This window comes from Dipodomys merriami, unplaced genomic scaffold (genome assembly GCF_024711535.1).
Source record: "Dipodomys merriami isolate MVZ:Mamm:240054 unplaced genomic scaffold, mDipMer1.0.p SCAF_25, whole genome shotgun sequence".
In the NCBI taxonomy this organism is placed as follows: Eukaryota; Metazoa; Chordata; class Mammalia; order Rodentia; family Heteromyidae; genus Dipodomys; species Dipodomys merriami.
Genome location: NW_027203937.1, coordinates 15,805,837 through 15,912,962, shown reverse-complemented (window position 1 = coordinate 15,912,962; position 107,126 = coordinate 15,805,837). Strand labels below are relative to the sequence as shown.

General features: G+C 50.1%; 2 protein-coding genes and 1 long non-coding RNA gene across 7 annotated transcripts; 2 read left to right on the top strand and 1 right to left on the bottom strand.

Annotated features, from left to right (window-relative positions):
• The first annotated feature begins 10,925 nt into the window (after positions 1-10,925).
• Tpbgl (trophoblast glycoprotein like) lies at positions 10,926-13,693 on the top strand. Its single transcript, XM_070034665.1, has one exon. The coding sequence runs from the start codon at positions 11,168-11,170 to the stop codon at positions 12,335-12,337; it is 1,170 nt and encodes a 389-aa protein (XP_069890766.1). The 5' UTR covers positions 10,926-11,167; the 3' UTR covers positions 12,338-13,693.
• An 8,593-nt stretch (positions 13,694-22,286) lies between these two features.
• Arrb1 (arrestin beta 1) lies at positions 22,287-102,781 on the bottom strand. Of its 5 annotated transcripts, none has more exons than XM_070034998.1 (16): positions 102,645-102,781; positions 48,279-48,309; positions 46,404-46,464; positions 44,205-44,249; positions 43,604-43,800; positions 41,837-41,896; positions 41,149-41,216; positions 39,390-39,525; positions 38,202-38,286; positions 37,449-37,521; positions 34,886-35,023; positions 33,684-33,767; positions 32,173-32,196; positions 30,335-30,405; positions 29,211-29,262; positions 22,287-28,016 (listed from the first exon to the last, which is right to left on the bottom strand). In XM_070034998.1, exons 1-16 carry the CDS (start codon positions 102,662-102,664, stop codon positions 27,905-27,907), a joined length of 1,257 nt encoding a protein of 418 aa, XP_069891099.1. In that variant the 5' UTR covers positions 102,665-102,781; the 3' UTR covers positions 22,287-27,904. The 5 variants fall into 5 exon arrangements, with proteins under 5 accessions (XP_069891099.1, XP_069891100.1, XP_069891097.1 ...); XM_070034999.1 differs by lacking the exon at positions 102,645-102,781 and adding an exon at positions 57,873-58,562; XM_070034996.1 differs by lacking the exon at positions 102,645-102,781 and adding an exon at positions 51,125-51,371.
• LOC138836394 (uncharacterized) lies at positions 81,149-86,577 on the top strand. Its single transcript, XR_011374946.1, has 3 exons — positions 81,149-81,905; positions 83,278-83,349; positions 85,877-86,577. It is a non-coding gene; the product is annotated as an uncharacterized lncRNA (long non-coding RNA).
• Positions 102,782-107,126: the final 4,345 nt, after the last annotated feature.

Here is a 107,126-nt window from a genome sequence, read left to right as displayed (position 1 = left end):
GGATGAGACCTGGTACCCAACTCTTTTTAAATGTTATAAATTTGTTTTCCGTTGTCTTTGTTAATGTTGTTGTTAAATCTGAAGAATTCTCAGCGATCAGTGAAGAGTATCAGAAAAGATCTTGATAATATAGGCTACAAGCCTACAAACCTGGCTGTTGGCTAAAAATAATTTAAAATACTTAAGTGGAAACCCCTCTACAAGCACAAGAAATTTGCTTTCTAAATGAATACTAGGAAGATAAATGTTCAAATAGGAAGATAAATGTTGGTCTTGTTCTTTGTAAGTGGAATGGTAAAGTTCAAGTCATTGCTATCCACTTGGAAATAAGATGTTGGATCTTTAAAAAAAAAATTTAGCTATATATTTTAAGACCTAGAAAAATGAGCTTGGCCAGCCATACTTTTCCAAGTTTTACTAAGAATACAAAAAAAAAAAAAGTAATACAAGAGGAAGCATAATGAAATCCAGCAGGAATAATTTGTAATTAGACAGCCCCATGTAACACCTCAGCCAAGGATAATGGTGACCCATCTTGAAAACACATGTGCCCCATGCTGGGTGCTGATGAGCCTAATCAGACACACTTCACCAACATTTTTCACAGTGCCAAGGGGACCCTAATTGCTGGTGGGTGCAGACAGCCAGACTTATTGCTGCTCCTCTCAGATTGTAATGATGAAGAGCCTGGCTTCAAACAGCTAGAGGTATCCCAGCACTTCCCCTACTCATCTGTGACCTGAGGTGAGCTCCTCACTCTCTTGGTGCTGATACCTGTCTTTGAACTTAGGGCTGAGAGCCACCACCTCCCTGGATAGTAGTTCTACGGGCTGAGTCATTTCTGTGTCTGTCCCACCAGGGGTCTCTTCTACTCTCTAGTTGCTACTGAGGTGCTCACAGACAAGGACAATGGAGTCTGTGACCCCATCCTCTTACTCCTTTATTAGGGACATCAGGCCCTGCCAGAAGATCCAGCCTAGGTGGAGGGGCACTGTGCCCATAGTGGCACTACCCAGAGCCAAGCAGGCCCTCTATCCCCTAGTACTCACTCCTACTCCCAACTTAGAACCACAGCCTGGCTCTGAGCAGCTGGCTTGCTGGGGATCTGCCCAGCTTCAGCAGAGGTGGCTTGACGCTAGCAAGGGCTAAAGGTTCTTCATTTTGTTTTCTGATTCAGCTTAACCATCTGGGGAGTTGGAAAGAGGGGAGAGGAGTTGACAGAGTAGAGGGAAGAAATGCCCTACTCTCACATTGCGTCTTCTCTGAACTCCATCACTGGAAATAAGGCTGTGTTCAGCTAAGCACTATCTTGAGCCCCAGAAAAGATTCCTCCAGGATGAGATGGTACAGATGCTCTGCCTTTAGAACATCATTACTGTTTCCCTCCATCCATCTCACCCTTTTTGTATCCTTTCCTGGCTCAGCCTCTCCTGCCTACCAAGCTCAGCATTGGCCATGTGCCTGATTCTCCCTGGGCTGAGTACTGGGGACATAGGAATGGCATCCTCCAAGCATTTACTCTGCAGCCTGAACCCAACTCTCCACTCAGCCCCTTTTCAACCATGTGGTCTTGAGTCCAACCACTTTAACCTAAGAGTCCAAGAAACCTAAATTTCAGGGCCTTTGTAAGGAAAAAAAAAATCCAATTCTGTGTAAATTGCTCTGCATACTGCCTAGTCAGGTCTGCCTACCCCCCTCCTCCTTTTCCACATCCCTCCCCATCCCTCTTGCCTTCAGCCAGCTGCCTCCTCCAGAGGAGAAGGTCAGGAAGGGTCTGTGAGTAGCTGGGTAGCCCCACCCCCGCATCCAAAGGACCTATGTGGGGCCAAGCCCTGAGCTGGGTAGCATGGGGGTGAGAAACAGCCAGATTCTGCCTACCAGGTGCTTTCTCTCCAATGTAGACTCAACCCTCTGACCTCCTTTTTCTCTCTTCCAGTGGCTAATTAGTGCCAATTGTGGGCTCCTTTTTAGCCTTTCCTTTTCTGAACTTCCAATTGGCTTCATTTTCCCTTCCCCAAGGAGGGCCGGGGATACATTGCCTGGGCAAAGCTAAAGCCCCTCCCTCAGCTAAGCCCCTTGCTAAAGATAGTGAGAGCTGCTTATGTGAACTGTAACAGGGCACCACTGAGGCAGTCTGGGGTTGTCCCATCAGGGAAACATCCTCTTGACTGCTCTGTCTGTTGTCCATCTATGGTCCTTGTCCTAAATCTGGAAAAATGGAGTGGGGGAAGTGAGAATCAGTGTTCTGGCCAGACTTGGTGGTCATCCTGCCCACCCACCATTTTCCAGTAAACTCAGGTCCTCAGAGACACCATACCCCATAGATATGGTGGGAAACCATCCCAGCCTAACTTAGGGCTAAACACAGCTTTCTCCACCATTTTGAGACAGTCAGGAAAATCTAGGGACCTAGAATTGGACTCATGGGTGAAACCAGTAACAGACAACCCTGGAAAATGGTCACCATGAGGCAGGGAAAGAAGAAAGAATCTGCAGTGGTGGTACCTTCAATTCTCCAGGCCTATGCTGCTGGCAATAGAGGGTCTGTCTACAAACAGGAGGTACTCTGGGGGTGTGAAGAGGGAGCTCCACCATAAGCAGAAGGATCCAGCAACCAGTGATGAGAAATGTATAGTCATTAGTCCCAGGGGTAAGCATTAACCATAGCAGGAAGATGTGGTGAGACCCAAGATGGGAACCCAACACTTCCAATCCCTGGGAAGGGACTGTGGCTACCATGCACCTCAGTCAAGTTTCTCCAGGCAAGCAGAAAGACAGCCATGACCACTGGACTCTGGCAGGGCTACCATGAGCCAATGGGAAGGGTGGCTGGCAGGTCACATTGGTAGCATTAGGAGCTCTGAATAGAAGCTGAGGAAGAAAGATGCCAAAGAGGCCCAAGGAAGGCTTTCTGGAAGAGGAATGTCACTAGGAAAGTCAAATCTAGTCTCAAACATTCAGGAGACATAGTGGAAAGGGATCAACAGTAGCATCACACTCCAGGGCTTGTGTAGTGGTTAGCCCTGTCTTCCCAGCAGGTACTGGGGGAGCGACTCTGGAACTACTCATCCTCAAGGTGTCCTCCATGCACCAGTGCCAGCAAGGGGGAGGCCACCACATGTTCTCATCACGCCTTCTCACCTGGAGCCAGAGTTGCTGCTGGATGGGCCCTCTGTCAATGACTTCCAGGTGTGTCCTTGAGCCTCTGGGGGTGGGGAGAGGGGAAGAATCCCTGGAGGACACACTCCCTCCTACACAAGCTTCCCCCCTTGGCCACCTTCAGCCACAGAGCCTATGCAGGCTTGGGCATGGGGTATAATGTCACTCCAGATGAGAGGAGTATCAAAAGTCAAAGTATCTCTTCTCTGATTAACTACTGACCCCAGAGCTCCCATCACTGACATTTCTGGCTCTACCACCATCTGTGGCTCACAGGTGGTTGCATGGAAGTTTTCCTTTGGAGTATGGTGGTTGGATGAACAGTGGCTTCTGTTGTTTGTTGGTTGGTCATGGGGCTTGAACTCAGGGCCTGAGCGCTGTCCTTGAGCTTTTTTTTTTTTTTTTTTTTTGGGTCCGGTCGTGGGGCCTGAACTCTGGGCCTGGGCGCTGTCCCTCAGCTCTTCAGCTCAAAGGTAGCGCTCTACCACTTGAGCCACAGCGCCACTTCTGGCTTTTTTCTTTTTGCTTATGTGGTGCTGAGGAATCGAACCCAGGGCCTCGAGCATGCAAGGCAAGCACTCTACCACTGAGCCACCTTCCCAGCCCCTCCTTGAGCTTTTTTGCTCAAGGCTAGTGCTCTGTCACTTGAGCCAGAGCTCTACTTCTAGTTTTTAGGTGGGTAATTGGGAGTCTCATGGCCCTTCCTGCTCAGGCTGGCTTGTAGTGGCCTCTGTTTTGGGGAAGAGGTTGTCCTGGGTGTCCTTGTGGGATCAGTATGGTTGTGCCTGTGTCTGTGGTCACAGTCTGTTTCTATCCAGGGTAGTTCTAACTCTCTCTGTTTATCTGTCTTTGTAATGATTTGACTCCATTTTTGAGCTATGTGTGTCTGGGTGTTTCTCTGTGCATTCCATGGCAAACCTTTCCTTGACTGTAACAACAAATTCCACCAGGGTTTACTGATGAAACAAATGGAAGTCCCATATTGTCCTTCCTGTTTCACCTCCCCAAGGCCTAAAGTCTCCATTCCATAATTATCTCTAGCCATAGCAGGAGAAATCAGATGCTAGGCTGGGCTGAGTGTGGCTTATACTCAAGAAGGTAGGAGAGTTGTAGCTGGTGAGCTGTAAAACAGTAAGGATGCCACCAGACACTGTACCCAAATGGCTCAGAGCAGGCACCAATGCTCCACAGACTATGGAGTTACTGGGTCCATGTTCCAGTATTCTCCTAGTCAAGGCTCATGCTTACGTAAGAGGTTACTTTGATCACCAGATTTATCATCACACTATCTCTTTCATCACCATCATTGCTATCCCACTATAATAACATTACCATACACCACACCACCTCCTACCACCACTGTTATTATCAACACTACAACCATTATACCACTGTCAGTCTCATTATCAACACCATTGTCCCATTACTAATATCAGAGAATCAGAGTTTCTTTTTGTTCTTTTCTTTCTTTTTCTTTTTTGGTGCTGGTACTGGGGCTTAAACTCATGTGCTTTTGCTTGGCTTTTGTGCTCAAGTCTGGTACTCTACTACTTGAGCAATATCTCTATTTCTAAAGTTTTACTGGTTAACTGGAGATAAGAGTCTCAGATTTATCTGCTTGTGCTGGCTTTGAACCAAAATTCTTAGATCTCAGCCTCTTGAGTAGCTAGGATTATAGGGGTGGCCACTGGTGCCAGGCTCAAAGTTGCCTTTCAATCACTATTTCTCTTTCCTCCTCAGTAATAATGACTACATCTTTCTGCTGGGCACATTAACTTCTTTTCCCCAGGTCCTTTGGAGTTAAGCGAGGTGTGCCATGTAAGGGAAAATGTGGGCTGAAATGATGGGAAATGCTCATAAAGATGAGGAACCCTTTATCTTTTTCTTCCAGCCACTATGTGATGCAGTGGTGGTGCTCTTGTAGTTATTTGGACCACAGGAATAAGGAAGGCAGAGTGGGAGGCTGTAAGGAACATAGACTCCTCAGAACTGTGGAGAGTCTCCAGACTAGTACTTTTAGATTTCAATGTGGTGTGTGTGGGGTGGGGGTGGCGGGGATGAACTCTATCATTTAAGAGACTGTTACTTTGGCCATTCTGATACATTCAATTTAATCTAACTTTAATTGATATACATCACCATCACCACATACTATTTTACATTGCATAGTTCAGCCAATGATCTGTCTCAAGGGATGAGCAGAGAACACTAAAATATAAGTTGTAGGTTTCATAATGTGGGAAGCAGCCATTCTAATGCAGACAATGACAAACAGAATTGACCTTCAGCACCATGGACAGATCAAACACTACCATTACAGGGGTAAGTGAACAATGCAGGGCTAGGAGAGAGTTGTGTGGTGTTGCATTTGCACAATGCTAAAAGCTGACTTTTTTTTTTAAGCCAAGATAAATATCTACCATATCCACCATATCCTGAGGCACAGCAAGCAGATCAACATGTGGAAGTGGATGAATATAAAATTGCATTACAGAACATATAGACCACTGAAGAATAAGGAGCCTCCTCTATAAGTTGGGGAGGAGGGCTCAATGTTAGAAGTGTGAGAGGTATGTGAATGAAAAGAGAGAACAGCACTGGATTGGGGGTAAAGAAGGACATTTTGAAGACCTTTCTATGCCCACATTTACATGGACAGTTCCAGCTTCTAGTCCTAGGACTCTGATGCTGAGATCCTGATTGCATATGGAACCTGTGACTGAGATTCTGCAATTCGAATTCTAAGGTTATGTCCACAGTCCCTACTGCATCATCAGCTGCTGAGACCCTCCTGAGTTTTAAGGAAACTCAGTATTCAAATGAGTCATTGCCCTTGGTCTGCCCCTACCCGCCATGTACAAAGGAAATGAAGGGAAGGTAGAAAATAGGAGGGGAGGAAAAGGGAGAAGAAAGCAGAAACAGGCCCAACTATGCTCCTTTGCTCCTTTGTCCTTTCCCCCTACCCACTGGTACCCCTGACTTACACTACAGTACTAGGCCCAGACCCTAGATGACCTTGAGCCTCAGTTGCTCTGCCCTCTGCTTTCTCCAGAAAGCAGGAGCAAAGAGACGTAGGCCCACACAGGAAATCATGTCACTTCACAACCCATTGGTTGAGCCATCTTGGAGCACAGGTGAGCACATAGAAATCTAGAGAGGAACAGGTCACACCAGCAGCCAGCAATAGACAGGTCCAAACGCCTGCAGACTGCTTAACTAGCTTCCAACTAAAGAGGAGAAAACAAGACCAGCCCGGGGCACCATTTGGAAACTATAAAACTCAGTACATAGGTAGTGAGGGAATCATCTTTTTCAGTGGCTTGAGAGTCTAGGGTGGTGAGAGGGAGGAGTGAGATGGGGGCAGAAGCACTTATGACTTTCTTAGGACTCATCCCACTCATTTATATCAGCCCTTCCCGAGAGGCCAGGCCACAGAGTGGAGGAGGAGGGTATTAAATATCAGGGAGTTATTTAAAAGCCGCCTGCCTGCCCCTCCTGAGCCAAGTGTGGCCTCTGCTGACTCAACAGAGAAAATGAATCTTGGGCTTATGGATTTTCCTGTGTCTCCACGCAGTAGGGGAAGAGGGCGGCCAGAGGGAAAAACAGAACAGAGGCCCACGGAGAAGTTTTCCCTTACTGGCCGGGTAGTCCAGGAGCGTATGAAGAGTAGATTTGGGCCATCCTCACTGCCTAATGATTGATCTTCATGGTGTCAGGTCTACCCTTCTATTTTCCTCAGAGGAAAGGGGACAGAGAGAAAGGGAGGACAGCAGGAAGGCCGGCAGGATAAAGGGAACTCATTATAGAACACTACCACATCATACCTGAAAGGATTCCCTCCATCACCACCACGACTCCCCAACACACACATATTTCATAATCACTATCATTTTTGAGTTAAGCAAATGAAGCTTAGGATAGAGTCAAGTTCAAGGTCATACACAAAGAATGGAGGGGTACCAATTTAGGCAAGTCACAGCATTACCTTCCCCTGCCCAACCTCCATCCTCACAAAGCTAAAGAGCCTAGGATCCAAAGACCCTCTGTCCATATCTACTTGTCTCTGTCAAGGAAACTAAGGCCTGGAAAGGGAGACACTTGCCCAGGGACTTTAGTGACCTTGAGACATCTCTGATGGGCAAGAGGCTACCTGCTAGGTGACCTCAAGAAAGCCACCAGAGGGCTGGGAAGGTGGCTCAGTGGTAGAATGCTTGCCTTGCATGCATGAGGCCCTGGGTTCGATTCCTCAGCACCACATAAGCAAAAAGAAAAAAGCCACAAGTGGCAGAGCACTAGCCTTGAGCTGAAGAGCTGAGGGACAGCGCCCAGGCCCAGAGTTTAGGCCCCACGACCGGACCAAAAAAAAAAAAAGAAAGAAAAGAAAGCCACCAGACCTCTCCGTGCTCCCTACCAAGCCTTACAAAAAGCAGGATCCTTGAGAAAAGAAAAGAAGGAGGCTGATAATCTAAGGAGAAGACAACACTTTAAAGACCAAGAGAAGTCCTGTGATCTAGTAGGGTTAGAAACTCAGTCTCTGGCTGGGAAGATGGCTCAGTGGTAGAGCGCTTGCCTTGCAAGCCAGAGGCCCTGGGTTCGATTCCTCAGCACCACATAAGCAAAAAGGAAAAAGCCAGAAGTGGCGCTGTGGCTCATGTGGTAGAGCGCTAGCCTTGAGCTGAAGAGCTGAAGGACAGCACCCAGGCCCAGAGTTCAGACCCCACGACCGGACCCCCCCCCCAAAAAAAAGAAACTCAGTATCTGACAAGAGGAGTTCTCATTTGGCCACAAAGGCTACTGTCAATTCTGCTTAAATGGAATGACTTCCTCCTCCACCCCCATCCTAAGGAAAGCCAGAGCCTGAGCTCTTTGCCCACAGGTTGCCAGTCACACTCCTGGGAGAGAGGGAGCCTTGGAGAGGGAGTTGCTGTGGCAAAGGAGATAGCAAGGAAACCTGAGCTCCTATCAGGCCCAGGTCCCAGACAGCTGTGTAACCTTGGGGGAAGCACTTAACCTTTCTGAGCAACCGTCTTGTGGTGTAAAGTATACACACGGGATCCTCACTGAGTTGGCCTCACGGGGACCAGGCAGAGATTTTAAGTCATTTCATTCAGCAAAAGTCCCATGGCGCCTTTTATGCTGCCTTGATAACACAAGAAATCAGACCAGGCTCAAGCCCAGTTACTGACAGTTAAGATAACCCTAGCCCTGATCACTAAATGAGATTCCAAAAAGGAAAAAGGAATCCACGCGGGCTTCCTAGAAGGGATGAAATTCATGGAGAGTCCTGAGGAACAGTGGTAGAATTGGAGAGGCCCAGGACCAATAATCTAAGCAAAGACTCTTCCATTGAATGAGAATAAACACAGAGAATAAACACAGCCTCAGTCTCAAAGTTGGATAGACATTTATTGAGTACCCACTGCATACTTCACACTATATTTTTCCAGAGAACAGAGCAGTTTTCCCATTTGTACAACATGGAACATCTGCCCTGTTCCCTGATGATTCTACGTTCTGAGTTCCTTTCCTTGGACACTGAGGAGCATCCTGCAACCCCCACCCCACCCCAGTCAAGGTTACCTGCTATCCTGCAGTCCCCTTCCCAAGCCAGTCAGAAGACAGCCACCCAAGGGATCTGGGGAGGGAACTTTGGCCTTGACAATGATCTACAGTTCCTGGGAGACTATAGACAGAAGAGTCTCCATGCAGCAGGACAAAGAAGACAAACTATTCCGGTTATTATAATGAAGGAGATCCAGGATCACCACCACCACCAAAATAACAGAGCTGGAGCTCGTAGCTGATGTGGGCCAGCCTGGAAGGGAGTACAACAGATGAGGGTCTAGCTCTGAGGGCAGCTACTTACATTTTTATGCCTGTGTGAGAAAAGGTATCACCGGCCTTTGACCTCTACAATCCAAAAGCACAGTTCAAGTCTAAAGTGATCTCCTAGCATTGATCAATCTCTAGCTTGCAGACATGGGTCTGTAAACAACTCTGAGAACACACCAAGAACCTGCATGGTGCAGCTGTGTGCATATTTAAGCACATGTTTGCTTGTGAAACTATAGGCCCACATTCAGATCCATGTTCCTCTGTACACAGGTGCAAATGAATCCACATGTATGTGAGGCACAGCTGAGCCTGCCTGGAATCATGCACAAGTCGGGCAGGCCCTTCGTGCATGTGTGCATATCTAAGTAAGCCTGAGTCTGTGTTTTCATATGTGTACACACCTAGGTGTGCTTATAGGTCAAGCCTGCCTTTACATGTAAAGTACATGCAAGTAAACCACCTCGTGTGCATCTGTACAGACACATATATGTGCATATTACTGCTGTCATCTGCCAGTACTGGGGGAGCTATGGCAGGGCTAGGGAAGAGAAAACTAGGATTGGAGGGTGGAGGTACCCACTAAAACTGGTGTTTTGGTCCTTCTTATTGGTTCCTGCCTGAGACCCAGGCCACTGCAGGGTCTGCTTCTTCCTTTTAAGTGGTTTTGATCCTATCTGTTGGTCGATCTGTTAAATATAACCTCAGGGAAGAAATCAGTCCCCCAATCCTCCTGAATTTCATGTGAAAGAGACTAATTCTTAAGAGGGTGGGGAAGGGGGGAGTCTATACCCCAACCAGCTCTGCAGATACTCCAATAGCCTGCGGATCAAATGTCAGCTTCTTCAGCCTGAATAATTTATGCCAAGGCCAGGAATGCTCCTTTCTCAGAAGCCTGTCTCTTTAAATCAGACCTGGAGCTTCTCAGTTCTGCAAATAAATAAATAACATATCTGGTGCAAAACAAATCTATAAAGAGATCAGTCCCCACCTCAGCCCTGGCCCCTCAAACACCTGCTTTGCATATGCAAAAGCAGCTTCTGTCTTCCCTGCCTCTGGAGCCCCCTCCTACCCCTCAACCCCATTCACCACTGACAGGTGGGGAATCCTGGAGGGGAGGAGGCAGGCTTGGCAGTGTCCTGGGAGTGCCCAAGTGCTGGGGTGAAGAGGGACAGCAAATTGCTGAATCATTCCATTCATCTGTCCCTGTGCCTAGGAGAGTGCTTGGTTGGGGAAAGGGGCGGACAGCAGGGGGCTAAGAACTAGCGGAGACATAGTGGAGGGGGGGCAAGGAGCGCGTGGAGGGGGGAAGTGGCTGCTTCCACACTTCCCCAGGGCCATAAGTCAGAGTCAAGAGAAGGGTGGTCGCATAAGACCAGCGGGATGATGGCACAGCTTTGTCTAATGGAATTGGGGTCGTTGAGGAAGCTGCAAAGGCTGGGGATTTTCCAGTCTCTCCCTCTATCACAGCCCTTTTGTCTGATCAGAGTTGAGCAAGAGGCTGGAAAAACGAGTTAACTTTCTCGGCCCACCCCTCAGCCTTGCCTCTCTAGTAGGGGCAGCTCTACGATCCTCCCCCCAAGTGCGTCTCTGTCAAGACGCACCTGCCAGCTCGCCGCGGCCGGCCCCGCCCCGCACGTGCCAGCAGGGAGGAGGAAAGAAGCTGCTTAAAAGTGGGGGACAGGAGGTGGGGAGGGGGGAAGCAAGTCAGAGCCCCCAGAGCCAAACTTCTCAGCATCCCCGGGACTGCCGAACGGGGAAGGAGCGCGCAGCAGCCGAATCCCGGATTCCCGGGAGCCTCCTACCCCGCCTCCCCAGGCGAGGAGGGCGCGGAGACTCCGCTGGGGGGCGGAGGAGGAGGCCGGGAGGCGGGGAGGGGGAGGCAAACCCTGCCCACTCGGCTCGGAGCCCAGAGCAGCCGCGGAAGTCAGAGACCGGCGCGCAGGGCAAGGAGGGCACCGAGGGCGGGGGGCTCTGCTCCCCGCCTGACCCTTGTCGCCCCCCCAAGCCAGGAAAAGTGAAGACTCCTCGGGACTTTAGAGCTCGCGGAGAGAGACGGACAGAGATTGCCTGCCGCTTCGGGTCAAGGACTTGCCCCACCCGCCCCCCCTCCCAGGCGCTCCCAACTCACTGGTGAGCGCGGCGTCCCAGGGCGCTGGATGCGGGGACGGCCGCGATGGCCCCGCGCGTGGGACAGCCGGGGCTTTGGGGGCCGCTGCTGCCGGGGCTGCTGCTGGTAGCGGCGGCACTGAGCCGGCCCGCCTCGCCCTGCCCCTTCCAGTGCTATTGCTTCGGCAGCCCCAAGCTGCTTTTGCGCTGCGCGTCGGGCGCAGAGCTTCGGCAGCCACCACGGGACGTGCCGCCCGACGCGCGCAACCTCACCATCGTGGGCGCCAATCTGACGGTGCTGCGCGCGGCCGCCTTCGCCGGCGGAGACGCGGACGGGGAGGAGGCGGCGGCCGCCGCGGTGCGCCTGCCGCTCCTGACCGCGCTGCGCCTCACGCACAACAACATCGAAGTCGTGGAGGACGGCGCCTTCGACGGGCTGCCCAGCCTGGCGGCGCTGGATCTCAGCCACAACCCATTGCGCGCTCTGGGAGGTGGCGCCTTCCGCGGGCTACCGGAGCTGCGCTCGCTGCAGCTCAACCACGCGCTGGTGCGGGGCGGCCCCGCACTGCTGGACGCCCTGGACGCCGCGCTCGCTCCGCTGGCCGAGCTGCAACTGCTGGGCCTGGCGGGCAACGCGCTGAGCCGCCTGCCGCCCGCCGCGCTGCGCCTGCCGCGCCTCGAACAGCTGGATGCGCATCTCAACTCACTGGTCGGCCTGGACCCCGACGAGCTGCGCGCGCTCGAACACGATGGCGACCGGCCCGGCCCGCGCCTGCTGCTCGCCGACAACCCTCTGCGCTGCGGGTGCGCCGTGCGCCCCCTTTTGGCCTGGCTGCGCAACGCCACGGAGCGCGTACCCGACGCGCGCCGCCTGCGCTGCGCCGCCCCGCGGGCGCTGCTCGACCGGCCTCTGCTGGGCCTGGACGAGACGCGCCTGCGGTGCGCCGACGGCGACCCCAATGGGCGCAGGGACGAGGTGGATGTCCCGGGTCCGGAGCTGGAAGCCTCCTACGTGTTCTTCGGGCTGGTGTTGGCACTCATCGGCCTCATCTTCCTTATGGTGCTCTACCTAAACCGCCGGGGTATCCAGCGCTGGATGCGCAACCTGCGCGAGGCCTGCCGGGACCAGATGGAGGGCTACCACTACCGCTACGAGCAGGACGCCGACCCGCGCCGCGCGCCCGCCCCGGCCGCCCCGGCTAGCTCCCGGGCCACTTCCCCCGGCTCGGGCCTCTGAGCTTCGCCTCCTCCGGGTGGAGGGGGAATGCCCCTGCCTAGCCTGGAGAGGTGGAAATGAGACACCCACCAGTTTGGAGTACTAGGACCTTTGGATTATGGCATCGCTCCCTCACGGAGGTCCCAAGAGCTCCTATCAAAAAGCTAGAGACGTCCTGTCAGATTCCAGAAACTGCCCTCACTCACCTCAGGCTCTGATTCATCCCTCCCGGATCACCCGCCATCTTTTCAGACTCACCCAGAAGACTCAGTCCTTGGATCCCAACTCTCTGAGGCTGCCTCCACCACTCTGTGCTTTGAACCCAACACCCTAGACTGTACTGATCCCCAATTTTCAGCTGGGAGCCCTCATATCCCATTCTAGTTGCAGAAGCAGAGCACCCCCATCAGAAGGCTTTTGGTCCTGTCCCACATCTCTGATCCCTCCATCTTGCATGGAGACCCACATCCTGGGCCCCTGCTGGTTGGGTGTCCTCCCCCCACCCTGCACGCCAACGCGTGTGAGTGCATTTCATACCCTAGCCCCGGCTCAGGTCTCATCCTTCCTAGACCCAGGCTTGGAGCACAGGTCCTGGTCTCCCATTCCAGGGACAAGTACTCCCCAAAGGCGTCTTCATGTGCATGCCGGTTAGTCTCAGCTTTTCCCATGGGGCTCGATCCCCCAGCACACAGTGCTTGATCCCAATCTCAAGCCCTCAGCTCTTCACCCTCGGCTGAGTTTCCTAGGTTTTGTTTCCAGGACGCCCAAGGCTTGCACGTGTAACAACCCTGCAACTCACTGGCCAGTCCAGTAAGGAACCTATCCCTGAGGCATGCCATCCTCTATGCTTCGAGGATGATCTCTGCAGTCCTGCAGGACAAGGGCGAGTGCCAAGCCCTTAGGTGTGGCAAAGAGACAGTGGGACTTCCGAAGCAAGGTGGTTGACCTCAGAGTGGGGAGGGGCTGGGACTTGCTACCCACCAGGTTGCCCATGTACTTGCCCACCCAGGGTGGCTTCTCTCCTAGAAAGTCTTGCCACCTCTTCCCTACCCCCCCCCATTCCCATCTCCATTCATAAGCCTTCCAGAAGAAGTTGCAGGGGGTGAGGGGGTCTCATCTCCTGTGTAAGGCACAAGCCTTCCTGTTCAGGGCCAGAGTCTCAGCGCCCTGCCTTCTGCATGATCCCAAAGCACAATTGGTGAGTGGAGAGGGGCCCCTCTCCCCACCTCCCACCCCTAGGTCAGGCAGAACGGCTGGCCTGTGCTCTCTCTACACAGGACATCTCCCTCCTTTAATATACTGGCTTGAGGCCTGCCTGCCCATCTTCACCCTGAGAAACCTGGACCTCCCTTGGGCAGTTTTCTATAAAGTCTGCAATAATCTCGGATATTCTGCTCTTGTAAGTGGTGCTGTGTCATTTCTGCTGACTTGGGGCATTGATGTGTGAGAGGTGACATGGGAGGGTGTTTTTGGGTCTCCCTGAGATGAAGCAGTGACACTTATGTGTTCTGGTGCTGGGGAGAGAAATGGGCTGTGGTTGCGCATAGCATTCCTTCCCTTCCTCCTATGCTAAGGATGAGGAGTCGAAGGGAAACAGGGTGTGGAGGACATATTGGACCCTCTCTGAACTGTGGAGAACCCTTCTCAGGATAAAAAGCAGACCGGTTTGGAGAGCAATGTCTTGGATGTGTCTGGGGAGAGGAAGACCAGCTAAAGAATGAGGCAGTTTGTTGGGACAGACAGGAAAAGGGATTATTTGTTGCTCGGGAATCATCCAATCGATGGGGTGATTTCCTGATCTCTCTGGTGTCAGCTGCATTCTCCTGGCTGGAAAGGCAGGACCATATGAAGTGTGTGAAAGAGGCTAAGAAGCAGCAGCCTAGAGGTAGGAGTGGGGCAAAATGACCCCTTGAGATATGTGCAGCCAGGGGCCAGGTGGGCCTCAGTGTTCCTAGACTGGAATATTTTGCATTCAAGATCAAAGAGCTCTAGAATCATGGGGTGGAAATGGAGGATTCTGGCATCTTAGAAACTTAGGATCATGTGACTCTAGAATATATGCTTTTCAAACGTTGAAAAGGACCTCAAGAGTACCATGGGAAGTCTCCTCAGCTGTCCTTACAGAGATGAAACCAGTTCAGGAATCTCCTTATGTCTTTCCAGAAAATTCCCCACTGAGAAGGGATTAAATCCTCTAGAATGGTTTTCCAGAGGGACCCTGACAATCCTGCAGAACAAATAGTGACAGTCTAACATAGGTTAGAGAACTGTGTCTCTAACACATCACCTCGGTACCTCGTTTGCCCTCCCATAATGTCGCTTAAAACCAAAGTAAATCCTGGCATAGAAATCATGCTATTAGCTATGCATGTGTTGTCAGCAAAGTCTGAAGCTTTAATATGAAAGATACTGTACCAAGAACTTAAATTTAATTGAACTTCGATAAGGTATTCGCAGTTACTAAAAAGCACCCAAGTGCCTATTCTGTGCAAGTTGGTATTTAACCTTAGTGCCATTCACAAATGGCTGTTGAAAGTCATCTGTGGTCTTTTACTCTTGTTGCAATCTGTCAGGGTCCCAGGGTCTCCAGTTTTGCCTACTCTGCAAGTCTAACCATTCATTCAGGCTGTGTTGAATGCAACCCTGCTAGTCTTCTCTGCTAATCCAGAGAAAGCATCACATTTAATCGGGGTCTTCAGGGAAAGAAATTCCAGGAAACTATGAGAATTCAGAGTAAGCTGACCAGCCTAAGGCAGCTACCTAGAAGTCACATTCCAGTGATTTTGTTTTGTTTGGTTTGTTGTGCGAGGATCAAGTCCTCTACCACTGAGTGACATCCAGGCTGGCCTGGAACTTAGGATCCTCTGGCCTCAGACTCTTGAGTGCTAAGATTACAGGTATGCACCACCCTGGCTCCCTCCTCAGTCATTACAGAGCCTCTCTCAGAAGCTCCTAGAGAACTGGGCAGAGACACAGGAGGCCTAGGGCTGTAGGAGTCATATGGGGAGGGGGGCACGCGTGGAGAAGGGGAAAAAACTACCTCTGGGCTGTCCCCATAAAGAGCAGGTAGGGTAAAAAGCAAGAGAGAGAGCAAGAAAGTGCAGGTGTGATTGTCAGAAATGTGTTAGACATGAAACTGTTGTGTACTTGGAAAGATCTGGCAGACGTCCCAGGGTTCTAAGACCTGTTAAGCAGCATGAAATTGCCTTTCAAAAACATCTCCCAGCTGAATCCTGGTGGCTCACACCTGTAATCCTAGCTACTCAGGAGGCTGAGATCTAAGGATCAAGGTTCAAAGCCATCTCAGGCAGGAAAAGTCCATGAGACTCTTATCTCCAATTTGCCACCCAGAAAAAGCCAAAAGTTGGGGCTGGGAAGGTAGCTCATTGGTAGAGTGCTTGCCTTGCATGCATGAGGCCCTGAGTTTGATTCCTCAGCACCACATAAGCAGAAAAAGCTGGAAGTGGTGGTGTGGCTCAAGTGGTAGAGCACTAGCCTTGAGCTGAAGAGCTGAGGGACAGCTCCCAGGACCTGAATTCAGGCCCCACAACTGACAAAAAAAAAAAAAAAAAAAAAAGCCAGACGTAGAGCTGTGGCTCAAATGGTAGAGCATTAGCTGTGAGCACAAAAGTTCAAGGACAGGGCTAGGAGGTGGCTCAGTGAAGCTCAGCCTCACGTGCGTGAGGCCCTGGGTTTGATTCCTCAGCACCACATAAGCAGAAAAGGCCAGAAGTGACGCTGTGGCTCTAGTGTTAGAGAGCTTACCTTGAGCTGAAGAGCTCAGGGACAGCTCCCAGGCCTAGAGTTCAGGCCCCATGACTGGCAATAAATAAATAAATAAATAAATAAATAAATAAATAAATAAATAAAGTTCAAGGACAGCATCCAGGCCCTAAGTTCAAGCCCCAGAATTAGCACACACACACACACACACACACACACACACACACACACACACACACACACACACACACACACACACACACACACACACACACACAGAGCTATCTCTCAGAGAAGCCTATTGCTTCCACATCCCTTACCTGCCCATTCCCCCAGACCTGGAGAGGAAAAGCCTTGCTAGAGTCTGGAGGCTGGGTTTGAGTTTAGAATCAAGTGACTTGCCATGCCCCTTAGCCCTTGGTCCAGAAACACCAGGTGAAACCCTACTGTGAGCTAGGTGCTGCAGAACACGGCAGAACTGACTCCTGCATTTCTGGCTCACCCAATGTTGTGCCCTTGGACACCCTTGTTCCTCTTTAGCTCTGAAGTGCCATCTCTCCAGGCTGAGCTGGACTTGTGATGCCTGGAGACACTGCTTGCCTGCTCTGAAGTCCATCCCCTACATTCAACCTGCCTGGAAGGCTCTCAGCCTTAATTTATGGGCGTGGCCTTTCCTAAACCTGGGAAATGGCAGGGGAGATGGGAACAGTCAATACTGCTTGTGATGCATGTGACTGCCTCCAGAGTCCCCTCCTTCACCCTAACTCTATCCTTTCCCTCAGCAGGACCTCAGGGTGACTTACTAGGAGCTGGCCAGCCCCATTCACGCTACTCTGTCTTGGCTGATGAAGCTCATCCAGTTCACAGATCAGGAGCAGATCCAGTGCCCACGATGCCCCCAGGGACTTTTTGCCCTGCCCTGCCCTGGGGCTAAGACCCTGGCACAACCACCAACCTACTTCTTCACTTAGTATTTCTATCCTGTGATCATTGCCCCCAGCTGGACCCAACCGTGGTAGTGTACTAGAGAGGAAAAAGGGCAGCAAACCATGGAGAAATTAGGGGGAAGGGGTAGCTTCACCACCACCACCCCTGAAGAAAGGGGCACCTTATTCTGGACACCCAAGCTTAGAAGTCACAGCTTTCAGTTCATCCCTCTGCTGAGCACTTTTTGAGATCTAGCTCCTGTTCATGGCCAAGATGGTGACCAGGTTGGGTCACCAGGATGGCAAAAACATAGGTGGCCACCCAAGATATTAATCTTTTTAATAGTTACATGGACACAAGGATAAATGAGTGTTGTTCAGGCTGGATTCCAGTGAGTCTTGGCAAGATCAGAATGGAGCGAGGAAGAGTATGGGTGCCACACCAGCCACACCAGCCTCCTCAAGTCTTCATGATAGAGCTCAGCTATTTGCTGCTCTGCGCCTTTGCTTGCATGGAACGCTCCTCCCCAACACAGGGAGAATTCAGCATATCCCCAGAGCCCCAGGGATTTCCTCACCTCACCCCTCCCCCATTGCTGTATCTCAGATCTTTTTCTATCCTTGCTGTTTTCCTTGCTCCTGTCTGCACCAGGCCAGAAGCTTCTCCAGGACAGAGGCTGGCTGGTTCCCTTCTAGGTCCCTCAACCTGGTACAGAGATTTGCAAACCTCCCCTGGCTCCTGCCCCATCCCCACCCCCACCCCATAGAAATATAAAATGCAGCAGAAGAGGCATCCCACTGGCTGTTATAGCTGTTGTATACTTTCTGACAATCACGTACTTCCTCCCCCTCTCACTTTATTGAACTAAGGTTGTAATGATGTAAAGTATCTGGATGGCCAAATCCTGGGGTTACTGTTCTGAGTAACAGTATTAGAAAGTGCAGTCATGCAAAATGTCAATCAGTTTTTTCACTTCAGCTCTTCTCTTTTTTGTGTGTGCTAGTCCAGTGGCTTGAATTCAGAGCCTGGGTGTTGTTCCTGAGCTTTTTTTCTCACAAGCTAGTGCTCTACCACTTAAACCATAGCTCTACTACTGGCTTTTTGAGGGATAGTAAATTGGAGATAAGTATTTCATGGACTTTCCTTCCTAGGCTGGCTTTGAATCATGACCCTTAGATCTCAGCTTCCTGAGTAGCTAGGATTATAGGTGTGAGCTACTAGTGCCCAGCTCACTTCAACTTGTGTGTGTGTATGTGTGTGTGTGTGTGTGTGTGTGTGTGTGCGCGCGCGCGCGCACGCACGTGTGCCAGACCTTGGGTTTGAATTCAGGGCTTGAGCACTGTTCTTGAATTTTTGTGCTCAAGGCTATTGCTCTACCACTTGAATTATAGCTCTACTTTTGGACTTTTTGGTGATTAATTGGAGATAAGAATTTCAAAAACTTTTCTGACTGGGCTGGATATGAACCTCAGATCTCATCTTCCTGAGTAGCTAGAATTGCAGGTGTGAATCACCAGCCTGGCTCACTTCAACTTTTTAATATGATTATAGCCTTCTGTCTGTCCCTCCTTTGGAATACCTCTCCAGGATTCTATCTCAATAGTAGTTGCAGCTTTAGTCTGGGTTCTGTACTCCAGGGAACTGCAGAGACATCTGCTGGTAGGTCTGGAGCAGGGCAGAGCCAGCTTCCGTTTTTCTTGGGCACATGCGTCATCTGCTGGTGGTGACTGGAATGTTCCCTCTTAATCCACAATGCCTCAGGAAATATTTAAATGCCCACTTTGTGCCACGTTTTGTGTTAGGAATAGTCTCTGTCCTCATAAGACAATGCGAGTAGTAATAATGTTTATGCAGAATGTTCTAAGTACTTTCCTTGTATTAACCCATTTTACCCTGACAATTCTAGGAAAAAGGTATCACTATTCCTACTTTTCAGATGAGGGAAATAAGGCATAGAGAGATGAATAACTTGCTCAAGGTTACATTGCCAGTAAAGGACCAAAAAAAAGTCATAAAATGCAGGCAGTCTGTCCTGGCACTATGTTCTTAGACTACAAAGAAATGGCTGGGCACTGGAGGCTCACACCTGTTTCCTAGCTACTCAGAAGGCTAAAATCTGAGGATCATGATTTGAAGCCAGCTAGGCAGGAAAGTTTGTGAGACACTTATCTCCAATTAGTTACTAAAAAGCCAGATGTTTAGTGAAAAAGCTACTGGACAGTGTTGATTCAAGTCCCAGTACCAGCATGTGTGTGCACATGCACGCATGTGTGCATGCGTGTGCACACACACATACACACACACACACACACACACACACAAGTGGCGAGAAGCCATAGTGGATTTATTCCATCTTGGCCAGAATTTGAACTTCCTGTTTAGTTTTCTTGGGTTTGAACTCAGAGCCTCATGCTTGCTTGGCTGACACTCTACCACTTGAACCATACCTCCAGCCCCATGTTTGTAGGTTAATTGGGGGAGGAGGTGCACATGCCTCTTAAGGCTTGAACTCAAGGCCTGGACACTGTCCCTGAGCTTTTTTTACCTAAGACTAATGCTCTACCACTTGAGCCACAGCTCCAGTTTTGGCTGTGTGTGTGTGTGTGTGTGTGTGTGTGTGTGTGCGCGCGCGCGCGTGCGTGCGTGTGCATGTGCGCGTGCGTGTGTTGTGTTTAGAAATAAAGTTTCCCTGGTCTGGTGTCAAGCTGCAGTCTTCAAATCTCAGTCTGCTGAGATCATAGGCATTTATTTTGGGGGGGTCTAGTCACCTTTTTCTACTCAGGCTGTCCTTGAACCTTGATCCTCTAGATCTCAGCTTCCCTCCTGATTAGCTAGGATTAGTAATAAATGACCAGTCCCTGGCTCTGTTCAGTTTAAGTGATGCTCTGAAGCATAATGAAGATAGTGATAGCAGTCAATTCCAAATATCTCTCCCATTTCCACAGTTCTGTCAGGACCTTCCTCTTACGTTGTGATAATCACGTCCAAATAATTATTTCTATGTTCCAGATCAGATCGATTGCTTATTTAGTGTCAGATCTAATTGTTTTTTTCTCTGCATTGCTAGGCACTGATACTATAAATTGCATTTTCCAAAATTTCTTAAAATTCACTTTTAGATTTTAAATTGAATTCTGCAAATAATAAATATTGACATGAAACTGGAAGTCAAGAGGAGAAGGCAGAATGCTTCTTCTACCCTCTCTGGTGTGGGCAGCGTTCCCCCCAAATGGCTATTAGTCAGATTGTTTTTTTCTGCTGTGACAAAATGCCTGCCAGAAACAATTTAAGGGAAGAGAAGGATTCATTTAGTCTCAAAGCTTTCAGGCCATAGAGGGTGTGGCAGAACAGGCAGCTCACCTCATGGTGGCCCGGAAGAGAAGAAAGGGGGGAAAGGGCAGAGGAAAAGAGAGAGGAAGAGGAGAGAAGAAGCGAGTATTTGCCTGTGGTGGCTAGCTTCCTCTCACAACCCTTTTTGTGCCAGTACTTAGGCGTAAACCTAGCATCTGAACACTATCTCTTAGCTTTTTCACTGAAGGCCCGTACTCTACCACTTAAGCTACAGCTCTACTTCTAGTGTTTTGGTGGGTAATTGGAGATGAAGCTCACGGGTTTTACAGCCTGGGCTGGCTTTGAACTGTGATCCTTGGATCACAGCCTCCTAAATAGCTAGGATTACGGTATGATGTCTGGTTTTCCTTCCACCTTTTATTTCATCCGGGCCCCCAGCCTATGGGAGGGTGGAGCCCACATTCAGGTTGGGTCTTTCCCCTCCCCTTTAGTTCACTCTCTCTGGAAACACTTCACAGCCCCACACTTTATTCTCTTCTGTGCTTCTCAGTGTAATCAAGTTGACAGTGGAGATTAATCACCACGAGCTGCTTTCTGTTTTGGATGCATCAGATGTCCTCTTCCCCTGTGTCCCTGCTAGGCTGTCCTGCTTCCTTGGCTGAGGCCATACCACCTCCTCTCTTTGTTCCTCCATCCTAGCGGCGGTGATGGTTTTCTGTTGGGCCTGACCTTTGGGTCACCTCTCATCCCATTTGCCCTTTCATCTTCAACATTTTAATAACCAATTTCCCCAATTAAACTGGCATAGGACTGAGCATGTAACTCAGTAGTGAAGCAAAGCCCTGGTTTCATGAGCAGCACCAAAATCCTGCTATAGATTCTTTTTTTCTGGACTGGGATAGGCACAGCCCAAGTGGGAGGGGAGCAGCTGTAGCTCTAGCTCCCATCTCCTGGATCCAATGCCCATGTCTGCCCAATGTCCTTTAGAAGTTGCTGGAAGGCAACATCTCCACCTTCTGGCCTGCCAGAAAAGCAAGACTTTCATCCAAGTTGCCCACTTTTCAGGAATGTAAAAATAACTTTTTTCATTACATAATCAATTTTGTAGAAAAGTATTTTATATTCACGGCCTCTTCCCTTCATACAAAAATAGTATATTATCTATTAGAATACCGTGTCTTCCTCTTCTTGAGCCCTTCCATTAGCCCAGGCAACAGTAATGCTCAGAAAACCCAAGTGACTTCCAGAAGGAGACTCCAGTAAAGCAGGATGTGGACTAGACAGCAGGTAGGCTGGCACTAAAGTGAGTACTGCAGCTGAGGTAGGAGATAGACTATGGGAAGGGGGTGTCATCTTGGCAGCAAACCAGCAGTCTTGGAATCTCATGGAATCTAGTGGTTCTGGGAGGTATCAGAGACTTACCAAGGCCCTAAGGCTAGACAGTGGCAGACAGGGAAAAAGTTCTTGCAGTCTTCAGAAGTGGATACAAGGATTATGTTGGAGCTGGGAGCCACAGACAAGGGACAAAATGCTGAATCCTATGGGCATTGGTGGCTCATCCAGTAATTCTAGCTACTCAGGAAGCTGAGATCTGAGGATCATGGTTTGAAGAAAATCCAGGGCAGGAAAGTCTGTGATATTCTTATCTCCAAAGCACAAATGAAGCTGTGGCTCAAGTGGTAGAACACTAGACTTGAGCAATAAAGCTCAGGCCCTGAGTTCAAGCCCCAGGACCAGCACCCTTGGAAAAAAAATATCTATTCTGGGTCAGCAGAATGACACTGCTATTAAGGGTTTGTGAGATAAAAATAAAAGCAGAGCCAAGCATGGTGGTGCATGTCTGTAATCTGAACTTGGGAGGCTGAGGCAAGTTCAAGGCCAACCCAGGCAAAGGCAGCCTAAGACTGGTTCAAAATCAAGATACAAATGAAAGGGCTGGGACTATAGCTCAGTGGTACAGTTCTTACCTAACATGTGTAAGACCCTGGGTTCAAACTTCAGTACCAAAACCAAAATCACACAAGCAGTAGCAGTTTCTGTCACAAAAGATCTTTAATGACCTTTTATCGATTCTTTTGTTCATTTGTCCTGTTGGATTTGAATAAACTATAATAACTTATCTGACAGAATAAAGGAATGCCACAGGTAACAGGTTAACCTGGAGGTGATCCAGGAATGAGAGTGTCACAAATAATCACTTCACAGAAGGGTGGCCACAGACCTGGAGAGGCAGAAGCAAGAGACTCACAAAGTTCAAGGCCACCCCTTCCCACTAGACCGGGTACATACACACTGGTTCCCACTCCACAGGAAGAAGTGGCCCCCTCAGCATCTGTGATTGGACCTTAGCACTGAGCCGAGATGCCCAGGAAGACAACATGCATGTCCTGCACTCATTCCCCAGGCTCTGAAGATCAGCCACCGAGGCCAGGAACTCACCCACCTCTCATATGCTGCCACCTCATGACCTCCTGCCCTATGGTCCCGGAAACAGCCCCCGTGGAGTGGCAGAAGCTGGTACTAACTCCCCTTTACATATGGAGAAACTGAAGTGAATAGGATTCCCAGGGGTACACTCAGACTGACTGAACATAAAATACCAGTTAGCATTCTTTCTCTAGTGCCAGGCAGATGGCAGTGCCATAAACTTGACCTTCCCACATAGACAGCCCTGGGGAGAGGGGACTAGGCAAGATTTTGTGCCAACAGCTGGTCCATACAGAGGCCTGGACAGAAGGACAGGCAGAGAGGGAAATCCATGAGCTGCGGGAGGAGGTCCAGCCTCTTTTAGGATGCACAAGCACCTCCTGTTGTCCACAAATATGGGAGTGGAATCCTATTAGAATTCTCTGGGAAACTACCTCTAGGGAATCCTGCCTTCAGGGGAGGGATTTCAGTTATCAAAGTCCACTTGGCCATATATAAAAAGAAACCTGACTCTACCCCCTCCAATCATCCCAGGAGTCTGGCCTGGAAGTTAGTGTCACCCAGGGGCACAGATATAAGTCCTGGGTGTAGACCATGCCTGTTTTCTTGCTCCATGATCTGCCAGCCTGCATAAGCCAATATCCAGGGTCAAATCCCCATCCTTACTGAGCACCAGGCCCTGCCCAAATCAATCCAGGTTAGAGATTCAGGGTGGGTCAGCTAGAAAGCCATCAAAGGGTCCATGTGACATGTGCCTGTGTGTGTGTGAGCAAATGCTTTGGCCTAGGGAACCCAAGTTCCAATTCTAAGATATTCTGTATTGGAAAGCTGGAGCTGCTCCAACACAACAAGCAAGAATAGGACCTGTGCTTTCTGGTCTGAGATCAAGCCTCAGAATGATGGTTTGAGGTTTTTTCTCAAAGCAAAGTTTAAAAGTGAACCCTTACTAGGCAAGAGAGAGAAAAGCAGAGTTGTGGTGGTGGGAAGAGGGAGGGGGCTAGAGATTCAGCCTTTGCCCTCGCCTCAGGTGCAACCACAGACAAAGTTCTGTGGGATTCCAGAGGTTTCATAGTACCTGGTTGGAAAACCACTGTATGTCTGTAGACCATGGTCCCAGGGACCTGTGCTTTACTTCACCTTGGGGTGAGAAAGTGGAAGAGAAAATTGGCAGGATGGGAGGGGGTGCTCCCCTTCCACAAAGCCCCCCTATGAAGGTAGTGGGCAGTGCCCCTGTGCAGAAGAGGGGTAGAGGTGGGGATCTGCCCCCACAGGTAGGCCCCTTCATCCTGGAGGGAGGGCAGGCAAGTGATGGAGCTGTCCCTGGCCAGGAGAATAAAACACCATGCCCAAAGGCAGACTATGAGTGAGGACTAGGGGAGACTCATTTGGTCCTTGAGTTTAAAAAGAAACCTATCAGTCCAGGCCCAGGCCTGTACCCGTAAGACTCTGTGAGTTCAAGATCAGGCCTAGCCCCTTCCTCCTGGATGGGTGCACATCCCCAACCTCTAGTCACTGGCAGAAGAGAAGCTGCCTCTCTGGGTCACAGAAACCACATTCGAGTATCAGTCAGGCTTGGTTGTCAGGGTATGAGGCCTGGGCTTTCCCTGGGCCAAAGGTCTTCCCAGAGGATTGCCAGGAAGCTGGGGCAGCTCTGGTTGATTCTGCATGAAGCCTTCCACTTTGAAGGGAATAAATGGGCAATTTCTACTGCCCCTCATGTTTGGGATTTGATAAAACCATGGTATGAAAGTTCAGCTTCCTGACCTAGGGTCAAGGCCAAGATTTCTGGACCTGAGAGATGGGAGATGCTCCAGGCCTGGGAGTGTCCAAGAGAGCTCTCTCCCCCGTGTTATTTGTGTCCAGTCCTGGTTGCTGGGATTCCTGTCCTTAAGCAAGGCATTTCTGAATAGTTGGGCACTTTCCTCCCAGCTGGGTTCCCAGGCCCAGAGGCTGCATGTCACTTGACTGACATTGACTTAAATGAGAAGCCAGGTGAGAGATGAAGACTGGTAGGCAGTGAGGGCTCAGTGCCAGGTTGGCTTCCTGTGTGACCTTGGTCCATGCCCTACAGTGGCAGAGTCACACCTGGGCAGTGGTTTACAACTTGTAGACTGTTGGCCTCTGACTCCTCTGGGCTGCACAGCAAGGTCTGAGCCAAGCAGGAAAGCATTTCTGCAGCACTTGTTTGGGAAACAGCTTGAGAAGTTCCTCAAAGCCACTCAGCCGGTTGGTAACAGCCAGGACTGATAGGTAGCACTGGGGACTTGCAGGACAGTATTCCTGTCACTGTACTGAGGGAACCAGCTTGTCAGCCACCTTCCTTGAACCAAAAAAACCACAGGAGTCCACTGCATCCTGTTTGGGCTTTGAGGCTAAGATGACCAAGGGGTCCAGCTAAGTCACTTGATCATTTTTCTAGGGAAGTGACCTCTTCTCTTAGTTAGCTGGCCTTCTGCTTGGTGGCATTTCACCCAGGGCATGTTCTTCATCGCTGACCAGATTGGCATCAACATGCCACCCTCATGACTCATTGGAAAGTCCCAGTGTAGGGCTGCTTGGCTGGCATAGGACCCCAAAGGCTCAGTACAGAAAGTGTCAATATTGTGGGCTGGTGCTTGGGGCCCAGTGGAGCTCCCCCACCCTTATACTTCACAGCAAAGTATTCCCTCTCCAGGCTGACTCCAGACAAAGAGGGGCCCTGCAAAGAAGCACTCTGTCATAGCTGGGTGGTATCTGTAAGGACACTCTGAGCCCTCTGCTTCAGGAAGCCCAAACTACTTTGTACTGTATGTGCCACAGCACTGTGGCCCACAACTGTGTAGGAGGACAGCTGGCCAAGGGGCAGGTGACACCCAAACCCACCACAGGTGACTCATAGGGCTGTGCATTCTAGTGTGGATCTGAACCTACCTGGAAAGGGCACTTTATGGAACAGCAGCAGCCATGGAGCCCTAAATGCAAATGGACTCCTGTTACTTCCTCCTAGCTACAAGCTTTCTAAGAACAAGGGGTGAGATGGACCCATCTTTGTGTCTCTGTTGCTGGGCATAGAGCAGAGAAATTGTCAGCAAAGGATGGTTAGGCTAGAATCAAATCAATTTGACCACAGGCCTGTTCAGTCCTGGCTCAGATAACTAGAGAAATTTTAGTTAACTCTTGGATATAACCACAAGATGAGTGGGATGCTCGGGTGAAGAAAGCTCAAGAAGCCAGTCTAGGAAACCCTGTGTATATACTGGAGAAGGGCTTTGCAAGGTAACCCCAAATGCTAAAGAGCTTCCTATCAGCCCCAAAGGTTTCAGAGGAAGACACTGAATAGCACATGATTGCCATGTGCTGTTGGATATCTATTCTGAAGCTGCCCAGGTGAAGTGTAAACTGCACAGAAATCCCTGGCAGGGGTTGGGGCACCTGCAGCTAAGACCCCAGAACTAGCCAGAGTGTGACTGCCCCTAGCTGGGAAGGGGTCCCTTGGGTTGACTGCTGATGAGATTTCGAAGGAGCAGGGCCAGGCTGGTGACTGGCCCATTTCACCAAGGGAGATGGTCACATGCCCCATCCCTGGGAGGTGCTAAGCTGAGAAGTAGTGGGGGACATTTGCCTGGGTAAGCCTTAAGAATGTTTTTAGGGAACTGTGAAGTCTTAAGAGAACCTACCATAAGCGCCCCCACCAAAGCCTTAGCAAGTACAAGCTCAGGCCTTGCAATGTCTAGGCTCCAGAGCAGTGGCTTTGGCTCCAGTTTGGCATCAGGTCACACTCTTGGGCCTGGAGGATAGGCTAGGTAGGTGTAGGCAGTCTCTGCTACCTCTAACACCCAATGAATCCTTTCTGCAGGTGTAGGGAACAGTGAGCAGCTCTTAATTCTACTAGGTAAACCAGATGCTGAAATGCTCATAGTTTTTCAGGAGCCAGAGTTGACAGTTGGGAATCATCTGGCCAAACTCCTTGGTTTTCCAGTGAGGAATGTGCTCATATCCACACAAGTTAGCATCAAAGACCAGACCAAAAATAAATACCTTGAACACTCTACTTTTATCACTTGCCTGTCCTGTTGCCCAGGGAAATGCCCCAACATCAACACCAACACCAATCAATGGGTACTGGGCACCCATGACACTGGGAACTAGAGGGATCCTCGAATCCCCAAGGAAAGAAGAGTAGCAGCCTTCCTTCTGGGACTCCCTTGTGGGGAAGGATCCCCTTTGATGGTGAGGATGGTGATATCAGGCACTTTCTCACCCAGCCTGCAGCCAGCCCAGCCTTGGAGAACAAAGGGCTAAGGGGGACTCCAGCTGCCTCTGGCCCTCCAGTCTTGCTTCCTGAATGGTCATCTTAACTTCACCAAGGAAGGGAAGTAGGGTGGGCTCTCTTCTTTCTACTCCTGCCCCACCTCTGAACGGCCCCTCAGGAAACCTCCCTCAGAGCTTGAGCTTACTGTGCTGGGGCTGGTGTTTGCAGGTGACAGAGAGGGCAGGTGTTTGCCCTCTCTGTGTGTGCATACAAATGAGCCCACACCCCAAACACAAGGAAGCTAAAATGTCAGAGCCTGACCATAACCAAAATCTAAGATAGTTCACCCCACTCGCCTCCATCTAGGAATATCTGCTGATAAGAAAGTCCGTTGCTTTTTCTCCATTCCTGGGCTGTATGCATCTTCACCAATGTCACTATCAAGAAACAGGGACAAGGACAATAAAGGCATGGAGAATATAACCACAGTAGGGCCCTTCCAGCCAGAAAGGGTGGCCTTCAACACTGTCACCTTCTAACTGCCAGAACTGTCACCACCTGGGACCACAACCATCTCCCATGTCCTGAGCCCCATGCCCATCCCTTCATACCCCCAAGCCCACCATCACTGTGTCCCATGTGTCCCACCCTCTCCTTTTGGCTCCATTTCCAGCCAAATCCTCCAGGCCAGGGCTGTGGGAGTGAACATGAAAAGGGGGATGGACAGGTGACTGGAGAGGGGCAAAGGTGGTTTGCTGTGGTCCTGTTGGCATGGTGACATGGGGCCAGTCCTGAGGCCAGAGGCTCATCACTGGGACTTAGAAGACCACCTTCTGGGGAAGAAACACCCCCCCCCGCCCTCTGTGATGGTGGGTATGAGGCCCCCTGGTAGAAACTGGAAGAACAAAGGGGAGGGGGAAGAAGACGACGAATAAGTATCCGAGTGCAAGAGTGACATGGAGCTGCCCAGAGGAAGGGCAGGCTCCAGTCTATCTGGCGTTGAGGTGTGGAGAGCCGGTCCCATCCTCCTCTTCCTCCTTGTCATCCTTCATGCCTTTCAGTCTCTGGCGGGCAAAGTCCTCAAATACAATGTCGTCATCACTAATGGGAGAGACAAGGAAAATGGGGCGTGTTTCCAGGGGTAGGGATGGCAGGGAGAGGCAGAAGGACCCAGGACAGAAGTACTCTTTCTGAGATGTCTGACCTTTCGGGGTGATCATGGTCAGAAAGGCCTAGCAAGCCTAGACATAGATGCCTACCAATGTCCGTGGGGACAGTCACATATGGATGTATGGGGGTTGTGAGAGGCCAGAGTGGGTTACAAGCTGGATTCTCAAGCCACAGGGTTGGAAAAGTGAGTCAATTCTGCATGTCAGCTGGGGGGGGGGAGGGGAGGGCAGGCAGAGAGCATGGCTCTATGGCCCAAGGAAGAAATTATTCCATCCCCACTGTGAGAGGCCAGGCTGCTGGGATTTCACAGCATTTTTTGACTCTCCCAAGAACGGACCCAAGAAACCCTTTTGGGTTTCTGCTCTAGCTCACTTGCTACCCCAAGGGACCCTGAATAGGACAGGGGCTGGGGTAAGAAACACAGGTAGCTAGAAGAAAAGGGGTGGCAGGGTGCCCGAGTGGGGTTACAGGAGGAAGAACTGCTTCCCTTCTCCCACAAAACATTTACATTGAGGATCCAGCAGAGCGTGCTGAACCCCCTGAAGCCCCAGTGGAGTTCAGCCAACTACACGGGCATCCTCCTGGGGTGACTTGAAGCCTCTTATTGGAGATTCCCAAGAAACAAGAGAAGGATATTTCTCCCTCCAGCTCCAAAAGCCACGGGGCCCTGGAAGTGATTCCTGCTGTTGGCTGAGGTCCTCTCCCTCTGGCCACTGTTCAGTGTCCCGATGGCCCGCCATCACAGGGGAATCCACATCAGGTCGTCCTCAGGAGTCAGAAGCAAGACCCAGACCCACTCCCACCCACAGCCAGATGGGCCTGGGTGAGGAGGGAGTGCAGAGCCCAGGACCCCAACCAGCCCTGTGCCAGTCGAGCAGGCGCTGTGGATGGACTGACGGACGTGCAAGGATGAGGGAAGACAGACCCCACCAAGGCAGGAGGAAGAGGAACAGGCACCACCGAGGGTCCTTCAAGTCACATGCAGGCAAGCAGGTTGCTGAAGAGGTGAGCAGAGGTGGCTCTCAGCAGGCAGGTTAGACCAGCTGCTCCTCAGGGGTTAATAAGCATATATGCAAATGAACCATCCATCCCGCCCTCAGGCCCGCCCCCCAGGCATCCGCTTACTTGGTGTCAAGTTCTATGAGATTGGTGTCTACAGGTGCCTCGCTCTCTGGAACTGAACACAGGGCAATTGGGGTTTGCAGGGTTAGTGGGGGGTGGAGGATGGGGGCAGGAGTGGGTACAAGTGGGACATGTCCTCATCCTGGGATGAGCAGGCTAAGATGGGAAGGGCACAAGAAGGGTGGGAGTCTCTCACAGGTCTTAGAATCTCAGAACCTCTCAAATTATCTTAAAGGTAGAGTCTGCAGGCAAGAGAGGGCCCAGCATGCCCATTGCAAGCCTGAGGACCAGAAGAACTTCTTACTTCCTGCTCCATGGAAAGATCTCCAACATCCATGTTTCCTGCTTGGTATGCTACTGGCTCATTTCTGAAATCCTAGTTTCTCAGGAGGCTGAGGTCTGAGGATCCTAGTTTGAAGCCAGCCCAGGCAGGAAAGTCTATGAAACTCCTATCTCTCTCCAGTTTACCAAAAAGTCAGAATTGGAGCTGTAACTATAGATGTAGAGCAGTAGCCTTGAACAACAAAAGAAAAAAAAATCTAAGAAATAATGCCTTGAGGTTAAGCCCTGGTTCTGGGAAGAAAAAAAAAAAAAAGGAACAAACTTTAGACGACCATATTTTTAGTTTTGGGAATTTGGGGGTTTTGTTTTGCTTTACATTTTAACCTTTCTGAATTTGGAGTGTATTTTACAACTGGTGGCATTTCACAGTCTAATTATATGAGCACTATTAGGGGTCACGATATAATGTCCCTTTTAATGAAATAGTCTTAGGTTCAACTGAATACAAGCAATATGCATCCCTTGTAAAACTTGTGGGGTGTGCAGAGCATCCTATCATAAAGCCTCTTTCCCTACAACCAAATAGGGCTCAGCTCATGCTGGATACTGGGCCAAAGTGCTCTGCTCTCTGCTCTTTCCCAAGGAGAAAGAGCACCATAGCTCACTGCCTCATAGTGAGGCCAGAAGCAAACAGGAGTTGTGAGTCCCACAAAAGCTCCTGGGGAGCTGAGGAAGGGGTGGCACTGGACCAAGGCCCAACCCAGAAGGAGTGGGGTGACAAGCTGGTGGAGAAGAGAATTCATTGTAGGAACCCCCCACCTCAATGACCCACAGATCCTGCTCACCTTCCCGATGTGGGGGCTCCTCTTTAGGCTTGGGGTGCATCAAGGTAAAAGGCAGTTCCACAGCCACATCACTGAAACACAGATCCAAACCTGGTGATGAGCCTGGAGCTAAACATCAGGATGAGATCTTCCCACTCTGACTCTCTAGCACCTGAGATGGTTCCTGCAGAACTGCTCAGGTGACCTTAGAGCCCTGCCAAGATCATCAGGCTCAGGAGGGAACCCAAAGCCCAGTGCTGGGACACCATGTGCACAGTCTGACACCTTGGGGAGGGGAAGGAGGGATTGAAGGAAAGATCTGGCCATTGGCCTGGTGCTGCTGAACTGTCCTTTTCTGTCCTTGTCCTTGACAGACAGACTGATAACAAGAACAGACGGCTATAGGTTGCTGACTCTGAGCCAAGGACTGTTCTAAACCCTTCTTTGAAGTAACCCTCATCCTCACAGCAACCTTATTATCCCCAATGTATGAAGTGGGAAACTGTGGTATAAGAAGATTAGTCTCTTGCCTAAGGCTGCACAGTTACTAATGGTAAGTGATGGAAGATTCTGGTTCCTGAATTCACCCCACCCCACCTCCTGTGGCCACCATCATCACAGCAGAATTCAGACTGAGAAAAACAGCCCTGGACACTCTTCTTGGCTAGAGGTGGCCTCACCTCATCCCATGAGACCCTTCACTCTCAGGCTCTGAGTGCCACATCTTAATGATCTTGTGGTCTGGGCATGGCTGTCAAGGGGCAAGTAACATAGAATGGAGTAGCCAGGGACAAGCCAGCCATGCCACTCTCACAGAGAGCATGGTACATGTCTGAGAATCACTGAACTCATCTTGAACATTGCGCTAACACCTAACTTTTAGAACCCACTGGGACTTCTAGGGGATGTAGATAAACAAGCTTTCACCTGTCAAAAATAATTATGTCCCCTTAATGGGGACATGGTAAGGGAGAGCTGTCAAAAAGTTGTCAAAGCGATTTGGCTTTTTTTTTTAAAGGTTATTATTCCAAAAGGAGCTGCTTCTTCAGTTTTGCCTGGAAGAGTGAGCCATCTGATGAATGCTGGTAGCATCTGATGAATGCTGGTAGCATCTGATGAATGCTGGTAGCATCTGATGAATTCTGGTTATAACCTTCACTATGACTGCATAGGATATGGCCAGAAGATTCTAGACCCAAACCTTTATCAGGCTGGGAGAAATAGAGAGCAGATGTGCTTCTGATTCCTTCTGGGATTCTAGCACAAGCCTGTTTACAAGTTTAGACTCAGATTTTGCCGAGTTACACTGAATTGAATTGATTTCCAAATGGACCCCTGATTGCTTTGGGTACATAATATTGCTGTCTTGTGACAGAAAGCAAACAGCCATCTGTGAGACATCTGCATTTTTGAAATGTATGTCCATTGGGCTGGTTACCAGGGAAATCTTGTCTAGAAAAGCAAAACTTCCTAAGGGGCCATCTTTAGCAACACTCAGCCAGCAGGGATTTCTGGTCAGTGTATTAGTTTGACCACCATAAAACCTGCACTTCCCCTGAACATCTTAGAACTAATGATCAGTCATTCACTGGGCCTTCCTGCAGGCCATTCCCCAGACTACTGCTATATATAAAGGTCCCTGTCACCTGAGTGGAATAGAAGAATAGGGTAGGGTATTTGACGTCAAAGCTCAGTCCCTAGAGTCCACTGGGAAATGCTTTGAGCCCCAGGTAGGCCTATAATCCAAAATGACCACTAGATTCCTTCTAATCCAGTGCTCTGTGGTACTGGTCAGCCAGGCTAATGGTCCCTGGTCCCTCCAGGAAAATGAGTCAAGGAGGACAAAGGAGGGACTTTACCTGGATGCAAGATCTCCCAACAGGCTAGGTAGGTCAGAGGAGGCAGGAGAAGTGGCCAGGAAGAGTGCAGAGCGAAAGAAAAGAGAAAGCACGTTTATTCACCACCTCTGCTGCTCCAAACACAGCAGACCCGAGACACGCTCCCCACCCCTCTGTGGCTCTGACCACCCACTCAGGGCAGTGACTTAGCATCAGCCTGCAGGGACTGAGGTGCAGGCCCAGCTTAGCAAATCCCTGGACCCTAGGAAGCCATTGTCAAGATAAAGGGGTTCTTGGTCTAACGTTTTGTTTTTTCAAGCATTCCATAGACATGTGTCAACTAAATGAGGGGAAAAAAAAAACCTTAAAAATTAGAAAGCTTAACTAGTGTACAACATGTAGCCCTGGTAGAGGGGGAGACAAGGGGTTTACTAAGCCCCCATCCAGCTATGCTCCAGAGCATGGAATACATCTGGTCCAAACTGCACCCCAGCACCTGGCTGAACAGTTGAGGCTGCGGAGGAAGAATGAGGAAGTAACTAGGGAACTGTCTGGGCCTCTGTTTCTCTGTCTATAAAATAAAAATGTCTGCCCGTCTAACAAATCCTAATGCAGCTGTGCGATTCTGAGTCCCTTTAGCTGTTTCCTCAGCTTGTGCAAGAGTGGGGATGGGTGCTGTGCCCGACCTGTGCGGAGGTGCATGGCAACCCCTGGGCAGACAGCACAGACTAAAAATGCCATCCACTTTCCCTCTTTGCTCCATCCTCTGCACCAGGTACAGGCCTAGTAAAGAGAAGGAGGAAAGAGGGAGGGAGATGGGGGAGAAGGGGACACTGAGGACCACGAGGAGAGGAGGGGGGGAAAGGGAGAGGAAGTCGTAGGGAGGAGGGAGTGGAAGGGAGAAGAGCAGGAAGTCTTCAGGTCCCATTCCTCCTCCACAGGTGGATTCAGCTAAAAGGTCAAGCAAACAAGCCAGGTGCCGCCTGGCCACGCACGTATCTCATCCTCGGTATTTGGGAGGCTGAGAATGAGAGGATTATGTTTTGAGGCCAACCCCTGACAGAAAAGTTCTCAAGACTCCCTTCTCAACACATTTCTGGGCACAATGGCATCCCGGGCATCCTAAGCTGAGATAAGGAGAATAGTGTGCCAGGTCAGCCTGGTTCAGAAAAGTCTGCAAGCTTCCATCGCCATGAGGGAAGCTGGACCATTTTATCTTTACCTGGACAAAATAGTCCCTACTGGACAAGAAGCCTAAAAGAAGGACTGCCACTCAGGTGAGGATCTGGGCGGAAAGTTGAGATCTTAAAGCAACCAGCAAGGGAGGTGGAGGGTAGAGGGGAGACAGAAGAGGAGGGATGGGAAAGCGTGGCGTATCAGTGATGTACCAGTCTTAGAAGCATGAGGCCCTGAGGCCCCGAGTTCAACTTCCCAATACCACTACAAAAAAAATTTTTTTAAGGGTCAGGCAAATAAGTAGAAGGGGGCCTCTATACTCGGGGTTCCACTCTAGGGCTGGCTGGAGGACTCACCCTCCTCGAGACACCACCAGCTTCACTTTCACTTTGTAGGAAACGATGATCCCCAGGATTTCACGGTTGGCACCTTCCCTCAGCCTGCAGGGCGACAGGGAGAAGCTGTCCTCCAGGCTCACTGGTGAGCAAGACATGGGCAGTGGGGTGGGAAGATGGCACTCGGGGACGGGGGAGGGAGGCGAGAAAGATAAGCGGAGTCCCAGGGAGCTGGGACTCAGGCTCTGAACTCCACAGCTGCCATGAGGTGTCCTGGCTGTATGACCCTGGCCAGACCCCTCCCAGCCTGGCTCCACTCTGCCACAGATTCACAGCATATGCCCACTGGGCAGAAAGGGCCAGGTTGGAAAGAGAATATTTTTGGTCAGTCATGGGGCTTGAACTCCATGCCTGGACGCTGTCCCTCAGCACTTCAGCTCAAGGCAAGCACTCTACCACTTGAGCCACAGTGCCACTTCTGGTTTTCTGGTGGTTTACGGGAGAGAAGAGTGTCTTGGACTTTCCTGCCTGGCTTGGAACGGCAATCCTCAGATCTCAGCCTCCTGAGTAGCTAGGATTAGAGGCATGAGCCACCGGGCCCTATGGGAAGGGTATTTCTGAGGAGGTAGGGCTCCACTGGGTCTGGTGCACAGGAAGGACTTGAACCCAGGTAGGTAGATGCGTACCCTGTGCAGGGGATGATGACAATAGTCTGGCCCAAACCAAGCGTCTGGGCTGGGAACGTGGCAGAGGTCTCACAGAGCAGTGCCTAAGGGCCAGAACTTTTGCAGGGAGTGGGGTGGCTCTGAGGGCTCAGTGAGGCTGTCCGGGGGTCCCTGACTTGGGAGGGATAGTCACATCTGGATTTACCACCCCAGTCTCTCCAGATTCCCAAATCACCCTCACGCTAGGCCCCATCCAGGAGCCATGTCCTCTACCTTTGCTCAGCCGCAGGGACACACCCCCCACCAGCTTAGGATACCACATTATGAGCGGCCACCTGACAGGAAGCCTTCCAGCTGCCCCTCCCCTGGACCAGCTGATACTGCCTAAGACAGCCAAGTCTGGTGGTACTGGGTAGGGGGAAATTGGGAGACGGCCTCCCTGACTGGCCAATGGCTGGGTGATGAGGACAGCCTGAGCCTCACGTCACTATACTGCTGACTCAAGAGGGCGTGGCCATGGAAGGCACCTAGAGCTCAGGCCTAAGAGGGGGTCCTCACAGGGTGCTGGAGGCCAGGTTTGTGTCTTCGTGCTTCAGCTTGCCATCCAGGGCCAGGCCTCGCTTCTCCCGGTTGTTGGCCAGGAAAGGTGTCAGTGTGTAGACCTTGCAGAATGTTGAGCTGGGCGCCACCGTGTCACTGGGAAAAAGGCAAGGGTGAAGACACTTGTCCCTACAACCTACCCCTGCTCTCCTGCCCTCAGCCCCAACTCAGCCAGGCCATCTACCAGACCTGCTAACCAAGCCAGCCTGTGCTAACCTCTGTCCCCCAGAGGCAGGGACCACATGGGCCAGTCCTGGCTCTGGCAGGGAGCCCACTGCTGCCTGTAACAGGTGCATGCACATCCTACACTAACAGGGGAAGCCTGGGCTAAAACACTGAAGGGTTTTTTTGTTTTTTGTTTTTTGGTGTTTTGTTTGTTTTGTTTTTCTGGTCCTCAGGCTTGAACTCAGGCATGGGCACTGTCCCTGAGCCTGTCTGTGCTCAAGACCAGCACTCTACCACTTGAGCCACACCACCACTTCCAGCTTGTTCTGAGAAGTTTATTGGAGATAAGAGTCTCACAGACTTTCCTGCCCAGGCTGGCTTTAAACCATGATCTTTAGATCTCATCATCCTGAGTAGCTAGGATTACAAGAGTGAGCCACTGGCACCCGGCTATGTTTATTTATGTACATCTACATGCAAACCACAAATGAGGCTACTGGCCAGCTATAAATCCATCTAGGTTCTGTAATTAAAACTATACTTGCAAGCCAGGGGCCAGGGGCTCACACTTGTAATTCTAGCTACTCAGGAGGCTGAGACCTGAGGACCTCAGTTCAAACCAAGCCTAGGCAGGAAAGTCTGTGAGATTCTTATCTCTAATTAAGCAGCCAGAAGTGGAGTTGTGGCTTAAGTGGTAGACTGCTAACCTTGAAGTGGTAGACTATTAGCCTTGATCAAAAAACACTCCAAGTCCTGAGTTCAAGCCCCAGGATGAGCACTAAAAACAAAACAAACAACAACAAAAACACCTGTATTTATAGCCAGGTGCTGGTGGCTCATGCCTGTGATCCTAGCTGACTCAGGAGTCAGACCTAGAGGATTATGGTTTGAGGCTAACACAGGCAGAAAAATTTGCTATACTCCATCTCCAAAACAACCAACAAAAAGCCAGGCTAGATGTGTGACTACAGTGGTAGACACCAGCCTAGCAAGCTCAAGGCTTTGAGTTCAAACCCCAGTAATGTATCTTTCCACCTCCCAAATACACACACATACACACACATACACACACACACACACACACACACACACACACACTACTTGCTTTATCACATATCTATTCATGTATGGGGATAAGTTGATGGTTCAATGTTTACTTGTTTTTCCTCTGTTTCTCCTTCCTTTTAACAAGACAGGAGCAGAAAGCAGACAGGGGGCCAGAGCCGGAATAGTCCAGGCTTTGCTTTGCCTCCCTCTAGCTCTGTGAGATGAACAAGCCACATCTCATCTATACACTGAGGAAAGCAGGGCTCTGTGAGCAGTGAGGGAGACTGTGGGCATTCAGTATGAGCCGCTCCTCTCCCAGCTGGCCATGCTGCGCATGTGCAGGACTCCAGCTCTACTCACTCTGGGTCTGTTCCTTGCATGTCTTGTAGCATTCATATTTATTTTAAAGCAACAAATAGATATTACTGTTTGCCAGAACTAGAGTTTGAACTCAAGGCCCTGTACTTGTTCCTCACACCTCCAGCCTGCCTTTTTGCTAGTTACTATGAGTCTTGCAAATTTTCCCACCTGGGCTGGCTTCGAACCTTGGTCCTCCAAATCTCAGCCTCCTGAGAGTAGTTAGGATTACAGGAGTGAGCCACCAACATCATTAAAAACATTAAAATGTTTCTGAGTCACAAAAAATACATTGAAATTAAGTGTAAATACATATTTACACAAAACTACATAAAGTACAATCTCATATATTTTTTTTTTCAGGGCCAGGAGAGACGCATGAGTGTGTCTTCTAATCCAATGAGTGTGTATACTCCCTTTCAGTAAATAAAGATGTTTGTTTTCAGATCTCACACCTTAGCTGCCAACAAGCTAGGAATTAAGTTCATTTTTCAATCACAATAACTTTCCCAAACCCAGACTATTTTGGGTTGCTGTATAATTACTCTTTACCCTACCACGTGTAACCCTTTGGATGGGATCCACCAGCTGAGTGATCCAGTTGATCAGACAAGGAAGACTTGTGCTTAATGCTTTACCCTTTTTTCCCTGGCTCCTAGGAATCCCAGAGGCTCCAGCTGTTTCTTTCCAACCCAAGTGTATGCGACAGGATAATTATCCTCTTTCCACAACCCTGATTCCCTTCCACTCATTAGCTATTGTTGATATGGGTTTAGGTCTTTTCCTGGATTCTAGCTCTAAAAGGCTCTTTGATACCATCTTCTCTGAATGGTGAGGAAAGCTACAGCCCCCTCTGTAGATGGAGAGGAGTCACCTGGGACTATGTCTAATCCCAGAACTTCTTGTTCCCACCCAGTCCCATGCACCCAGGGTCCGGCTTACACGCACTTACTCAGCCTCCTCCAGGGCCACGGGACACTTGTACTGCGCTGTGTTGAAGAGACAGATGTCGGCATACTGGCGCACTGGGGAAGGAGAGGGAAGCCATCATGTGAGCCAGGGGAAGCTCCCAGGAGGATTATTAGGCCAAGGGAGGGATTCTCAGCACCCAGCAATGGCCAAAGTCCACCTGTAGGCACTTATGTAGTAGGATCACCCATATCCTCCACCAAGAGGGTGCTGCCAAACCATTCATTCCCTTCCATAACCAAAATGTTCTGTCTCTCCTGGGGAAACTTCCCAGGACCCAGGAAATGTATGAGGAGACGTAGCTGAACAGTAAACCCATTGCTTGTCCACAAGCAGCCCAGAGCACTGGCCATGAAAGCCCCCAAACCTCTTGGCTCACAGCAGACCTTGGGCTTGAGGTTCTTGAGGGCAGTACTTTTTTGTCTATACTCTTTTTTGGTTTTCTATTTGGAGAGGTAGAATGAGTGGGACTGGAAATTGAGCTCAGAGCCTCATGCTTGCTAGGGAAGCACTTTAGGACTTAATCCATACCTCCAACTCTTCTTGCTTTAGTTTATTTTTTAGATAAGGTCTCATGCTTTTGCCTAGATTAGCCTCCTGAATAGCTGGGATTAAAGATGTATGCCCCTATACCCAATTTACCACAGAACCTTAAAGAAGCAAGATTTTGGCTATCATAATTCTTGTAAGGGTTCCCTCTTGCCCACCCCCCAAGTTGACTCTCTACCCATAGTACCAGAGATCTTGATCTTCTTCACTGTCTTATTGGTGTTGTTGGTGACATGGACATTGACACTGATGGGCTCTCCATGGTAATAGATCTAGAAGGCAGAAGGAGAGTGTGGACAAGGAGGACACCAACATTCAAAGTAAGAGGGAGGAAGAAAGACCCTCCTGGGGGTTTCCCAAACCTTGGTTATTCTAACTTTGGCCCAAGTTCTGCCACTGTCTCCCACTGCAAGGTGGCATTGAAGCCACCAAGCATATTAGCCTTTGTTCTCAGTTAACAGTAACAATGGCAATGCTGGTGGTGATGGCCCTATGACCTTGGGTGGGTTACATAACCTTCAGTTTCTCCCTCTGTTCAATGAGGTTGAGTCTTGAGTCCCTGCAGGCTCTAGTGGCCTGAGACTTGGGAGGCTGTGGAAGAAGCAGGTGACGGGGAGGAAGGACTGCCCAGCCCTCTGAGGAAGCCAGCCCTGTGTCCTCACTGAAGAGTCTCAGTGGCATTGTGCACCAGGTACTGGTCTGCAGCTGTCCCCAAGAATGAGCAGAGTTCACTCCCAAGCAGGGCCGCTCACAGCTGGCATCAGTCTGCCAGATCAGCATTCCCTGCCTTCTGCAGGCTCTGGCGCCCTATTGCTCAGGGATAAGTAGGGTATGACAGGGCATGCCCCACCTAGCTGTACCCTCGCCTCCTGGCTGGTCATTATCAGTAAAAGCTGACCCAAAGCAGGCAGTTGGTACAAGGGGAGAAAGACAAGTACTTCTGGAAAGTCCAAAGCCACCTGCACACTTTAGGCTTCTGCCTGGCCTTGAGGGGCTTTCTTTTTTGTTAGTCATAAGGCCTGAACTCTGGGCTTGGGCACTGTCCCTGAGCTCTTCAGCTCAAGGCTAGCACTCTACCACTTGAGCCACAGCACCACTTCCAGCTTTTTCTGCTTATGTGGTGCTGAGGAATCGAACCCAGGGCCTCATGCATGCAAGGCAAGAACTCTACCACTGAGCCACCCAACCAGCCCCTTGAGAGGCTTTCTTAAGCCTCCAAGAGAGGTCTTGATTATCTGAGTCCTGTGGTCCCAGGGCTGGGGACAGAGCTCTGTCCTGAGAAGTCCCCAGATGCCAAGAGAGAGAGTGGGATCTATGACTGAGGCCTGGGAATGCAGCCTCCCCCTTTCCCTCCAGCCAAGGCCCAGACTCCTACCTCCTTATCCAAAGACGCTTCTAGATGCAATGGTTTGTCCGACATGAGGAACTGCCTGGTGGTCTCTGCTGTAGGTTGAGGGCCAGGCCTCTCAGGAGCATACTGAACTTTCCGGATAACCAGACGCACAGAATTCCTAAGGATTGGGCAGTTTGAAAGATGGCCAGAGTCACTCGCCTGCATTCTCTTTCTCTGTGATCCCCATGTCCCTCTCCTGATCAAGAGGCTGGCATAGCTTCCATTACCATCAAATCTAGCCAACTGCAGAGCCTCGCCTAGGAGCCATGTCACCCTCTGGCAACTCTACTCTCTCCTGTTCCATCTAAGCCATCCCATGCTGGAACTTCACTGGGTCTGTGGCTTGGTATCCAGCAATGGCAAGAAAGGGAACTGTTAGCTAGGCACTGGTGGCTCATACCTGTAATCCCAACTACACACAGTTCGAAGCTAGCCTGGGCAGGAAAGTCTGTGAGACTCTTATTTCCAATAAACTACTCAGAAAAAGCCAGAAGTGGCACTGTGGCGCAAAGTCTGTGAGACTCTTATTTCCAATAAACTACTCAGAAAAAGCCAGAAGTGGCACTGTGGCGCAAGTGGTAGAGCACTAGCCGTAAGCCAAAGAAGCTTAAGGACAGTGCCCAGGCCCTGAGTTCAAGCCCTAGGACTGGCACAAAACAAAAACAAAACAGGGAACTGTTTGCACTCTCTAGGCCTTCCTACGAGGGTCATGCTCCTAGCTCCTCTCCTCTCACCTACCCTCTGACCTTGAGTAAATTAACCTTGCGGCTCAGTTTCCTCGTCTGTACAGTGGTACACTTTCCTCTTAGGACCACTGTGAGGATGAAATTGGCCCATACCTTCCCAACATTCTGGCACCTACTGAGCTCTTGAGAAATCATGGCTACTCCATCACTATTACCAGTGAGTCTTTGTGATCTTATGATGTCTCATTTTGGGTGGGCTGAGGACAGTGGGTCTGAAAGTTACCTCCTCTCCCTTGCTCTGGTCCAGCTCCCTCCCGCATCTATACATCTCATCCTTCCTCCCTGGTTTCAGGCCTTAAAGGAAGCTCCCACCGGGGAGTTGTCCAGGCTGCTGTTGATAATGCCTGCAATGCATGCTATAACCACCAGGTGGCAAACTCAGCCCACTCCTCTGAATTGGTGGTTGAACCCTCCTTGGCCTCCTCTAAAAATTGGGGTCAGAAGCAGGGACACTGAGATTGGGAACCACCACTAGCAGCCAGGAGGTGGGGCGGGGCCTGGCCCAGGAAAGACAGCCATGAGAAGTCAGTGCCAGATACTTTCCCCCAGCCAGCCTGGGCTCTGTCAGTGCACTATGAGAGTACCGACCCCAGCTAGCTAGAGACAAGTCTGATTCTCTCACACTCTTCCCTCAGTGGGTTCACTTTCTCCACTCCCCCTCTCTTGCTCAGAGGCCTCTATGACACACTGGTCCTGCCTGTGGTTTCCTAGGAGACCAACAGGGTAATGAGGATGGCCTGGAGACATCCTGCTGAACACTCAACACAATCTGAATCTAAAATAAAAAGGCCTGCAGTCTGGAGGGGAGGGGAGCAGGGGCAGGGAGGGAAGGAAGGAAGCTGTGAGGCTGAGGCTACCTCTCCAGATACTCTTCAGGACCTACCAGCCTGTCAGAATGCCCTCTCAGAGTGCCAGGGCTGGAGCACGCAGCTAATCCTCACCCACCTCACCCACCTCTCCTAGGACTTTCCCTCCTGTCTTTCACTCCTGCACACCTTTTGTGGATCTTCTCCTCCAGGTTCTCCGCACAGAAGGCTTTTACTTCATAGTCCACACCGCAGGCCTGTGGAGGATGCACTGCTGACCACAGGACCTTGGAAAGGCAAGGTCCCCCAGCACACAGCTGGCTGGCCTAGCATCTCACAAACAAGAGCTCTGGATGGGACACCAAGTCCTGACCTGGCCCCGAACCCCCTGTGCCCAGCCACAGTGTAACACTCCCTCTGTCTCCCTCTCCCTCTCCCACCAAGCTGCTCCCAAGGCTGTGCACCTGGAGCCATAGAAATTGCCACCAGCAGCAGGGCTGGGCACCCTGGATGCAGACCCTGTACTGGGGTGCTTAGTCACCACCCCCACCCCAAAAGAACAAAGGGATTTTAGAGGCCTGGAGCCTGCCCTACTAGTAGTGTCACACTTTACTGAGCCTCAGTTTCCCCTCCGTACTGGGAGCTATGTGAGGCCAGATGCAGGTCCTCAGCCAGAGTGACTCCTGTCACAGAGTGGGAATCAGGCAGGTCCCAACCTGACAGGCACCTTACCTGAAGAGACTGCTAGTCCCCGTGTGACCAGCCAGGCTAGGCCCAGGAGGCTTGAGCAGGGATAGTGGGCTGGGTAGACAGCCCCTCTCCTGGGGAAAAAGCCCAGAACCTGGGGACTTGAGACACCCCTCTTGCAGTGACCTACCTTCCCGGTGTCCTCAGGGCCTGGCTGCAATGTCACTGAGCATGGGAGGTTCGGTGGGATCTGTGCGGAAAACAGAATGAGCTGCCATCACACCACCACTGTGTCCCCCTCCATGCCTACACCCACTACCCATCTCACACTCAAACACATCAGCACCCCTGAGAATGGCTGTGTTTCCCCCATCAGATTAGAGGGTCTTAGAATAGACCACCTTCCCCATTGGACTGTGCCACACCATGCCCCAACAAAAGGCCAAAGATTTCAGTGCTGTTGTTTTTTTTCATCTCAAGGGTTTACTCAATCCCTGGCCTCACAGCAATGTTGGAAAAGATCTTTCATGATGTCTACTGAGGTAAAGTAACTATGGCTCCCTAAAGGTGTCTATGTCCCAGTCCCCTAAACCTTACCTTACAGGAAAGGACTTAGCAGTTGTGTTAAGGATCTGGAGATGGGAAGGTTAACCTGAACTATCCTGATGGGTCCAGTGCAATGACAGGGTCATTGAAAAAGATAAAGCAGGCTGGGTGCCAATTCGCACACCTGTAATCCTAGCTGCTCATGAGGCTGAGACCTGGAAACCAAAGTTCAAAGCCAGCCTGGTCAGGAAGTCTATGCGACTCTTATCTCCAATTAACTACCAAAAAGCCAGAAGTGGGGCTGTGGCTCAAGTGGTAGAGTGCTAGCCTTGAGCAAAAAATAAAACCTCAAGAGACAATATCCTGACCCTGAGTTTAAGCCCCAGGATGGGCATAAAAATTAATTAAGGAGGAAATAGAACACTAGGCATGTTAAGGTGAAGTCAAAGGACCACAAGCCAACCTGGGCTGTACAGTGAGACCCTGAGAAATGAGAAGAAGGGAGGGAAAGAGGGAAGGAGGGATGGAGGGAAGGAGAGAAGAAAGGTGGAAGGGAGGGAGGGAGGGGGAAAAGGGAGGGAAGAAAGGAAGGACAGAGAAAGGGAGGAAGCAAGGAAGAAGGGGAGGAGAAGAATCTGTGCCAAGCGAAGACAGATAAGAAAGACTCAACATACCACTGCTGACTTTCAGTATGGAGGAGGTGGCCATGAGCTAAGGAAGGTATGCGGTCCCCAAGGAATGGGAAGCTAGACAAGACAAGGAAATGGATTCTCCTCCAAAGGCTCAGCCCTCCCAACACCTTGCTTTTAGCCCCAGGAGACCCATTTTAGCCCTGTGACACCCCCCTCCCCCAGAATGATAGGTTAAGCGATCAACTTGGGTTGTTTTGCTTGGCATATTTATCACACATGTGTGGTCATTTGTCACGGCAGCCAGAGAACTCACACATCTGCATGGGAATGAGGAGTCTGATCCCCACTCTCCTCTCTGCTTTCAGGGAAGCGGGGACGAGGGAGATGACCTGAATCCCAGAGAGTTTCAATCTGAGAATCTGGGAACTGAAAGGCATTGGTGAAACTACTGTGCCATCCCTCCTTGGCAGCCATGTTGAAGCTGGACAAGTAGGCAGCCAATCTGAGACAAGATGTCATGACCCAGGGACCAGACCGGGCTTGTCCTTCTCCACAACCACCAGTGGGACCCCTTCACTCCCACCAGTGAACTGGAGGCAGAAGGGTTGAACAATAATAGCACATAGGCCAGGGTGGTGTCCTCAGTAGTAGCCAGAGAACAGAGAGTATGACAGTGCCCAATACACACGAAGGAGTTGCTGGGTAACACAGAACAGCCATTCCCTGCTCATGTGCCCACCGTGAGCATTTCCCAGAGGTGACCCGGCCGGGCCCCTGACCTCAAAGGTGAAGGGGTAGGCATGGTCGCCCAGCTTCTTGATGAGGCGCTCCTGCAGCCGCGTCAGGGGCTTCTTGTCCTCGGGGGCTGGCGGGAAGGACTGCACGTTGGCCACAAACAGGTCCTTGCGAAACGTCAGGCCCAGGACATCAAGGTCCTCCCGGCCATAGCGGAAGGCGCAGGTCAGCGTCACGTACACTGTGGGGAGCAGAGGCATTGAAGCAGTTCTGTCCTCCTCTATCCACTCTAGTCTAGGCATATGGAGAGGCCCAGGGAAGGATCTGGCCAAGCCTGGGAGCCTTGGCCCAGCCCCCTCCTCTGTAAAATGAGACCCTAACTCCTGCCCTGCTGGCACCTGAGCCTTGATGGTCATACTATACTGTTGAGAAAGTGCTGGAGGTAGAGGGGGAGGGGTGGGTTGACCAGGTCTCCTAAAGTGGGGATAGGTGGGAGGCTCCACATAAAGGTTTCACAGTGGGGATGGGCAAGACAAGGCTATAAGATAAGCCAAGGTCCTGCCTGGGAGGCAGGGAGGCCCTGGAGGGGAGGCCCGATAGGCAGAGTATGGGCCTTGCCTGCTGAGGATGGGGACCATAGCCTACCTCTCCTCTCTTTGAGGTACTCAGGATCCACCAGGACCACACCATCTAGGGGAAACAGAAGAGTGAGGAGATCCCCAAACTTAACCTTCCAAAGCCAAGCCCCAATGCCCAGCCACAGCCAAGCCCAAACACCTGCCCAGCCAACAGCATCACAAGAAATGGGAACGCCAGCACCCAGAAGTGATATACCCAACCTCCCAGTCTGATGTGCACCAAGCCCCGCACTCTGTCCCCTGCAGGCCAGCAGCAGACTCAGCATTGACTTGGACCTGTTTCTTCGTCTTCTAGGGGCCTGAAACCCGTTATCCTTTGGAACTCAAATGATTTGAATCATAGAGAGGCAAACTGGCAATATGTCCCCATGCACACAGCCCTCTGCAGGCCATACATCGCTCTATCAAAGCCACCGCTGCCCCTGTGGGGAAGCACAATTATGTGCCAAGTATGTTTTGAAGACCCACATTGTGCATACAGTCCTATATATGTCCAGGGCCAGGCGCACTCATGCATAACTGCAATCCCAGCCCTTGGGAGGCTGAAGTAGGAGGATCCCAAGTTCCAGGCCTAGCCTGGGACACATCGTGAGTTTCAGGCTAGTGTGGATTACATATGGACACCTAATTTCAAAAAAAAGCAAAATAGATTGCAATAAAACATATTGCCTAATGACATCACTGGTTGTCTTAGTTTGCTGCAATCACACTATGATCACGTTCACACCACAAAAACACTGATGATGCATGTCTCAGAACAGGTCCCTGTGGTGAAGTGACACACTTCTGGCCAAGAAGCTGAGACTCAACCCAGCTCCATATATGGGTTTAGGTCAGATTCACCAATAAACAAACTGCACCTCAAACTTAGAAACAGAATTAGGTTTTCAGAGACTGAATTTGGAATATGACCTACATGGGACAGGTGGGTACATACATAAAGTATGTCCCACATGTTCAGGGCTAGCCCAGCGGCTGGTATGCATCAGCATGATGGAGAGGGCCTTGGTGCCCCTTACCAGGACTGCCCTGGGGGTAGAGCTCAGAGCTGGGCAAAGATATCCTCTGCTCAACACCCCAGGAGGTCAGGAATACCAGCTCAGGGGCCACACTCTTACCTGGCATCCCCAGCTCATCTCTGCCCAAATACTCCATCTCTCTCTCCCTGGGGGGGTCCCAAGCTAACCATCCTAGGCAGACTTAGGGACAGGGAGTTAGGGGTGTACCCAACCCTATCCAGGAGCCTGCTCACATATCTGATGGACATCTCCTTCTGGAGGCCAGTAGAAGAAAGCCAGGTCTGATGGAATATGTTCACACCAGCCAGGCCAGGGGACCAGGACTGATGGGGTGGCCAAGAACAGGAACCTGAGCTAGAAGGTAGTGTCATGGTAGACAGACTACATCTCACTGTGTGTCATATGATCAACCCTAGGTAGTACCCCACAGCCTTCTGGGTGGCTGGGCTGAGCAGGCAGCCTGGCATCAAGCAGGTGCCCTAGGGAAACTGGTCCCCTGCTGCCCTCCCTCTGCCCCAGCCTCTGCTATTGTTCTGAGTAGGCAGATGACTGTGTTCAGCCCTGGCATCAGAACTCTCTGGAAACTTCAGCTCAAAGCTGATCACAGGCAAAATACCAGATTATGGGCTCACTTCCTCTGAGGAAGTAAATTTTCCTCAGAAATTGGCAGAGGTCAGGGGAGGGGTGGCGGGGACACTGAACTTCTGAAAGTCACCAAATACCCAGATAGGGCTTGAGAGAAAAAGCAGGATTCTCCTGCACAGATCACAAAGAGAAAGGCCTAGAGCGAAGCCAGCCTCCCTCCCTACAGCTTCCTGGCTCTGTGCACGGGCCACAGGGTCCCCCAAGTCTCTGCCCTGGTGCTGTCTCCTCAGCTCTGAAACAACACGCTTGTCCCTACACACAGCCGCCAGAGACAGGGTGGGGTTGGCCACCTTCTCTGGAACCAAGATTACATTCCAATGTCTTCATCTGAACTTGCTCACCATCATCACATCCTCTCTATTCCTCATCTCAGTCATGTTTTGGAGGGGTCAGGTTCCATGAGGAAGAAGCTACTTGGAAGACAGTTTCTGAGTGAGGCAGGAGGCCAGGCTGGCCTGTGCTCCAGGCCCTAGAGAGAGCAGCACTCTTCCCTGAGGCCTGAGTCAGTCCCTTCAACCCCACTCCAGCCCTCCAGCACTCACCCACAGGGTCCACCAGGTCGATGTGGTCCACAAAGTCCCGCTTTCCCAGATAGACTGTGAGCTAGGGAGGAAGAGGCACAGGGGATGTTAGCAGCTTTAGGCCAGGGGGCACTATCTGTGCCTCAGAGGAAAGTCCACCACCCAGAGCTGCTAGACCCACCCTAGACCCACCCACGGTCCTTGCTAGAACTACACACAAGGCTTGATCTCCATCCCAACCCTAACATTGACAAGAGCAAGGCTTTGGAAAGTTTTTCCAGTACCTCTTCTACCCAAAACCCTAGGAAGGAGTTGCTGCTGTTTTCCATTTTACAGATGAGGACACTGAGGCCTGGGGAAGTCTTTACACCAAGCACCAAAGGGCAAGAGAGGCCCCTCAGCAGGAGGGCTGGGTTCCTCAGGGAGGGCTCCACAGGACACTGGCACACAGGTGCAAGTCCTGGCTCCAAGCGCTTCACTGACTCCTCCCTAAACAATGGCAGGGAGCCACTCATGTGAGGACTTGCACTGAGCAATTGAAGAGCTACTTCCCTCCTTTTGGAGCCAGACTGCAGGTATTCCAGATGCACCCAGAACATCACCCTAGATTCCCAAGTATTCCTCCCCACTCCCTCAGTCCTGGCAATTCTAGCTCTGCTGTATTTCTCAAACCCCTCCCTCTCTGTTCCCACAGCCCCCTTTGCCTGGAGGTTCACATCAGCCCCTTGATGCTCACTGCTGACAGTGGAAACTCCCTTCTGAGCTGTTCTCAGCCACACGGCTTGTCCTAAAATACAAATCTACCACATTCCAGTTTGAAAACCCTTTAAGAGTTCCTCATCTGTGCCTGGAGAATAAGGATGATAAATGAATTTTACTCTGAGCAGAAAGTGAGATTGATTAGTCAGGTCTATTTCAGGCCCTGGATTGAAAAGGAATCTAAGCAGGAAAGGGTGAAAGGTGATTAGTAATGTCTGCTGTGGGCACAAAAGGGAAAATGTAGAAGCATAGCTGGTTCTAAGCACATAATCAGGCGATGTGGACTCCTATACCTGGGCACAGGACTGCTGTGACCCAGCCTTGCAGCTGCTCTAGTCCTTACTTGCTTACTCTGTTCCCTCTTGGCACTTAGGCTCCAATGCCTGAGATGCCTCCAGCCCCCTCCAATTTTCCATTCCTGCCTAGAAGGCTCTTTTCATCTTACCTTGCCTAGAAATGAATCCCTCCTAGAAGAAGCCAGGCCTGATCCTACCTGATCAGGCATGCCTGAACCCACTGGGTTCTGATGTTCTTAGGTTCCTGTATCTCACACTTGGTCCTTTACATGGAAGTGACTGATCTATGGCCAGTCCTGGCTATCTGGCTGTGTATATATACTGACTATACTGACTCATCTCAGTATACCCAGTCCCCTCCGGGCCACCCCAGACCTGGCACAGAAAGAGGCCAGTAATATCTATTTGCTGAACTGGCAGCAAAACAGGATGGAGCCTAAAGCCTGTGGAGAGAAGGAAAGGGCATGGGCTCTGGCAGCCACTCTGGATAATGAGGTGACGCCAGGGCCTCTCACACAGGAAGATTATTTCCTCTGATCGGACTGAACTCTCTTTCTCACAGGCACACTGACGTCTCTTGCCAACAGGCCATCAATCTCTAGCCAGAGATGAGACTCCCTGAAGTCTGGACAGAAAGTTTCCAGAGGGAGTCCCCTGAACCCTGGTTTGGACGGAAGCTCCTGAGAACAGAGCTGTGTTGCATTCTGACAGGAAATAACAGCTGCTCCTCCCCCAGAGAGCTGTACCTTTCCCCGGGGACACCCTCACTATTGCCTCTATTGGCCCACAAGAGGGCTGAGTGTGGATCAGGGAGTTGCTGTGCACGGCCTCCCACACTCACCTTTCCATTGGGGCTTGCTTTCTTGAACACACTGTGGAGAGAAAGAGAGACAAGGCCAGGGTTAGTGCATTTCTGCCCGGGGAGGCTGCTACAGGCTGCCCAGAGGCCAAATCACAGACAGAGAGGCCTGGAAAGTGGTACAGAGCGGAATGGGGCCCAGCTTACCTGCCTCTTACTTTATGCACTGATAACTCTGCACGGCCGCCATCCTCACTATGAACCCTCCCAGGATACACACAGCCCTCACTCAGCAGCCCGCTTTGCACATGGTGTTGTCACCAAGTCTCACTTGAGGAAAAGCCTCAAGCGCCCTCAAGGTCTCTGTGATATGGTCTTGCCTTCTCCTGGCATCACCTCAGCAATACCTGTGACTCTTAGTCATTTCTCTCCAGCCTTGCTGCTGTTTGTCAATCCAAGAGGGAGATTGATCTCTGCCTCAGAGCCTTTCCCCAGCAACCCCAGCCCTCGTGGCTCATTGGGATTCTTCCAAATAGATGCTTTCCCCATTGCTTTATATGATGCTTCAGCCACACCCACCTGGCCCCAGCCCCAACCTGCCACAGGCTTTGCTTGTTGTGTGTATTTTGTGCCAGTACTGGGGTTTGAACTCAGGGACTTGTACTCTGATATGGTTTTTTCATTCAAGGCTGGCACTCTACCACTTGAGCCACACCTCCACTTTGAGCTTTCTGCTGATTAATTGGAGATCAGCGTATCACAGAAGTTCCTGCCTAGGCTGACTTTAAACCACATCTTTCTATCTCAACTGCCCAAGTAGGCAGGACTCCAGGCGTGAGCCACCAACCTCCAGCATGCTTTGCTTGTTTACCTCAGGCCTGGCCAGTCCCCGCTCTGCTAGCATGCCTGCATCACCAGAACTAGATGAAGTGTCTTTGTCCCCAACCATCCTGATTGCAGTAGATGCCTTAGGAATGGCAGGTGGCAGGCATTCAATAATTATTAGGTGAACAAATGGATGAATTAATGAAGGAGTCAACTGAAAAGGGCACATGCCTGTGTACCGCAGAGCACCTGCCTTCTACAGTCCCTCCTACCCTGTCCTAAGCTGTATCTGTTCCCTATTCACCATCATCCAACCCAGACTTTCTCAGAATAATTGTTGGGAGGGAGAGAAGAAAAGTGAAAGGGACCTAACTGGTAAGGAGAGGTGCTGAAAGAGAGAGGGAGGGAGGGAAAGGGGAGAAGAAGGGAAGAGACACAGGTGTAAAAATAAAAGACAGAACAAGAGGCAGAATTAAGAGGAGGAACTCACAGCAGAGAAAGATGGAACCAACACAAAAAGAGGGAGAAGCCCTCAGGAAGGTGACAGGATGTGTGCGCCCCCCCCCAATCCTTCACCAGGAGCAGGAGGTCTATAAACACCCAGGTAGGACTAAGCCACCTCCCCTCCAACAAGGCCAGTGGGGTGGTGGCAATGCACATGCCTCCATTGCCCTGGCTCTGCTTCCCATCTCCACTTTGGGGGCCCCCAGGGACCACAGATGGGTCTAAGCCTTGCTTGCAAAGATGAGCTTGGCACAGCCCTTTCCCTCCTCCCTAGGGGCCCCCTGGTTCTTCTCCTCATCAATATTCATCAGTGTTGGGAGTGTGAAGATGCCACAGTTGGCTGGGGTGTGATAATTGCTAAAGTGAGAAAAAACACAGATCACACCGGTAGGGGAACCAGCAGCTCATTTAAGCAGGGCCCAGGTCTGTGGAGGAGACCGGAGAAGTGGTGCCAGGGACCCCGAAATGTCCCAGCTCTGATCTACCTCCAGCCCAAGGGAGCTCAGGGTCTGAGGGAAAGAGGCCCCAGATGCCTGAAAGCCCAAAGAACTGAGTCAGGGAAAGCTACTCCAGTGGCTACTGGGAGGGACACAGGTGCCCAGGGACACCTGTGCTGGGCTAGAAAGAAGAGTATTGAAGAAGGGAGTGGGGCAGGGAGGAAGAAGAGCATTTGAGTTGGTTAATTGTTTCTCCTAACACCACTACAGAACGGATATTTTATTAAGTGGAGGCTTAGAGAGATGCAGTAATTTGCCCTGGAACTCACAGACTGCTAGAGGCTAGGTCAGGATCCAGACCTAGTTCTATCTATCTGCCTCCAGAGGCTGGGCACTTTTTATCTAACCCTGCTGTTTTCCTAAAGCAGGTGTTTTCAATCAACATCAAATGTAACAGCAAAGAGGGGAAATGAGGACAGGAGAGAGGAAGGCAAGAGGAAGGAATCAAAGAGTAAGGAGGGGCGCAGTGAGGGTGTTTGAGGGGCAGGAAAGGGGGTGGGGAGATGTCCCGATGTCCTGCCTTTAACTTAATCAACACCCGGGCAATCACCTTCAGGAAACAGGGACTCTGGGGGCTTCCTCAAACAACAACAGCTGCTGCATTGGCCAGGCAGGTCTTAAGTATTTTTCCCAGAACACTGCTGGTCTTGACAACAATCCCATTTCAGAGATGCGGAAGTTGAGGCTCAGAGAGGCGACCTGTGGTCCTTCCCCAGCCATCCCGTCCACTCCATCATACCACTGAAATTCCGTCAGCCTCCCACTCCCAACAAAATCAGAAAAAGAGGTCTCTGTGGAGGGTTCCTAGTCTCCCCAGACCCCAAATGTGTACTATCACATACACGGCTTTGCCCAAGCTTGTGGTTAAAAAAGCAATTTCTAGGTATGGGACATAGGTTGGGTTCAGCCTCTGGCCCTGTCTATATCCCACAAACTGGGTTTCCAAAAGGGACATGCAGCCTTTATTCTGGCTGATTAAGGCTTCCTGGAGACAAGGAACAGAAAGCAAGGGAAGTTAGCTCAGTAGAAGAAGGTGGGGTACTAGAAGGCAAAAGATCTCACGGGAAGGATGCGCAGGCAGGACGAGCAGAGGCTGAAGGCAGGAACGGGGAAGCCATTGGAACCTCAGGCTGTAGCTCCCTCTCTCCACCTCTCCTTCTGGGGCTGCATGTTCTCCCAGCTGCTCGGCTGTCTGTGCGGCTGCTCCATTATCTCTGAGGACTACTCTCTCTCTCTCTGCTTACTCAGAGCTTTTCTGCTCCTCCATCCTTTTGGCTTGCATGTGACTCACTCTCCAACCTTGTTTCTACTCTGCCTCTTGCTCAGCTTCCCGCTGCTAACTGGCTGAATGGCCCAATTCCAAATTCCCAGGGGAGGAATCTGATTGGTCCGTTTAGGTCACGTGTCCCATCCCTGGTCCAATCAACTATGGCCGGGGTGTATCCTGTGTTCCATGAGGCTGGGATAGAACAGGGCCTATGGTATAGTTCTTTTTGAAAGCAGAGGTCACAACCCCGTAGATTGATAATGAAATCAACTTGGTTTGGTTTTTAATGGAATGGAATAGAGTGGAATGGAAAATGCAAACCATGCACTTCAGGTAGCCAGAGTATAATAGATATGACTATATCCATCAGTGTTCAGTTTCCCTAGATGTATGGGACTATCAAACTCCTGCAGACCTGTAAAGTTAGACTTGCTCACATGTCACTGTGGGACAGGCCCTTTTTTATTTTGGTAGGTCATGGGGCCTGAACTCTGGGCCTGGGCGCTGTCCCTTAGCTCTTCAGCTCAAAGCTAGCACTCTACCAGTTGAGCCTCAGTGCCACTTCCAGCTTTTTCTGCTTATGTAGTGCTGAGGAAGCAAACCTAAGGCTTCATCATGCAAGGCAAACACTCGACCACTGAGCCACCTTCCCAGCCCGGACAGGCACATTTTTTAAGTGCTGGTACTTGGTTCCCCATGCCCGTGTGTGTGTGTGTGTGTGTGTGTGTGTGTGTGTGTGTGTGTGTGTGTGTGTGTGTGTGTGTGTGTGTTTGCGTGCGTGCATATACAAACTGATACTGGACACTGTCCATCAGTTAGCTTTTTTGCTCAGGGCTGGCACTCAACCCATTTGAGCTAACAGCTCCACTTCTGGCTTTTGAGTAGTAATCGGAGATAAGAGCTTCATGGGCTTTCCTGACTAGGCTGGCTTCAAACTGATCCTCAGATCTCAGCCTCCTGATTACAGGTGTGAGCCACTGGTGCCCAGCTTATGTTTTTCTGTGACTGCTAAAGGAAATTATTACAAACTTTTAAATATAAAGCAACATAAATTGTCTGTGGTTCAGAAGTTAATAAATGGGCCTCACTGGGGTAAAACTGAGACATCAACAGGTTTCGGTGCCTTTCTGCAAAGCCTAATGGTATATCCCTTTCCTTTCCCTTTCCAGCTTCTAGAGGCAGCCCAGTCCCTTGTCTGGTGGCCTCCATTCTTTTTCTACCTTCACATTGTAGCATTGTGACCACCTCTCCCTCTCTTTCACTTGTAAAGATCCTTGAGATTACACTAGGCCCTTCTGAATTCTCAAAAAAATCATCCTATTTTTAAAAACAGCTGATTAGCAAGCTTAATTCCATCAGCAACCACCATCACCCTTAGCCACACACCATATTCCTGGGCTCTAAGAATTAGGAAGTGAGTCTCTTTGAGTGAAGTATTCTTTTGCCTAGCACACTCTCTTGTCACTGTCACTAGCAATGATCAGGATGGAGAAGTCACCACTAAACCTAATCCCAAAGCTTTCCTGCAGCATGCTAAATGTATAGCATAAGGGAGAGAGCAGCAGAGTCACTAGACTTCTGAGGTGGTTGGCAACTAAGAGAGCAGGCCAGCTCTCTTAGCTGATGCAAAATGTGAGTAATGTTTAGTGCAACTTTTATTTCAGATGAATGGGGGGAGACAGTAGTGACATATAGTGAACTTTGCTACCCAGGATTGCCTCAACCTCAGATCCTCCAAATCTCAGCCTTCTAATTACAGGTATGATCCACAGGTGCCCAGTTCCAATAAAGAGAATCCTGACGGACACACAGAAGTGCAGAAGCGGTGACAATACGATGGGTAGAGGATTAGAGAGCACAACTGAGGCCAGTGACTGCTTGGGAGGTGGTGAGCCACGGGGTGTGAGCTGGTGTGGGTCCCTGGTGCCTCCCTAGGAAGGAGGCAAGACAGTGGAGAGTTGTCATCCCCAGGTTGTAGAAGGACCTCTATGTCTAGCCTTGAGCTAACACAGAAGAAAAAGGAATCCTTGAAGGGTCCCAGATGTCAGACTAAGGAATTTGGACCATACCCAGAAGAGAGCCCTGGGCATTTGAGGAGGGGATAATTGGCCAGAACTGTAGGTATTCCATTTTGTTGTTCTTGTTTTTTGTTGGTACTGGAACTTGAACTTAGGGTCTGTGCATTCTCTGTTTGCTTTTTCACTCAAGACTGGTGCTCTACCACTTGAACCACACCTCAACTTCCAGCTTCTTGCTGCATCACTGGAGATAAGAAGCTCATGGACTTTCCTGCCCAGGCTGGCTTCTAACCATGAGCCTCAGATCTCAGCCTCCTGAGTAGCTAGGATTGCAGGAATGAGCCACCAATCTCCAGCTAGAACTAGTGTATTCTGGACACAGATGTTCTCAGATCTCTAAAACTCCCCTTACCCATAACCCTGCAGCAGTCCTGGTTCCACTGGGTGGGTAGGGAGCACACAAGGGGCCATTCGCTCTCAGACACAGCCGCCCTACATTCTGACCCACTTTGCTGGGTGTGAGAACCGCCTTCAGGGAGCAGGGAGGCGAGAAGAGCAGGTGGCAGTGGTGCAAAGAGGCTCTGAGGGCCCTTCTCACCCTCTCCCTGGCAGCAAAGTTATTTGTGTATGGCTTATCTGCTTTGCCGGGTGGCCCAGCCCCAGGGGCAGAGCATCGCCGCCCGCCTGTGTGCTCTCACCATGCCTGTCTCTCAGCCCCTCTCGCAGATCTCCTGGCTCCCCAGGACCACCTGCTTCAGTTCCCAGATGGAGAAACAAAGCCTGGGAGACAGGGAGTGGGGGAGGCAGTGTTTCATTCATAGGCTCAGACATTCGCCTGAGAAGCAGTCTGGGAGGGGTACCCTACCTTCTGCTGAACCCATCTTCTATGTGCCTGCTTACAATCCCACCATGGCTCCCTCAGGCCTGGCTTGGATGGGGTCTGGCAAGGGTGGGTCTGGCCAAATCAGGCTCCTGGGCTCTGGACACCTCCCACCCCTGCCACATCCCATAGGCTTCTAAGCAGACAGCCCACATTCACTTTTTGTTTTCCTAGCCATGATCCATATTTGTGAGGATCTTCAGAGGGTTCAGAGCGAGGAAAGGGAAACCAGCCACCAGGCAGCATGGACGGAGGGGAGAGTTTCTTAAAGAAGCATGGCCCACTTTCTGCGAACCTGTGAAACTAGACATATGCAAATTAAATGCTAAGAAAAACTTCACTAAGCAGGCTGGCAGCTGGATACCAGAGGGCCCATCGACAGCCCTAGAGGCCTATCCAGCCTTTCTGAGGATCAAGTGGCTGGAAGGGAAAACTGAAAGAGCCCAGAAAATACAAGGAGACCCCACCAGAGCCCTGAGTGTCCTTGGGCCAGTTCCCATTCTCTCTGAGGCTCACTCTCTTTTGTCTAGAGGATAGATGCCATCTGTCCCATTGAAGGGGGATAATATAAATTCTTGGTACCTCATGAAACCCTGGATTCAATCTCCAGTACCACAAAAAAAAAAAAAAATTGGGATGTGTGGTGGCACACTGTAATTCCAGCTTCCCAGGGGCAGAGGCAGGAGGATCTCAAATTTGAGGCCAACCTCAGAGAAAGTTAGTGAGACCTATTTCAACAAACACAAGGGGGAAGGGAAGCAAAGGAGAAGGCAACAATGCTTGATAAGAAATGTACTCATGGCTGGGAAGGTGGTAGAGCGCTTGCCTTGCATGCATGAGGCCCTGGGTTCAATTCCTCAGCACCACATAAGCAAAAAGAAAAAAGCCACAAGTGGTGCTGTGGCTCAAGTGGTAGAGCACCAGCCTTGAGCTGAAGAGCTGAGGGACAGCGCCCAGGCCCAGAGTTCAGGCCCCACAACCGGACCCTCCCCCCCAAAAAAAAGAAAGAAAAGAAAAAAAAAAAAAAGAATGTACTCATTACCTTGCTCATGTAATTGTAATCCTGTTCAGTATTTTCACAATAAAAAACTTATTTTTTAAAAAAGGGTGAGGAAGTGGCTTAAATAGTAGAGCGCTTGCCTTGCATGTGCAAAACCCTGAGTTTTGTACTGCAAAATATATTTATTATAGCTAAAGATAGATAAACAGAAGATAGCTAGATAGCTTGGTACCTACTAGGGAAGCAATAAAAAGAAGCTAGCACTGCCCACCCTGTACTCAAGAGAGAAGGCCTGGGAATGGGAACAAAAGATAATGTGACAGAAGTGACACTGTGGCTAAAAGTGGTAGACTGCTAGCCTTGAGTGAAAAAAGCTCAGGGACAGCACCCAGGCCCTGAGTTCAAGCCCCACAGATGACAAAAAAAAACATGTCTGGAACAGCCCTCCACATTCCAGAAATGTCCAGTTATGCCCTGCCCTTCTTTCTCCCCGCATTACCGTCCTCTCCATCATTTCTCCCAACTGTGAGTCCCCCTGTCACCTCCCCTCTCTCTCACCCCTTTCAACTTAAACCCAAAGCACTCCCCCCACCCTACTCCTCTAGCCTCCAGTGAGGCTTTGCTTCTCCCTCCCATCCATTCATCTTTCTGATCTCTCTCCTTCTTTCCTTCCATTAGTCTTCAAAACTCTGGACACTATTCTACCTGTAGGAGTTGCAAGCCTCGGTCCCCTGTGTGTGTCTCCATTTGGGACATTCTGAATAGGGGTGGAGAGATATACAGGACCCACAAATAAACCAGTCTTCCTTGCAAGCATAGTGAGAGGGTGGGCAGAGGCCTCGTGGTGAACGCACCGGGCTCCAACCATGCCAGTCACCAGCACACATTAGCCTTCCCTCCCACAGTCCCCTCCATGTGTACCTAGACCTGCACACACTCTCCCAAGTGGATTCCACAGTCCAGATGACAAACTGCGTCCTCCTTCTGTGCTTATTTTCCTTGATGCTTAGTAGGCACTTAACAAATGTTTTGAATGAATGAATGAAGCAATGAGCTGGGTGAGAGTGGCTCACACCTGTCATCCTAGCTACCCAGGAGGCTGAAATCTGAGGATCACAGTTCAAAGCCAGCTCAGGCAGAATAATCTGTGGGACTCTTATCCCCAAATAACCACAAAAAGGCAGAAATGTTGCTGTAGCTCAAGTGCTAACCTTAAGCACAAAAATTCAGGGACAGTGCCCCACCCCAGAGTTCAAGCCCCAGGACTGAGGGGAAAAAAAAAGAACCAATAGGTTTGAGGCAGGGGGCAAGGTATAGGAGAGTAGAACCGGAACACAGCAATAAATTAGAGGCCGTGGCCTGGCCTCTAGGCAGAGCCTGGTGGGTGCATAGCTCAGCAGAGGTCAGGGGAAATGGGAGACAGATTATGTCAGACATGATCTGCATAGCGTACAGGACAGAACCCACACACGCATGCCTTGTGAAAGACCTCCAGTCCATCCCAAGTGTTCACTGTGCTAATATTGGGACATCCAAGTCCCATCAACAAACCAAGTCCACTGTATTAAGAACAAGGAACCCATGATTGATCTTGTCACTTCCAAACACGCGGCTGAATGTCCCTGGATGCTCTTGATTAAAGATGGCACCTGCGTCTCAGGAGGGAACACTATGGAATGATATCTCCTGAGTGTCCCTGCCTAACTCCATGCCTAAGGGCAGTACATCAGCAGTGTGAAATCCATGGCTGGAGAACAGGCTGATGCCACCATCCCTCCACCTTCCTGTTTTTCCAAAGGCTAAGTAGTTCTCCTAGTGTAACCATGGATCCTAATGTAACACTAGAGGTAGTGGAAGTAAAAAAGGGAAGCTCCAAGCCAGGGAATCCCTCCCAGGGGGCAGTGCTGGCCTGCTGTGGGCCCTATAGAACAGGATCTCACACAACCCACACCCCACACCATACACAAAGCACACCCACAAATACTAACCACTGCCATGTGCCCCATGTAACCACAATGCCACACTGTGCACAGTTCACACTCCACAGAAACACACACATCCTCCCACCCTAGTCCTCTGCCCAGCAGAGTGGTGGTTAGACTATTAAGAAAACCAGAAGGAAGCTAGTCTGACTGACGGCAGACTCCCATGCCTTCCCGCCCGCCTCACCCTCTGAGGTCTTCCCTTTCCTACACTCCTCACCTCCAGCCTCTATGGAGGAGGATTTCCACATTCCCCCTAAGGAGCACCCAACCAGGCCATCCTTCAACCCCCATCTGTGCCAATGCTCAGAGCTGAATCAGCCTCTGCCTCCTCCCAGAGTCAACAACAAGCAGTGTCCTGGGGAATTCCACCCACCAGACCACGGCAGCTGCCACCAGATACCACTAAACCCAAATAGCCAGTTAGATGCTATCTAATCCCACACCTACCAGCAATCTGGAGACCCTTCAACTCCTCAGACAAGTCACAAACAAACTTCCTCCCCAGGCTGCTCCTCCCCTATGCTCATGGCCCATCCCAGAGGTATAAGGCAGACAGGAAGTGCTCAACTAGCATCTCAGAGATCAAGGCATAATATGCAAATCCTATACGGCATGGATAGACAGCCACCACTTCCTGGAGAGGTAGCCAGGAAGTCTTACCCCATTCTGTAGAGGACAGTCTGAGATTCAGTGGAGCCACTGGGCCAGCCCAAGAAGCAGCAGAAGAGGCAGTAGATACCCAGGATACTGGGCCACCCTGTAAAACTCAGATCTGGGGGCTGCAGACAGCAGCCATCAGGCTAGGCTAGCCCTGCAGGTCTCTCTCTCCAGTCCCAACCAAGTTAGGGGTCAGTTACAAAGAAAAGGAAAAGGCGTTCCTGATACACGTCCTGTTTCCTCTCCTCCTCTGGGCTTCTCAGGCCATGGAGGGCGGATGTCTCTGGGCTGGCAGCACTCCGTCTGTGAACAGACTGCCAACGGTGAGGGTCTCCCTGGACTTCTTTGCATCCCAATAGCATGAGCCGCATAGAGACAGGCTCACTGGCCCCTCAAGTTCCTCCTCCTTGCCCAGCGGTTCCTCTATCCCTTATCCTCTTGCAGATCTTTTCACACCTAGCCCCCTCACCATGATGAACCACAAGTCACCTCCCCCAAGAAGCCTTTCAACTCACCCCCACTAGTGCCCCTCTACAGTTCTCTGTCTTCCCTTCCCATTGCCCAGCTCATAAAGTGCCTATTGACCTTGACTATCACCATAAATCAGACAAGGGAAAGGATCTAAACACAGAGGCTATCAAATGGGTTTCCTTGAGTGACACAAAAAAAACAAGCCGCTTCCATCAGACAGGGTTTTCTGATGATGGAAGTCAGTCAGGTCTCAAACAGAGCTCTCTCGACTACCACTCCTCCATCAGACTGGAGGCTCCCACTGGGCAAAGATCATGCCTCCTTCCTAGGGAAAGAAGCTGCCTAAAGACAAGAGGACACTGATCCCTCCATGTGACAAGTGGTCCCCGGGGATCAGAGCCATGTTCCTCCTTCACACATAGGTCCCTCGCCTAGAGAACAGGACCATGTCTCCTCCATCAGACCAGGAGCTCCCAGAGGATGCAGTCCCCGCCCCCCCGCCCCTGCCACCTCTACAGCAGTTCCCAGACCAGCTCAGCCTAAGATACAGAGACAGGTTCTCCTTTAAGGAAGAAGTCTTGCCTATACTCACCCTGGCACAGGGCCCCTTGCCAACTTCCCACCCACACCCTCCATTGAACTGCGATACTTAAGACGTGTCTGGGAAGAGGTCAGTGACTGCCCAGTTAGAGCCATCAATTTCTGCAGAGATCTCTATGGGGAGATTGGGGGTCCCTGACAAGAAGCATAGGAATGGCTGTGCACCCAGCCCAGAGCTCAATGCAACCAAAGGTGGGTCTTGGATAGGTCTCCATGTCAATCATTTCCCTCATAGCCACTCATCACATCCTACCTAACTACAAATTATTTGGTACCCACCCCTGGCTACAGTGACATGAAGCATAAGGGAGAGGCCCATCTAGGATCCACTTTGTGGACAACACAGGCCTTCCCTAGGTGCCAGCATAGAGCCTGGGCCAAGTAGCTTCCATAATGGTCTTCCCTCCTGACACCAGCTCCAGGGAACTGCTATTAGTTAGCATCGATCCCCAAAGTGCTTTGCTGACTTTTTTTTTTTTTCTGGTCAGTTGTGATGCTTGAACTCAGAGCTTAGACGCTGTTCCTGAGCTCTTTTGTTTAAGGCTAGCGCTCTACCATTTTGAGCCACAGCTCCACTTCCAGTTTTTGAGTGGTTAATTGGAGATAAGAATATCATGGGGACTTTTTCTGTCCGGGCTGGCTTTAAACTATGATCCTCAGATCTCAGCCTCCGGAGTAGTAGGATTACAGGCAGGGCCACGGGCACCTAGCCCTTGACTGACAATTTTTATGAGCTCAGCCTCCCCTAGTCTGGAGACAAGGAGCAAGAGTCAGAAACCTAGGCCCAGGGGTCCAGGATACAGTGTAGAGCTGAGAGCCACTGATCCAGGTTTAAATCAGGTCAGGCCCTAAGAAAAGGCCCAAATCAATCCACAGTGGAAATGTCAACTTAGCATTTATTTGCTAAAAAGCAACTTGCTGGACTCTGGGTAGTAATTTAGGTATGTTTCCCCGCCCCCACCCCTTTTTTTTCAGTCCTAGCCCAGGTCTCAAACTGGGTACCTGATATTTTTTACTCACTGGCTAATGACCTACCATCGAGCCACTTTTTTATATATATAGTTTAAAACAATTATAATTCTTCCTTTTTTTCCTCTTTTTTTTGTCTTTTTACTTTTTTTTCTATTTTTTATTGTCAAGGTAATGTACAGAGGGGTTACAGTTACATAAGTAAGGTAATAAGTACATTTCTTGTCAAGTTTGCTACCCCTTCCCTCATTTTTCTCCTACTGTCCCTCCTCCCCAATCCCCACTCCCAAGTTGTACAGATCATTTCCAACATATTGTCTTGTGTATGTCGTTGTTGCATCGGTTCCCCCCTTGCCCTTTGTCTCACCATTCTCTTGTTCCCCTTCCCTAATTCAAATAAACTTATATACAATACCAGGTGAGCCACTTTTTTGTGCCAATCCTAAGGCTTGAACTCAAGGCCTGGACACTGTCCGTAAGCTTTTTTGCTCAAGGCTGGCACTGTACCACTTGAGCCACAGCTCCACTTCTAGCTTTTTGGTGATTAATTGAAGGTGAGAATCTCACAGACTTTCCTGCCTGAGCTGGCTTGAGTAGCTAGGATTACAGGCATGAGCCAGGGGTGGCCCAGCAACTAGGTAACTAGGTGTGTCTTCTTCTTCTTCTTCTTCCTCCTCTTCCTCCTCTTCCTCCTCCTTCGGTAACTAGGTGTGTCGTCTTCTTCTTCTTCTTCTTCTTCTTCTTCTTCTTCTTCTTCTTCTTCTTCTTCTTCTTCTTCTTCTTCTTCTTCTTCTTCTTCTTTCTTCTTCTCCTTCTTCTCCTTCTCCTTCTCCTTCTCCTTCTCCTTCTTCCTGCTACTATAACTGATATTTGAGTACTTAACACAAGCCAGGAAGCATTCAAATCACTACACCAACTCCAATTCTTATACACAAGAGCCCTAAAAGTAAGTCATTTTATCAGGTCCACTCAACATATGCCCACTTAATATATTCTCCTCCCTCCCTGATACTGGGACTTGAAGTCAGCACTTTGTACTTTGCTAAGCAAGCACTCTCTATCTTAGGTCATAGCTCCAAACCCTTTTATTTCTTAGTTAATTTTTCAGATAAAACGTCAAGCTTTTTAGCCAGATCAATCTCAGACTTGATCATCCCATTTCTGCCTCTTGATTAGCTAGGATTAAGGTATGAACCATAACACCCAGCTTAGTATAGTTTTCATATCATCAACCGGAAACTGACATACAGATAGGTTAAATAATTTCTCCAAAAATTGCAGGGCAGGAAATAAAAGATATAAGAAGTTTAAACCTCCCAGTTGATAAATTAAGCAGTAAAAAAGGGATAAAGGTATAGTTTAGTCAGAGAGCACTTGCTTAGCACACATGATGTCACAGACTGAATCCCTAGTAACACACACACACACACACACACACACACACACACACACACACACACACACATGCACACACATACAATGTCATATATTGAATCCCTAGTAACACACACAAATTATTAATCATGTTTCTGAATTTTAAAAATATAAATGCTTTTCTTTTTTGTGGCACTGAGATTTGTGTCTGTGTGTGTGTGTGTGTGTGTGTGTGTGTGTGTGTGTGTGTGTGTGTGCGTGTGTGTGCATAACAACACTAGGGCTTTTTCATTCAAGGCTAGTGATCTACTATTACTGCCATATCCCTAGCAAGAATTAGATACTTTCGCTGTTCATTGGTGGCTCACACCTTGTAAGCCTAGCTACTCAAGAGGCTAATACCTTAAAATCTCTTTTCCAATTCAACTCACACAGGAAAATCCCTGAGACGTATATCTCCAATTAACTGCCAAAAGGCTGGGAGTGTTAGTGTTGTTGTTGTTTTCTTTTAGGAAGGGGTAAAGTGGGGGGACACAGAAATGGAGGGAAGATGGGTAAATAAATGCAGTTCATGGTATTCAGTACACGCTATGTAAAAAATGAACTATGCAACATATATGTACAACATTTTAATAACAATAAAATTACATATTAAAAAAAAACTTGACCAGGTGTCGGTGGCTCATGCCTATAATCCTAGCTACTCAGGAGGTTGAGATCTGAGGATTGAGGTTCAAAGCCAGCCCTGGCAGGAAAGTCTGTGAGACTCTTATCTCCAATAAAACACCAGAAAACCAGAAGTGGTGCTGTGACTCAAGTGGTAGAGTGTTAGCCTTGAGCTGAAAAGCTGAGGGACAGCAGCAAGGCCCAAAGTTTAAGCTCCATGACCAAAAAACAAAAACAAAAACAAAAAAAAACCTGGAAGTGGAGTTATGGCTCCAATGGAGGAGTGCCAGGCCTGAGCAAAAAAGCTAAGCAACAGCATCTAGGCCCTGAGTTCAAGCCCAGTATTGCCACACACATTTGTCTAAAGACCAAATTAACCTAGTTATACTCCAAACCGAACACATTCATGATTGGACATACTGTGGTATGGTAAAAGGTAATTCCAAGCTTTGTGCTCATGGCTCATGCCTATAATCCTAGCTACTCAGGAGACTAGAATTGCAATGCAGAGCCAATTTGAGCAGAAAAATCCTTAAGACTCAATCCAATTAACCAGCAAAAAAGCTGGAAGTCATAGCATGGCTCAAATGGTAAAGTACCAACCTTGATTTTGAAAACAAAAGGCTGAGTAAGTGTATACGGTCTTCAATTTAAGCCTTGGTAGTGGGGTGTGGAGGGTTGATAGCTCTGGGGGAAAGGCATTGTTACAGCTTTCTGGAAGTGAGGCTGGCCCCACAGTCACCAGCTCATAGGAGGCAGTGCCAGCCCATGCACCAAAGCCCCCGCTTCTCCCCCGTCCACATGGTTCCCTGCACTTTTGAAGGTGGCCTAGAAGGCCAGCAGCCTACAAAGGAGTGGTCAGCAGGAAAGTGTTGGACAGTTTAGCTGGTAGGCCCACTGAGCTGCAGGGAGTCCCAGGGAAGAGGGCTCAAGCCCACCTCCAGGGCTGTTCCTGGCATCCAGGGTAAGATCCTACAGCTTCCCTAGTGGACATGATCCCTCGGGGTGTCTGTCTCATGGGGTAGAAGTGCCTTCAGGTTAGTGTCTATGCTGAGCACAGAGAAGAGCTTTGTAAAGGAGCTAAGGGCACCCTGTGGGGTTGGGCTGGCCTGTAGCCTTATGCTCTGGCTATCTAGAGTATGATATGAAGGCCTAGCATAGAGCTCTAGCACCTCAGGTAGGTGGCCTGGGGCGGGCCCTGGCCCTTTTAGCTACCGCTGTCTCAGTGGATTCAGGTTACCTTATAAGAGCCTGGGCTGCTGGGAGGAGATAAGGTGGATGAGGAGTTCTGGGGAGATGATCTGTTAATAGGACAAGGCTGAATTATCGAGCATGTTTAAGAAATGCATTTCCATTACTTCCAAGAGCACGTGGGCCTGTAGATGAAGTGGGCACCATGGAGCAGGCCAAGAATGGCGGTGCCAGGCAGTGAGCAAGGAGGGTCTCCTCCAAACCCTTCCCCAAACCACTCCCTAGACTTGCTAATACACGCCCCATGCCCGAACTGTCCACCTGCTCCTTCCATTGGCCCAAGAGGGACCAGAGGCTGGAGGAGAGGCTTCCTCTCATCAGGAATTCCCCATTTACCCCTTCTTAACCAGAAGCCTGTCTGGAGGGACATGCCCCCAGAGCCAGCTCTACTATCCTCATCTGGAGATTGAAGCAATCTGATCCCCAATTCTGAAAGAGTTGTTCAAGTGGCAAAGGACGTGGAAAGACAAATTGGGAACAGGAGCAAGATCACCATCTCCACCTAGGTACTTAAGGCACTTGGCCTCCTCCCAGCCCACATCCTCAACTGGATTATGGATGACACAAGTCACTCCCAAGGTGTTGAGGGACTGACTACAAGATCCCAACTGCTCTTCTCCACAGAGGTCTGTGGTTGAGGTCAGGGAGGAAACTGAGAAGGGGTAAACCTATGTGCCTACAAGGTGGGGAGCCAACAGCTAAGTCCTGTTCATCCTGACTATGACTCAGAGGAAGGGCCTTGGCTGTGCAGCTGGTCACTACAGTAACCTTGAACGTGCCACCCACATAGGGAGACCGTTGTCTAGACCAATGACTATCCTAACAAGGGTGCCAGGGAAAGGCTTCTAAAAAGGATCACAGTAACTGGAGGAGGCCAACTCCACTCCCCTCGGATGGACAGAGGCTGCTGAGAAAACAACAAAAGCTGGTGGTACCTGGGCTGGGATTTGAAGATGAAGTCTACCAGAAGTGAGAATGTAGAAGACAGAACACAGGCCCATGGTCACACTCTGCCTAATCTAAGGCATAGATATCCACAGTCATTCACAGGAAGCCAGCTGCCAAGGCTCACACCTATAATCCTAGCTACTCAGGAGGCTGAGATCTGAGAATTGCTGTTGGGATCCAGCTGGGACAAAATCAAGCAAAAAGCTGGAAGTAGGAGCTGGGATGTAGCTCACTGGCAAAATGCTTGCCTAATAATTTCAGTGTCCTAGGTTCAATCCTTGGTACCAAAAAAGAAAAGGATTAAAAGAAAAAGCTGGGGGGGGCTGGGAAGGTGGCTCAATAGTAGAGCGCTTGCCTTGCATGCATGAGGCCCTGGGTTCGGTTCCTTAGCACCACATAAGCAAAACGAAAAAAGCCGGAAGTGGTGCTGTGGCTCAAGTGGTAGAGCGCTAGCCTTGAGCTGAAGAGCTGAGGGACAGCGCCCAGGCCCAGAGTTCAGGCCCCACGACCCGGCCCAAAAAGAAAAAGCTGGAACTGGGAGAGAGCTAAGGAAAGGGTGACATTGTCAAAGAAGAAATGTACTCATTACCTGACTTATGAAACTATAACCCCTCTATACATCACCTTAATAATAACAATTTTAAAATATATTTTAAAAACAGATGACGGTTCAAGTGGTAGAGGGCCAGTTATGAGCAAAGAGAAAGGGCAAGAACTTGAAGCCCTGAGTTCAAACTCTAGTACTTGCGCCAAAAAGCAACAAAAACCTTTCATTCTAATCTCTTAAACCCCGCAAGCTCACATTAGTGTCCTTACCCCAACATTCACACACACACACACACACACACACACACACAAGCACACACACATACACACACACACACACACACACATACACACACACACATACACACATTGATGAATAAGACATGCAAGTCCAGGAAAGGAAGCTCCTGAGCCCAAGGGCAGGTGGTAATGGGTGTCTGAGCAGATAGAGGAGGGGCAACCCCCAGCCAAGGTAGCGGAAGTTCCTGGGAAGGCTGCTCCCCATTTCCAGCCCTGCTAGCCTCTTGACCCTCCTCTCTTCCTCACATCCATACACACTCCTTCCCTCCTGCTGCCCCAGAGCCTGTCAGTACGGGTCAGCTGAAGGGGCAGGCAGCAGGCAACAGAGGCACAGACCAGCACGTTTACATGTGGCTGAAGAAGAGCCCTTATTCCCACTTCTCCCTGCATAGATAACCTCGACCTCTCTGCTATAAATCTGCCCTCCCTTTTACCACACTGCCTCCAGCCTCTCCCATCCCCTCCCTCCCCCTTCCTCCACCTCTCACCCTCCCTGCCCTCCCTGAGGAACAGTGAGCTCAGACTTTCCCATCAGCCTCCTAGGAATGATGGGAAGTGCTCGGGCCAGGAGGGTTGAGGGGGAGGCTGGGTATCCTGGGGCAGGACTCAAGTCTGCGCTTCCTGAAGCCCGGGCCACCAGAAGCACAGCCTTGTCTGTACTACTACACTTCTGGAGAAGGAAGGCTTAGACTGTGGGAACTGGCAAGGACTCACTTTACAGATAGGAAGACTGAGGCCCAGAAGAGGAGGGAAATGAGTGCTGGGAACAGGTTACCATGTTCCAGGTACCAATCAAAACTTTCACATTTCTTTTTCTTCTCTTGGTAGTAGTAGGATTTGAACTCAGGGCTTCACATCTGCTCAACTTGTATGGCTGGTGCTCTACCACTTGAGCCACATGTCCAGCCTGGCTTTTTGCTGGTTATTTCAGAGATAGAAGTCTTTCCTGCCTCGGCTAGATTTGGACCAGGACCCTCCAGATCTGATTACAGGTGTGAACCACACTGGTGGTTGTCTCGCTTAATTCACAACAACCCTGCAAGGAATGTGTGGTAGCCTGAATAATATCCCTTGGGCCCAGTCCTAATCCTAGGAGCTGTGACTATGTTACCTCACATGGAAGAAGGGACTCTGCAGAGGTGATTTAGTTAACAATGTGGAGATAGGGAAATTAGGTGGGAAGGGCCAATACAAATTATAAGAATCCTAGAGAGAAAAGACATGTGATGACAGGTGTGCTGAGAGACACTGGAAGAAGCCGTGTGGCTGGTGTTGATGATGGAGGACAGGGCCACAAGCCACAGAATGCAAGCAATGCCTCGAAGCAAGGGAATCTCTTCCCCCCCGAGATCTCTAGAAGGAATGCAACCCTACTGACCCATTGGAGTACTTTAAGAGAATAAATGTGTCACTAGGGTGACTAACACAGTCTTCCTGGTAAGGAAACTACGGCTCAGGTTTCAACCATAACTTCTACACTCCTCCTCCATAACACGGTGAATACTAGGAACTTCTCTGGAGTTTTCAGCTTAGCAGCTCCCCCCCCCAGAATATTAAGGGCAGGGAGAGAGTATAAGGAAGAGACAGGATCCGCTGCTGTCTGCTGAGGTTGAAGCAGGCAGGCAACTGAGAAAGTAAACATTTTGGGTCTACAAGAGGCTGGTTACTGTGATTTAGCCCTTCCGGAGCCCAAGGCAAAGTCCTGCTCTCCTGGCCAGGTCTCAGAGGAAGGACCCTGGCTATGCAGCTGGCTTACTTGCCAAGTGTTTGCAGGATTAGCGGAGATTAAACAAAATCTCCCATTAGCGGACTTTGAGCCGGCAAGAATCCCTAGCAGGAAAGCGCTTTATCGTTCAGCATTGGCTGTGAAGGAAAAGGAGTTCCCAGGGGCTGTGACTGGCCCAAGTTCTCCCCAGGAATAGACAGGTAGCAGAGTCTGGTTTTAGAATAATCAACAGCAGACTTCCTGCTACTAAATGCAATGAAAGCTACTGCATGGGTGACAGAAGACCAATACCGTGTAACTGCCCCCGGCATGGTCTCAATCCTTCTAGACTCAAAGAAGAACCCAATCTCCCCCACCACCACCCCAAGACCCTTCAAAACCTGGCCCCACCCACCCTCTGGCTTCCTCCCCCTCCCTCCAATCACACTGATCTCTGTGGTCCCTGGAATCACCAAACTCCTTCCCATTTGAGGAAGTCTCCCAAGACTCCAGCCCCACCAACTCTAGGGCCAAATGCACACAGGTGGAGAAATGACCGGCTCCAGCCACCCCTTCTTCCCCATGTGGAATGAGAAAGGGTTTGGGGATAGAGGTCAGCCAGTGAGACTGGGCTGGGAGGACGCAGGCAAGCCAACCATTTCCTGCACCTTTAAAGGACCCAAGGCCTGCCCCTTAGAGGCTAGAAATTTCCAGACACTTCTCCATACCCCGTGATATGGAACTGGGGCCCTTATGAAATATCACCCTCCTCAAGACATGCACAAGGACAAGGAGACCCAAAGCCCCCTGAGCCCCAGTATGTGGCTAAGGGATCAGCACTCACTTGAGCAAGAACCAAACCTCTCTGCTCCTCATATCTACAATGGAAATAACACACCTGTCTTCATGCATGTGTCCCTCGTGCTGGAGCATGGTGAAGCCCATGAGGAATGAAAGCTCCTCTTACCATTGAGAGAGCCAGGCTGGGACACTGGAATCCCAGTCAGTTTCACTCCTCCCAGCCCCTCAGTGCTGGCTGGGGAGCTCTACCTCTGCAGCAAAACCTTGCAATTACCCAATAGGCCAGGAGTGGTGGTGCGTGCCTGTAATCTCAGCTGAGGGAAATGGAGGTGGGAGGATCTTGGTCTGAGGCCAGCCTGGGTAAAAGTAAGAAATGTTATCTGAAAAATAAATAAGAGTGGGGGCTGGGAAGGTGGCTCAGTGGTAGAGCGCTTGCCTTGGATGCCTGAGGCCCTGGGTTCGATTCCTCAGCACCACATAAGCAAAAAGAAAAAAAGCCTGAAGTGGTGCTGTGGCTCAAGTGGTAGAGCGCTAGCCTTGAGTTGAAGAGCTGAGGGACAGCGCCCAGGCCCAGAGTTCAGGCCCCACAACCGGACCCAAAAAATAATAAAATAAAATAAATAAATAAGAGTAAAAAGAGACTGGAGATGTGTTTCGAATAGTCGCACATTTGCATAGCAAGTAGCACATTGCATAGCAAGGCCCTGGGTTCAATCCTCAGTCTCAAAAGAAAAGAAATTAAAAGCAGAGCTAAGCAAAGCAAAGAGAAAAAAGAAAATCTCACGAAGCACATACTGCAAACATTCATGACACATACTCTGGAGCCCTGGCAGGGTTGGGCTAGAATTTATACTCTCCAGAGAGAGCCTGGAGATCAAAACAGTGACTATTAAAACATTCCCTTCCCTATGATCTAGTGCAATAGATTCCATTTACCCCCCAGGCTGAACTTCCAGGGGTCCCCTAGAGAGCTGTGCCCTGAGCTGTCTCTAGTTTCCGCTTCTGGACCACCAAGGCCTTGGCTCTCAGCTTCACTTTGCTGACAATTAAAGGGAGTAGGGGGTTAGCACTTGTCTGACAGAACAAGCTAAGCTACAGAAACTCCAAATACAAAATGGATTTCCCGGGGCTGGGAAGGTGGCTCAGCGGTAGAGCGCTTGCCTTGCATGCATAAGGCCCTGGGTTCGATTCCTCAGCACCACATAAGCAAAAAGAAAAAAGCCAGAAGTAGTGCTGTGGCCCAAGTGGTAGAGCGCTAGCCTTGAGCTGAAGAGCTGAGGGACAGCGCCCAGGCCCAAAGTTCAGGCCTCACAACTGGACCCCCCCCAAATAAAAACAAAAACAAAAAAAATGGATTTCCCAACTTTCAAACTGACAGATCATGTGGCAGGAGGAATGGACTATTCACCGAGCACTTCCTACGGTGAGTGCTGTCCTGGGTTTTCCATGCAGCATCTCACAGGAACCTCCCAGCATTGATGCAAGGGCTGTTAGTCTTGTCTCACATAAGAGGAAGCCACGTTTCCAGAGGCTAAACCATGTGCTCAGGCCTCAGCTAGACAGGCCAGCCTCCTGCCTGCCTCAGCTCTGAGTAGTCTGTTCCTCTTCTACAGCAGTGCAGACTCGGTAGGGTCTTTTGGAAGGGAAGGACCCTAGACTAGGATCACAAAATCACAAGACCCAGTGACAGCCTCTCAGCCACCTTCAGGGCTTGTGGCATATCTCCATCCTCCCAGCTTCATCTCGCCTCAGCCTTCCTGGAGGCTTGGTATTAATAACTATAACTGCAGAAGTAACACCCAGTGATGCTGACACCTCCGTGTGGACAACACCAACAGAATTCACACCCGCCGCACCTCTGACGGCTGCCTCCTGTGAGCGCAGCTAGGTCCAGCCCTGCACTAGGCCCTGCTCTGCCTGTGCTGCTCTCCAGAGCAACAGCCCCCTGCACATCTCTTTCAGGTGACCATGAGGCCATGTGGTGGCTATGGAAACCCCAGAGGTGGGCACAGCACTGGCACCTGACCGCACAATGTCACTCCACACCAGCCTCTGCCAGGCACTGCGCTCAGAGCTGTGCTAAGCATCATATTTGGTCCTTACAATTACTCACTCCCATGCACAGATGAGACTCAGAAAGAGAAAGTGACTTGCCCAAGGTTGCCTAACCGACAATGGAAATCCAGCTGGGACTCATACTCAGGACAGCTACACAATTGTGGGTCTTATGCAAAATGAAAGCATGGAACCCCTTGGGCAGCTGTCAGGGCATGGATAACAGAGCATTAGACCAATTGGGAGCCAACCAGAGCACAGGTCCCAGGCAGCTCCCTCCCTTCCATGAAGCCTCACCTGCCTGGGCACCCAGGTGTCCTGACCCCAGGGCCAACACCAGGCTGTTCCCTTTGTTGATCAGGGCAAAGGTCCCACAGACAGCGGGTTGCACAGGAAGCAGGGGGTCAGGTCTCTGCTCTGGGCACCTCTGTAAACATCCTCCCCAGTAGATATGGGGGAACCTGGGAACCTGCACTTTTAGCTACTGCATTTCCTTTTTCTTTCTTTCTGGGGCTTGAACACAGGGCCATCCTTTAGCTTTAGCACTCAAGGCTGGCACTGGACCACTTGAACCATATCTCTACTTCTGGTTATTTGCTGGTTAGAGATAAGAGACTTTCATGGGCTTTCCTGCCCAGGCTAGCTTTGAACCATGATCCTCAGATCATAGCCCTCAGTATAGCCAGGAATACAGGTGTGAGCTACCAGCATCCAGCCTACCTGCTGCATTTCTAAAGTAGGTCCTGATTTCGTGGCCCAAGACACCAAGACTGAGCTACAAGGCCTGAGAGTGAGTGTTCGGGCCTCAGTCCAAATAGCCAGTACTGTAAAGGAAGGAGGAGAGAGGAGACTGGAGTGTAGAGAAGAAGGGGAGGAAAGAGTTAAACAGTGCCATGACCTGGTTCCAATTTCATGACACCCCAGCCAGAAAGACTTGATTCTTATTGTCCATGCAAGCACTACACAGGAGCCAGTCATTTTCCCCAAATTGTGCGGGTCAGAATTTAACCTGATTCTGTCTTACACGTCGGCACCAGCCTGTTTCAATCACAGCTGGGCCCAGCAGGTCCCAGATACCATAACCTGCTCCTCAGGGAGCAGAACCAAACTCTTGGGAGGATTAGAAGAGCGCCAAACCCCATGGGCCCTAGGAGCTTCCTGGTCCACTGCCTGCCTGCCCTCCAAGCCCTGGACTGCAGCACAAAGACCTGGGACCAGCTGAGGAGGCTAATCGGTGGCATCATCTGGGCGCAAATCACAGCCCTTCTTTTCAGCGTTCCGCTGTCCACTTCCTCCCATACATCCTACGAATCGTGTGCTTTTTTAGTTGGCAAAAGCTATCTAGCCCTCCCTCTTTGCCTGTCTTCCCAACTCTTACTCATCCCTCAAAACCTAGCTCATCTGTACTTCCTGTGGCAAGTGCTCTCTTAGGACTTTGTCTGCCATTACTGCTCCACCATTCCACCCTCTGCTTCCCTGACAGCTCTTGCCACCATCTATCCCACCAGTATGTGCTAATAAGCATCTGCAGTGTTGGGCACTTACAAAATGGAGTAGGAGGGGTGAGAGGAGGCAGCCAGAGGGTACGCAGGGGAGTATCAGATGCCAGTTAAGGATTAGATTCAAATTCTACATTCTGGGTCTCTCCTGAGGTGGAAGAGCAAACCTCTATCCCTACGCAAAGTGGCTGCTGAGGTGACTCCAAACTATTCCCCAAAGAACACAGGGCCTGCTATGTGCCTTTTGGCTATGATTCTCTAGCAAACAGAGGCCCTGAGGGGGAAGAATGAGTTCAAAGTACATTGAGAGCAGCAGGCAGCCCTACAATGGCCTGCAGCCTCTGCGCCCAGGGTTTCACACAGAAGAGGGAGAAAGAAGGACCCTCCACGGGCTGAAAAGGAACCGAGAGCTGCTCTGGAAAGCCACAGCCCACAGAAGCCCCAGGCGGAGTGGATGGCTGGTGCCTGCCCAAGGCTGGAGCAAAGCCAGGCTGGCAGAGGAAACATCTTGAGCGGCACCGGGAGGAAGGGAAGAGGAATGAAGAGGAAAAGAGCCAGACACGCAAACTCCTCTGCCACCTCCGTCCAACCAAAACAGAATCCCCAGTCCTGTGGGGGAAAGGAAGAGGGGAAACTTGGGGCCCAGGGTGGGGGGCTGGCACGTGGCGCTGGGGCTGGAGCCTCTGGGCAGCTCCAGGGCCAGGTGGATTTTATCTAGTAACTCCTACTCCTTCTAAAGACCCCATGGAGATGCCCAGTGCTTCTCAAAGCCCCAGCCCTAACCCTGGGGCTCCAACCCCATCATTGTCTTCTCCATCACCTATACACACCTTCACTTATACACGCACATACACATAAACACATATCCACACATTCAGGCATAAACTCAAAATATTACAGAGTAATAGTAGTATTAGAAGGGAGAAGAGGCCTACCTTTTGGCAAACTCAGAGCCTGCTGGAAACTCAAGCAGCCCATAGGATGGGGCACCAGCTCAGAGATTACTCAGGACCCCCCCAGACAAACAGGCAAGGGCCCATTCCTCCTACCTACCTCAAAGCCAGTGTCATACACCCGTCAGCCTAGCTACTGCGGAAGCTGAGATCTGCTGCTGGAGGTTCAAAGTCAGCCCAGAGATACCAGCAGCTCAAGCTTTGTTACTGAGGAGGCTGAGATCTGAGGACTGTGGCTGGAAGCCAGCTCAGGCAGGCAGAAAATCCATGAGACTCTTATCTCTAATTAACCACCAAAAGGCTAGAAGTAGAACTATGACTCAAGCCATAAGCAAGCTGTCAGCACCAGCCTTGAGCACAAATAAAAATAAAAACAAAATTAAAATAAAGCTAAATATGAGTGAGAAGCCCTAAGTTCAAGCCCCTCAATACTGGTGTGTGCATGTGCACATGCATGCACACACACACACACACACACACACACACACACACACACACACACACACACGTGCATGCGCTTTTTTTCCTGACCTCATCTGAGCTACTAGAAACTGTTGGAGCTTAGAAGCTCTTCTCCCATTCAGTGTATCCTGGGGAACCAGGCTGCAGTGGTAAAAGCCTCTGTTCACCAGGGCATCAGCCAAGGGACCTCTCTCTCTCTCTGTTCATCTCTCTCTCTGGCTGTTCATTTGTACAATGGGGGTGATACCTCTGGGGGCTAAATGACCATGTTATCAGTCTTGCATGTGTGTGTGGGGGGGGGGTGTGTCCTGGGGCTTGAACTCAGGGTCTGGGCACTGTTCCTGAGCTTCTTTTACTCAAGGCTAGCATGCTACCACTTGAGCCACAGCACCACTTCTGGCTTTTTCTGTGTCTGTGGTACTAAGGAATCGAACCCAGGGCTTCATGCATCCTAGGCAAGCGCTTTACCACTAAGCCACATTCCCAGCCACTTCCAGCTTTTTGGTGGTTAACTGGAGATAAGGGTCTCACAGATTTTCCTGCACTGACTGGTTTAAAACCATGATCATCAGATCTCAGTCTCCTGAGTAGCTAGGATTACAAGTGTGAGCCACCAAAGTGTGGCTTTGTTCTTTGTATTATTAATAATATTAGACAAATATTATGGAATGCTGGTCACATGGCAGACACGGTGGATAACCTGACTTATTGTGACTAGGGCAGTGTAATGTCATAATTCCAGTCTCTATGAAGCTTCTCATCCATTGGGAAGATAACAGGACTATGCACTATGTAAGTCCAGGAGTACTGTGGTCCAGATCACTCTGATAGCAGACTACCATGCATCCTCTCAATGGGCAGCCCTTCCAGATTGACATCAACAAACAAAGAACAGGTGATTCTCAAAAATGCCATAAAATTCAGCACTCCAAGAGCTCAGGATGGTGACCAACCAGCCTGAGGAGTCAGAGAAGGTTTCCTCAAGTGAGTGATGGCACAGGTAGGAGCCCAAGGCTATTGGAGGACAAGGATGCTACCTAGAGATGACACAAAACAGAACCTGCAGGGAGGAGCTTCTGCTGAAAAGAAATGGGGCACACTGAAGGTGAGAGGGAGGCAGAGGAGAGAAGCTGGGTGAGGCAGAAAGCAGGATCTGCTCACCAGCAGGTCTGGCCAGCCATCTAGATTTTATGTCACTGCCATGACACATAGGCAGGGTTCTGGCAGAGACTTGACACCATGGGATCATGCTGTGATACGCTCCCCAGATGGAGCTGGTTGGAAAACGGAAGGACAGAGGAGGCTGAGAAGGAACTCAAGGAAGCAAGGAGGGGCCAGGCCCCACACAATCCCTCTGGGTTTAAGTCCTGATCTGCTATTTGTCAGCTTGGAAACTTGTCAGAGCCCCAGTTTTCTCTTCAGAAAAATGGAGATCACAACAAAACTGGCCTTTTTGGATTAATTGTGAAGATTAATTGAGCAACTTTATATATGTAAAGAATTCAGCAAAGAACTAGGCACCTTCTAGTGGGCTCATGCTTATAATAATCCTAGCACTCAGGAGGCTGAGATCTGAGAATCATGGTTCAAAGCCAGCCCAGGCAACAAAGTCTGTGAGCCTCTTGTCTCCAATTAACCACCAAAAAGTCATAAGTGGAGCAGTGGGTCAAGTGGTAGAGCACTAGCTTCAAACAACAACAACAACAAAAAAGTTGAGGGATGGTACCCAAATCCCTAAGTTCAAGCCCTAGAACCAGAAATAATCATAATCATAATCATAGCACAATACCCTATCCATAAGAAATGCTGTGATTAAATTAAGCTGGAATCATTTCTTTAGCTGAAAGACAAAAGTGGCTCAGATTCAGAAGGTAGCAATGACAGGAGGACAGGAGGGGAGAGAAAGAAATTGATTCCAGATATAGAATACACAAGTGTCCCCAGCATTCAACTACACCTTCCCTTGTGCCATCTGCAATCACATGAGAGACACGTGCCAGAAGTATCCTCAAATTCCCAAACTCCCCAAATTCCTGACCCTCAGAAACCACAAGTGATAATGAAAGGATTGGTGTTACTTTGAGTTCCTCAGTTTGGGGGTAACTTGTTATACAGCCAAAGATAAATAGAGAAACTCTCACAGAGATTTCCCTGGAGATCATCTGGAGAAGAAAAAGCTGCAAGAAGTAGTAAAGAACTGGGCAAGTGTGCAGGGAAGAGGGAAAAGGGGCAAAGCCTGGCCTGGGACTTGTGGGCGTGCAGGGTCTGGCTGGGCGGTGGATGGGATCACTTCTAAGAGAATCACCTCAGCATTGCGACCCATCACAAGCAACTTGGGAAGGAAGTAGTCAGATTACCTGTGGAACATCCACTTGTAGCCAGAAGGACAAACAGCAACAACTGTTTCAAATGCTCTTTCTAAAAGAGGAGGTTAGGAACTAGTTATCTGTGTTTAGTCTCAGAGGAAAGGCTGCTACAACTGTTGATGCTTAAATTATTATTGAAAAGTATATGCTTGTTGATTTCACTGTGCCCTTGGAAATCATGCTGGGTTGTCCACAGCATGAGTCTAAGGGAACTCAGCAATGGGTACCAGATGGAAGGGGAGCTCTTGCCTACTCTGTTCTCTTGGTACTCCAAGTCCAGGACAGTACCAACACATGGGCACTCAGTGAGCACCTACAGAGTGAATGAGTGAATGGCCCATATCTGCTTTGAACCTGTGTCCACAGTAGATATGGGTCATTCATTCATTCACTTTTCAGTCCTCAGGTGAGGATGAGGTCTGGCCCCACTCCACATCTCCTGGGCTCAGGACAAGACCTTATACCAAGGAGCTGTTAGCAAAGGCCATGAAGGGATGGCTCATGCAAATAAGGGATGTCTCAAGCTGCCAAAGTTCTAGGCCTAGGGCCCCAGAAGAGTGAGGAAAAAAGGATCAAGGAGAGGAGGAGTCAACCTAAGAACCTAGACAGCATCATTCAGCCAGACCCACTGCTTCTCTAGCCCCTTCTTCTCCCCTGGGACTCTGACCATTTGGTCCTTCCAGAGCCCACACAGGAGTTCTGGAAAGTTCCAACTGTTGTGTCTTCACTCAAGAAATAGTCATTGAGAGCCTGGTACTGATGGCTCACATTTGTAATCCCAGCTACTCAGGAGGCTTAGATCTGAGGATCATGATTCAAAGTCGGCCTGGGCACAATAATTTATGAGACTCTTATTTCCAATTAACAAGCAAGAAGCTAGAAGTAGAGGTGTCGCTCAAGTGTTAAAACACCAATCTTGAAGGAGAAAACCAAGAGTGCAAGACCCCCTGAGTTCAGGCCCCAGGTACACACACACACACACACACACACACACACACACACACACACACACACACACACACACACGTGAATGTTTTAGAAGGAGAGGGAAAGGGCAAGCTCCTTCCTAGAATGTCTCTTCTCAATCTCCAGCAGCATAGGTGTCTGGAAAGAAGGGACGAGGTGCAGACCACCCAGACAGATCGGTGGAGGGGGAGAGGGAAAATGAAGAGTTAGAGACTCCTTGGGACTGGAAGGAAGACATTAGTACAAGACTCAAGGAGGATTTTGTGAGAGAGAGCAGGAATATCACCTTGGTCAGGTGACACTGTGTGTGTGTGTGTGTGTGTGTGTGTGTGTGTGTGTGTGTGTGTGTATTCATTGTCACCTGGGGGTGGGTACATGACAGTACAGGAGTGATGATTAAGTGTGGCAGTGGGGGAGGTGTAGATACAGGTTGACAGAGGCGGAGGGGCAGTGCCTAGAATCATGTTTTGTCCAGGATCTCTGAGGTCATACTCAGCCTGAATGATCCCCTCTTCCCCAAGCTTGCCAGTCCTCAAAAGACAGACCACTCCTCATCATTAAATCTCAGCAGGATGACAGCTTAGGCCATGCCAATACAAGTGAATGGGTTCTGTGACCCCCTACTAAGGCCAGATGTGGCCAAGGCCACCACATCTGGGCTTGTACTTACCCTCCTCAGCTCCCTCAAAGCATGTCCCAGCACTTCTCAGATCCTTTGGGGCCTCTGAGAGCCCTTCTGGGTCTCATAGCCCATGGTTATCTGCACTGACCTTGCTAGTATTCACCCCTGCAGCAAAAACCCCAGCCTTAACTAAGGCTTGTTCAGCTCTAGGTCTGAAGGCCAGAAAAATGCTCAGAAAAAAGATCTTGAGAGCTCAGCCAGCCTGATGGTCCATGACAGGTAGGGAGACCAAGGCCCAGGTTCCCTCAAGCCTAGCACATCAGTCCCCAGACGTTTGAAAGGCTGGGGAGGCAGCACCTGCTCAGACAGCTCAGGAGAAGCAGGCGAGGACCTGAGAGCTTCTCATTAGCAGCTGAAGCTGCAGGTGCGGTGAGGAGGAGGAAGATGCCGTGCAGGGCAGCAGGCTGGCTCCTCTGCCAGGATGTCAGGCAGCGCCTGACATCAGAGCAGGCACTGAGTCATGTGTGCAGCTGTGTCCCCAGAATCCCGCCCAAGGCCTGGCTCCGTGTGGGTACCCAGCAAACGAACAAATAAACAGAACGGTGAATGAAAGATAATGATCACAGCTACCATGCAAGTCTTACTTCGTGCCACTTTACAAATATTAACTCATTTAATCCTCAGGCAAGCTTTGAGATTCCCATAATCAAAGATTAAATTCCCCACAATAAAAGCTTTATTATCCCTCCCCTTTTTATAGCTGGAGAAACTCAAACAAAGAGAGGATAAATAATAATCTGCAAGGGCCAGACAGCTTTGGAGCCTGTCAGTCTTGCTTTAGAACTGCTATAGCTTCAGGATGATCTATCTGAGTGTGAACCAAACGTTGGTATATTGGGAAGTTGGTCCCTAGTGTGGAGCTGTTGAGATGTAGAGGAGATGAGAGATGAGGTTGGCTGGGAAAGAGTGCATGTTTTGTCAATGCAAGGTACTGGGCTTCATTCTTAGCACCAAAAAGGGAGGAAGAAGAGGAGGAAGAAAAGAAGGAGGATGAAAAGGAGGAAGAGGAGGAGGAGGAGGAGGAGGAGGTGGCAATGGTGGCTGGGCCAGGTGCTGTTCACTTACTCCTGTAATCCTAACTATTCAGGAGGCTGAGATCTGAGAATCAAGGTTTAAGGCCATCCAGGGCAGGAAAGTCCATGAGACTCTTATCTCCAACTAAGCACCAAAAAAGCCAGAAGTGGAGCTGTGGCTCAGGTAGCAGAGCACTAGGCTTGAGGGGAAAAAAAGCTCAGGAATAGTGCCCGGACCCCAGACCCTGAATTCAAGCCCCAGGACTAGTGAAAGGAAAGAAAAAGGAAGAAAAAGGAAGGAAGGAAGGGAGGGAAGGAGGGAGGGAAGGTAGGCAGGCAGGCTGGAGATGTAGCTGAGTGTATGCTTGCCTTGCATGGGCAAGGTCCTGGGTTCAATAGATGAATCAAAGAAAGGAAGGGAGAGGAAGAAGAGGAGGAAGGTAGGGAAGGGTGAAACCAGTAAGAGGCATTTTGGTCTTTATGGGAACTGCCTTCAGAAGGAATTAAGGTCATTTTCTTGGGACTTTGGGTTGTTTTAATTTGTTTTATTTTGTTAGGGGGAGGAGGATGGGGCTTGAACTCAGGGCCTTGTGCTCTCACTTGTTTTGTTTGGCCAGTCCTGGGGCTTGAACTCTGGGACTAAGCACTGTCCCTGAACATCTTTTGCTCAAGGCTAGCATTCTACCCCTCACTTGGCTTTTTCACTCAAGGTTAATTCTCTACTGCTTTAGTCACACCTACATCTCTAGCTTTTTGCTTGTTAATTAGAGATTAAAAAAAAAATCTCACAGACTTTTCAGCCTAGGCTGGCCTTGAACTTCTATTCTCAGATTTCAGCCTCCTAAGTAGCTAAGATTTATAGGCATGAGTCAAAGGTGCCTGGCTTTTTTGAGTTCTTGAAAGAGTGAATGTAACCCTGAAATGGCTCTCTGGCTTCTTGTGTTACTGTGATGCTCCTACCAAGATGCCATCCACCTTGAATTCCAAGAATCCTTCACCAGAGCCTAGCCTATGCTAGTACTATGTTTTGCAACATCCAGAACTTTGAGCTAAATGAACCTCTTGCCTTTATAAAATACCCAGAACTGGGGATTCTCTGACAGTAACAGAAAACAGACTAATAATAAGATCTTAATTGCTAAGCTACTCCTTACTCTCCAGTTAACCTGTTACCCCCTCTGACACCCCTCCTTCTTCAACAGCCTAACCCTAACACCCTCTTAACCTCCTGACATATATTGCTAGTATTATCACTATTATTACTGATCTTAAACCACAAGTTATTGAGGTGTATGGTACCTAACATACTATCAACCATTGAAAGTGAAGAACTCAGTGACATTTAGTAATTTCACAATGTTGTGCAAAACCACAGCCTCTATCTGGTTCTACCACATTTCATCAAAGCAATCCCTTACCGACTAAGTAGTTTCTCCCCATGTCTACTCTCCCGAGCCCTTGAAAGCCAACAATGCCTGCCGTCTGTCTCTACAGATTCATCTATTCTAGATATTTCTTTTTTTGGGGGGGGTGGGGGGAAGAGTCTGGTCGTGGGGCCTGAACTCTGGGCCTGGGCGCTGTCCCTCAGCTCTTCAGCTCAAGGCTAGTGCTCTACCACTTGAGCCACAGCACCACTTCCGGCTTTTTTCTTTTTGCTTATGTGGTGCTGAGGAATCGAACCCAGAGCCTCAGGCATGCAAGGCAAGCGCTCTACCACTGAGCCACCTTCCCAGCTCCTATTCTAGATATTTCATGCAACGTGTTTTTCATAACTTTGGTATCTGGCTTCCTTCCCTTAGCAGTGTTTTCATGGCAAGGCTGCTTTATAGCTAAAGAATAACCTACTTTATCTTATTTCTTTTTCTCAATTGAATAATATTTGTGGCATGGTCACACCACAGTTTGTGTGTCTATTAGGCTACAGTTCCCACTTTGTGCTATCATGAATACTCAGCTACTGCAGGCTACTCTTCCCCCACTGTTAAGGAGGAAGGACTTCTGTTCGGTTCCTATCCCCCAGAAGACAGTCCTGGGGTTCTTTGTGGTGCAGGTGGTGACCTGGGCCAAAAACCCTCACCACTCAAATGAGACTCTCTCCCCTTTATAGCATCCCACCAGCATTGTTCACCTCACACTTCACATCTTTCCTAGGTCTGTTTCCATACACCAGGCTCCAGGCAGGGTACAGATGACATGATGTGTGTAGCTCAAGCTGAGCTTCAGACTTCATTATAGCCTCCAAAGCCTGAGAGCTGCCATCCCACCCCTGGGGGACAGCTCCTACCCCACCAAAAGGTTCCAGGACTCAGGTCCAAGGGCCAGGTACCTCTATGTCTAAAGTGGGCCCAGGCTGTGATGTCTAACTCCTTTCTTCACTGAGTCTGTTTTCCTCCCTGGAAAGGATGGCCCCCAGCAGGTGGCTCCAGAGATCTGCACGGTAAGTCTGGACAGCAGGAATGGCTGGGCTGGAAGCCAGCAGAAAAACAGAACTCAGAGCTCTGAGGGGGAAGGGCATGGGAGCAGCTTGTTAGTGAGGGGTTCCCATGTCAGTCTGAGCCTTTACTACTCAATCCTAGCCAGCTTAGTCAAGAATCCCCACTATCTCTTTAGGAGCATACACTCAAGCCAGGCCTTCTCTGGACCATCCATCCCCCAAAGAAGGGCTTGAGTATATAGGCTGAAAATCCAAAGGTGTCCGCATCAACAGGATTCCAGAAATGGAATTCTCAACGAGATCTTACATGTGCTGGTGACTATCACCTGATCAAAATACAAGTGTCCACAAAATACCTTAAAATTACCTTCAGGGTAGAAGGTGTATATGAGACATACATGATTTGTGGCTTAAGATGGGACTTCGGTCCCATCTCATTAGTATATGCAGATAATACCAAATCTGAAATCCAAATCTGGAACATATCTAGTCCCCAGCATTTCAGATAAAGAACATTCAACCAGTGTAGAATTCCAGACCCTTTGAGGAGGGGTGGGTTGGTCACCTAAAGCCCTTAGGTTGAAGACTATATCTCTTGATAAAGGAGAGGTTGGGGCAAGTGGGACCACCTTCAGGATGAATGCTCACAAATAGTCACGAATGCATGGACATTGTAATAATTTACCCATTTCTGGGTTGTTTGTTTTGTGGTTCTGGGGTTTGAACTCAGCCCTGCACTAACTTTCCAATTTCTAGCTTCTTTTCTTGTCAATTTATCCCACAGATCCTACTACCACTACACGCTGTGAGGCCTTGGACAAATTGCTTAACTCAGCTGAGTCTCCACTTACTCATCCACAGAGAAGTACTGGGTTTCCGGCAGAACTGGAAGGTTGAAAGAGAAAACACAAACACGGCACCTCGGCTCTGCTCTAAAGGAAATTGGTCAGCCCCACCCACTCCACCCTAATCCGGTCTCTTTCGGGGTCATCAGCCTGGAGGGATGAGCCCAGCCTCTAGGCCGTCTAAGGGCTGTATATAAATGTTTATGCCAAGCCCAGCCTCCCAGGAACAAGTTATTTGCTTGGCTTGTAATTAATTGCAGCAGGCTGGGCTGGGTAATAAACTCTGGCGTGGAAACATAAACAGTGTGCACAGAGCTCCATGTCCATTGTGAAGCCAGGACAGAGGGTCTGCTAGGAATGGAATGTTCTCCCCTTTCTCCTCCCAGTCAGAGGCCGAGAGACCAAAGGTCAGCATGGAAGGAGCCTTGGAGGTTGTGAAATACAGCAGCTGACTTCATAGTCCCTCACTGTAGGCCCAAGGAATACTTGACTGCTGTGGTTCTGCTCCTTGCCCAATTCTTTCTTTCTTTCTTTCTTTCTTTCTTTCTTTCTTTCTTTCTTTCTTTCTTCCTTCCTTCCTTCCTTCCTTCCTTCCTTCCTTCCTTCCTTCCTTTCTTTCTTTCTTTCTTTCTTTCTTTCTTTTCTTTCTTTTCTTGTCGCTCATGGAGCTTGAACTCTGGGCCTGGGCGCTGTCCCTCAGCTCTTCAGCTCAAGGCGAACAGTCTACCACTTGAGCCACAGTGCCACTTCCTCTTTGCCCAATTCTAAACACCAGGAACCCAAGACAGGAAGAGAGAGAGGACTTGCCCCAGCTAGAAGGGAGCTGGGCTAGAAGAGGAACCAAGCCTGATTGACATCAAGGAAGATAAGAAAATGACAGTCAAGTAAGAGGCACATCCAATGCCAGCCCAGCAGGGGAACCTGGCCTCCGGGTGGCAGTGGCTTGCATTCCAGCAGGGAGAAGCAGATGTCAGCAATCACCCACTGGTGATTTGATTACTTGGCTGCTGAAGACTCAGAAGAATAAAGTTGCTTGTCTCCAGGGCATCACAACAATCATAGTACCCTGCTGGAGTTCTACGGGGCAAAAACCACACAACAGTCCTCTGGCAGAAGCACCTAGTAGGCCTGTAAGTAAGCAAGGCTCCAGGTGAAAGAGAACATGCTTTTAGGTCTCAGTGGATGAACAAATTCAGCCCTTCCCAAAGGAGTACAACCCAAGGGGGAGGGAGTGGGGCAAATAGCTAAAGTGCAGTAGATGCTAAAAGGGCAAGAGGCACGCTCAGCATTGTTTGAGCACCTACTATGTGCCAGGCACTAGGCTAAAAGTCCTATATTATCTCATGAAGCCTTAACCCAACTCTATGGGGAGAAAAAATATTAATTCTCCCTCCCTCATACCTGCCCCCCCCCCCACCAATTTTGAACTCAAGAACTTGCTCTGGCTATTTTGGAGATGGAGTCCCTTGGGTACTTCTGTCAGGACTGGCTTTGAACCATAATCCTCCAGACCTCAGCTTCCTAAGTAGCTAGGATTACAGGTGTGATCCACCAAGGCTGGTTTTATCACTCTATTTTTAAGATAAGAAAATCAAGGTTCAGAAAGATTATGTAGCCATTTTATGGCTACCAACAGGACAAACAGTAGGGATGGGTTTGAAACCTAGCTGATAACCCAGTCCTGTATTCTATCCTTCCATCCCCACCCCAACCCCCCAGTCTCCTCCCCTGATCTCCCTGAAGAGGCTCTCAAGCTGAGGAAGGACAAGAGCTAGGCCACTGCTGCCACCACTGCCTTTTCCCTTTTCTGATTGCACAGCAATGCACTATACCCTGTGGGCATTTGAATAGGAAAGGTCAGCTCAGCCTGCCCTGGAAGCTTCTCTATAGCACAAACCAGCCAGATTCCTCACCCAGGCCCTGCCCAGAACACCAACTATCCAGCTCTATGCTCACGTTAGACTCAAATCCGCAGCTTATAGACACATTCACCCTATTAAGTACACACACACACACACACACACACACACACACACACACACACACACACAGCCTTTACCCTAGGCCCTGAGCAGGTTGCTTTGTGCAGAATAGACCCCATCCCAGCGTCAGCATGGCCCCAGAGCCAGCTCCACTTGCTCTGCTCACTCTTCCAACAAACCCAGGTTACGCCAGGTCATTTCAGCCATGATCCATTACTTCATTTGCAGATGAGGATGAGTGGTCCGGAGAGGCCTTTTCCAGGCTCTCATTGACCCAGCCAGCAGCAGTAGTGAGCTTGGGAGGGCCCAGAGCAGGCCCAGATGACAGAGCAGCAAGGGCTCTCTCACTAACAACTGTCCCGCCATGGTCCCAGAGCTGCTTGACAGAGGACCATCAGCTCCCATAGGGGAGTAAAGGGGGGAGGGGGAGGGGAGATAAGCTCAGCCTGGGAATATGAATTAATGAGCTTGGAAGCCTACTTAAGACATGTAAGAACATCAAAATATCTTCCATTCGCAGGTTTCAGGCAAGCCCTGAGTGCAGCGATGCCAGGTGAAGTCTTCGGAGGCGAGCGCTGAGGTGCGGTGGACGGTGAGTCTGCCTGGGGGCTGGAGGAAGGGCCCAGAGGCGATCGAGCACAACCCGCCTGCACAAAGGCCCTGCCCCCAGCCCATCAGACAGAGGAGGCTCCAGAACACTCCTTCTTCTGGTCCTGGGTCACAGCTAAGAAGCCCATCTTGCTGTGGCTTCAGAAGCAGCTGAGCTCATCCCAAATCCAGGCTACCCTCCAGGGCTGCTTCACGCAGGGAGCCCCTCTGGAGTCCTTGGTGATCCTAGAGCAAATCCTGAGGACAAGATCCTTCCCTTCCACACTGATGATAGGCCCAGACCCCACCCCAACTCCTGGCCCTGTGCCTGGAACCCTGGGCTAGCAGAAGCAGCCCTACTAAGCACACTACTTTTAAATGTGTAGGGTGTGGCCAGTTTACCTAGAGTTCTGCACAACTCAGCTGGATCACACCACAACTCTGGGCATTATGCTGGGCATGCTTTCCTGTTCCCATTTTATAAGATAATGAGTGACACTTGCTTGGTACCAACTATGCACTAGACACACTGATGAGTTTTGTACATGTGACCTTGCACAGACACCCAATAGAAGGATTGGAACCCTATGGGATGCGGTGAGGAATTGAGGCTTAATTTCTTTTGTGTGTCTGTCTGTCTGTTTATATGTGTCTGTGTCAGTAATGGGGTTTGAACTCAGGCCTCAGGCTTTTGCTTAGCTTTTCTACTCAAGGCTATCATGCTACCACTTGAGCCATAAATCCACTTCAGTTTTTTTGCTGGTTAATTGGAGATAAGAGTCTCATTGATTTGTGCTCCCAAGCTGGCTTTGAACCACGACCCTCACATCTCAGTCTCCTGAGTAGCTACAATACAGTATGAGACCCCTGTGTAAGGTAAGGCTTACTTTCTGAGCCTGGACTGACTTCAGTCTCTCTCCCCACCTCCCAGCCCAGGCCTGGCCTAAGCTCACCATATCCTAGAAGGGACAATACAGAAGGCAGACATGCCAGAAGGCAGTGGGTGGGCAAATGAGAGGTCTCCAGCTACCAAGGCAGGCAGAGAACAGCTGGGGGCTCATTATAGGCCTCCCAAGGAAAGCAGAAGTCAACCATAACGTTGGCTGGGTATACACAGGAGAAAGAGTTTGAAGCCTTGGAGCAGCAGTCTTATATACTCAGGGCTTTGTGTCCACCCCAACCCAGCCAAGCATGTTCCCCTGCCCACCATATCACTTGTTGTACCTTCCAGACCCTTCTGTTACCTCCTCTCTCTCACAAGGCCCTGTGCTTGTTTGGCCAAGTCCCACCTCTGCCCTGCACTAAAGATGAATTCATTGGCATACCTAGTCCACAGCATTTATGGAAAATATAGCATAGAATAACTCACAGTTCTGATTTACCCAGGACCAGGCTGAGGGGTCTCCTGAGGTGTGAGATTGACAAAGACCCAGGAGAGCTAGGATGGTCATTCATCCTAGTATATGTGTGCCTGCCTTGGTTGGGCACCAAGGTACACTGACCAACTGGATATGGTGTCCATCCTCAAGAATCTTCCAGCTGAACATGGCCATCACTCAATAGGAAGCCACTGGCAAAGCCACTTGTCCCTTCACACACAAGATCAACACTACCATGAGGATATTGTCACCTCTAAGATACACCAAAGAAACAAAGGCTCAGAAAAGTGACAGGACCTGCCCAGAGTTGCAGAACTTCAAACGGCATGCCAAGACTAGAACTCAGATCCAATGAGAGAGAGAAAGGAAAACTCAGATCTAGCAAGGTCATGCAGGAGTTAGGAGAACATTAAGACATGCTATAGAAACTCAGTTTTGCAGCCTGTGTCTCCATGTCATGGCTGTTCAGCATGCATGTCAACAAAAGGAAGAAGCCAAGTGTTGGTGTCTCCTAGCTACTCAGACAAATCCAAGAGACTTTTAACTGGAAAATTAACTAGCAAAAAGCCAGAAATGGAGCTCTGGATCAAGCAGTAGAGCACCAGCTGTGATCAGAAAAAGCTGAGTGAGATCACAAGGCCTCGAGTTCAAGCCCCAGTACTAACACACACACACACACACACACACACACACACAGAGGCAAACTAAGTCCCCAAGATTCCACCTCCAATTAACCAGCAAAAAGCCAGGTTGAAGGCATAGTTCAAGTGGTAGAGTGTCAGCAGTGAGCAGTAAAAGAGTGAGAGCAAGAGACCCTGAGTCTCTGACCTGACGAGAGACAGACAGAGAGACAGACGGACAGACAGAGACCCAACCCTCAGCTTATATTTCCCTTTTTTTTGGGGGGGGGGGTCCGGTGGTGGGGCCTGCACTCTGGGCCTGGGCGCTGTCCCTCAGTTCTTCAGCTCAAGGCTAGCGCTCTACCACTTGAGCCACAGTGTCACTTCCAGGTTTTTTTTTTCTTTTTGCTTATGTGGTACTGAGGAATCAAACCCAGGGGCTCATGCATGCAAGGCAAGGGCTCTACCACTGAGCCACCTTCCCAGCCCCTATTTCCCTTTTTAAAGTCAGTATCCTCTTGTTTTCTTTCAGTTTTAGGACCAGGAAGGAAGTGAGAAGAAAGAGAGTGCTTCTCCTTTGGATCAGCAGCTCAGGGTTCGCTTCCTCCAGGGACTTGCCTGACTCACTTTCCACCAACCTCCTACCCCACGGTGTCAGCCAATATCAAGAACCAAGGAAACTGACCGGTCAGCAGCCAACTGCAGTACAAAGTGCCACCGGGGGAGCCTGCAAAGTGCCAAGGGAGTATGGGGGAGGGCCATCCATTCTGCCTGGGCTGGAGCCCAGAGCCCAGGGGAAATTCCATGCCCAGAGCAGGTGCCCCAGGCAATTGTCCTATTGAACTGCCTCAAGGTATCTTTAACTTCAACCTTCATACATATAGAAGATTTCGCCTATGGGAGGAGGCAAAAAGACCAACTTGAACAATGGTACAGAGGTGTGAGAAGTCCAATGTCTGTTGAAAACTAGCCAGTATTGGCTGTGTGCCATCTAAAAGACAAAGACTCAGGCCCAGTATGGTGGCTCACACCCATATTCTCTCTGCTCAGAAGTTGGAGATGAGTAGGATTGTAATATGAGGCCAGTCTGAGCAAAAAGACAGCCAGATCCCATCTCAACAAACAGTCCAGATGTGGTGGCTCACACCGAGATTGGTAGCAGGTATAGATAGGAAGACTGAGGTCTGAGCCTGGTCCTGGGCAAAAAGACATGAAACCCTAAAGCAAAAAGAAACAAAGGAAGGAAGGAAGGAAGGAAGGAAGGAAGGAAGGAAGGAAGGAAGGAAGGAAGGAAGGAAGGAAGGAAAGAGAGAGAGAGAAGGGGGGGGGCTGAGCATAGCAAGTGCAAGGATCTGAGTTTAAACGTCAGTAAATGTGTATGGCAGGGGAGATGTGAACTGTCCTGTGTGGAGGAGAGCAGTTTGTCAGATTTTGACTCAAATGTGCATTTCAAAGTGGAATGGGCCAGGCACTGGTAATTCACACCTGTAATCCTAGCTACTCAGGAGACTGAGAGTTGAGGATCTCAGTTCAAAGGGGCATAAAAGCCCATGAGACTCTTATCTCCAATTATAAACCAATTTTTTTTAAGCCAGAAGCAGAGCTGTAGCTCAAGTGGTAGAGCACTAGCCTTGAGCACAGAAGGTCCGAGACAGTTCCTAGGGCCTGAGTTCAAGCCTCAGGACTGGAACACATACCAAAAAAAAAAAAAAGGTGGAGGGGAGGGAAGGGATAGGCTAAGTGCTGGTGGCTCACGCCTCCCTACTAATCCCAGCTACTCTAAAGCTGGGATCTGAAGATCATGGTTCTAAGCCAACCCAGGCAGAGAAACCTGAGAAACTCTTATCCCCAAATAACCACCAAAAAAAACTAGAAATGGAGCTATGGCTCAAGTGGTAGAATATCAGCCTTGAGAGGAAAAACTAAAGAACAGCACTCAGACCTTGTGTTCAAGCCCCAGTACTGGCACACACACACACACACACACACACACACACACACACACACACACACACACACACACACACACACTCACACAACAGGATGGTGGCTTGAAAGGCTTAGGCTTGAGCAAAGGAACAGGAACTCACAAACTACAGTGACTACCCAGGCTAGAGGTAGGACTTTAATAGGAAGCCAGTGTTCTGGAGCCAGTGGTAGCAGAATAGCGAGAAGCTACGCTTCTTTCATCATCCAGTCTGGATGAGCCATTTCCCTTTGGGATGCATGGAGTTTAGTAAGCCTTAGTCTCAGCTCTGCTCTCTTATGGAAGCTGAGGCTGGAGGAGGCCGGCCCTGTGGCTCGGGCAGGGGCTCCATTATAGCTCTCAGAGAGAACATGCAAGATGGCTCCTGTCCACTGAATGGCCGTGGAGAAGTGGAGAAGCAGCGTTCTGCATGTGGGGATGCCCCATGTGTACACCTCTGCTTGCTGTGAACATGCCATCACCTTGCTGATTTTAGGAACTTAAAAAAGTGGTTGTAAAATTTTTTTTAAAAAATCTCATTACTGAATTTGTTCATGCCTGCAGGCTTTCCCTGTCCTGGGGCTGTGCAGCTCCAGGACAAGATCAACCATCTGACAGTCCTGCTAATGTGCTGAGTGTTTTCATTAGCACAATATCATCCAAGGAAGGAAGGAAATGTTCTCCCAGTTCTCTCCAGACTCTGAACAGCTCACCCACAGACATGCAGTTGGTGGTAGGGGGAGATGAGCACCTCAGTTGGGCGCCCCATACCACCACACCACATGACCTCTGTGCCCCCTAAAACAGCATGGGTGCCAGTGGCTCATGCCTGTATTCGTAGCTATTCAGGAAGTCAAGATCTGAGAATTCCAGTTCAAGGCCAGCCTAAGCAGGAAAATATGCACCACTATTATCTCCAATTAACCACCAAAAAGCTGGAAGTGGAGATGTGATTTAAGTGGGAAAGCGTCAGCCTTGGGCAAAAAGTCAAGGGAGAGCTTGAGGCTCTGAGTTCAAGCCCCAGTACTAGCACTAAATAAATTAAAATAATGATAGCCCTCTAAGCTGCAGATCCCTCTTTGGCTGCCATGCTCCCCTTCCCCCTTGCATCAGCTCCGCTGGGAGCTGCCATTGGCACCTGCAATATCTGCTGGGTTGGGGAAAGTTTGAAGACCCTGCCTTGCACCAAACAGATGTGGGGCAGACTGGCTTCCAGTGGCAAGTCTGCTGAGCCCAGTGTCTGCTGATAGGCTGTTTTATTTTTACTCACTCTGATACCACCAGGCAGAATTTGCACGTCTGCATTCCCAAGCCACACCCTATTGAGAGCATGAAGCCAGAGCCTGGTCCTGTGACTGGCGCACACAGGGTTGAGTCTCTGAGGATGGAAGGCAGTCCCAAACCAATACCTGCCATCAGAGAAGCACCACCAAGGCACAGACAAGCCTCTGGCACCTCCTTCCAAAGCCCGCTCAAGTATGTCCTTGTAAGAAGCAACTTAACAGCTGTTTTTGCTGGGCCCATGAATTAACCACAGGTAGGATAAAAGCTAGGTACCCAGTCCCCCATTTTACAACTGTGCCTTTTGATCTGAGTCATCCTCTCCTTCAGTTACTTCGCAATCACCTCCAGGAAGGACAGGATTTTACCAATATACATCTTGTGACACAAAGCAAACTGCCCCTCACTACAGGTGATGCCAGCTTCTCATCATCTTGTGACCAAAGGTGAAATGGCAGCAAAAGAAGAGAAGAGCCAAGTGCTACAGACATGTGGCAGTGAATGACTTGTTCCAGCTCCCCACCAGGGTCGCCCACCCCAGGGATGAAGATGGGGACAATGGTCAGGCAGGCCATAATCACTATGCAGACCTTCTCACCTCCCACCCAATTCTCCATGTGTAAGCTAAAGCCAATGTCTATTCCCCTCAAAGATGGCTGAAGATGTGCTGAAGTGCTGTCATCCCATGGCTGCTCATAATGAATCTCGTTCTCTGCCCTTCACCATGTCTCCTTATTTGGCATATGGAGTATGTGGCTATATCTGACACATGGGGATCCTGGAGCTTAGGCCTGGGATCTAAAAGTCATTTCACCCAAGGAGGACATTCTTTGGGGAGAAACACAAAGGCACAATGCCTATGGGTATCTGATCAGATAAAATAATATTTATTGAAATGAACGCCAGGAAATGGAGACATGAGGTTTTCTCCTTGTTTTGTTTTTTTTTTGGGGGGGGGGGGTCCGGTTGTGGGGCCTGAACTCTGGGCCTGGGTGCTGTCCCTCAGCTCTTCAGCTCAAGGCTAGCGCTCTACCACTTGAGCCACAGCACCACTTCTGGCTTTTTTTCTTTTTGCTTATGTGGTACTGAGGAATTGAACCCAGGGCCTCAGGCATGCAAGGCAAGTGCTCTACCACTGAGCCACCTTCCCAGCCCTCTCTTTGTTGTTGTTATTGTTTTCTTCTCTTTTTGTCTTGTTTGATCATTTATTTATCTTTGGGAAGGTAAGGAGGACAAAGAAATGGAGGGACAAGGGGTGAACAAATGCAGCAATGACACTCAACTAGACACAATGTAGAAAATGAACTGTACATCTTATGGGTGGGGACAAGAGGGAAAATTGGGAGAGAGCAAAGGAAGGGATGACATTGTCCAAAAAGAAATGTACTTATTACCTGATTTATGTAGCTGTACATGCAGCTCTGTACATCACCTTTATAAGAACAATAAAAATAACTGTTTAAAGCTGTTTCACCCTCTTCTAAGATGCAGCCTATGAACCTTAACCTCAGGTTGCTCTGTCACCAGTAAACACTTCTTCCCCTTCCCTCACTCCTCACTCCATGTGGGGACTATTTATTTTCTCTCCCCCAAAACATCTGAGCACCATGAGGACAGAAACTGTCCTATGTCAGGTGTCCAGCCCAGGAACTGAGATGCAGCAGATACTCACAGAAGCATTCTTTCAAGGAAACTCTTTGGGGACCAAAGGAATAAACAGCATAAAACAACCCTGAAAACTCCCAGCCCAGAGGGAGGTATGACTCCATTCATGAGGGTCCCAGAGAAAGGGCTCTGTCCCTCTGGGAAACAGGCAGAGTGACTTCTGACATCACCATTGTGGGGATGGCCTGCTGTGGAGGCCTGAGCTGGTCCCGGGCCAGCTCTGGAGATATATGTGTGGAATCCAGTGGAAGAAACTGGAACATGCTGGCTATCTGCTCTTCTGGCGGCAGAATGGCCACTTCCCCTCTGGGGGCAGTTTGGAGGCAAATTATCTGAGGACGGTGGCTCGTTTCCTCTAATGAAGCTTCTCCCCTTCACAGCTCAACTCCCAGAGGTGGACGGATGGGGGGGATGGAGGCAGCTCCGAGCCAACCAAAGCAGTACATAGAGTGTCCCCCCCACACACCTCCAACCAGGACATAGACTGTCATCACAGCCTGCTGTACCCAGGAACCTGTTCCCCCTGCCCCACGTCCCTCTCTCTGCCCCCCATCCCCCCACCGCCGCCGTGCCTGCCCTGCCTTGTGCACTGTGTCTGCCTCCTCCTCCAGCACTCTGGGAGGAAAGAAGGAAGGGAGCGGGAGTCCTGCTGGCTTATGTAACTGCTTCCTTGGAGTCAGAGGCCCAGCTAGGGACGAGTCACAGCTCACTGCTCAGCTTTAGTGACTGAGGCTGCAGGAGGCTGCCCCCATCCCTCTATTGCCTGTACCCACACTTCTGGGCAGGCACCTCCTAAGAGGCGCTGGGAACCAGGAAGAGCTGTTGTTTTCTGAGTGTAAACAGTGGCCGGCTGACTTCCCTGGCAGAAAACCAAGTTCTGGGCTCTGCACCCCGGGTGTGGGCCAAGGGAGAAAAAGCACAGGGCTGGAATGCCAAGGGCCCTTCCTCCACAATGCGACCCCAGCTTCCAACTCCCCAGTCCCTCTCTACTTCCTCTTAGAGAGAATCTGCCCTGGCTAAGGGGCCAAAGAGGAGAAGCCCTGCACCCCCATACCACACTGCTATCTGCCATGGCCCAGGACAATCTCACTTCTCCTTCTTGCCATCTCTGATCTTCATGTCTGTGAAAAGGAGGGCAGAGGGGATGTCCAGATCCACACTGGGCTTAGACAACAGCAATTTTATTTTTAAAAAAATCAAATCCACCTGGCTTTTTACTCCTTCACCCCTGCGCTAGGTGTGATCACTGAACCCATTTCCCAAATGAGAAGACTGAAGCCAAGTGAGGTCCAAGTCATGGAGCTATGAAGTAACAGTGCTAGCAAGTAAGGCTGAGTCTGACTGCAAAATCCACGGGGCTCTACCTCTGGGGAGTCTCTCCCCCACATAACTCTGGAAGTGCTACTTGGGAAATTCCTACAGGTTGGAGAAGACATTTGATCAGTCATCCCTGGAGAGAGAGCCGGAGCTTTGAACAGTCCTTCCCTGTAATCACACTAGATAGTTCTGACTGAGCACAGCAGAGAGACAATGGCAGAACCAAGACCTAAGGACCAAGGCCTGGGGAGGTAGGAAGGCTTGCCCACTGCCTATAAGTCTTCCCTTCCAGAAAAACTTAACAGTAGCTCAGCCCCACTCCTTACAGCAAGCCCAGCATGGCCTGCCCTTCCCAGGACTGCTAGAAGCCAGTCCTTGCTGCACAAGCTATAGATTGAAAGGGAACTGCGCTAGAATGTTCTAGCCCAAATGTTCTCATATTTCCTGCTTGCCACATGGAGAAACTGAGGCCCAGAGGAGAGAAGCGGTTTGTCCTGGTACCACAGGCATAGTAAAGGCGAAGTCCCTGGGTCCCATTTCACCTGGCGACTACAGTCCCTGTGGGCTTCTGCCCCTTCTCCCTGCTCCCCACCCTATCCCCAACTGCCTGCTTCCTTTTTCCCAGCCCTGCCCACCCCCTCTCCCCACTCCTGTAGGCCAAGCAGCAATTCTTGGGTGGTTTAATTAGCTGATTATGACCACAGCCTGCTAGATCCAGTGCCCAGAATTCTTTCCCCAGTAATGAGGTGGGTTCTGAGCACTTGCCTAGTGGGCAGCTGACAGGGAGTTCTGAGCTCTGCCAACCTAGAGAGACTCTCCAGCTGCATAGAAGCCTTGATTGCCAGCGGGTCAGCGGAAGCCATGATGATCTCCTCAGGCCAGGCCAAACCACACTGGGTGTACAACAGCCAGACCCAGGTATTCGTTCTGGAGAGGGGCCTCCTTGCTCTCTCATGCTCCTGCCCAGAGCCAGGAAAGTCTTGGGAACGTCTGATGATGGAGATGATGCTCAGAGCCCACCCACTAGAAGCTGAGAGAATAAGGAAAGCACCATGCTGCACACTTAATTAGGAAGCTGGATTTTGACAAGCAAACCAAAGCTAGGAGGGTGATCTACACAGAGAAACAACAGCAGCAAAGGCTCCAAGGCTAAACAAGCCAGATGTTCCTCTGCCAGGATCATCTCCCAGGAAACCTTGGTTGTCAGAAAAATATGTCACCCCAACAAGAGGAAAAGTTGATCATCCAGGGACCTCTGCCCTTTAGGCCACAAGACTAATCTAATTCCTGTGGCTCTAGGCTACTTTGAGATGTTTTGAAACTAGCAATGAAGTTTGATCATCCTCACCAACCACACTACCCACCCTTTAAAGTATATCTTCTCCCCATGAAATGGTGACATTTAGCTTCCTTCACTAAACAAATATTTATGAAGCTCAGCGCCATGCCAGGCCCATTCAGGTGCTAGGGACAGGCAGACCCAGGCTAGGTGCCCTTGAAGAGTTTTCAACCTCCTAAGAGGACATCACAAGTGTGTGAATAACCTGGACCACAACAGGAAGGAAGAGTGAGTGTATCCAAGAGAGAAGATGGCAGAAAGATCACAAAATTCTTGGAGATCCATGAGGACTTCCTGGAATTTTAGACCTTGAAGAATGGTATAACATTTGCAGTCAAATCACCCACTGTGTACTAAGAGCCAACAGTAATACAAGCTTTGGCCCTCAAAAAATGACTCAGCCAAGGTCCCTTACTAGGGAGGCTCAGCTGAGTGAGGGGGCAGACCCAGAAAGAGCATCCAAAAGCTAACACACAGCACTAACCTTCTGATAGGACATTCTGCACTCTATCTGTTTTAACTCATTGAATTCTCAGGACAACCTCCTGCTCTGCATTGCAGTTGAGGGCCTACAGTGGAGAAATGGTTAAACAATCAGCTGAAGTCACCCAGCCAATGAGTGTTAGAGCTGGGATTGAAATCAGGAAATCTAGCTCTTCCCAGAATCCATCCTCTATGCTAATCAGTTTCTAGTCTATGCTAATCACATCACAAAGGGTGCCCAGAGAGTGGGTACTGAGTAGCCTGTTGACTCACTGGCTTCCTGGAGGAAGGAACTGTAACAGAGCCTGGAAGGGAAGGAGAGGGAATAGCCTAGGACCAGCTAGTAACCAGAGATGATGTGAAGTCCCCAGAAGAGACAGAGGCTAGTGCAGAGAGGTAGAGACCACTCCCTCCTCCCCCTGGCCCCAGGAGGCTCTGGGCTCACAGTCAGTGTCCACTACCAGTCTCACCCAAGATTCAGCTCCCTCACAGGCTGTCACAAAGATCTGAGCTGCCTGGTTCCCTATGTTTGGCCTCCAGAAGAAAGATCATTCTCCAGCTCCACTAGCAGGAAACAAGAACAAAGGCATATCAGGACTCTTGGTGAGTGAATAGCATGTTCAAGACCACCCAGTATTAAGGTAACAGCAGTACCAGCTGCTCACATCTATAATCCTGGCTACTCAGGAGGCTGAGATCTGATCATCCTAGTTCAAAGCCAGCCTAGGCAAGAAAGTCTATGACGCTCTTATCTCTAATTAACCACCAAAAAAGCCAGAAGTGGGGCTAGAGCTCAAGTGGTAATAGGCCAGCCTTGAGCAAAAAAGCTAGAGAGGCCCTGAGTTCAAGCCTAGTACTCTCCTCACTCAAAAACAGTAGTAGCAGAACAAAGACTGGGACCCTCCTAGGATGGTACCCAGCTGTCTACTCCTCAACCCTCTCCTGACCCTTTGCCAAAACTTGTCCATGCACACTGATGGCAAGGCTTGGTGGAGGGGTAGAAGTGCAAAAAGACCAAGGGGGCTAGCTGTAGGTCCAGCAGGAAAGGGACCTCCTACGGTTATCCAGACCTACCTACAGCTGCTAAGTCCTGTCTCCTGCTGGTCTGACTAGGACCAGTCTTTCAGGATACTCTAGAGAGTCAACAGTTTCTTCTCTGCCAGGGACTCAAGCTCTGTGGTGGTCCAGCCCTATGCAGGGAGAAAGCTGCTCCGTCTCCATGGTGACCTCAGTCACCTAGAACTCCCAGAACTCCAGAGATGTGTTAGATCCAGTCCCTGAGCCGCCGCCCCCCTCCTGGGACGGGGGGACTCATCTGGCATCAAGTCTTCTGGGCAGGAACAAGCAGTTCCTTTAAAGCAAGAATAAAGATGGGGCCAGTCCCAAGAAGGAGGAGGCTGTCTCCTGAGAGATGACCTAGCCAGGGCCCCTGGGGAGGGAGGAGAGGGAAGCTGGGACAACAGAATCCTTTGTTCCCCTCTCAAAGCAGCCACCCAGTCCTGCCACCCCCACCCCTTTCTCCACTCCCTTGCTGGGTTTCAAGCCACCTTTGGGACAGGACCCATCTTGTACATGGGGTGGGGTCTGGAACCCACTAAGGGGACACTTGCATTCCTATGGGAAATAAGCATATCCCAGCATTCCTAGGGAAAACAAGGTCCACCCCTCCAGCCTCCAGTCTGGGGAGGAGACATGGGCCTCCCCTTGAGAGCCCCATTCTGATGGAGGACCTCCAGTCTGATAGAAGACTCTTGACCTTGGGACTGGGAAGGTGGCTCAGTGGTAGAGCACTTGCCTTGCATGCATGAGGCCCTGGGTTTGATTCCCCAGCACCACATATGCAAAAAGAAAAAAGCCAGAAGTGGCACTGTGGCTCAAGTGGTAGAGCTCTAGCCTTGAGCTGAAGAGCTGAGGGACAGTGCCCAGGCCTAGAGTTAAGGCCCCATGACTGGACCCCCCCCAAAAAAAGAAGACTCTTGATCCCTCTTTCCTTGAACATTGGGGTTGAGAAGAGCAGCAAGAAAGCAAGCAATTCAATCTAATTGGGCCAGACACCTCCCATAAACTAGACCCATACCCAAAGCAGGGCTATGCCAACCCAAGGGAAGCAGAAACAGTTCAAACAAAAAGAGCTCAACAATTGTGCAATGAGGACCCTGGGGTTAATGAATGAGTGGGTACCAGCATACCAGTGAGATCAGATCTGATGTCCAAGTCCTGCTGGTTGCAAAGAGGTGCCCCCTCCTCGAAGTCTGGCTCCTCCTATTCCCACACCTGGATCCCAGACTGCACGATGGAGCAAGCTATTCCTTCCCTCAAGGGAAAGTGACCTGAGGGCTTGCTTAGCAAGGACAAGGCCATGAGTTCAAACCCAGAATCATATAAACAGTAATTACAAAACTATCTACAACTAGTCAGGTGCCAGTGACTCATGCCTGTAAATCCTTAACTACTCAGGAAGCTGAGATCTGAGGATTGCTGCTCAAAGCTAGGCAGGGTAAGAAAGCTCTTATCTCCAATTAACTAACAAAAAGCCAGAAGTAGAACTATGGCCTAAATGGTAGAGCACAAACCTTGTGCAAAGACATTCAGGGACAGAGCCCAGACCCTGAGTTCAAGCCTCAGTATTCACACACACACACACACACACACACACACACACACACACACACACACACACACACACACACACACACACACACACACACACACACACACACACACACACATTATCTGAATGTATCCATAGTACCCATCTTGCCTAGGGTCACTCGCTCCCTCCAGTAAACCATTCCAAGTCTCCCAGCCTGCATCAGAGGAACCAGAACACTGGATACCTTCCCCTGAACCCAGCTCACAGCCTACCCTTCCACCTGGGCCTAAAACATAATGCAGGACAGTGGTTATCTGTCTCTGGACACAGGCAGGGGAGTAGATGAGACAAAGTCCAGGGGTCCCAACCCCACAATCCTCCACCCGAGCCCAAGGCATGTTCTAAATGCATCTTCTCTCCTTTGTGGTCCAATGTGCCTTCACTATCCCACCAACCCACCAGACTCGAGCAACCACCTTCTGCCTACATGGAGGAGTCTTATGTGGCCTTCCTTCCTTGCTGGCTCCAGGACTCAGCTATCCTCAGCTTCCTGCCTCTTCTCTCCAACCCAGGTATGATGATCACCAAAGCACCAGCTGGTCCTGGCCAAATCTTCATGCTTTCCACCTTCTCCCTCCATCAAGTCATTCTCACTCCATAAAACAACTTCTGTGTCTCTGTGTGAAGGCTGCCCTGCTCCTCCTTGCCTTCCCCTTCATCCTAGCTCAAGGCCTGGACCAACCTGTGCACAAGCCTCCCTAGGCACAGCCCACCACCCCACCTCTCACCACCCCACCACCACACCTACAGGCTGCAACCAGATGATCAGCAGGGATACATCATCAGCAGTAGAGGATGGCTTGGTGGAGGCCAACGGGACACTTGAGAGGACACGTGACGCCCCCTAAGCTGTTTCTTCATTGCTATGGTCAGAAGCCCTGCAGTCCAGAACTCAGGACCCCTTTCCAAGGAAAGGCTGCAGCCTCAAGCAAGGAGGCCCAGCTTGGGAAGAAACAGGTGAGTGAGTCTGGGTGAGTCTGAAGCCCAGAAGTCAGCCCTGAATTAGGGACAGTGGGCCAGGCTTGCTGCTACCACACCCGGCAGGCCCAGGAGCAGTCCTGGCCAAAGCCACAGGATTTCCCCATGTTCCAGCCAAGATGGGTCACACAGGGCTTAACCACCAAGAGAAGTAACAGCCAAAATTCACAGAGAGCTGGTGACTACATGTCCCCCTCACACTACCCTCCTCCCTCAGGAAAAAGAAGAGCTCATAAACATCTGCAGAGAAGGAGATTCTATTCCATCCCATTGCCTCTCAGAAAGTCCCTCCTGTTGTCTAAATGGGATCCTTTGCATTGCCTTTCAAGTAAGTGGATTCAGGAAGGTAGAGAAGAGATAAACAATTTGAGTCTGTGGGGGGCCAGTGGGTAGAAGTACAAAGTAACAGACAGAGCTGTGTAAATAAATAATGCTCAGTTCAAATGATGGTGGCCAAATTACTTCATCTCTTCTGGTGTATTTATTTATTTATTTTGTGGTATGGGATTTGAACTCAGGGCCTTACATGGTAGGTAGGGGTTGTTACTTTTGAGCCACACCTCCAGCTCTGTCTTCTGTTGATGTGGGGTGGGGGGAAGGGGGAGCGGGGGAGAGAGAGGAATCAGGAGCTTGAACTCAGGGACTGGGCGCTGTCCCTTAGCTTTTTCTGATCAAGGCTGGCACTCTACCACTTGAGCCACATCTCTATTTCTGGCTTTTTGTTGTTTAATTAAACAGTCTCACGGACTTTCCTGTCTGGGCTAGTTTCGAACCTTGATCCTCAGATATCAGCCTCCCAAGAGGTATAAATCAACTGTGTCTGGCTCTGTTGATTAAATTTTTTTTTTTGGGGGGGGGTCCAGTCGTGGGGCCTGAACTCTGGGCCTGGGTGCTGTCCCTCAGCTCTTCAGCTCAAGGCTAGCACTCTACCACTTGAGCCACAGCGCCACTTCTGGCTTTTCTCTTTTTGCTTATGTGGTGCTGAAGAATCGAACCCAGGTCCTCAGGCATGCAAGGCAAGCGCTCTACCACTGAGCCACCCTTCCAGCCCTGTTGATTAAATGTTTGAGATAGGGTCTTGCTTCCTACCAAGGCAGGATCCTGCCTGGGCTCCATCCACCTGCGTGACTTCCCATCACAGCCAGGAGAATGGCTGTGTGCCAATAGGGCCCAGTTCTCAATATCAAAGGAGTCAAAAGCTTTTCTGCCCAGGCTAACCTCAAGCCATAATCCTCCCAATCTCAGCTACCCAAGTTGCTAGGATTCTAGATGTGAGCCCCCAGCTCCTAGCTCTCTTAGTCTGATCTGCAAAAAATAACCAGACGGACACTATTAAGTCATGGAGAGCATTCAGTGAGATTATTTAAGCATATTTAACACATACCAGTCACTCAGCAAAAGTCCAATCAACCAGCCAGGCATGGGAAGTCTACCTCCTTATTCACATGCATATTTTTCAGATCCACCCTCTCCACAGCCTTAGTTTTAGGACTTCCAGTGTGTGGTGCACAGGTTCTTAAGAGTTCCCAGCCTGCAGGCCTGCTCTTCCCACACACCATCCAAGCCTTGTCCAGAAGCACATCACAGAAAGGAAGATCCATTCGCATCCCTCCACTGCCCTTGGTGCTCCTCTGAATCACTGGCTTTCCCACAGTACAGATGACTGGCCTGTGTTCTCCTAAGGTTCATCTATGACTCCAGCTCAGCCCAGGCCTTGTATTGTACATCTCCAAACCTTTGCACATTTCTCACCCAGGCTAGACCGGCACATCCCCAAAGTCCTACCCCCTCAGCCACTGCCGCCTCCTCCTCCTCTTCCTCCTCCTCCTCTTCCTCTTCCTCCTTCCAGATGAACTCAGAGGCCATCTCCTTCCTAGGACAGCATCCTATCCTGGCCCCTGCACAGGCCTTGGGTCAGGGCTTCTCTTACAGTTCCTCTAGCCCATATCACCTGAATTACAATCCGGAACACAATGGAACTGCTTACCTCTGGATCCACAGTCCCTGAGGACTTAGAAAACATCTGGTCAACATTTTAACTGTCCCCAGGGATCCCAGCCACAGCACCATCATCACCACACTTGTATCCTGTGACTAGTCCTCTCCAGGCATTTATCTCATCTCTTTTTCCACCCTCTATCCTAGGAGCTCCATAAAAGCAGTGACAGTTTATAGTTGTCATTGTCACTTTCTTTTTTGGGGGGGAGTGAGGCCTAGTACTGGGGCTGATCTCTGAGGCTTGCCCTCTCATTTAGCTTTTTCATGCAAGGCTGGTGCTCTGTCACTTGAGCCACACCGCCACTTCTGCCTTTTGCTGCGTAATTGGCTATAATAGAGTCTACTAGGTCTGGCTTTAAACGGTGATCCTCAGGTCTCAGCCTCCTGAGTAGCTAGAATCCCAGGTGTGAGCCACCAATGCCCAGCTCACTGTCACTTTGAATTCCAGATGAGAAGGATGTGTTGACTCAGCTCCAGAGTAAGCCAGATAGTTCCTCTTTCTGATCATAAGGTAGAATCTTACAAAACAAGATGGGTATGGCTCATTAGTGATTCTGCCTTTTATGGCCTAATTTTGCAAGAAGCTGTCTAGAAAGGGAGAGAGAGAGAGAGAGAGAGAGAGAGAGAGAGAGATCGAGAGATCTCCTGGGGCTGCAAGAGAGTCTGAGGGAGCAGGCAGGGCCCACCATAGGTAGGGTTTAGCCAGACTAAGTCTCTAGGCTTTAGGCAGCGCCCCATCTCCCCAGCCCCCACCACCCATGTCCAGTGACTACAGAAAGCACAGGAAGGATAGTCATGAAAAATCCTACTACTAATGGCTCTGGTTTACAGATGGGAAAACTAAGGTCAGAAAGGCAAAGGCAATTGTCCCCTGACCCCATGACTTAGAGGGAGAGCCAAGGACAAGGTGTTAGCCTCAGAGACAAGGTCTCTATCAGGCACCTGGAAGCCCCTGGTGTCTTCATCTTGACAGCTCATGCCAGTAGAGGAGCGTGACATTTCTCCCCAAGTCATAGAGAGGCCCAAGGGGTCTGAGTCACCCAGCTCACCCACAGCACAGGAAAACAAAGAAGACAATGGTTCCCAATTCCCTGCTATGCCCTGCAGGGAAAGAAGCCTGACCTCACCTGGCCAGTCAGAAGAGTCTTGGTTCTGAGGGAGATTGATGAAATAAAGGGAAGGAGACACACACACACACACACACACACACACACACACACACACACACACACACACACACACACACAAAACACACACCCTTCTGCCAAGAACAAGAGACCTGGGTCACCTCACTGGCCAGGCCAGCTGCAGTGGGGACTCACCATCAAGGTGAATGCAGGTACCCCATAGTCTATTGCAGTCTCCCTTAGCCTGAGTCAGTCTCCAGTACAGAGGAGTGTTCATCCTCCTGCCCTTGAACCTGAGACCCATGCAGGGCCTGGCAGTGCCAAAGGGTGAGTCCAGAAACAGTGGGTGGGCTCTGGCCTTTGCCCAGCCTCTTACCCCTCTTGACTTTAAACAAGTCAGGTAATCTTCCTAACCCTCTGGCTTCTCTTTTGTAGGGAGGAGAGTGGAGGGACAAGAAAAGGAAAATTAACCTCCTGGAAAAGCTGTCAGGAGATTGGCTAGGAGGATGTTTCTAAATGCTAAGAGTAAGTGACCTCTGTGCCTCAATATCTTCTTATGGTAAATGGGCATAATCTTTAGAGGCCCTTCTAAGTCTGTTGAGTGTCTTGGCAGTGACAAGAAATCATTTTGTCAGGGGTCTCAAAACATGATGGCCAGCTGGGCACCTGTGGCTCATGTCTATAATCTTACTCAGCAGACTAAGATCTGAAGACTCCAGTTTGAAACCAGGCCAGACAGGAAAAGTTTACGAAACTCTTATCTCCAAGTAACCAGCAAAAAGCCAGAAGTGGAGATATGACTCAAGTGGTAGAGCACCAAGCTTGAGGGAAAAAGCTCAAGACACAGGGGGACAGAAGCCAGGTCCTGAGTTCAAGCTCCAGTACCAGCTAATAATAATAAATACATATATATGACCATTGGGTGACTTCTTTCTGGTCTGTTAATTCCTTATGGAGATATCTCTGATCTTCTATACTATTCCTAATAATATCCGGCAGGAACTCAATAAATCTTAGAAGAAAGGAGGCAGAGGAAAGAGAGAGGGAAGGGAGGAGGGAGGAGAGGTACATAAAGATAAGGGAGAGTGCCAGGCACCAGAGGCTCATGCCTGTAATACTAGCTACTCCGGAGGCTGAGATCTGAGCATCTCAGTTCAAAGCCAGCCCAGGCAGGAAAGTCCATGAGACTCTTATCTCCAATTAACCACCAGAAAACCAGAAGTGGTGCTGTAGCTCAAGTGGTAGAGGGCTAGCCTTGAGTTGAAGAGCTGAGGGACAGCGCCTAAGCTCAAAGTTCAAGCCCCACCACAGATAAAGCAAGCAAGCAAGCAAGCAAGCAAGCAAGCAAGGAAGGAAGGAGAAAGAAAGAGAAAGAAAGAAAGAAAGAAAGAAAGAAAGAAAGAAAGAAAGAAAGAAAGAAAGAAAGAAAGAAAGAAAGAAAGGGAGAGAGAGAGAAGGGAGAGTAAGGAAAGATCGCATGTAAGAAGGGTCTGAGGAGAAGTAGAGGGCAGGCTACAGTGTTAAGCTGAGTGTCAGACCAGGCCCATTCAGAAGAGCTGTCCCCCCTCTGTCCCTGTTTCCCATTTCTGAGACTTTTAGGACAGGCTCTAGAAGACCGGAGCTCCTCACCTTCCCACAGCTTGAAATCCCTCCCAACCAGCCCCCAGACCTCAGGAGGCCAGAGGGGAAGGAGGCTGGGTGGAGAAAACAGCTATATCCTAGCCTAAAAGGAGGCTCTCCACCCAGAGCAGCTGTGTCTCCACTTCCTCTCTGGGGGACTGGAAGGAGTGTTTGTGCAAGCCCCCAGCCTAGCAGCTGGTACCCCTGGAGTGCCATCCCTGTGGGTCCGGTCTGAAGTGCATTTGTGGAAGGTCAGCATCAGCAGGGTCTTGTCTTCTTCCGTGTTTGTGAGCCAGGCCAGCGGCATGTCACACCAGTGTCCTGTCACTGAGGGTGACAACGTGCGTGCCGGCCATGGTGTGTGTTAGAGTCCAAGTGCCAGTAGCCGTGTGGATGTGTGGCGGCATGAGGGTGTGTTAGAGTTGGTTCCTGTTCCCGTGTGCCCTGTGTGTGTTACCAGGGCTGTCTGGGAGAAGGTGTGGACAGACGAGTGTGTGCCAGTGTGGATGACGTCGTGCCACTGTGTGTGATCAGTGTGTGGCTGTCGGCGTGTGTGTGTGTGTGTGTGTGTGTGTGTGTGTGTGTGTGTGCGCGTGCCTGCCTGCCCGGCTGCTTCTGCGAGCCAGTACAGGGTGTCTGAGGCAGGAGCCGCGAGCCAGATGGGGTGGCCGGGTTCCCGATCTCGCCCTCTCGGTTTCCCCCACCCATGGCCTCTCCAGCCACCATTCACAAGACCTCGGGCGGGAAGCAGGGTGCCAGGTTCCGGGGTGATCGCGAACGCAGAGCCGAGGCGCCGCCTGGAAGCCTGGCCCGCGCCCTCGAGGGCCCCGGTCGCCCCCGCGCGCTGCGGGCGCGGCGGCTGCCCGCACTCACCGTGTCCCTTTGTCGCCCATGGTCCGCGGCGGCCGCAGGGAGGTCCGTGGCGTCGGCGCCCAGGCTGGAAAATCCCCGGCCGGCAGGAGGAGCGCGGGCCGGCCCGCTCCTGGCTCCCCGCTCCGCCTCCTCCGCTCCCCCGGCCGCCGCCGCCGCCCCCGCCCGGGTCCCCGCCCCGGGTCCCCGCCCGCCGCACGGCGCCCGGGCCGCGGCCAGGGGCGCGGAGCCTTGCGGGCGAGCGCGCGTGTCCGCGGGTGCGCGCGCCGCCCCGAGAGCCAGGGTCGGCGTTTGGGTGGGGGGAGGTCTCTACCCGGGAGCGTGCCCGCGCGTGTGCGCACGTGTGTGCACGCGAGAGTGGGGTGCGGGTGCACGGCGGTGCGCGCCGGGCCTGCGAGGAATGTGTGTGTGTGTGCGCGCGTGGATGGAGAGGTATGCACGTCTTTGTGCAGTTGTGCGTGTGTGCGCACGGCCGTGGGTGCGAGCGCGCTCTCCTGCGCACTCCCGGGCAGCCTTTGTGTGCTAGTGAGTGCGTGTGTGATCGCGCGTGTGCGCGCGTGTATGCCCAAAGTCTGAAGACTGTCAGGCTGAGTTCCTCGGCCGCCTCCCCGGCGGGAGATTCCAGAAGCCTGACAAGGCCTTTGCCCTTTGCTTCAACCTGCCCATCCCCCTCCTCCAAGAGAGATAACACATGACATCCCAACCCGGACAAGAAGAGGGGTGGAGGGACCGCCGCAGACCGCAACACTGGGGAATGGATGCAGGGCATCAGCTGCGAGGCAACTGCTGGCAGTAGGAAAGAGGAAGCTGTAAAAATAGACGATAAGGAAGGGGATGGAGAGCAGCCTCTCTGTGGGCCAGGGAGAGGAGCCTGGCTCCTAGGGTCATCGCAGAAAGCGCCCAGGCAGAACTCCAGGGAATGCTGCAGGTGACCCTAGACACCCGTCTAATTTCCAGACCTACAGGGGTACCAACCCATCCCAGCTGCAAACCTCCACACAGGTTGAATTTTTTGTTGGCCTCTCTCCAGCATGTCTGAAAATAGTAGTGCCTGCCCTCAGCAGGCTTCTGGGTGGCCTTTGCAATCCTGACCTCTCTCAAGGTCACTGAGCATGCAAGTGGCTTTCTTTCCTTTCTCAGTGGGGATCAGGGTGGCACTCAGAAGCTATGAATTGTTCTGGGCTTTGAGCTATTTTCTCCTAAGAGGGAATCTTCAAGGCCTTGTCTTGTCCCTTTTTGTTTTACTGGTATAGCAGGAGAAATGACATCTTTCTCACCTCCATCACTGCTGGGGTTTGGCTAACTAACCCTATAGGTTTTAATATTGGAGTAATATTGGGAGGAAAGGAAAGTATCATTTACTCTGATGATGGAATTGTGGGTCTGAAAAACATCACCTGTAATTATGCTCAGAAGCTGGTTGTAAAGGGACGGTAATAATATCCCAGTGTAATTACTATAATTATGTCCAGATTAGGAGGGTGGGTAGAGGCTGATGGACCAACAGGGTGGTCCCTATTGGGCCATGTTAAGAACTAAAAGAACTTGAATTAAGGCTCAGAACTCCAACTTACCCTTTCAAAAGCCTTCGGCCTCCACCCACCCCTCACTCCACCCAACTGTCTCCTGCTCCTTGGGAGGAAATCTGCTTTGGGGAGAGAGTTAGGAAACTTGAGAGAAATTGTCTAGAATCCTCCTTGAAGGCAGAAAGGCAGGTCTCTAATCAGGATGGAGAAACTGGAGGAGTCTTCTCATCATTTCTGTTTCCCACCTAATGATGCTCCCTGAGGGTGCTCCACAGTAGTACTCCAAACACCTGAATTTTAAAAATCAAGCAAATCCTTCATTCACTGATAAACATTCAATGTTTTTTACTCCAACAAATGATGTTTTAAATTACCTCTGAATAAAATAGTCCAGAAAGATAGGCCAGATGGTCCCAGGTGCCTGGGCCCACCCCACATAGTTCTTACTATCCCTGTTTGGAAAGCAGGGCTCTAACATTTAGAGACACTGAACAGATTGGTAGACTGTGAAGTCCACATGCAAGATGTCAAGTATATTGTCACTAGCCTGTAAACTTCACAAGATGTCAAGATTGGTAGACTGTGAAGTCCGCATACAAGATGTCAAGTGTATTGTCACTAGCCTGTAAACTTCACAAGATGTCAAGTAGTACATTGCCACTACCCTGTAAACTTCACAAGGCTGGATTGTGTGTTTGTGTGTGTGTGTGTGTGTGTGTGTGTGTGTGTATGGGTGTGGGTGTGTCCAAGCACACGTGCCTGCACACACACATGCCTGACGCTACTTCATGCCCATAATTCTAGGAGATAAATACTCCTTTCCTCTAAATACTCTTTTCCTCTTTTGTCTGTGTGTCTGTGTGCCATTACTGGGACTTGACTCAGAGCATGGACACTATTCCTTAGCTTTTTTGCTCAAGGCTGGCATGCTACCATTTGAGCTCACTTTCAGCTTTTTGGTGATTAACTGGAGATGAGTTTCAAGGACTTTCCTGCCCTTGCTTGGAACTGAGGTCCTCGGATCTCAGCCTCTTGAGTAGCTAGGCTTACAGATGTGAGCCATAGGTGCCCGACTTTCTTTTCCTATAAATAAATAAATAAATAAATAAAAATTAATACTCAGAGAGGCTAAGTGTTTTGCCCAAAATTATAGCTTCCTTGACCTTGGTCTCTGACCTCTCTTGGTCTACCTTTCTCCAAAGGACAGTTCATACAGAGTAACACTAGAATTTGACCCTTGGTTTATTCTTTATGTGATGACCATTCATTGAATGTGACATTTGTGGTTCTAGGAATTTTAAAGTCAGTGGAGAACAGCACAGTCTTCATTCCAAGGATGGCTCTAGAATGGAGAGAAAAGTGAAGAAGCTCCCGCAGCTGTAATCCTACCTATTCAGGAGGCTGAGATCTGAGAATCACTGTTTAAAGCCAGCCCAGGCAGATAAATTCTCAAGATTCTTATTTCCAATTAAGCATGTAAAAACTGGACATTGAAGTGTGGCTGAAGCAGTAGAGCACCAGCCTTGAGCAGAAAAATGCTAAGCAAGAGCCAGACAAAAAAGCTCAGAAATAGTGCCTAACACCAAGGCTCTGAGTTCAAACCCTAGGACTGGCACAAAAAGTTAAAAAAAAAAAAAAAAAGCTAAGCAAGAGCATTAAGAAATGAGTTCAACCCTAATACCAACATGGACACATAATGCTAGACCTAGTAATGTTGAGAAATCTTTAGATTGACAGTACAATTTCAGGCAGTAATAAGTATTAGAAAGCAAATGTATTAGAAGGGGTTGTCAAAGGAGGTGGCCTTGAGCAGAGATCTATGGATATAGAGTCAGTCAGGGGAAGGTGTGCCTGGGGAAGAGCTGCCCAGTCAGGAGGACCAGCAAGGAGCCAGGATGATGTACCTGCAGGGAAGGTGGTCTGCAGGTGAGGTGGGCTGGGGCCAGGTCTCATGGGGCTGGAGTCAGGCTTGAGGAGTGTGGATGGCCAGTTTAGGGAAAGGGGGTGGGTTGATGAGTAAACTCCATTTTACTTTCTCAAGGTCACACTGGCTATTGTTGGATGGGCACAAGACTTGAGAAGAGGCTGGATATCTCATTAGTACAGTAGCCATGAGGGTTTGGACAAGGGTGATGGCCCCAGAAATGAAGACAGTAAACGGCTCACAGTTATAGGACCATCTTGTTCCACATTCCACAAAGGCCACCAATTCCTGTATTTCTCCAAGGGAAGTCATGCTTGAAAAAGGACTAGAGAGTTCTGCCTGTCCCTACCCATTTCTAGTGCTTCCTTCACCTTGACATAAAGTGACTATTCTCTCTCTCTCTCTCTCTCTCTCTCTCTCTCTCTCTCTCTCTCTCTCTCTCTCTCTCTCTCTCTCTTGCTCTCTCTGTCTGTCTCTGTCTGTCTGTCTCTGTCTGTCTCTGTCAGTCTGTCTGTCTGTCTCTCTCCCTCCGTCCCTCACCCCTTCCCTTACCTCCCTTCCCTGCCCCCATCTGTTGTGATAGTACTGGGGCTTAAATTTAGGGCCTTGAGCTCTCACTTGGCTTTTTGGCCCAAGACTAGAACTCTACCACTTAAGCCACACCCTCCATTTCTACCTTTTTGCATTCAGGTTAGAGATAAGAGTCATGAGTTGTCTGCCTTGGCTGGCTTTGAATCTCTATCGTTAGATCACAGCCCTCTGAGTAGCTAGGATTAGCCACAGTTTGCTTGCTTGCTTGCTTGCTTTCAAGATGGAAGGATACCGTGATTTGAATTCAGGGCTTCCCATTTAATGAGCTTGCTTGCTAGACTGGAGCTCTATAACTTTCCTCTCCATGCCCCTAGTCTAGTTTTTTGCTGTTGAATTTGGAGATGGCGTCTCATAGGATTTTCTGCTTGGATTGGCTTCAAATGGAGATCCACTGGATCTCAGTGTCATGAATAGTTAGGATTACAGGCCTAAACCACTGGCACC

Bases quoted from the DNA above. Each gene is read 5' to 3' on its own strand.
- Arrb1 (XM_070034996.1), bottom strand. From the start codon at position 51,180: ATGGCTTCCCCGTTCCTGCCTTCAGCCTCTGCTCGTCCTGCCTGCGCA. The intron at 48,310-51,124 runs GTGAGATCTTTT...TTCTCTCCACAG, and splicing joins CCTGCCTGCGCATCCTTCCC to TGTGTTCAAGAAAGCAAGCC. The intron at 44,250-46,403 runs GTGAGTGCTGGA...TGTTTCCCCTAG, and splicing joins CGACCTGGTGGACCCTGTGG to ATGGTGTGGTCCTGGTGGAT.
- Tpbgl (XM_070034665.1), top strand. From the start codon at position 11,168: ATGGCCCCGCGCGTGGGACAGCCGGGGCTTTGGGGGCCGCTGCTGCCG.